At 41.0% G+C, this 144,179-nt stretch overlaps 4 protein-coding genes across 6 annotated transcripts; all 4 read right to left on the bottom strand.

The window, feature by feature from the left end:
- Positions 1–17,863: 17,863 nt before the first annotated feature.
- Positions 17,864–23,177, bottom strand: LOC308091687 (cytosolic 5'-nucleotidase 1A). Its single transcript, XM_080437368.1, has 7 exons — positions 23,159–23,177; positions 22,921–23,010; positions 22,279–22,395; positions 21,929–22,058; positions 21,628–21,750; positions 18,753–18,910; positions 17,864–18,334 (listed from the first exon to the last, which is right to left on the bottom strand). The coding sequence occupies exons 2-7, from the start codon at positions 22,954–22,956 to the stop codon at positions 18,092–18,094; spliced, it is 807 nt and encodes a 268-aa protein (XP_080293494.1). The 5' UTR covers positions 22,957–23,010; positions 23,159–23,177; the 3' UTR covers positions 17,864–18,091.
- A 7,406-nt stretch (positions 23,178–30,583) lies between these two features.
- lamb1a (laminin, beta 1a) lies at positions 30,584–69,104 on the bottom strand. Its single transcript, XM_080438352.1, has 33 exons — positions 68,966–69,104; positions 67,346–67,515; positions 65,426–65,564; positions 63,335–63,408; positions 61,518–61,706; positions 61,330–61,393; positions 60,912–61,111; positions 59,439–59,559; positions 58,816–59,004; positions 54,157–54,333; positions 53,649–53,761; positions 52,817–52,896; positions 52,454–52,589; positions 51,749–51,907; positions 51,343–51,470; positions 50,867–50,987; positions 49,768–49,963; positions 46,418–46,561; positions 45,788–46,019; positions 45,314–45,483; positions 43,893–44,117; positions 43,435–43,652; positions 43,078–43,174; positions 38,620–38,989; positions 38,009–38,193; positions 37,334–37,575; positions 36,757–36,963; positions 36,212–36,356; positions 34,626–34,833; positions 34,094–34,235; positions 33,281–33,457; positions 32,919–33,078; positions 30,584–32,458 (listed from the first exon to the last, which is right to left on the bottom strand). Exons 1-33 carry the CDS (start codon positions 68,994–68,996, stop codon positions 32,319–32,321), a joined length of 5,349 nt encoding a protein of 1,782 aa, XP_080294478.1. The 5' UTR covers positions 68,997–69,104; the 3' UTR covers positions 30,584–32,318.
- A 2,969-nt stretch (positions 69,105–72,073) lies between these two features.
- lamb4 (laminin, beta 4) lies at positions 72,074–110,139 on the bottom strand. 3 transcript variants are annotated; one of them, XM_080437982.1, is made up of 38 exons: positions 110,030–110,139; positions 108,699–108,795; positions 104,509–104,559; positions 103,183–103,343; positions 100,399–100,534; positions 97,844–97,917; positions 96,622–96,810; positions 96,327–96,390; positions 95,851–96,062; positions 94,838–94,958; positions 94,549–94,737; positions 93,705–93,866; positions 93,296–93,408; positions 92,516–92,595; positions 90,982–91,333; positions 90,425–90,477; positions 89,586–89,718; positions 88,869–89,000; positions 88,113–88,301; positions 86,624–86,736; positions 86,058–86,178; positions 85,673–85,853; positions 85,173–85,316; positions 84,235–84,466; positions 83,507–83,664; positions 82,668–82,892; positions 80,945–81,162; positions 80,541–80,637; positions 79,786–80,155; positions 79,128–79,288; positions 78,654–78,856; positions 77,706–77,912; positions 77,300–77,444; positions 76,177–76,384; positions 75,089–75,224; positions 74,074–74,247; positions 73,260–73,413; positions 72,074–72,936 (listed from the first exon to the last, which is right to left on the bottom strand). In XM_080437982.1, exons 3-38 carry the CDS (start codon positions 104,543–104,545, stop codon positions 72,800–72,802), a joined length of 5,781 nt encoding a protein of 1,926 aa, XP_080294108.1. In that variant the 5' UTR covers positions 104,546–104,559; positions 108,699–108,795; positions 110,030–110,139; the 3' UTR covers positions 72,074–72,799. The 3 variants fall into 3 exon arrangements, with proteins under 3 accessions (XP_080294108.1, XP_080294106.1, XP_080294107.1); XM_080437980.1 differs by having other exon boundaries at positions 90,425–91,333; XM_080437981.1 differs by having other exon boundaries at positions 88,113–88,298; positions 90,425–91,333.
- A 9,158-nt stretch (positions 110,140–119,297) lies between these two features.
- On the bottom strand, positions 119,298–121,765 carry irx5b (iroquois homeobox 5b; the record flags this gene model as incomplete). The annotated part of the gene is made up of 3 exons (XM_080437234.1): positions 119,298–119,980; positions 120,262–120,667; positions 121,517–121,765. The coding sequence occupies 3 exons, from the start codon at positions 121,763–121,765 to the stop codon at positions 119,298–119,300; spliced, it is 1,338 nt and encodes a 445-aa protein (XP_080293360.1).
- Between the last annotated feature and the right edge of the window lie 22,414 nt (positions 121,766–144,179).

The following is a 144,179-nucleotide window of genomic DNA, read 5'->3' as shown; positions in this document are numbered from 1 at the left end:
GGTGTGTAAGGACCTTAAGACTTTTTACAGAGGATCCATGCTTCAGCTGAAAACTGAACTGCAGGTCCGCTTTCTCACAGAAACAGGACTATTCTGACATAGACAAGACTATTGGAGCACACAATTTTGTAAGATTTTATTGGTGCATCAATAAATGTAGTTTTGTTTGCACCAATAAAATATTGCTAAATGATGTGTCCTCCAGGACGGTTCTCTTTGTCAGATACAGTCTACATTGCTCAGCACACCAACTGATAGGTGTAACTAAACCATATTAAGTACAAAGTATCTTGCAACTAATATGAGAGAAAAAATATGGATGTCTGCGATGGCAGTAGTCATAGTAACCCACCAGGATCAGGGTTCAACACCTACTGTACTTACCTACCTACTTCTGACATAGTGCAAGGAACACCCAGCAGTTAACTGGGGTGGTTCCCTTCATTCTGCACATTTAGATAATATGCAAGCCCATAGTAACATAACATCATATTTTGTTTTTTGCAATATAACATATAGCATCAGACACTGTGCTTTTTCTTAGGGTCCACACAAGGTTTTAAGGATGGTAGTCACGTGTACATTGTTATTGTCTCCGCCAGGCCGAAAGGCATGGCGAGAGAGTATGTTTTACCCCCTGTCCGTCCGTGTGTGTATCCGTGTGTCCGTGTGTCCGTCCGTCCATCTGTCTGTGAGCAGCTAATCTCAGGCACCGTTGGCCCGGTCGCTGCGAAACTGTGCACACACACTCCCTGGATGCCAATTCAGAACCTCTGACCCAATTTCTTCACATGTGCCTGTTATAGCGCCACCAGGAGGCCGATTTGTGCGAAACCCATTTACTCCTACAGATTTTATCCAAACGTCATGCAAATCGGTACACAGTATCTCTATAGTCATGCGATCAACACGGATATGTCCGATTTTCCATATTCCATCCTCATTGGCTAAGGTTGGCTTCCAAAATTTGCAGAATTGGTCAGTTTTGAACAAAATGCCTCAAATCATGAACGCAGCTTGCACTTTCCGTGCAATTTCACACGCACATTCCCACTAGGCCGAGGAAGAAATGCCACCCTTTTCACATTGGCCTGTTATAGCGCCACCAGCAGGTATAATTTAGCAAAACACATTTTTGGAACAAAATGCCTCAAATCAAGAATGCAAGGTCCGATTGTCATGAAAGGCCCAAGAAGAAATGGTCCCCTTTTCACATTGGCCTATTATAGCGCCACCAGGAGGCCACAATAACCTACTGTGACCTGGCGGAGACCTGTGCTCCGAGGAGCACTTTTTCTAGTTATCCTATGAATTTCTTGAAATGACATAGGCCTACTATGTGATGTTCAACAGAATATATCAGTGCAATAGGTCATCAGCCAATCAATATCATAATTTAGCAACCTCAGATTAATACAAATTGATACATCCACCACTTGAAATGTATTGAATGTTTACAAAAAATAGTGTATTGTGTGTTCATAGGTATAAAATGACGTGAAATATCTGCAATGAATGGGCCTCATTCATATAACGCTATTCTAATTTTACAATTTTCTAAAACCTAGTGAACCATCAGCCCATAATTTTTTCAACTAATACAATAAAAAGAGACAAACCTGCCTCAGTGGCTTAAAACATTTCAATAACACCATAAGCATGAATAAAATCATTGAGGATGTCACAGTGAAATCAGAGACCCATTCATTTCCACTGTTGTCCTCATGGTGTATAGATGGGAGGATATAAGGTTGTAGGTAAGCTGTACTTGATATAAGCAATAATAAAGAATAACCACATCAGAACTAATATTCATCATCACCAAAACACATTAAGGCAGTTAAGAATTGTGGTCACAAGGACACTTTATCAAACTGCGGTCGTCATATTGGGCAGAACTTAACACAGACATTATCGTGTGACTTCTCCGAAGCAGATGTCTGTTGTTTATGAGGGGGGGAAAGTCCACCATGGACATAACTCCTACGGCCATAAAGCAATAGATAAGCTCTGATCACAAAGGTTGGCTCTTAAATCTTCCTGTACCTCGTTAGTCAGTCTAACCACTGCTTTTTCTATGTGGATGACTGCTGGATGGTCGAAAGGCCTGCCCTTCCTCCATACTGCATTGGTCTGACACATTGGACGGAACAATGGAAAGGATATATCCAGGGTTTTATTTTGGGTATTGGCTGAGCTTTCTTCTTGTGATTTTGCTTCAAAAGTCCACTCAGGCCCAAAGTAAGTAAAGAATATGGTTTGAACCTTGGCCATGAGGTTTGTAACTGGACATTATGAGTATTGCTATGATGATTGCTGTGATACTCCTCATCGTTCACAGAATGAAACATAATCATGATATTATGAGGTGTTTGAAGTATACAGCAACCATTTCAAGAACTGACCATGAACTCCTTGAGAGTCGTGAGAACCATACGTTTGATTCTGTCTCCTGTTAATGTCTATGCCAGGGATTCCCAACCTTTGGGTCGGGACCCACTGGTGGACTGTGAGGACATTGCAAGTAGGCCCCCAAATAATTGGCAAAACACTACGATTTAATATTTACAAAATATATATATATATCGCTGTCGTCGGGCATAATCCTCTTATGTCCATATTTGAACTTGTTGTGTTTTTTTGTAAATTAATGCCCTACTTGATCATACTTCAGTGTCACACAAAAGCATCAAAAGTAGCAGATCTACAAGCTCGAAACACGGCGCAAAGCAACGCGATTTGAGCTTGTAGATCTGCTACTTTTGATATGTTTGAATGTGAATCCTGAAAAGTAACAGTTATAGAGATATACATCAGGGTGTTTTTCTTTTTTAAACCTTGACATTTTTTTGTTATTACCAATAAATAGGAATTTAAAGAATACAACTTGTTCCAAGCCGGAACACAATTGATTGCTTAATCATTAAAATAAACATACTCTGAAGCAGCCAATAGGGCATAGCATGGCAGACATTTTTGTGGTGCCACAGATAGAAAACCCATACATTTTTCCCATAGAGACTTCCGAAAATATTTATATAATAATTTTAAGCCTGGAACCAAGCCATCCAATCTCCTGGATGGCTTGGTGACCATAATACATTTGACCATAAAACATTTGATTCTGTGCCAAATAATATTTTAATATTTAATTATGTACTAATTTAAATATTTTAATAAATACATTTTTTTTGCGGTTTTCAAATATTTTTTACATTTTGACATGATCCGGAAAAGGTTGGGAACATCTGGTCTATGCTATCTCTCTTCTTCCCTAGCTTTCCTGTCGAAAAGTTGAAATCAAGTTGAAAAGCATCATTTGTGACATCACTTGTGATTTAAAAATCACAACTGTCCTACATGTGATATTCAGTATGTAGCGTTCCTGAAGGCGTGAAGATACCAGAGAACAACACCATTGGACAAGTTGTTACCATCATTACCACTATGGAAGGGGTGACTCTGGAGCTCACTAGCAACCCATGGAATCTATTTGAGATCAGGGGCACTGATCTAGTAGCAAGAGATGTGTTGGACTATGAGGTAAGGAAGGCAATCTCTCAATTAAGGCAACCCACATCCAATGATAAATGTATGTGTAGTAGAATTTCCAGTCTCTTGACTACACCGCCATTAAAGTGATTAGACTGAAAACATTATTTTCCTGATGTTAAGTTATTAATATCAGTGCCATCATCCATGACACAGGCCCTACAGCCTCTCCTTCCCAGAAATAGAGATGATCATCCATGCATTTGTCTCCTCACGCTTGGATTATTGTAATTCACTTTTCACCTGTCTCAATAAATCAGCCATGGACCGCCTCTAGCTAATTCAAAATGCTGCTGCCAGACTGTTGACCAGGTCCAGCAGAAGGTGCCACATCACCCCAGTCCTGGCCTCTTTACACTGGCTTCCTGTAAACTTTAGGGTCCATTTCAAGGTCCTGGAGCTCTGCATGGCCAGGCCCCAGAATACCAATTTGACCTGGTCCCACGTTATGTGCCAGGGAGGGCCCTAAGGTCGGCTGAACAGGGTCTAATAACAGTTCCCAACACTAATTTAAAAACTAAAGGTGACAGAGCCTTTCAGGCTGTAGCTCCCAGGCTTTAGAACGCTCTTCCACAGGTCTTGAGAACTGCAGCTTCTGTGGACATTTTTAAGAACAAACTTAAAACGCTACTATTTGAACAAGCTTTTGCAGATGTTACATGATTTTATTTCCATGTTTGTGTTATTTGTTTTACTGCTTGAGATGAATTGTACAGGCCTTTTCTGTTCTACCTGCTTTAATACCTTGTTTTGTTCCATGTATGTGAAGCACTTTGTGAGTCCTCTCTGTGAGAAGTGCTATGTACTTACTTACTATGTTGCCTACTGTGTATGCCGGGGTGGGCAACCACGTGATCAGCTCGGTGGGCAATTGAGATAATAAAAAAACCTACCATTATTATCCACTATTGTTTGATGTGCAGAAAATAGTTCTCCACAGATACAGTCAGGATGCATTAAATTATTGACTCATTCTTTGTTAGGTAGTATTCAATTATTGACATATTGTATATTCTAATTAGCAGTCTTATAATAAGACGTAAAATCAAGGCTGGTTTTCACAGTCTGGCACTATCACTGAGCCTTGAAAAACGGTTAAGTGATCATGTGCCCGAAAAGGTTGCCCACCCCTTGTGTATGCTGTGCAGAGCTCGACAAATTCTTCTCATTTGCATAAAATATTCAAACTTTACTCTATAGCTGACTTAAAGCAATGTAACGAACCAGGCAAATATGTATTTACATGCTTGTTTTGTTTTTTAGAACGAAACACAGAGTTATCTACACAGGGTTGTCATTTTATGCAACAGCACGGTAAGAAGGATTTTAATCACCATCAAGCACTGATGTGTGGATCAATTGTATAAGTAATTGGATATAATTCCACTGTGATTTGTTATGGCTGTAATAATTTTGGTAACATTGTTACCAATATCCTACTGTGCTATAAATGAGCAAAATCTCTGTCTGTCTGTGTGTACGTCTGTAGTTCACGTAGAACTGTCGGATCGGTGGTTTTCCAGAACATAGAGTTATAATATACCTAGAGTGGTAAACGGAAATCCCCGCCCATTCATTTCAATTAACTTGCTCACCCAGTGCATACACCCATTTTACTGCTTCTTCCGTGTTTGGTTTGATGACACGGAGGGGCCCCATCACATGTCCAGTAGTGTCCACAGGGCCTGTCGCATGCCTGTCTACCTCGTGAGTCGAGCCCATTGGTCGAAACAGTTTTCGCTCGGCCCGAGCTTGGTCAAGCTGCACTACCAGAGTCAGCCACCAGGACAGCAGCGCTTCAATTTTCCCTCCCGGTTCTGGGGGCTTGGTCCAGAATCGCCGATCTAAACGATATGCCCATATATGGAGATCCGGTTGTCCAGAACCAAGCCCTAAAATATCGACAAAACCACAATTCTCCATATGAGTACCCTGATGTCTTCAATATGTCATAGTGCTACTGACGTCATAGACTGGCCTGGACTCTATATTTGGATATGCCTCACATGGAACTCTATATATGGGCATAAAAGGGAACCAGACAGAGCGATACAGAAATCTCCATACGGGCATAAAAGGGACACAGACAGACGGGTACAATGGGTAACCGGGTGGGGAATGCATTTACAACTTGGATCGTTCCCGTTGGGAACCGGCCTATTTTTCTTCAGCAGTTTGAAGCCCTTCTGGGCCAATCTGAAATGAACCCTTAAGTTTGAACTTTCAACAACCTTCTTTGTTCCAGCTTTCTGTAGCCACATATATTGAGGTGACTGATGTGAATGATAACCCTCCGGTCTTTGATCAAAGCCAGTACTATCTCAATGTCCCTGAAGTGAGTTCATCAGTTTTCAAATCTTCATGTACTTTGGATCACTATCCATTCATCTCTACATCAAATTGTAACAGTATTTACTTGTCTCCACTTTTTAAAAGCTGTTACGTAAAGACACAGTTGTTGGTACCTACCCAGCCACGGATAAAGACCAGAACACTCAAATCTACTACAGTCTAATATCAGCACCTGTAAGACCTCTGTTTTTTATTTGTTATTCTACTGTATGTTCATAGTGTAACCACAGGTTGCAGCCTGCCACTGGGAAGATCTCAAAATGATTTGTACTCTGAAATTTCCACAGGAGGGGTTTGCCATGCAATCAAGCACCAGTGCCAACATTATTGTCACAAAAGCCCTTGACTATGACATGATTAAAGAAGCGAAACTGACGTTGCATGCTCAGGTGAGTACTGGTCCCCAGACCACACTTTGATAGTCTCTGTATCGCCTGCAGTTTTATTGGGTCTTGACTCAATCTCAGACCAGAGGAGTCATGGGCTACTGGAGATTTAAGATGTTTGCTACCAAGATACAGCAAATATGCTATTTTCTCAGATTTATTATTGAATTATGTAACACAATTGTAGTGTTTCAGATCAAAGCATTGCTTTCTGTTATATAGTAATATGTATCTTACTTAAATTAATGGATTTTTGCTTTTTTAATTAAAAAAACAAGTTAATTCATCATGGACTTGATTGGTATTCAAATTTAAATAAAAGATAAACCTTTATTGATCGCCGGAGTGAAATGTAGGTGTTAGCAGCAACAACGGTAAGAGAAAAAACACAGGAGGGTTAGGTACGGTTCAATAGCCAAACTAAAGATAAATTAAAATAAAGTCAAATGTGTTAGAATACAGCACTAGTTGTGGGGGCGTGCCTTTGATTTCACAGGCAACCAAGTAGCTGATTGAGTCAGATGGTGGTTACAATAAGAACAAAATAAGAACAATAATACTCAAGTTCTTTTATAGGATACAGCTTTCTCTCCACCAGTTGAACCTTCATTCACGGCCACAGCCACCATCCATGTCACCATCCTTGATGCTGACAACCGACCTCCATGGTTCCAGCCGTGTACCCCATACACTGCTGATGGGTTCAAAATGTGCTTGGGAAACGGCTACACAGGAAGTGTCAACTTAACCGAACAGGAGGTACATTCCTGTCCCAGCAAAACACCAATCTCATGACCACAACTATATCTTCACGGTCAGGTGGAAAACTTGTATGTCCAAAACCATTACTTTTCAGGAGTGGATCCAGTTATTATTTAGTCACAAGCTCTTGTTAATACTTTTCATTGGTTAAATGTTTATAAAACCCACAGAAACACTTCAAAAAGGTAGGGTAAGTGATTTACTTTGGTTAAAATAAGTGTTAAATAGCTCTATATTCTGATAGTACTCATTGCTATAGAGTGTTTGTTCAGTAAAAGGAGTCTCCCATGTCTCTCCAGCTCTTTATTAAACAGAAAACGCATTTTCAGGCTTACATTTTGTCACCTACCTGAAAATGTACTATATTCTGTTTACTAAAAAGCTGGAGAGACACATGTGACCGAACAAACGCTCTGTAGCAATGATTACTATCAGAGTATAGTACTTTAACCTTTTTAACAAAAATAAAAAATTAACCAAAAATATCACTTACTCTACCTTTAACCACTTTCACTTTCAAAGGTAGCAAAAATTGCAATATGACGCGCTGTGAACTTGTAGATTGATTATTCTTGCTACTTTTGAGCGACACATGTTGTACAATGAAGTAGTAGAGCATACATTTACAAACAAACATAAAAATGTGAAATATGGAGATTTCTATCCGACAGTGACGATCTGCTCCCTTTAGATATCTGACATCTAAAAATCTGTCAGGTATCAAATAAATACAAATTTATTATGTATTAGCCATGGCAATTACCATGCAATAGAAAGATCTATTGATTGATGTCTACTAATTTGCACTCTGAACATGGTCATGTTCCCCCCAAAGTAATAAAAGCATCTCTGAACTAACTGCTGTCTGCAAGGGCACTGCTGATGTAATATGCTAATCCGCAATTTTGGATTACATTCTAAATTAATAAATACAATTGTAAAACAAGAAGTAATCGTCTGTAGATGGCATTGACCACAGTCTCATTCTCTTTGCAGGAAGGTGCCTTACCTCTGGAACCAGGACCAATTTATGCCATTGATGGTGACTTTGGGATAAATGAAGCGATAGAGTACAAAATTCTAAGTGGTATGTTGCTGCTACTTTCGTTTTTTTCTTCACACCGCAGAGTAACATCTTGTAACAACTGCTATTCTGTGCATTCTTTTCCAGGAAATAAAGGAGACCTGTTTCAAATCGATGCCAACAGTGGAAACATAACAATGACAAAACCGGCAGATGTTGCAGGCCCAATTCAACTGACTGTGTTGGTAAAGAAACGATACCATGGCCTCCATTGTACATGCATTCACCAGCCTGTCTCATCCCCACTAAGCATTATATTAAGTCAATTTAATCCCACAAAGAATAAACATTTATTCTACATACTTTGTTATGCACCGGTGTCGCGTGAATATAGCGGATCTACAAGCTCACAACAGGTAGCGGTGTGACACATTGTGAGCTTTTAGATCGGCTATTTTCGCTGCGGGACACTGTCATACTGTGGAGTATAAAGCATTACTGTTATTGTGTGGCTTTACTCATTATAAAGGAAAAGCGCATAATTTGAGAACTAAAATCTTATACAGTATGTCTTCAAATTCCAGGCTACACAGAAGGTCAACGTCTTTCAATTTGCCACCACACTGGTCTCAATCAGAGTTCAGATTAGGACTCTCAACCCACCGCAGTTTGAGAAAGCACAATACAGCGGTGTCATCCTTGGAGTGGGTACCATGGCTCTGGATCCAGACTATGACAACATGCCTCTCACGATTCAGGCTAAGGATGCTGACTATGCCGGGGTAAAATACAACAGAATAGAAATACAATATCTTTAGTGTCCCTATTCTGGGGTGAACAGTCAGCAAAAATAGCAGACAAAAATAGCAGACAAAGCTGTACGAGCTTGCAGATCGGATATTTTTGTTTTTGGAAAATACTAGTGGACCTAGTAGAGTAGAGGGTCAACTAAGTATAATATGGTTTAAGTGTTTTTTAAAGTTTGTTTTCTTGTTTCTGGATTCTAATAATGGTAGCAGTTTGGGAGGTTAAAGTAATTACTTTGGGGTCCCAATTCCCAAAGAGTGCATATAGCGGCACAGAGGTTGCGGCATACAAAGTACGGTAATTGGGAGGAATGGGGGTGGAGGGTCAATCTACTACAGTTGAGCAGGTTTGCAACACGTTTGATGAATGAGAACTTCACTCTTGGGAGAAATCTAGTTGTGTTCATTCACACAACCACTTGATTTATGTTACACTGCTGTTTTCTTTTCTTTCAGGGTGTGAATCCTGCTATAAAGTATGTAATTGTGGGGAATGCCGATTTCTCCTTGATAGACGGCTACTTGTTCATGACAAAAGATCTCCCCTTTGGTGTTGTTAGCTTCCAAGTGAGTTCACTGTCCACTTTACATCATGCTAGTTTAACCACTTTCAACCTGGCGTCTCTATTTTGGACATGACAATATAGGCAAAAATGTTTTTTAAAAAAAAGGTTAAAACGTATCATTTAGTAATTTCTTTTAAAATAGGGCTTAAAGGACCACTTCGCCCATTTTCAACCTATCTCCATCATAATTGGTCTTCGCTAATGCTCCTTGAAAGATGGTACCATTTCTGTCTATTCGGTCTGGGTCTCAGAGGAGGGCTATGGACAGTTCAGAAACCTGCCTACCAGTGACATTATCGGTAGGCAGGTTTGGTCCTTTAAAACAAGAAGATTTTTTTTATTAATGCGAGAACAATGAGTTCTATTTCAGCATGCTAACTTTCCAGGAAGAGAAAGGTTGTAGTTTCTATTAGCTTGGAATCCCTATTGATTATGTCATTGGTAGGCAGGTTTCTGAAATGTCCATAGCAGAGTATGCCATCTTATAATGAGCATTATTATTGAGGACCAATTATATGAAGATAAGGTTGAAAAGAACAATTATACGAAGATAAGGTTGAAAATTGGTGAAGTGCTCCACTAAGTGGTCAAGTGTTTACCAGTGTTAACCCATTTGACTCCAGCACTGAACTCAATTTCACGTTAAGGTGGAGGCAGAGGACTCAACTACTGGAGAATCAACTATAGCAGGACTTACAATAGAGGTCACATCAGGTAGGATGGTAAAGCCTCATTTTATCGCTGAATAAACTGGCACTGCCTGTTTTCCATTTATTGGTAAAAAATAGTATGTTTACATTCCTATGATAAGTATGCTTCTAATAGAAACCTTTAATGACAAAACCTTGGTGACAAAGAACACGCAGCTTAAAGGATAATCTATGATCACATGCAATTTACTTCTGCTTCCTTATCCATATTTGTCTGCCCCAAAGCTTTGCTTTGCTATTGCTGAGCCTGCTGATCATGTGTGTGTGAAAAATGTTGGGCTGGCGAGGACAGCAAACAAGGAAACCAGGCAAAACATAGGCTGTGTCCAAAATCACTCATTCATTCACTACTACCTGCTGCCTATATAGGGAGTTCTATGTAGGGGACTAATATAATGAACAAAAATTTTGCATGTCAGATAAGCATAATTTTTCTTTCAGCGCAATGCATGATGATGGTATACTGTACAACATATAACGTTCACGATAGTGAACGGTATATCGGTTGTGCCCCACTTTTCACAATGCATTGTGGGATGAGTCCACTAATTAATTATCATTATGCATTGAAGGGTGTAATGATAATCACTATATAGTGCACTATAATGAGTAGGGAGTGATTTCGGACACAGCCCTAGTAGACTCAAAACCCCATGTTCTCCTGCTAGGGATTGCTACCACGAGCGTCAGTCCTGGTACCACAGAAATAACGCCTGGTACCACAGAAATAACGCCTGGTACCACAGAAATAACTCCTGGTACCACTGACCTCCCAACTCCTGGTACTACAGAAATAACTCCTGGTACCAGCCTTCCCACTGCTAATACAACACATCCTCACACAGGTAGACACACACATCCACCGAGGAGCTTCATACTGCTTAGGCTACTGCTTCAAGTGCTGAAACTGTTGATTATTTTCTTAGAGATTATTTTATCGAATAGATTCGAATATTTGAGAAATGTGTTTTTTATATTTATAAGAATGTTAATACATCAAGGAATCGACACAAAGAAATCAAATTGAAATTTATAATCGACTAAATCAATTAGTCTGATTAACCACGTACGTCCTATTTTATACGTGACAATAGCTGATCTACAAGCTCACAATGCATTGCATCAGGACACATCAATTACTTCAATTAATGTTGCACCGCTAATTTGTTGAACGTCTGTAATGAAACAACCAAATAACCCTAATGTGTGTAATTATCTCTTTAAGAACAGAGAATATTCTATTCAAATTCTTTGATTTTACAACAGGTGAACTGTCCAATTTCTTTTATTTTGTGGCCGTTAAAACCCATTAAAACCGGGAAAGCATCTGTGTCATTTTAGATTTTTGCATTGGCTATTCAAAAATAGCAGATATACAAGCTCACAGCGCGTCGCTTCGTGCCGCGCTGCGAGCTTGTACATCTGCTATTTTTTAACATTTTTGTAAAATCTCGAAAATAGTAAACTACTGATGTAGAAGGCAATTGTAGAATCAGCCTCAGGTCTTAATGGGTTAACCCTGCAGGTGATCCTGCGTTTGGACCAGAGGACATGGCTGCACTTGGCGCCAGCCTGGCGATCTTGCTGTTCGTTTGCATGGTGGTCATTGGAGTGCTGGTCTGTCAGCTCCAGAAGGGGAAGACAGCCTGGAAGAAGATCACTGAGGCCAGCCTCTTCCGAAGTTCTGTGAGTTCACATTGGGGCTGCAACTAACGATTATTTTCTTAGCGATTACTCTGTTGATGACTTTTTCAATTAATAGAATAATCGAGAAGAGTGTTTAAAAAATTCAAATAAAAAAAATATATTTATTTATTTATTTTTTATATCAACGATTCGATTAACCACTTAGCACAATTGTATACTCTGTCGCACAACAGTGACGCGCAAAAATAGTGAAAATAGCCGATCTACAAGCTCACAATGTGGGTCCGGAAGAACATAACATCCACTGATGTCAGACAGAAATGTGCACATGTGGCCCAGATCATTGTGTATTGTTTATCGTTAATTGATCATGGTGATGATCCCAGAGATTTCTCTTGTTCAGGCTCTGACAGACTGTTATGACATTTTAACCACTTGAACCCTAATGTCCTTATTCTGGGCATGTCATAATAGGCACATTTTCTGCGAGAATAGCTGATCTATACAAGCTCACAACTAATCACAACAACATTTTGGCAAAGAGATTTGGTGTCGAGGGAAAAAAGGAGTGGGCTAAGGATAGAGCCCTGGAGAACCCCGGTCAACACAGTAGGGTTTAAGTGTTACGTTGGATAAAAAAAATAAAATAATAATAATAATAATAAATAATAAATAATCAAAAACAGTCCTGCTCAGGATAACTTCACATTTAGCAAGTTGAACAACTGCATCCGTTTGACTTTACATTATTATTTTTTTTGTTTGTTTTTCTTCTCCCCACTTTACTTCCAGCTGGGCCAGGGCTCAGGTGGCATGAAGGAGGGTGTTCAGTACACCAACGAGGGCTTCCAAAATGACGAAGATGCCGACAGCGCAGGCTCCCCTGGTCAAGAAGAGATGACTGGGAAGGCGGGCGGTACGCCAGGAACCAAGGACATTCTTCTGGAGGAGATCATTATGAAGTCCACAGCTCCTCCCCTGCACTCTCTCCTGGATGACAACGCAAGCATGACAGACTCAGATAAGGCTGACAGTGAGAAGGAGGTCAAACCCATCCTGACCAAGGAGAGGCGTAACGAGGAAGGCTACAAATCTGTCTGGTTCAAGGAGGACATCGACCCTGATGCCAAGGACGAAGTGGTCATCATCCCAGATAACAGAGAGCAAGATGGAGAAGAGGATGATGATGATGATGAGGAGGAGTCCTTGAGCGGTAGGGAGGATGATGATGAGGACAGCTTGTCTACTATGTCCATTCCAAAGGCCTCTTTAACAGATATGGATAGTGGAATCGAGGTCAAGATACAGGATCAAGCAGATTGTAGCGGCTCTTTTACTTTTACACTGAATGATGACGAGATGGATGGTTTCAACCCGATTGATTTTGAGGATGACAACAGTTTCACAGCTGATCTCTGAATAAAAGCAAAGGAAGAATAAATGAATTAACCATACTTCATTGACCGGGGTGCCCGAGGGGTCTATACTTGGCCCCCTACTTTTTTCCCTCCACACCAAATCTTAGTCGAAAAAACGCGCACAACGCTTGTAGATCGTCTATTTTTACTGAATTCTGGCCTATTTTGAAATGAAGATGCATGTGTATAATTCGTTGATTAAAAACAACACATATAACATTGCAGTCATCACATGCATTTAGAATGGAGGATGACAAAAACACAGTAAAGCCCCAGGGCTTATTTCCATTGTGGTCCCTACTGTATAACATTTAATACGTGATAAACACAAAACAACAAGATAGCAAGCGAAGACAATACGATCACCACAAAATAGAAAGTAGATATGCGATAGGATAGATATGTCAACATTATCATGCTTTCTCAGAGTCGGTCATAACATAATTTTTTATTTAATATGCTTCTTTGTAACCATTTATTTAAGGCTACTTAAATTATCCCACTCTACTATTTTTTTGTACCCATTAGGCTATTGAATCAGGAAGTTATGAAGTCTGTAGACCTCTTGTAAAATAGCTGTGAGTGCTTCTCAGTAGTTAAAAATAATTAAGAATATTTATTGATACCATATTTTCTCAAATGTTTTAAGTGAACAGCAACTTCATATACAGTAGATGGTTCCTTTCTACACTGTCAACCTGCTGTTAAAGCTTTTTTAAATGAATTCTTATATTACTTATAAGTTTTGCTTTTTTTAGTTTGAAAAGTAATAAACTTGCATTTCACTGCACACACATGCAACCCATAGTTTATCTGTAACCTGCAGTAAAGAACCGCCCACTATAAAAACACAGATGATTATCAGCATAGTAAAGTTAAGTCATCCCTCCATATAAACTGATTAATCACTAACTCCATCCTAACTTGCAATAAGAGTGATAAAAAAATTATTAATTTCTTAATTTCTTTACATTAAAAGCCCAACATAGGATTGTTTTGAACCTATACTGTAGATTAGGGTTATATATTCTCACATATTCTTAAAGAGTCTAATTTGTAGATGGAATATATGCCATTTAGAACTTTATTACTCTTAAAAAATGTAAGCGATGAAAACTTTTATCAAAAGATATTTTGTTTTAGGTTTGGTAGTGAGGCTATCTATTCACTTACTTTCGTCAAATTGGGGCTTTTAGTGCAATATTACGTTTATTATTCTCCCACAGTATGTTTATATGGAAAGTGGGACACACTACTTAAAATTATATGTTTTATTGGTTATTAGTTATGTTTTCTTTGTTAATGATTTGTAAAATATTTTAACTACTATAAAATATGTACTGTAAATATATTATGAGTGCAAGGTCTTGTTTGAATAAAGAGTGTGATATGATTTGACTGAACAATCCTGATGCTTCACTGTGTCTCTAATGAGTTCAAAGTCTGTTGGATCATGCAGTATCCTGCTGTATAGAAATATTTAGCCAATAGTAAACAGAGCCTGGCTAAGACAAGAGTAGTATTGTTCTAAAACTAGACACATCCATGGTGGAACTTATCTGGGAATTTACCAGTTGATACAGCAAAAATAATGTAGAGCAGCGGTTCCCAAACATTTTGGCTCGAGACCCAAAAGAGAGATAAGACGTTTGCTTTTTATACTTTTTTCTTTATGTAGGAAAAGAAAAAAAAGGGATATTTACTTGCAACCCATAAAAATTGGTCCGCGACCCACATATGGGTCCTGACACACTATTTGGGAAACAGTGATGTAGAGGACTTTAAAATATAAATTTTGTACAATATTTTATACAAAATTGACAATGTTAAAACCCCATGGCACCTATTGTTATTTGTTGTTTGTGATAAGAACTACCTTGTTACCAGAAGCAAGCTCTAAAAGATAGAATTAGATGTCCTAATGAATAAATCCATAGTCAGCAATGAGATGAAAATGTGATGGGTAGTCCTGTACTTAATATGTGGAAACTGTGGGCAATAGAGTGGGCAATTCAATATAAATGATGGTCATATCATAATCAGTAATTTCCTATTATAGGAAATTACTGATTATACTAATTAAACAGTTCAAAAACGGTTCATGACGTATGTCATACAGTAAGTCATGTCACTCTACCTAGTCCTTTCTGGCTCTCTAAACTATTTCATAAAGTACAAATGCTGTACAAAACCCCAACTATTTTCACTTGTCTAATCCATATTTTGTCTGACTGCATTGATTGCAGCATGGCATTTTACCTTGCAGTTTAGTACTTCAAGGGTATATACTTCATTGACCAGTTACCGAAAGTAGCCGACCTGAAGGTTCACAACAGCCACCTAGAAGTATCCAGAAGTTGTTTGAATGGAGGGATAGTAAATATGAATTAAGAGGAAGTATATATTTAAAATAAAAAAGTTTAGAACAATTTCAAAGCTTCACTGTATCACAGTTAGAGGAGTTGAATTATGGAACACCAGTGGTGAAGAACTGAAAAATTGCAGTACAATACTCAAGTTTAAAAAAATTGATGAAAACAACATATTGAAAGGATATTGCATTAAGCTCTGAAGATGAACACCAGGAGCTGTATTTTTTTGTTGTTGTTTGTTCTGTTTTTGTTTCCATTTGTTTCTTGTTTTCATAGTATTTTCTTGACATAGATTTTAGAAATTGTATTTCTAAATATTTGAATAAGCAATAAGCCATAGATAGGACTAGATACGTTTTTTACTTCATCCTATGCCCTTTTCGAAACACCCCAGAGTACAACATGTTTTTGTTTTCATATTTTAATATTTCTTATTTTAAGTGTATTATGTTTATTTTATGTATTTATTTTTGTCTTTTAACAGTGTTCGAAATAAACAATCAATCAAAAACCTTGCAATGCATTGTGCACTTGTAGATTAACTATTTGTGCCGATTGTTCTCGTATTAAGACATGCCCAGGGTAGAGGGTTCATGTGATTAATAAAACTTTCTTTTCACTGTATTACAATCATATTACACATTTAAAGCATGTGCAGTTCACAGGTCAATTACCAATGTGACACAATTGTTGCTGGAATGAGCCACCCACGCTGGGAAAAGATATATAGACATGTTTTGTCATGGCAACAGTAGAGAGGCATAACAAATACTGATAATCCAGGTTGTTTCACATACACTATATATCAGTGCTGATCCTCCCATCATACACAGTAAATGCCTTCTGAAAGAACAAATAGATTGGTTTTAGAGCCCAGTATCGCTTTATATAAACCTGATAAAACAAGTATTTCTTTATGTATTGTTTCAAAACATAGGCTATAACGGACAAAACGTAGACCCAGATGAAAAGAAACAATCCTTTTTTACATAAATCCCTCAAAAATAAAAAGGACGAGAGGATTATCAGTATCACCATTAACCACTTATGCCATATTTTGTACTTTGTTGTACGACGGTTTCGGAAAGCGAATATAGCTGATCTACAGTACAAGCTCACAACACATTGAATCTGCCATTAGATTGAAACATAAAAAAGGTTTATGAAAATGTTGCATGTGTTCCACATGCCCTGGTTTAAAGTGGTTAAATATATCAGGGACAGGAATATGCATAGTGTTAACGGAGTCCAAAAAACAGGACAAAGTTGTTCTTTATAGTACAATAATATACCTTTAAAACGAAAGGAGGAAGTGCTGCATGGATCAGTGGCTCTATAGACAGGTGCTCTTTGGTGGCACAGGTAAGAACATTTGACAAAAAAATCCAATTAGTTCTGCTTGACTCCCAAGTGGTGTGTGGACTGCAGATTTGCAAGAAAAGAAAATGCACTCAGTCTTTAATGAAAAATTCAATATTTTATTTTGAGCAAGGCAACAGCATGACCAACACGTGTCGGACCTAATAGGTCTTCATCAGACCCTGATTATGTGACATTGTCCCATTAACAATTAATTAAAAAAAATAAAGATTCCAAAACCGCCACATGTACTGTACTGTATGATCATTATTTTCAAAAGATCAGATTGCCGGCACACTACTTTATGACCAATCAGGTAAATGCATTTAATTATTTCCAGTGTAATTTGAAACTTGGCTATTAAACCATAAACATACAATAACCTCATTTGGAAGAACCACTTAAGTCAACACAAAAATATTTTTCAAGATACAGTACAAACATTAACACTGTCTAAAATCTAGATTACCTGAGAACTATCAAGCCTTATTGGTATAGTTTAATTTTAAATAATCCAGTTATAAATGAAGGGAAGGATTCAACTTAATGGATTTTTAAACTGTGCAAAACAAACACACTAGGAAGGTGTTTGTGAAGGTTGATACTACCAAGTTTAGTTGTTTTGATATGGAATGGCCTGATAGTGACTACATGCTGCTCCCTGCTGGACAGAGTGCAAACTACTCTTGCTGTTTCATAAACAGGTTTCACTTGACAGTATTTCAGCATTATATGGTGTATTGTGCAGCCTTACACAACAATGTCTCAAAGTAAAATACACAAACCAACTTAGAAAACTAGATCATGGTATCTGAACTCCACTTTTTAAACGTTAAGCTGTTTCAGCAGGTGTTATGCACACTGCATTGTCAATAACTGCAAATAAGCGTAACAGTGAACATTCTTTACCCCCATTATAATAAACAACCTAATTTGTTCTGTGAAAAATAAAGCATACTAGTTGAATTCACACAATTAATTTGCTTTGTTTTGGCATTCGTTGTATGTTCGCATAAAAGGAATTTGACAGTTCCATGGATCTTTCCTCTTCAAAGAATCAATACAGTCATGTAAGCCCTAATAACCGGTGATAGAGACATCTTATCTTACACAAATAAAGGACAACTGGCTACTGTTTTACAGGCCGTCGGTGAAGACTATGTGTGGTTTGATCAAGGAGAGGATGGGGTCCCTGGGGGCTCCAGCAAGACAGTAAGCTTCATCCACCATAAGACCCCCGGCTCGCAAGGTCCTCAGTGCCCTTGCACACGTGTCTCTGGAGCCCCACACTGTTACCAAACTGGTGCTGACAGGGCTGCCTTCCAAACCAAACTTCTTCCTAATCTCGCCAATTAGACTGGCAAACCTCATAATGGAGTCCTGGTGAGGAAGAGACGGTAATGGATTTGTTAACTGGAGGTAGAGATATGAGGAATTTCAGGAAAGTCATGACAGATTGATATGAAACTACATTTTCATTTATCAAGTCATTAATTATCTTATGACATGCATAATGATCACATTCAACCAGCCAAATCTTGGTCAATCTGAACTCTGCCTGTTAAGTGTGTCAATGCAAAAAGCCAATAGGTAATATAAGCCATGAATTTTGATCCATAAGTCACTTTGTCCTGAGAGCAAAGATTTAATAGTAAATAATTCTGATAGAATACACAGGATAAAGTGTGTAACCCCTGAGCAACAAATACCTAGAATATCAATATTCAAAGATGTTTCCTTCAACATTACTGAGAACCATAAGGTTGGTAAGAAAGAACAACAGTAAACTATACCGTACCCTGGCAGCATTGAAGTCATGGAGCTTTGCCTCACTAAAGCCTTGTTGAGGGGGTAAGTCTTCATCTGAGAAACCAACGGCATCTCCCGAGAGCAGCACTCTCAGTTGGTCTGAGGAATGGTCCGCTGTGTGTTGGTACAGCAACGCAGAAACGATGCCTATCCAATGACAAACTGGAGCCGTAAGTTTAATATATACACACTCCACCGCACAACGGCTTAACTTGCCGAAAAGCAGTGATCTTCAAGCTAACAATGCGTTGTTAGCTTGAAGATCAGTTCATTTCGGTAATCAACACCATCCTACTAGGGAGCGTAAATTAGTCTTTAAAGGGATACTTCACCCCCAAATTATCACTTTGTTAAAATAATTAATCATCCTGTGTTGCCTTGAATACATCACAATGAATAAGCCAAAGGCAGGTCTTCAATTCCAGGTGTGCGACACAGTAGTGCATGAGGATTTTTACAGCAATGTATTATTTAGCATTATTTTAGAAACAAGTGTGTGTTTAGGACATGCTGATTATGTGGCAGGAGTCGCAGGACACTTGAATTCTATAGCAGGAGTAATTCTTTGTAGGATTTAATTACATATTGCTGTTGTTAAAAATAATCTCCAAGCATTTCACTGTGTCAGAATTGCCACCGATTGTTTTAATCTCCTTTCTCTGTAAGGATATGTTAAATAAATAAAGATATTAATCAAGTATTCAAGGCAGCACAGTGTGAATAGCCGAATTTAAATGCTAATTATACTTTTTGGGTGACGCATCTCTTTATAGGCAATTTTATTAAACATTTGTCGAACAGAAAAAACGATTATATAACAAAATGAGAGGGAGAGATAAAGTCACTGCTACAATCTAGAAACAAACAGTGTTGCAAGTTGAAATCATGTGATCACATTCCACTGTGAACACGACTGCAACTAATAGAGCTTTTACCCAGCACCATAGAATGGTTCTGAGACCGGCTAATAACCAGTCCATTTGATTTTCCATTTGCAGTTTGGCACTAAATGATTTCAACCGTGTCCAGTCGTAATTACGAGGGTAATGGCGCAGGTATTCAATGATTGGTTTTAGGCCCCGTGGTGGGACAGCACTAATGATCTGAGAATCAACACATAAAAGTATGTCTCCAAATGTCTGAATATTTACAACTGGTAGAGTGGGTAGACAGTGGAGGAGAGACAATAACACATTTCCAAATCCACAACTATTCGAAGAAGATTACAGCTGTTGTCACCTACAGACACTCAATAGCATGTTATCACATGGATGGTTGATTAGTCTATTCAGGTAAATAGCGGTTTTGTGTGAAATACATAATATGTGGATCGTTACTCAGCAAAGCACCTCCATTCCTTGGCATATTAAATTTTGTATCAGTAATGGCTATATCAAGCCCGATCAATTTCCAATCATTAGTATATTTTACTGCCATATGGACATTATCCAGAACTCTAATCAGATATTGCAGTTTAGACGTGTTACCGAACGACCAAGTTAGATTTGATAATAACATGTTTTGGGTGATCTGATCAGGACTACTTAGTTTAACGTATATGCCCGTGTCACTGTTTCGCTTGACAAAAATAACAAATTCTCAACCAAAAGAGGCATGGACACTTTTCAGTTTATTGCTGAGGTATGTGGGTTGAGTCTAATCTCTCTCTCCATCTCTGGTGGACACACACACACACACACACACACACACACACACACACACACACACACACACACACACACACACACACACACACACACACACACACACACACACACACACACACACACACACACACACACACACACACACACACACACACACACACACACACACACACACACACACACACACACACACACACTCCTATTTTTGTCATTAAGAAAAAAAAGTCTAGACTGACTTTATTCATGGTTTTGTGGATCTAGAAGGTCCAGATATACAGGTATGTAAATCTCATCCTACATGACATTACTTTTTTAGCTTTATGTACAATTGCCTGTTAACTTCTGTAGAGAGGTAGCCCTAACATCGTTAGTATGCTCTGACTACTTTGATGTTTTCAAAGGGACGTCTTATTCCTGACTCCCGAATTCCCCTTGGGATCAATAAAGTTCCTATACATCTATCTAGGACTAGGTCCACTGTAGTGGAAACACAAATGATAACCTTTCACACAACTCTGTCACAGAATGGAGCGGAATGGACTCAAATTATAGAAAAGAGCTATAAAAGCTTAAAGTTTGTACTAAATGTAAGGAGGAAAACTGAGGTTAAACCCCAAAGGTCAGAGATCAATCACAACGAACAACAGTGGTGTACAAAGTACTAAGTCAACACCTGTACTCCAGTACAAAGTATAGATACTCCTGGTCAAATATTACTCAACTACAAGTGAAAGTTTCCCTGTCAAATTTGTACTTGAGTTAAAGTACTTTTCAAAAGTAAATGCTTTAAAAATTACTCAAGCATTCAGAAGTACAAATTACATTTTGTTTTTAATCAATACATTGCTGTATTAAAAGTTTGAGATTTTCTCCCCAAAAATGCAAAGTAAAGTAAAATATCAATAATAGGAAGAACAGCAGATCTACAAGCTCATCACACGTTGCGATGTGACGCACAGTGAGCTTGTAGTTCTGCTATTTTCACTATAATTGAAATTGGGCTTATGTGGTTCATTCATAATGTACTTCACTTCCTAGAATTGTAGTGGAGTCAAAACTCAAAAGTACAATATTTGTCTTCGAAATGTAGTATCACATTCACAAAAGTAACGTTTAGTACTCAAGTAAACATACTACTTTGTTACTGTCCGCCACTGATGAATTACATTTCAGTATGGATAAACAACACCTACACACCTCTTTGTAATGCCGTCGACACATCTGCTGTGTCTGTGGACAGGAACAGGTCGACTCTATTTGATAGCAGAGTCTCTATGGTGTCCTCTTTGCTGCAGAAACAAAATCTGCCAATCTCCAGACCTGTGTGAGACGTGTTGGACATGCAAGTGATCAGCCAAAATGGTTTAATGCTTTATAATCCAGTAGTAGAGTAGTAGAGAGTAGAGTAAATGTACAGTACACACCAATGAGAAATTAAATATGGGTGCCAATAATTCTTTATACAACTGACTGGTCTGAGGATATACTCATCAAATACCATAATGCTTGGTGCTGGCAATGATCCGTGATTGATTCTCCTCACTGTCACTGGAAAGCATGATGACATCAAACAGCTGTGTTTCCCGGGGATTCTTGTCCAACAGTTTCTTATTTACATTTTGTAGAGCCTTAGGAATAGTTGGAAAGAAATATTGCTCTGAATGTAGTCATATAATTATAATAAATACATCCTTATCAAATGCAAACGCTCAGATGAAACTGACAATATACCATGCATAAGCTATCGTGTACGTTCATCATGACAGTCACACAACAATGCATAGATTATTTTGTCTTAAGATCATGTAAGGTGGGAAAACAGGTTCTGAAACAGAGAAACAGGCTCACTTGAATGAGAGGGAAGGCAGCACCCTTTCCAAAAGGTTCAGTGCTGCTTTGAATGTTTTGGTTTGACCAGATTGCATGTGAAGTAACTGCAACAACCACAGCATTATCCACATCTCTCTGTAGAAGGGAAAGGTTGAGAAAGGTGATCGTGTGTGTAGAAGACCAAGCATGTTTTCCCAGTCAGTGGTGGAAATATGTATGTATAAAAATATGTTACTTAAGTAAAAGTATCAATACTGCAATGTAGAAATACATTGCAAGTAAAAGTCTGGAATAAAATATTTACTTCAGTAAAAGTACAAAAGTATTGGCATAAAAATATACTTTATGTACCAAAAGTAAAAGTACTCATTATGCAAATGTTTAAAATGTATAAATAGCATAAAACTGGGGCCTAAGTGGGTAATGTATGTTTTGTAAAAATAATCAAAATCTACTAATAACTAAAGTTTTTAAAAAATTGTAGTGGAGTAAAAGTAGCACAACATTTGCCTCTGAGATGTGGTGGAGTATAAGTAAAAGTACTGAAACATAGAAACACTCGAGTAAAGTAAAGATCGCTCAAAACTGTACTTGAGTACAGTACTTGAGTAAATGTACTTAGTTACTTTACACCACTGGTCCCAGTCAGGACAGTCGTACCTGGTCTACATCGGTATTTCGCACCATTGAAACCATATTGACTGTTTCTCTCTGGTTAGTTGTAGTCTGTCAGGAAGCCGCTGGAAAGAACTGGTCAAAACAATGACATAATACGATTAGAGGCAGACCAGGACTTTATCTAAACACACGATCTGAGCTTGACTTAAAGGCATCGCTATTGTTAGAAGAACTGTCTGACTTCCAAACGATTTATTTCTAGCCTCTCTGTCAAACTTACTTGTAAACGGATGTTTCTGAATTGAAGTTCCGGGTGTTACGCCGAAATTGGTGACCTATAGAATACTGAGTCACAGACCACTGCGGTAAGTATGGTGAGAGGTTTGGTGCAGTGATGGAAGAGGGTTTTAAAAGTATCAGTACTGCAATGTAGAAACACTCTTACAAGTAAAAGTCTGGTAATCAAAATTTACTTTAGTAAAAGTACAAAAGTATTGGCATCAAAATGTATAAAGATCTTTTGAAAATAGCAGATCTATGAGCTCACAGTGAGCCTACTTCAAGGTTACAAAAAGCTGAAAAGGCTTTTTTATTGCCCTTTTGCATTAAATAAATGAATGAATAAATAAATCTTTACTGTTAATCACGAATCTCATTCACATAAGCATGAGATTCACATAAAATAACAATTATGCCAGATGATCTCATATTTTCTTGTCCTAATTAATTCCTCATAAAATCAAACAAACGAACATGTCCTGTGCACATAGAACCTAAAATAGCACATCTAGCTTGTAGATCGCCTATTTTCAAATGGCCAAAATGTATATAGGGCTGAAGTGGTTCATGCATGTTTTGTAATAATAATCTACATCTACAAAGTAACTAGTACCTTGTAAGTTGTCCAATAATTGTAATGGAGTAAAAGTACAATATTTGCCTTTGAGATGTAGTGGAGTAGAAATAAAAGTAATGAAAATTGGAAGTTTAAGTACAGTATTTGAGTAAATGTACTTAGTTACTTTACACCACTGCATGACACTGGACTCACCTCACTTTGACTGAGACAAGGAGACACATCCACAGCCCCTGTGAAAACCAGCAGCCGCCTCCAGCATCACCTGCACCAGGCTGAGAGATGATGGGTGCAGCGATGCCTCCACGTAGCAGACAGACCACACCTACACTGTAGCAGCCATGACAGTGGAGACCCACCTGGCCTCAGGCTGTGGGGATTGCGTTTTCGCTGGTCTGACCTGCAGACACAGAAGGATGTGGTGACAGAGAGAAACACTATGACGATGTTCAAGAACAGGGGAAATGACAAATATACTGTAGCTTTATTATAATATGATATAATATAATATATATATATATATAAAGTGAGTAAGCCTTGCCGGGCCATGTGGCCCAAAGCAGGGCAGGAGCCTATCTCGTGTTTCTGTAGCGTGAGGCAGCTTGATGCACATGTAAACCCCCTGGACATGATGCTAGTATGTCACAGGTACCCCAAATCTAACCCTTGATGCTGGGGGTGAATCGAACCTTGACCTCTGAGGCCACTGAGCTGGTAGTTTATGAATTATGACTAGTAGATAATATAGCAGCCTAGAGTTGTTAACAGCAGGTCCTTGACATGAAAATGTTTGAGAACCACTTATCTAGCCTGACAGCTGAGCCTGCCCTGTTATGTATGACATGTGCAGAAACACCTTAGACAGACAGACAGACAGACAGACAGTCACAGACAGACAGACAGACACAACATGCAGAATGAAACCATCCACGTTAACACATCAATGCACGTTTCCTCTCAACGACAGTAACACTTCTATTAGACCTAACTACTAACTAGTAGTCTATTCTATAAATATAGACTATATAGAATATTAGACCTATAGCTTTAGATAAAGACTCTCGTAGATCTACGACAGTCTTAGCGACCACCTTTCACCTGCTCTGTAATAATCTCTCAAGAACAGATTCTGCTCTGTACAAACAGCAGAGGGCGCTGTTTTTCCTTCTCATTTGGCTTTGGGTTCCCAGATTGGCTCTGTAATAACACACACCCAGCAGTAGCGCCTACGGAACCTCTCCCTCCGCTGTATAGCTCCGAGATGAGGTTCCTCGTTTGTTTCTGCCGTTTGCGGTAGACATTGTCGCACATGTTTCTTACCCCTTTCTGCACATAGTATCCAAAAAGTAAAGCATTTCCGCCACTCTCTCAGATGTTTTAAGTTCTAGCGGACCATAAAAGCTATCCAACGAGTTGAAGAAAGTATTTAATTTGCCTCGGTCTTCATCCGGTTCCATAATATTTTGCATTAGAAGATGCAATTCAACATTTGACCAGTAGGGGAATCAGTGATGTTATCTCTACGGGCGCAACTCTTGCGCAATGTCTTAAAAACATGGTGTGTGTGTGTGTGTGTGTGTGTGTGTGTGTGTGTGTGTGTGTGTGTGTGTGTGTGTGTGTGTGTGCGTGCGCGTGTGTGTGCAACTCTTCACGGTAAGTTGTTTTAACATCATGTTGTGTTGTGTAGCTGTGTGTGTGTTACTGTTAGTGTGTAGCTGCTGCTGCGTTAGCTCCGACGGAACCTCTCCCTCCGCTGTATAGCTCCGAGATGAGGTTCCTCGTTTGTTTCTGCCGTTTGCGGTAGACATTGTCGCACATTTTCTACTTTACATGTTTCTTACCCCTTTCTGCACATCGTATCCAAAAAGTAAAGCATTTCCGCCACTCTCTCAGATGTTTTAAGTTCTAGCGGACCATAAAAGCTATCCAACGAGTTGAAGAAAGTATTTAATTTGCAACGGCTACTTTTGAGGATGGTTCAAAGTTAAACCGAATCAATGTAATATAATATTGTTTATAATAAAGAAACCATATGTATGTCCGTATCAATATAATATCATATTGTTTATAATAAAGAAGCCATATGTATGTCCGTATCAATATAATATCATATTTTGTATAATAAAGCAACCATATCAATATAATATTGTTTGAAACAAACAAAACAACAAATAAAACATCATTTAATTGTGACGTATTTGGAACAAAGTCACTTGTCACAACTCATACACACTGCATTTTGAGGCATTTTTACTTTACTTGAGTATTTCCAATATCCAATACTTTTACTTCTACTCCACTACATCTCAGAGGCAAATATTGTACTTTTACTCAACTACAATTATTTGCAAAAACAATTGTTAGTTACTGTAGATTTTGATTATTACAAAACACAGCATGCATTACCCACTTCAGCCCTATTTAAACTTTGGCTAATTTCAAAAGATTTTAATACATTTTACATACACCTTGTGAAACGGGACATTCTGCATAATGAGTACTTTTACTTTTGGTACTTAAAGTAGATGCCAATACTTTTGTACTTTTACTAAGTCAATTTTGATTACCGGACTTTTACTTGTAACAGAGAGTGTTTCTACATTGCAGTATTGATACTTTTACTTGAGTAAAAAAAATGAGTACTTTTTGCACCACTGTTGATATTGAAGATCTGCTATTTTCGGCAAGGGACAACGTCTCTCTCTCTCGAGTCACACACATGTACGCACACACGCACGCGGGCACTCACACACACTGCACACACACACACACACACACACACACACACACACACACACACACACACACACACACACACAGTTTACGTTCAACAATGTGCAGGCAGCGTGAATTTAAGCCGCTGGCACAGTTGTACACTGACGTAGACGTCGGCGGGTAACCATGGTAACCAACACAGGTGTCAGGTCACATGTCAGGTGCAAGGCTCGTTCGCGCCCTTTTCAACAAGACTTGAGGCGAGGGGGCGTGTCTAGACTGACTGGCCTCTTAGATTGGCTGCTCTGGGTTCTGCAGATCTCAAACAGAGCAAGCAGCTTCTGGAGGACCACAACACTGCAGCGGAGAAAGGACACTCCACTGTCCTGCAAGGACACTCAGCTGTCCTGCACGGAGACAACACTGTCCTGCAAGGACACTCCACTGTCCTGCAAGGACACTCAGCTGTCCTGCAAGGAGACAACACTTTCCTACAAGGACGCTCCACTGTCCTGCAAGGACGCTCAGCTGTCCTGCAAGGAGACAACACTGTCCTGCAAGGACACTCCACTGACCTGCAAGGACACTCCACTGTCCTGCAAGGAGACAACACTGTCCTGCAAGGACACTCCACTGTCCTGGAAGGAGACAACACTGTCCTGCAAGGACACTCCACTGTCCTGGAAGGAGACAACACTGTCCTGCAAGGACGCTCCACTGTCCTGCAAGGACTCTCCACTCTACTGCAAGGACGCTCCACTGTCCTGCAAGGACTCTCCACTCTCCTGCAAAGACAGAGTACCAGGACCAGCAGCAGAAAACGCAAACACCTCGCCACCATAAGTGACGGTGGTGACAACAGCTGCAACAAGGTGGCACGTATGGAGCCCCAACCCCCCCTGCTGGTGATGGAGGAGGTTCACGACCACACAGACGTCTTGCAGGAGGATGACTTTGACGTGGCGTCCGTCGTTTTTGACGACGACCTCGGGGAGAACTGCAGCACCTTGGAGGAGCTGGTCCTCCTTTACTGCGAGAAGGAGGCGTCCACCTTCACCTCAACCTCCACCCAGGTGGAGCTGGAGCTGCAGGGGAACCAGCCAGAACCAGAACTAGAGCTAGAAACAAGCAGCCAGAACCAGGCCTGTCATCCCGACCACCAGTCCTACAGTGAGCTGTCTGGTTTGACTGTGGGGTGCAGCAGCATCAGTACAGGACACCTCCACGTGTCTCAGCACCAGGACCAGCAGGCCTCCACCCTGTTCCCACAACAGCCAGAGGAGCTGGGGGTGGAGGTGTTGCACCCTTGGGGGGGAATCAAGGAGATGGAGGAGCAGGCAGGCTTCTTCATGAAGATGCTGCTGTCAGGTGATCCCTACGACCCCTTTGATGGCTGTTGGAATCTTTTCTGAGGGAGTCATTGCAAACAATGAAGACTGACCTCCCCTTTTTGACATATGATGCTCTATTATTAGAGCTCAAGTTCTGTAATGGTGGGACTGAAAACACATTCAGACAACTTGAGTGACCTAGAACCTAGATGTATTTGAGGTCTTTTCAATCTTGTACCTTTTAACTTTTATTCACTATTGTAACTTTTCTTCCTAGTCATATACTGTATCATAGTTATAGGAAGCTAAGTTAGACTACAAAATGATATGATTTTAACAATAGGTTAGTTCATAATGTTTGTACAGTATATATATTTTTTACAATTATTGTGTACTTTATATAATAGAGGTTAGAGGTGTATACAGTATATATCTTTACAATCATTGTGCACTGATATTATATATTTTTGCAATGAGTGTGTACATAATAGAGGTGGGTGGGATGGGAGGGTATTTGGCTCATGTTCTGTTTGAATTGTTTGTATTTTAAAAATAATATGTATTTTTACAATGTAATTTTTGAACTCAGATTGTCTTACTTTGTACATGGCAAATAAAACTTTTAAAATGTCATTCTTTGTTTGTTCTTCACTGCATGCCTGATAAAGATCTTTGACCAAAGCATCACATTACAGTGTTGCGTATATTCACTAAATATTGATTTCAAATTCACTGGTATGAGTCAAGTTGTTCACTCTACTCTGGAAGGGCACCTTCTTTGAACCTATAGTTGTGGGATCGCTAAAGCGATCACACTACTGTTATCTTCACCATTTTTGGGACCGTTTTTTGGCCCCTAACTAGTCCTTCATACTTTTTGCTACAAACTCCGTAACAACTCTTCAACGTTCGGCCTACTCAGGACATGTCGGCTACCATTTGAATTTTTTGAAATAATTTGTACTTTTAGAGATATTTCACTTTTTACTGCTAATAAATCCCATTCATTTCAATGGGGAAATATATACTTTTAGCTAGAAACTTCGTTCCAACTCTACAACGTTCGGCCTACTTAGGACATATCGGCTACCATTCGAATTTTTTTTAACAATTTGTACTTTTAGAGATATTTCACTTTTTACTGCTAAAAAAAATTCATTCATTTCAATGGGAAAATCCTATTTAGCTACAGTGGAGCCTAGCAACTGCTTATTAGACCCTAGCAACACCATATTAGACCATAGCAACCACCTATCATACCCTAGCAACCACCGATTAGACCCTAGCAACCACCGTTCTACCCTAGCAACCACCTGTTTTACCATAGTAACCGCATATTAGACCATATAGACTGCATATTAGACCTTAGCAACCCCATATTGGACCCTAGCAACCGCTTATTAGACCCTAGCAACCACCTGTTTTACCCTAGCAACGACCTGTTTTACCCTAGCAACCACCAATTAGACCCTAGCAACCACCTATTAGAACCTAGCAACCGGCTATCAGACCCTAGCAACCACAGTTTTACCCTAGAAAACTACATTTTATACTATTCAACACCGACAAACCTTTAGAACCGTAGACCTTTAAAACCTTTAGAAACTTTCAAACCTTTCAAACCTTTTGAACCTTTAGAACCTTTAGAACCTTTAGAACCTTTAGAACCTTTCAGACCTTTCAAACCTTTCAAACCTTTCAAACCTTTCAAACCTTTCAAACCTTTCAAACCTTTCGAACCTTTCGAACCTTTCAAACCTTTGGAACCTTTCAAACCTTTGGAACCTCTTAAACCTTTAGAACCTTTCAAACCTTTAGAACCTTTCAAACCTTTAGAACCTTTAGAACCTTTAGAACCCTTAGAACCTTTCAAACCTTTCAAACCTTTCAAACTTTTAGAACTTTAAACCTTTCAAACCTTTAACACTACTAACAATATCAATACTCAATACCATCAACATTCTTAGCGATCCCACACTGTTTCTTCAGGAACAGTACTTTCTAGTTATGTGTAATAATAATAATAATAATAATAATAATAATAATAATAATTAGAACCAAGCAGCCAGAACCAGGCCTGTCATCCCGACCACCAGTCCTACAGTGAGCTGTCTGCTTTGACTGTGGGGTGCATCAGCATCAGTACAGGACACCTCCACGTGTCTCAGCACCAGGACCAGCAGGCCTCCACCCTGTTCCCACAACAGCCAGAGGAGCTGGGGGTGGAGGTGTTGCACCCTTGGGGGGGAATCAAGGAGATGGAGGAGCAGGCAGGCTTCTTCATGAAGATGCTGCTGTCAGGTGATTACAATTACGATGTATTATATTATTAATGTGCTGCCATGCCATGGTGGTGCAGGAGCCTCGACCAGCTCCCCTGTCTGTACATTACATTCACAACATAAAGTCATCCATAACCTCTAGGTCACTGGTTCAGTGGTTCCCAAACGGTTTAGCTAGAGTCCCAAATATATATATATATATATATATATATATATATATATATATATTTATTTATGAATTTATTTGGAAAATAATCATTGAATTTGTTTTTAATTCACGAAAACATTTTGCAATTTTGGATTTTCTTTTAAAATGACAAAATTTAGAAAACAAAAAACTAATGGATATTCACTCACGACCCACAAATAGCCTTGGTGATGAAGTGCACAGTGATTTCGGTTATATCAAACATACTTAAGAGACTCTCAAATCCTTCTTTGGGCCCTCACACTCCACAGATAATGGGGAATGTAGATACAAATGTAGAAAAATTTACTAAATAACAGATGCTGAGTCATAAAACTTTCCATGGGCAAACTTTATTAAATATCAATTGAGTTTTCAAGTTTGATTGTGTTTAGTCTATTTTAATTCACAAGTGGCTCACAAGATGGCGTAGAAAAAATACAAAAAGTAAAAAAAAGAATTGAGGTAAACAGCTTTGCAGTCTCATGGTTAAAACATAGGTTAAACCTTTACATTCACGCTTTCAGCCCTTTTAAAACTTTGGTTTAGAAGCTTGGAAAACAAAAACAAATGACATCGAAGGACATTCTTAGTTGAAGGTGATGGGGTGGGTTTGGCTGTTATACAAAATTGAAATACATTTGTAACAACTTTTCTTTTAGAGATTAAATGGAATGGAGGGTGTGTTTTGTCACCTGGTACGCCTATTACGTAGACAGAGGCGATTGGTTGAGACTTCTCAAGTTCTCTGTAGCTTGTTTTCATAATAGATTTGTGGCAGCATTTTAAAGTTGGCTGTCTGACACCTCTAACTTTTTTCCACACTACAGTGATTGATTTTATTGATGTGCTTTCTTGACGTAACAGCATCTCTTCCTTTGACAAGTACTCAATGGAATGAATAAATGTGTGGCATTAAGACTTAATGTATATTTAAGTCTCACAACCCTTTTAACAACTGTCATTGGACATAAATGACATATTCTTAACTCACGGCAACACCCTTTTCACAGGGAAATCTGTCATTTTAGTTGATTAATAGTTTCACAACTCTTTCAACAAGTGTTGTTCACCAAAAATGACATTCTTTACCAGCGTTTTTACACGAGGCAGATGTTTTCAGGGGCAAAGAAACACCATAGGACTTTTTACACTGTACCGTCCTAGGCCTGGGCTAAATCCAAAGTAGGTTTCTACTCATTTTCCAGGGCTTTCTGCTGAATGTTGTGCAAAAACATAGGGCTGTTGCTAGCCTTGTGTTCATGTTTGGCACATTTAACAGGGTTAAGGTGACCCAAGGCCAAACTACTTTGAATGTAGAATGTGTAATGCTGTCATGCCAAAGTCCCCAGAGAAATGTGGCATTTTAACATTGCATATTTCACCAAACTTGACTTTGAGGCTTTTTCAAATCGTTTGAGTCTGTTGGTAAATCTAGCCTATCTACATTCCACCAAGCAGCTCTAATTTCAATGAAATATCAGTGATCCCTTGCTGCCTGTCACGAAATCCACTGTGTAATTTTTCTAGTATAGCACCATCATTTCCATATTTATGAAAACATGTACTATATTCAATGTTCAGGGTTCCCACTCCTTTTCACCAATGAAACTCCACTTTTCCATGACATGTTGCCACATTTCTGTGACTGTATTTTGTATTTATGAGACACAGCTGCTATAATAATGGAAACATATTGGCTAAAACTTAAAGAATAACAAATTATATCTGATGGTGTAAGATAACTCTCATAAGCAATGATAAGCTAGAAAAGTTGGTAACAGTAACAACAACAACAGCACCATCCATACATCCTCTGACTGGCTGGTTGGTTCAGATAAGTAGGCTATATGTAATGAATGATCATTAATAATTAATATAATTAATAATTAGCCATGATCCAGGATTTTATTGACTGTGGGAACCCTTAACACTTATATAAACAATAATAACAATAATTATATGAGAGTGCCACATTTCTCTTGCCATTTTATGCAACCGATGCAACTCTCTCTCTCTCTCTCTCTCTCTCTCTCTCCCATAGAGAGAATATCTCGTACGACAGTGTTCTAGAAGAGACAGGTGCTGTATATGGTGACTTTCTGGCTGATCTCCTCCAGCAGCTCCTTTACGGCCTTCTCCATCTCCACAAGCTGGTTAGCCTTCTCCTCCATGGTCCTCTGGTTGTCCTCATAGGACTTCTCCAGATCTGAACCAAACAGAACACAGAGTGATTAGAAGGACAATGTACGCAGTAACATCTTGAGTGTTTGTGCAAGTCTTTATAGGGTGCCTTATAGGGTCCAGTTTGACACTACTTAAGGAAGTGACTCCTGAACCAGCAGTATCATAGCAACAATGCATTGTGTGGATGGCCGTAACCTAAATTAACCATACTTTCACGTAATTTTCAAGTATATTGAAATTGTATGAATTTATTATTATTGATTTTATTTTTCTGTGTGTCACTGCTACACCCCCTTACCCACCCAAAAGTGTGTGGTTAAGCACATGTCAAAAGATCTTGGGGGTTAGCCCGCAGTCAGCCAATGACACTGTGTGACCTCAAACTCCCAGACTCCATGCTTGTAGACATTGAGGTAACAGGGCAGGATAATAACATGACCTCAGTGAGAGAGAGAGGGTGAGATGTGAGTAATGTATGTTACCTTTAAGCAGCTTTAGCTTGTCACTGGCCTGTAGCAGCAGATCCTTGGCTTCTTGCTGCAGAGCCTCAGCTCTCTTCTTGGCATCAGCCAGGCCCCCTGCCTTCTGGGAGATCAAGTCTTCTGCAGTTGTGTATTTATCTTTGAGGTCTGTGTCCAGGTCCTTTATATGAATACATGAAAAAGAATGAAGAACTGATCACAAAACAAATTTGTTCGATGGCACTTTAGCCTATTATTATTATTCTCATACAATGCAAATTTAGAATGACAAAGCCTGACAATGACAAAGCAGGTGGAACCTTTCTGTCCGCCTGACAACACCACTGCAGTCTCAACAATATACAACAAATACTCCCACAGACCTTTTTGATTTTCGCAGCCACCTTGGTGATGTTTTTTGCGTCTCGTTGGGTTTGCTCCACACTCAGCGAGGTGTTCTGGGCGTTCTCTCTCAGCAGTGACACATCTTGCTCCAGCCTCAGTAGCCTCTGGGTGGCGTTGTTCAACTTGAATTCAGAATCCGCTGTCTCAGACTCCACCTATACACAACAGAGAGGTACAGGATAGTTCAAAGATCATACTGCCGGTCTGGCACGTCTATCCCATTTTGGGGCGGCCGTAGCTGAATGGTTAGAGAGGCCATCTGGGTAACAGAAGGTCCCCGGGTCGGGTGCCGGCTACGTGTCCCTGAGCAAGACATTTAACCCCTATGTGCTGCCCCTGAGCACTCATCATAATCATCTGAGCAGCCATCAGCTGGGTGAAGCTTAAAGTGAATTTCCCCCTCAGGACTAACAAAGGTCTCCCTCCCTTTCCCTCGACTCTAGGGTTTAAGTGCTTAATGTTCAATGATTCCACAGTCTGCTGACGCTTTTAAGAGAGGACTAAAGACTTCCCTTTTTAACAAAGCATTCCTTTAGCTATAGTGTTTGACCTCCTAGTTCTTATGCTTACGTGATTTAAATGTTTTTCTTTTCTCTCCATAGACCTTTTTCTTAGATGTAATATTTGTTGCAAATATTTTTACCCTGTATTGTAGCACTTTGAGTTTTGTTTTAAATGTTAAGTGCAATATAAAATGTTTTATCATTATCGTTGTAGTAGTAGTAGTAGTATGGGGAGGTTGACAATGAAGACAGTGAAATAGTGAAATAAAAAGTATAGTATCCACTCACAGAGGAAAGAAGATTGTTGGTGTCCTTGATGTCTGCGGTGGCCTGTTGGATCGCCTCGCTGGCGGTCGCCTGGGCCTTCTGAGCCTCATCCAACGCTTGCTTCACCAGCTCTGCCATGTCCCTGACATCAGTTGCCTCTTTACTGTGGGAGAGACACAGACATAGATGGTTGTAGCCTGATTATGTCGTCTGATGGATCAATAAAAATAATAAAGGGCAACTTTGCAGATTTTGTACCTGATTGCTATTGTTCTGCTCTGAAGGTGCTGTCAAAATTCTACCAGCCTATGCAAAACAGCCCATGTGAAATGTGCTGGCAGCTTTGTCAATGAACTGTCAATGATTCAACATAGTTTGTGTGTATTATGTGTCTGTGAGTGCATCTTTGGGTATTTACAAGCATGGCTGTGAGTGTGTATCCATTATTTAGTGTGTATCACAGTGTTGATCATTCACCCTAACCCCATTCTGAGTATAGCATCTGCTACAAAATATAACCTAGCCAACAAAATATACATAATTCCAAAATTACCTGGCTTTGCGTGCCTGCACCAGCAGGCTCTCAGCCCTCTGTATGTCATCAGCACTCTGGTTGAGTATTTTCTCCACGTGGCCCAGGTCTCCTACCCTCTCCCTAATCTCGTCTGTCAGGTTCTGCAGCTGGGCTGGTGTGGTGGGCATCTGCATGGCCAGAACTTCATTGGCCACGGTCTCAATACTCTCCAAGTCAGCTGCGTCCTCTAGAGGGCGCCACAGGACAAAGTCACAATTCATTAGACTACTAGCTCTTCTGAACCACAGAGGGTCATTGAGGTGATTTGAAGGGAGTCTCAGTTCAAATGGGGAGACGATTACTGATTTTGACTAAAGTCTCATGTTCAGTAGATGATAAAACACAATGAGAAAAGAGTTAACAGCGACATAAAGTCATCAAATGTGGATAGACTAAGACATAGCTGATGTCTAAGAACTATTACAATACAACAATCACAGTAGACAGTAGAATAGTCTGGGGGGGAAGCCAAACTTCTATTAATAAATGGAGATTAAGGAGACTACAGTTATTCAAATGAACAAGTTATTATTTACCAATGTAAGCCAATCTACAGCAGCAACATAGTAAGTAATTACCACATTTAAACAGATGCAATATTTTAATTTCCCAGGTAAATCATTAGCAATGATTTTCAAGATTTCAAGTGATCTGGAACATGTTAAACTATATGAACCCTAGCACAGTGTATATCAACCCTGGCAAACGTCCCAATTTTGGGCCGGGGCTACTGCTGAGGTGTGCCGCGCCGTTTGAAGAAGGTTTGAAAAAATATCATTTTGAAAAAAAATAAAAATAAAAAAAAACTTTATTTTTTTATTTTTTAACAATAATAATAATCAGGCATGCAAACAGCCCCGAGGTGAAAAGGGTGACAACATGCTGTTTTTTTTCGGGTCAGGTGTCACACTATTGCCCTATTTGGATTCAAAACGGCTTGTGGAAGCTGAAAAGCTACAAGTTTTTTTTGCTTTTTTTCTCCCCCATATATTTTCATGATAAAAAAGTGCGTATCGCATCGTATCGAAATCGTATCGAAGTTGTGTGCCCAATATCGTATCGTATCGTTTCGTGAAATTAGTGTGTGTATATAGATATACCGTATATATATATATAATTATATATATATATATATATACCGTATATCTAGGTGTGCCCTGGGATTTTTTGTCTATGCCAGGTGTGCCTTGGCACAAAAAAGGTTGATATACACTGCCCTAGCACACCTATTCTGGGCATGTCATAATAGGGAAACATTCAGCAAAAATAACCCATCTACAAGCTCACAACGCGTTGCGTTGTGAGCTTTAGATTGGCTATTTTTGGCAAAGAGATTTTGTGCAGATGGAAAAAGGAGCAGATCACGCATGGACCCCTGAGGAACCCCAGTCAACTAAGTATATAGGGTTTTAGTGGTAAAGAAGAACAGTAGATAAAGCCAAGAATCAACCTCTTGATTATCAGCAACACAGAGAAGTAACCAACGGTAAGGAGAGCACTAATTGTGGGTGGAGAATAAAGTTTCTATTCTCTGTTTAAAATGTGTGAGTCTATTACAAACTTACGTGTGAGGAAGTCTCGGATCTGTTTGATGAGGTTGCGGAGTTCCTCGTTGCTCTGATCTACCCGCTGCTTGGTCTGGTTGGTCTTCAGCAGCACCTCCTGGGCACTCAGCTTAGCCTCGTCAGCCTTCACCTTGGCCTCCGACACCTGCACACATAAAGCATGGCGGTTAGCATCCACTGTAATTAGTGATGCATTTTCATAGAGAACGTGAAAGACTTCATGAACCTTAATGTTATTTATTCAAATCAATTTATTCATGCTATATTTTTGCTTCTTGGATTGTGGAGTTGATATTTCTTCATATGGGCCAGTCTATTCAAAAACACACAAAGCCTCCATTGTTTCTATGAGCAAAGAAATTAACTAGCTTGAACAGCAAAAATGAACAATATAAAATGTAGAAATTGATGTTGATGCACAGGTTCTTTTCTTCATATATATGAATGAAACTAAAAACTTTAAATTAAAATAACTTTCAGATTAAACAAGAAAGCAAAGGGTAAACACTGTGAAGCACAGTCTCAGGTTGTGTTCAATTTCTCACCATCTTTGAGAGCTTCTCCACTTCCTCCATGGCAGAGACGATCTCCTGGTCAAAGTCTGTGGCCTTCTGCCATGCGTTGTGGGCCAGGGTGACGAGACCATCGCATCCCTCACCACCACACTTCCTCTTTCCTTCAGAATCCACGCAGCTCAGGCCTCCACACGGAGAATCAGAACAGGCCTCCAGGCCCGCTGGACTGCCACAAGTCTGGAAAACAGAGAACAGACTAAGCGTTACACTACATTACTTCAAGAGGTCACAAATATAATTACACATGCACTCAGTGGTGCGTATTGTAATAACTGTCATGAGTCTTTTTGTTTTAATCAGATGCGGCTCAAACTTGACAGAAAGATTGTTTTATATGGCATAATTATTTATTATGTAAGCATTTCAGAAGTCATATTAAAAAGATAAGATAACAGAACATCATTTATTTGCCTCACACTTTTTTATACATATATTATCGCTTTCCATTTCAATCGATTTAATACATAGAGGAATCCCCCTGAATTTCTCATGAATACCTTTCTGTCTCAGAAATATGTATTATGCTGTGTGACATCTTATTCCTCACCTTTTCACTGAGTTCTGACAGGTCCAGGGTCTCCAGCTCTCCAGCTAGATCATCCAGTCTTTTAGCATGCTCCTTGTGTCTCCTGAGAAACTCTTCTTTGGTGTTGTTCATCTTGTCCTCTGTGGCTTGCCGTAGGGTGGCGGAGAGCTCCACAGGGCTTCCAGAATCAGTGGTGGAGGCGTTGGCACGGGCCTCTGCAGCCTCAGATTGACGGTAGTATTTGGTCACGCTGTGTGTTGCTCCTGAGAACAGACCAAAGCAGACATGCATACATGATTTCTAAAGCCTGATTTATACGTTTTCGAATGATGGTGTCACGTGCTGACAAATAGCAGATCTACAATCTCACAAGGTGTTGCATTGCAAGGCATAGTTTGTAGATCTGCTATTTTTTGAGAAAGTCAGTCACAGGTGATTCTAGACACTGTTGTGAGTGACCCTATGCAGAAAATCCCAAGGGGGCGTTCTTCCACACAGTATGTGATGTGAAGGAGCCTTCTGGTGTCAGTTATTGTAACAAAATTACCAATTGTATATCTACAGATGGTAAACTTTATATTCTGATATACTGTCATTTACAAGCACATTTAAATTAATGACACCCGCCATATGACAAAACAAAATTAAAACAAAACTCATCATTTGTATTGAACTATCTCTACATGTCTTCCTTACCCCTGATATCAGAGTTCTTGATAAACTCGACTTGGTCCAGCAACTCTTTGACAGTACGCTCCAGTTTCTGTGCATCTTCTCTCAGAGCGTCCAGTTTGGTGTCAGTGCTGTTTTCCTCTTTGGTGATCTGGGACAACGTCTCCTCTGTCTGGTTCAACTTGTTACTCATCTCAGACATCAGATCACTGTGAAACAATTAGATATAATTGAAATAAACAATTAAAAAAAACACAAAATAACTTGAATGGTTCAATCTTGATTGATTTAAATGTGCTCTATAAATAAAGCTTGATTTGATTTGATCACTGATCCTCTCCTTTAGCCACTTTACCACTTAAACCCTATATAATCTCTTCTCTGAAAATTGCAAAGAATGTTCAAGATGACAAAAACCAGAGCAGCCAAAACAGCCACATGACAAATACTGTGTTGTATGATGGTGTTGTGCGACGAAAATAGCTGATCTATAAGTACTCATCATGACATGACATTTTTTAAGTTTTTAAAACATTTGCCTATAATGAGATGCTCAAAAAAGGAATGGCAGGTATTCAACCTGCCATCCCTTGTTAACTTTGACAACATTATTTCCCGCCAGGAGGTTGACTTACGTTGCCTGTTGCAGCAGCTCCTGGATCTCAGACAGTGGCTGAGTGGCTGGGTTCTGAGCTAGGATGGTTCTGACTTCCCCGGCACTCCGCTCCATGTTCTCGATGGTCTGCTTGTAGGGGCCAGTGATGCCGCTGGCCTTGATAGTGTTCACCTTACTGACCAGCCGGTGGGTTTGGTTGGTCAGCTGACTCACAATCACGTCCCAATCGGCAAAGCACTGGTGGCAGCGTTGGCAATTCGGGAATGTACCAGAGTAGCCGCGGGCGCAGACGTCACACCGGGGCCCTGAAACGCCCTCCGCGCACACACAGTGGCCATTGGCTTTGTCACACTGCTGCTCGGCGATGCCCCGATAGTCACAGTCGCACGCTGGAAGGCAAACATTGTAAAAAGAAGGGTTTTATAATTCAAAGTGAGGCGGTGGTTAGATGTAGGAAATGACATTGTAAACACACTTAGACTTTGTGAACGGGTCACAGCGGAATGTGACCACAGACAATACTTTTTATAGAGACAGAAATGGCTTAATAGATGGCATTCCGGGAAGAAACCTCTTTTTATGATTTTATTACACTGCACTCTTGCAGACTACACAATTTGCATAGACTCAAACAATGAGTAAATCAGCTTGAAGCTCTGAAAATTACTTTGTCATCTGGAGAGTGGATACAAAATGTATTTTGGACATTAGCATAAGACTGCATTTTCTCTGCTATCCAATGACACACGTTGTGAGCTTGTAGATCAGCAATTTTCGGCACAAAGACAATGCAAGTATAAATCTGGCTCAAGAAAATTACACCAGCGCATATTACTGGTTTACATGATTTAGTCAAAAATCTGTCAAAAATCACCACTAAAAAAATAACAAAACTAAAAATACAATAATTTGTTTCCAGAAAAGTTGGTTTTGTAATCAACCATTTCTAGGTGAAAATTAAAAGTTACAGCTTGCCGTACACACACACACACACGTCACCTCCATGACCCTGCTGGGGGTCTGCTTCAGTGAATGGGTGGGATGGAGAGAGGAGGAGGAATGGGATGAAAGAGGATGTTTGCTCAGTTCAAAGGCAGTGTGTGGAGTGTGTGTCAAACAAAAGACTCTACCATGGGCCCCTGTGGTCTTAACAAACAAAACTCTGAGGAGCATCAGTGACAAGTGTCCATGACATGTGGTCATGTTTGCACATACAAGAGGTGCAGACCTTCTCACAGACGGACAAAGGACACAATTATATCTTAATCCATTCGAACATTTGAACAGGACACTACTACAGCTGTCTTAAATTGTAGTATTTATCTTAATATCGCTGTATGTAACTTAAGTACTCGGTTAACTAATCTGGCAAAAGGGACATGTCCCTCCTTTTCTTTAACACACACCCACACACGTGCACACACACACACACACACACACACACACACACACACACACACACACACACACACACACACACACACGCACACGCACACGCACACGCACACGCACACAACCAGAAACGGCTCAACTCCTTAGAGCAGTCATCAAGTGGAAATATGCAATGAATTTGACCTCCAGGAACCGGAGCTAAGGTCCTGTTGTCTCCCTCGGGGTGTTCGCTTTGCTCATCATCGCTATCAGTCAGGCCCCTTCCTCAGCACACAAGGGCCCCCACAAACTCCACCACTTCACCTGAATGTCCCCTTTCACAGTAACCCCCGCCCCCACAACCCCCCACCCCCCCTCCTCCAATTTGACAGATTAAAGCACAGGCTGTGTTTGCACTGTGAAAGAGCTTTTGACACACAGAATGACCACAGAGGCCAGGTGCAAATAGGGGAATCTATGTTTATCCCTCCCTCTGTGCTTGACAACCCAGCTAATGCCCTGAGAGCAGACTAAACACTGTGGCGAGGCAAACGTTACTGAGGTCGCGCAGTATAATGAAGACAGGTTACAGGTTTGATGGAAGTGTAACATTATCATCTATAGACTGTATGACTGTATGAATGAATGACCTTTATTTCCATGTCCTATCTTACGACGATATTACAAGACACCAAAAACCCTATTATACAGCATTACATTCATTCATAAAAAAATTACTGTATGTTATATAACTGTGCCTATAAATGTCTAGTGAAAAGGAAAGTCTCATTTGCCATGCCATACTGAAATTACTTACTGACTTTGCTTTTACATGTTTATTATTATTTCATGCTTACAAACATAGCATAGGAAGGAACTTTGAACTAGGATTGAAGTTTGCTGCTATGCTGTTTGGACATCTTGGGAGTGAAAATCAAATAAAAATGACACAGAGACTTTTCTCTGTTTCCGCTCGGCGAACCATCTGGTCTGCATTACAGCAGATAAGTAAGGGAAGGGAGAATTTCAGTCTCTCCGCAACATCTATCTCCCATCTGGCTTCTATTGGACTGTCTGTGAGGTGGGAGGAGAGGGGGAGTGCTACATCCTTGCTGGTGTGCAGCTGAAGCAGCCTTTTACAAAGCTCCAAAGACACGCAACACTGCTAATGGGGTGGAACTGAGCAATGACAGTCCACACGCTACAGCCATGTTGACCACAAGACACAGTTTTGAGGTCAGTGCAGCTTTGAAGTTAAAAGATGCTTTGACTTTAAAGACTGTCCTCAAGTGGGGAGTTCTGAACAGCCAGCATGCCTTGCCTGCCTTGCCTTGCCATGCCATGCCATGTCATGTCAGGGAAATTCAATTGCACAAAGACACTTTTGTGGCTGGTTGAGCAGAGAAACATTATAATGTGGTGTCTTATAATGTCTTGTAGAGTAATGTAAAAGCCTTGACCACACATTCCACAATGCATTTTTGTGGTTTTAAAATGTGGATGATTTAATTGTGGTATATCATCAATTGTAGGAGAAAACTATCCACAAAGTGTCCACCAGTTTCCCAGCATTGGAAGCACTGGAAACAGCAAATGAAATGAAACCAACATCATAAAGGTTTAGTGCCATGCTTGGCTGTTCCACAGCCACATTTTCAGAGTGGGTCACCACAGGTTGAGAGGAGGGAGGAAACTCGATATTGGGGGAGCAGTCGGGAGACTTCCTGCCTCATCCTGCCATTCCAAACAAACAGTCACGACTTCTGTCAACACAGGCCCCTCTCCGTCCTCCCCCACAAAACACAAACCATGTCGTCTTACAACACTCCCTGCTACGAACCGGCAAACAAACCAAAAGTCTGGGAAACGTTCACCATGGAATTTAAGGTAGTTACCGAACGGTTGGATAGATGCAACACAGAACACCGGAGGCTTGAACATATGGGTGATGAGATGAAATTGTGAAGTCTCATGCTCTTTGGAATGGGGCATAGAAACATGTGTTATTCTAATTCAAGTACCTGTCAAAATTCCAGTTGCTATATCACAAGACACTAATGTGCACAATAAAATGATCACTCTTTTTTAGAATATTTATAATCACAATATATATAAATGTATGGAGCTGACTGACTGTTTATGAACTGATATGGAATCCATGCTAAAACTATTATTTCATTTCACACAAACAAATCCACTGAGGAGCGGAGGCAACAACTGCAGGCCTCTTTGAGGTAACAAACCCATTCAATCAATCTATAGCCACTTGTACTCATGTGGTTATTTCAGTAGCTGAATGTGGCCTTTGAGATAAATCAGCGAACCGCTCCACTCAGCTATCCTTCAGATAGCCTTGAGAAAAGAACAGAGGGTCCTTTTTTTACAGCAGGCACTATGCTGGACACCCGTCTCTCATATACAGGAAACCCGCTATCAGAACAAAGGTGCATTGTGGGGGACAGCGTGAGATTGGAAGGCTCAGACAGATCCCCTGCCTGGTCACCGTGGCAACGCAGCCAGCGGGTGAAGGAGCACATCTGGCCTCAATATCGCGACGAGCTGCAGATGACTGTTAGATGCTGGGAGTTTCGTCCCTCCACAGCTGAAGCTGCCAGGCATTTTCCCACGATAGAGACGGACCGGAGAGGAGGGGAACTACTGCTGATAGGAAAGGTATCTAGCGTAGGCTGAAATGTTATCTGTTAACCCTATATTCTGGGGCAAACATTTGGTGAAAATAGTGGCAGGTCTACAAGCTCACATGTCAACAAGTTGTGAGCTTGTAGACTGGCTATTTTCAGCGACGAGATGAAAAAAGAGAAAAAAGGAGCAAACCAAGTATAGAGCCCTGGGAGACCCCAGTCAACTAAGTACAGTATAATATGCTGTACTTAGTTGACTGGGGTCTCCCAGGGCTATATTTTATTACATATAGCTATATCATAGGGTTTAAGCAATTAACTTTGAGATCCCACATGTCTGCACAGGCACACACAGAAAGAGAAATGGACAAACACACACACACACACACACACACTCACTCACGCACTCACTCACTCACACACTCACTCACTCACTCACTCACTCACGCACGCACTCAACTCACCGTTGCATTTGACCTCGGGGTCTCCCCAGAACAGCTCTCTGCACTCCCTGCAAGTCCGACCTCCAAATCCTGGCATACAGGAACATTGACCACTTATCTGGAAAGCAGAAAATAAAAACAATACTTTAAAATTCACACAAAGGGAGGAATGTTAAGGAAAACACAAAACGAGAAAAGTGGGAAAAGTTATTTAACATACCAGGAAGACGCTAAAGCCAGGCAAGCACTAAATGATATGTGGGTTAAACTTGTGGCAATTTTCTTACCGGATGATGTGTTCTAAACTTCTAAACCTTTGATGTTAAATCATATGACCACACCCCCCAGTGTCCCTTTTACTTTTCCAACAAGCCATACCTCATTACAGGAAGTTCCAAAGGAGTGGGTGGGGTCACAGTCACAGGTGTCGCAGCCCCTCTGGCTGGGTAAGTTCCAGTGGTCAGGGGCACACAGGTCACAGTACTGGCCAACCACGTTGGGAAGACACTGGCACTGCCCACTGCTGCGCTCACAGTGGCACTCGCCCACTGATGGGCAGGTGGCTGGGTTGGTGCCAAGGTGGTTGCATACACATCCTAAGTGGGCAGAATATATACATTACAATGCAGGCAGGAATGATAACTTTCTATGTTATTTTTGTTTTATTTGTGAATACTTGCGTGTTTCATTACAATGTGATGTGTGTGCATTGTGAGAAATATTTAAATTTCTCATACAGTATTACTATTTATCATAACACGTTGTGGAAGTGGAGGTGGCTTTGTCCCCAAAAATATGCCATGGCATCATCTGCGTACAACAACCAAATAACTTACTTCTGCAGTTCTGCACAAGAGCATCTCCATAGTATCCCAACTTGCAGCTCTGACAGCCATGTCCCTCCGTGTGGTACAGGCAGTTGAGACATTCCCCTGTGTTGGCATTGCAGGAGCCTGGGTCCAACGTGTCGATGTTATTGTTACACTGACAAGGCTGGCACTGCCCGCCAATCTCATTGGGATTGCCATAGTAACCCGGGGAGCATTCGTCACACCTTGCGCCTGCAGAAAGCAAGGAAAAAGAATCAAGAAACAAAGAAAGAGAGAGTGAAGAGGATTGATAAGTTTCATTTAACATATTGTATGACACACAGGTTTTAATTTTCATATATAATGCATTTGCCAGACATGTTTTACGGTAAGGTAATTAACATTTTGCCCAGCTACTGCCTTAAAGGGTCCCTGTATTCTAAAACACACTGACATGTGACCACAGTTTTCTGTGGAATCCAGTGATTCAATCAGTTTATAGTGACAACTCATGAATCGATGATCCAAAGTGTGTGTGTTGTTTGATTGGCCTTGTTGAAACCGGCAATGCTATCAAGCACTCCCTGCAGGGTCCCAGTCACAGGCCCCAAAACACATGCTGAATAGGCATACACTCACATGCACTAACATGCACTCCAACTCATAAACAGACTCTGGGAGGAGCTCTAAATGTTTAGGGTGATATGTGGAATAAAAGTCTCCGATTCACAAGCAGCTTTGAATTTCCTGATAGTCATTCCCTGGTACCAGTCTGTGTTAGTATTTAATCATTCAGCAAATACTTTTAAGAGAATCCATCTTGTATTTTGCCTGACTACTGACAACACATAACCACTGACTACACAATACACATTACTCTCAACCCATTGGTAAGACAAAATTCCTCCTCAAGAGATAATCAGGAATCAGGGATACACAAGACAATGAACCAGAAGAGTTGACGTGAGAAACACCAATAAGAGAGAAAGTGCATTAATTATTCCTTCCACACATCAAACATGTCACTCTCCACACACAATATTACACCTACTCTTTCAGTGGAAATAAAGAACAAAGGAGAAAGTACATTAATTATGCAGTTCAAACACAACAAAGACACTCTCATCCAGAGCAGGATCAAGTCTCACCTCCTACCCATGCAGTAAAATTAACTACTACCTCTACATTTCCTGGCATAATAACACATCTCATCAAATGTAGCCCTATATCACATTCCACACTCAACCTCTATATGTTTACATCACAGAGGAAAACCACAAAGCCTCCATCAGGACCAACCTCACACGGCATATCCGTTTTCCAGGGGAAACAAGTTCCAGCGTGTCAAAGTGCTGCCAGATATGTAATCATACCCATCATGTGGATATTTAGAGGGGTGTTGGGTGAATGTGGTTAGCAGCTGTTTGATGCCGCGCTTTCAGCTTTACCTCTGTAACCGGCGTTGCAGATGCAGAACACCTGGTAGTCCTGGTAGTCCAAGCCGCGGTAGCAGCCTCCGGAAAACTGTCGCCCACTTCCAGGGCCATCAGGACACATGCACGGGCGGCAGTGGTCACCAGAGCCCAGCACGGGGTCACCGTAATAACCGTCCAGGCACCTGTGTGAAGAGGATTGCATGAGTCATGATGCATAGAAGTAAAATGGCATTAGATTTAATGGGATGTTGAACTTTAATGGAACCTTACATTGTACAGCTACCTGGCCATAACATAAGTCTGAAATATTGTCAATCATCGCATTTGAAGTTGTATACTTATTAGCGTATAAGATAAGATTGTCCTATTGTCAGTAGTCGAACGTCAAAAGTCAGTAACACACTACATGTTACAGTGCAGATCGTTAGTTCTCAAGCAAATGACAAAACCCCTCAACCCATCGTTCGAGTGCATATGTTGACCAACCTTTCACAGTTGTGTCCTGTGGTGTACTCTCTGCAGGCCAGGCACAGTCCGCTGCGCGTGTCACACTCCTCTGTGTGACCGTTACAGGTGCAGGGCCTACAATTGGGGAATCCCCAGTATCCCGGGAGGCAGCGATCACATTGGGGGCCGTACGCCCCCGGAACACACTCACACTGACCGGTGAACTCGTGGCAGAAGGGGCTGTGTGAGCCCTGAGGATCACACTCGCAGGCTGTATGGGGAGAGGACAGAAGAACGGAGGGAGCGAGGAAGAAGAGGGTTAGTTTAATGGGGAAATAATAGAATGCAATATACAGTAGAGTGCTAGAGTTTGTAGATCTAAAACCAGAAAATAAGTTCACAATGGGTTCCCATGTCAGGTTCATTGGTTTTTACCATAGGGTTTTTGAGTTGTATGTTTTCTATGACAACGGTGAGATGAAAAAGCCATTATGTGCGTTTCAAACTTAGTAAAAAACGCACATAATTGCCTATGTGGTTAAAAAATCGTAAAAAGTGTGTTAATTCATTAAACGTATCTTGCTGAACAAAACGTGTCAATATCATAAGCCTCTGTTTGCTACAGAGCTGTCCACACTGTAGACAAAGCTTCATTCCAATTGTAGTCACCTCTGCAGCCGCTGGGTCCAAACTGGTATGTAGAAGGAACACACGTGTCACAGTTCCTGCCCACCACGTTGGGACGACACTGGCACTGTCCACCGTTAGGGTCACACACTGTGCTGAGGGATCCTTGAGGGTCACACTGGCATGCTGGGAAATTGATTCAAAATGATACACAAGTTAGAGAAAGAAATGATGCAATAACATTACAGGTTAAACTATATCACAGACTTCATGCAGATTAACCTCTGTCAATCTCTAATCTAATAACAATAAAAGCCATGTCTCATTACAGAGCAACACGGTTACATCAGTAGCAGCTTTATAATTCGTCCCACACTGACAACAGCACAATAGACTCCTATACCTGTCAAAAGAGGTGTGGAAAGCAAGATGGACAGAGCAAGAAGAGAGAGTGGGGGATAACTGTGGAGGAATGACAGAGTGGGGGATAACTGTGGAGGAGTGACAGAGTGCCTGCAAGGTCATTGCAGAGGAAGGTGGTTTGAGGCAAGTGTGAGCAAGTGTGTGTGTGTGTGTGTGTGTGTGTGTGTGTGTGTGTGTGTGTGTGTGTGTGTGTGTGTGTGTGTGTGTGTGTGTGTGTGTGTGTGTGTGTGTGTGTGTGTGTGTGTGTGTGTGTGTACAAGCTGTGAGCTTGTAGATAAGTTATTTTGGCTATTTTTCCAAATTATTATTATTATTATTATTTTTTTACGTTTTATCATTTTCTCCCAAACAATGGTCACCTGGTTGATGTGGTTAACTGTGCTTCGGCATGTGTCTACAAGCACGACTATCTTGTGTGTTTTCCTGCACACTACACTAGTGTGTGTGATTTCTGACGTTTTATCACCATAAACAGCCCCTAAGCAACTTCCTATCCAACAGGTATTCACATGTACCTTCTCTATTGTGTGTTTGTGTCCTCAATCCTCATGGATATCACGGCTCTTGTCTTACTCCAGTGTAGTAAACAATGCTATAGGTGAATTGTGTATTGTCAGTGCATGTTAATGCAACACTATGATAACTGCTTATATACTTTGCTGCATGATAATAGTGAAAATATCCAATATATAAGCTCACAACATGGCTCATGGAGATGGGTAACTCCAACACACTAGACATCATTGCATTTTTATGACAGTTATGTTACCGTGGCTTTATGCGGATTCATTGATTTGAAAAGTAAAGAAAAAGAAAAGAAAAGTAAGGACTATGAATAGTCCTTGGGAAAAATATGGATTAATTAATTAATGAATTAAATTCAAACATTCATGTCATGTAACACATCCTCATAATAACATGATATAATTCAGGTTAAAAACAGGTGAAGATAGAATAGTTTTAATTGCCAGATATTTTTGCTTTGCACATATGACAAATTTGGCTTGGTGAAGTTGAGTATTCGTAAATAGTATATACTGGATAACATAATGGTACAAGGCCACTGTGAAGTAAAGTGTACAACAAAATACTACTGAAGCTGAAAACTTATCCAAACCACCATTCTGTAGGTTAAATGAGGACACACAGGATATGAGACGCATGATGCAATCAAGGGTCTGTATTATGTGGTTTTAATTATCATTTAAACACAGTTTAAAGTTGGTCTAGAAAGGAGACCAAAGGACTCCCTAACCAGAAGAGTCTTTGTGAGGGCTTACTGTGATGCCAGATGAATGTGACTGATAAGGTTATTCTCAGGAGAACCTAAAAACAAGCCCAAAGCTAATTGAGATAACATGATCTGTGCGGCTGACAGTTTGAACCTCTGAGCATTCCTAGACAGTGAATACATCTAATTGGGATTCCAATAACACAGAGATTGCAGACATAGCTATTTGTTTACTTTACCTGCAGAGACATGACAACATTTGCTTTAATTTCCTTTTAACGGTCATCTGTGCCCTTGGCTTAAGAACATTTTAAACGGTTCTATTTAATTTAGTTCAATTCCATTCTTCTCTACTCTACTCTGTTCTGTTCTATTTAGTACCATCTCCAGTTCACAGATCTCTATAAGTCCAGTTAAATTACAAGAGGAATATCTTCCCCTAATAAAACAAACTGCCTAAGGGAAACATATTTTTCCTCAATGTGACAAAGCAACGTGAGAGATTTATGAGCCAGGCAGATCAAGAAGAAAGTTCCTTGCTGCATCTCAGGAAGAAGAACACACAGCAGTATGTAATCACGCCGCAGGCCCTATGCATGCCCATACATGAAGCACACATACAGACAGAGACATGGCGTAAGTGACCGAGAGACCGAGAGTGATGAGTGAAATCGGTCGGAAGCCGGTTTACAAAGAGCACATGCCTAAAAGACACAGGAAGGGGGCCTGGATGGTATGTAATGACATAAGAGTGACTGGAGGGGATGATAACACAGATGGAGGAAACAATAGGATGGAAACAGCTGATGAGAAGACAAGACTGGAGATGGAAATGGAAAAATATAGGAGGAAGATTGACGTGTCAGGTGACAGGTCAGCGTTGGAATGACATTTCGTCTGACTTTTGCAAAACATGTCAACAGCAGTTCAGTTATTTTCTTAATTGACATTTTCTGATTTATTAGGAAGTAGCCTTTACAGCAGAGTGAGACAGGGGGACTTAAATGAGTTTTGCAAACTTTGACAAGATGATAAATAACTTATATATGGTAAATGTCTCCAGTGATCCAATTGTGTCTAGACAGTTTATTCTCCTTCTGCCTTACATGGCCAATGTCTAACCATGTCTTAAAACAACCAGGGGTGTGCCGATATATCGTCCCGCGATATATCGCGATACGTTTTCATGACGATATGTATCGTTTTTTTTTTTTTTTAAATCGTTAAAAAAATATATATATTTTTTTTTTTTTTTTTTACAAAATAATAATCAGGCATGCAAACAGCCCCGAGGTGCAAAGGGTGACAACATGTTGTTTTTTGTTCGGGTCAGGTGTCACACTATTGCCCTATTTGGATTCAAAACGGCTATTGTAGCTGAAAAGCTACAAGTTCGCATATCTGAATAATGCAAAAACAGAATTATTTGTTTGCATTTGCTTTTTTTCTCCCCCATATATTTTTTATAATAAAAAAAGTGCGTATCGTATCGTATCGAAGTTGTGAGCCAAATATCGTATCGTATCGTTTGGTGAAATTCGGCACACCCCTAAGTCAGCGCCTCCACAAGACCACAAATTTTGAATATACCATGCTTTGTCATTCTGCCACCTGAAACGTATCTAGTGTGGCATTTCTAGGAGTGACGTTACGTACACCTAGAGGGTTCTATCATGCGATGTCAACCAAATCACGCTTGCATGCTCCCACGTACAGTATAACAACATAGCACATGTACCTTTGGCCCCCTGGTGCAGCAGTGCAGAGATGCTGAAGATGAAGTTGCGGCAGATGTCAGTCATGGGGGTTTTGACCACGCTCTGGCTGTTCTCCAGACAGCGGTACCGCTGGAAGGTTTCCCATGCATTGCTGGAGTCTCCTCCCTCTGAGCCTGTGAATATATCCAGATTCCTACAGTGGGGCATCAGGACGATCTGCATGGCAGGGGACATAACGGTGCAGAAGATATTAGCTCACACTTTGGTGATAATTAATCAGCTCTAGAGGAATAAGCAGCACTCAAGATCAGTAGGCTATATTTTGCTAACTTAACCATTAGTATTTTCCCTCCTGAGAATATGGAAGGCTGAGAGAAACAGAGAACTATGGTACTACATATGGTTAGCTAGGCTAACACAGGAAGTCTGTGCGTTACTTCCCTAAAACACCCTAGCCAAGTTTCCTAGACTCTTCTCCCTCCTGGCTTCCAAGCTGTGGAACGACCCCACTACCGCCCAGGACAACACACTCACTCCCCATTTTATGCCACAGTCTGAAAACTCACCTCTTCAGACTCTACCTCAACCCCTAGCACTCCTCATCCCTTCTTGTCACCTTTTTAGATATATTCTACAGTATATATACTATGCAGATGTATGTTGGCTACTTGTTCACATGTTATGTTACTTTGATAGATATACACTGTTTGCTTGACCACAAATGCTTAGAATAATATAAATATAGCATGTTGTTTAGACAGATGCTAGGTTTAACACTTACTTGGAATCTTAGTTACTCTGAAGCACAACTTTATTTTTCTCATGTGACAATTTAACATGTAATTTATTGACACGGGTTCTTGCACTTGTAAGTTGCTCTGGATAAGAGCATCTGCTAAATATGTTATAAAAATGTAACTGTAATGTAAATGTAAACTGTAGCCTACATAATGGTTGTGAAGGGTGAGCGACACACCCATTACACCATCTCAATTAGAAGTATTTGATCTTGAAAACACTGGGGGAAAATCATGTTGAGCGACACTAGTCGACAGGCTTGCGTGACTAAATATAAATAAGCCTCAACAGTTATGTCATTATAACGGTGTGAGTACTCACAGAGTCAATCAGTGTGTACGGGGACTGCACGTCACTGGCAGCAGAGTACAGAGGAAGGCTGAGACGAAGGGTGTAGTTGAGACCCGTCTCAAAACACACCGGTCTGGGAAGAGCCACATAGCTGTGGAGACACAGACAACCATGCACTTTAATACAGACACAAGTTTTGACACTGTTTATACACAGTTGCGTTTAGGTAATCTAAACACAGGTGGACGCAAAGAGCCACTGTGTAGACTCATCATTACACAGGCAAACATGGACTAATATCTACTTGACAAGGCATTAGCTGGAGAGAGAGAGACAAATGAAGACAGAGAGCATGGGAAAGAAGGTTGGAAACCCTGACAGTGTAGCTCACAGTAAAATCTGGTTCATTTGATGCTTGTGCAATGGTGACATTTGTACACTCTCAGCGTTAAATTAATACTCGAGAGTGAGAATGAACCCATGCCCTCCACTGTGTGTTCTCGTACCGTGAGCCGGGATGGAGGGAGGTCATCTGGTTGTCGTCATCGGGCATGGTGTTGACACAGCGGCTGTCTGCCGTGATGGACCCTGGACGCATCAATGTCATCAGCACCTCCTCCCACTGCTCTGGCAGCTGCAGACATGACACAAACAACAGGTTACGTGTTAATTTAACTCTAGTGTACAGATATAACCAAACCCTTACATTTGTAAATTAAATTAAAGCAATAAACCACAAGAGTCTGTGGATTTTACAACAGCTATGAGGCGTAGTGAGGCACGATGCGGAAAATGTTTTCAATAACAATTTCACAAGAATAATTTCCCCGCGACTAATTTCCCTAAACACTAAGAGCCTGCAACCTTAAGCATATGTGCTGGGGTGTAAATATTATAGAAGAGGCTTCATACCTGTGGCTCGTAACGTATGATGATGTCATACTCCATGGAGTAGGGAAGGTTGTCAATGGAGAACTCGAGGTAGGCTCCCTCGGGGACGTTGACCAATCCAGTACCAGTCCAGGTGGGATTACGGTCCTGTGGGTGTGGCCTTGGTACCAGCGTCACTCCCTGAAGGAGAGGAAGATGAATCAATTAGATTATAATTACAGACGGATAATACATGGAAAATGGGAGCATTATAATAATAATCTTCAGGTGTATGGCACTTTTGTGTGCTTTACAGCAGAATAATGAAAGTGGAATGACAAAATAAAACAACAATTACATTAAGTAAAAAAACACATCGCAGTGACCCTGACAACAAAAGCCAACTCTGGACTTTAGGAACAGCCGGAGGAACTCTGCCTGATGATCTGAAGCTGCACTCTGACTCGCATGTAATTAAAAAACTCTATAGCTGGGGGCCAAAACCATGCACTGCTTTCAAACTTATCAGTACAACCCTAAAATGAATCCTAAAACAGTCAGTGCAAGGAGGCTATAACCAACCGCCCCATAAGAATAATGCCTGAATACTGATTGACACCGACAGGATGAAGGGTGAGGCTTTGGTCATGAGAAGAAAAAAAAGGTTGAAAATGTATTCGGGGAAGAGCACTGCATGAAAAACTTTGAACCCATTTTCAGTTCAAAAATGGTTGAAAGGAAACTCACAGGTCCAAACTGGGCGAACTCTCCCTCGTAGGTGTAATGATCCAGAGCAATAAAGTAGAAGCCTGATTGGACCTGGTCGCAGCGCCGGCCAAACATGTGTTCCCTGCACACACACTGACCCGTCTCCTGGGAACAACTGAAGAGAGAGAGAGAGAGAGAGAGATAAGATTTCTTCCAAAACAAATCAATGGGTGACATTGTTTTAACCAAGGGCCTTCCTTGGGCAGTCATTCTTTTTAAATGTTAAACATTTCCTGACAAAATGAAACTATACTATGCAAGTGACCCCCCCCTATTTTACCGGGATGAGATAAGGCAATTGCCTCAGAAGATGCCATTGAAACAGTTGAAGTATGAACTCACTCATTGTTAACTGCTCCTCCCGCATCACAGTCACATGGTCTACAGCCATCCATGTCGTTACTCAGACCCCAGTGCTGAGGCTGTAGAACACACACACACACACACACACACACACACACACACACACACACACACACACACACACACACACACACACACACACACACACACACAAACATGTATCGTTAAAAAAAACTAAACAAGGCCTTCAACAATGTCATTATTGCCGGCCTCCCACCACTTAAAAACCTGTGGAAGGATGTTCTTTGAGGTTGGGATGGTTGGTGGGGTGGGGTGGAGGGGTTTCATGACCAGAGATTTACAGCTGCAGGGGCGGGACGCTAGCAAGGACAGCCAGTAAACCACTTATGTGGTAACACCAAGCCGAGGTAAAGCCACAAGCCAGGAAAGATGTACTATAATGAGTGTGTGTGTGTGTGTGTACACGAGACCCACTACAAATCGTATTAGGAAATTAAGGGGAGAACACATGTCGATACAACACCGGCCATCATGCCGCGGGAAGTAGGGGTGCTGAGGGGGCTGCAGCACCCCCTGAAAATAATGTATAAAAAATTATAATTAAAAATGTTATTAAAAACATTTTTGCATAATGTGCCTGTTGCACCGGGAGCGCACTCACCTATTAGTTTGTATTGGCCAGTGTGCTTAGTGCTATATTTCCGAACACACCCATAGAGCACGGAGAGCCTCTCTAACCATGGCAAATGAACCAGCTTTACTGTGTTACAATACTCCTCCATACATAGTTATCTAATAATAAAAAATAAAATAAATCCTATTTTCAACTTTTAAAAAATCCAACACTCACCAGACATTGGTCACAGTTCCTGCCGGTCACCAGACCTTTGCAGTAACAGTCTCCTGTGTCTGAGTCACAGGGACTTCCACCCCCTATGGTTCCCAAAGGATTGCAGGTGCAGGCTAGATGAAACAATGGCACCATTAGTTTCCATTCAATTGCAATACATTTCAGGCATTTAGCTGACACAGTTATACATACAAAATTACAATGAGAAAATCTGTGACTTCAATTATATCAATCAATTTTACATGAAGATTCCAAGGACATAGAAATATTTGTTATATCTTATCTGTTTTGTTTTAGGCATCTGCAGTCTTGTTCCTAGACAGTTTTACTAACTCTTAGAATTCAATTAACCTTTGGATTCTGTTATGATTTGGTTGTTTATGATTCAGGAATTTGGATTACCTGACACACTTGTTCAACAACAATAAACTACACACGTTTATTCATGCACATTTACAACAACATGTGGTTAGTTAGTCAATAGTCATATATGTATATTTCCCCTTACCCTGACAGCCCAGCGGGTGGTCACTTAGGCCGTAGAAGGCTGGTTTACATTGGTCACAGCGCTCGCCCTCCACGTTGGGCTTACAGCGACACTGGCCAGCGATCAGGCCTGTGTGCACGTCAGTCATCCTGTCACAGACGCCGCCATTCTGAGAGCCCACCGGGTCACAATTACACGCTGCAGACGCACAGATTGACAAAGGTTAGAGCTTTTAACACGGATAGGTGTGAAATATTGTAGTATGCTATGCTGTACTCACTGGGATTAATAAAACCTACTTATCTACAGTATGAACCTGTCTGTCTGCCTGTCTGTGTAGTGTGTACTGTATACAGTATGTTTATGTATTCTATGGGATAGGACTTCAATCAATCAATCAGTTAGCGTACAAGAGCATGGCAAGATTCAATGTTCATGGAGTGACAGATATAGAATGATGAGACAAGAAAAACATACCCACAATAAACAATAACTAACAAAGAGACCACTCTTGCTGTAGTTGAAAACAAAGGAAAGGAAATATCCAAGGCCCCTACAGAACACAACGTTGCATCTGAACTCAGAAGCAGGAAGCACTGTGCTCTCCTTTTTAAAAGACCTAAATATATATTTTCAAGGCAATCCTTAACGTCACAGGAAAATGTCAAGCGTTCATGTTCGTTCACACGCAATAGACGGGGTAACGAATGGAAGTGACAGCTAGCGAATCACAGAGCAAATGCTGTAGGAGGCCAGAATGACCTGATAAGGATGGCAGAGAGGTGAATGACAATGATGCAGAGGTATGATGGAATATTTAGACATGACAAGTGTAAATGCATGGGAGTATTGGAGAGGGCATTAACACAACTCATTCAAATATCAAAGCCCCTCCCCTTCGACATATCGTCACTGTTGGGCAGAAACCTTGTATCTCCATATTTTATCTTCTATCTTATCTTTTTTTTTCTTTATGAATCCCCTATTTTATCCTTCGCCATATGACTGTGTCACTCAAAGCTATAAGCTTGTAGATCTGCTATTTTCTAAAACCTTTTAGAAAATGTTCATCTACATTATAATGATATGCCCAAAATAGGAATGGCAGGTCGAAAGTGGTTAAGTCTGCTTCTGGCCTTTATAAATATTTAACCAATCAAAAGTATTAACAAGAGCTTGTGACTAAATAATAACTACATTGGATCCATTGAAACACAGGCTTTTCCCCCCATTTCCAATGTTTTGGTTTCCTCCCGACAGCGGCCATAGGAGCCTCGGCGCAACCCCTAACCGCCTCTCAAAACCCAAAACACGTGTGTGTCGGCGAGCGCCGCCGACACACACGATCCCCTCACCACACATTTGACTGGGGCGCCCCTCAAGGCCTCATTAAGCCCCTTGTGTTTCAACCGATGAAACGCCAGGGGGACATGAGGGGCCCCATTCTCAGGCCAAAAATTCCCCGGTAATCGGGATAATGGACCTGCGCCGCCCCAATAGGTTATTCTAGCACCTGCTCTACCCGTCACCATTATGCCGACGCCGTTATTTGCGCGTGGAGGTGTGCCTGTGGGCGTGTTGTTGCTATATCCCCCACATTGCAATTCTACAGACACACATGGGTACGGCTTGGGGACGGGGGATAGTGGATTCTAGAAGCACCCGCTGGTTTATAAAATCACCCGTCAAGTGCACACAGACACTACAATGGCTTTGTGCGTTGGACCATGAGCCGTGTTGCCAGCCTTGGAGAGAAATAAGCAACGCAGTCCGCAGGTCTATGAAAACAAAAAGAAGCAACTCTAAGGCCACATGAGCACTTCAAACTACTAACTAGAGCTTTCATATCCCCTAAATATTTCAGCCCGGCTCGACTAATAATTGACAAATTAGACCCAGCCCAGCCCGTCAGTCATTTTTCTAAAGAAGCCTTATTTCTCATTAAATCTTGGTAATATATGAATGATCTGTGTGTGAAATGCGCTCTTTCTTTATACAAACCCATGCTCGCTCACTCTACCGCAAATGCCTCTCTCTCTTTGTACAACCCCATGCTCACTCTACCGCAAATGTGCTCTCTCTCTTCATATAAACCGATGCTCACTCTACCGCATATGCGCTATCTCTCTCTATACAACCCCATGCTCACTCTACCGCAAATGTGCTCTCTCTCTTCATATAAACCGATGCTCACTCTACCGCATATGCGCTATCTCTCTCTATACAACCCCATGCTCACTCTACCGCAAATGCGCTATCTCTCGTCATACAAACCCATGGTCACTCTACCACAAACGCCACCACCACTCCCAGCGGGGTCATTTTGATTCTATGACGGCTGCCGTCTAGTTATCATCAGTGCCAGTGTTGTGAGGAAAAACAACTAACAAGCAACCAGGTCTAGGAAAACCAGCCCAAAAGAAGCGAGTCAAGCGACTATGGGCCACATGAGCACTCTAACATATACATCAGCTATTTGAAAATAGCAGATCTACAAGCTCACAACGCCTCCCATGCAAACGCTACGTTCATGACCCCCCAAAATAACCATATTTGAACTGGGGACCCCCCCCATTTTGTTTGACTCGGTTCCACAGATAAATATTGTGAAAATAGCAGATCTACAAGCTCGCCAGGCGTTGGGTGCTCCATTGTGGTCTCGACCCACAGGTTGAGAACCACTGCATTAAAAGCTCCAAGCAAGTTACATGTCTAGTATGTTGTTGACCACGTAATGTAATATTTTTGGTTTAGTGTCGGGTTCTCCGTGGCGCGCGCGCGCCTCATTGTATGCTGTCCAAAATAACAGATCTGTAACTGTCGACACGACATGACGCAGCGCCGTTGATAGCTTGGATGTCTGTTATTTTGGGTAGGCGACGCACATACGCATCGCAGCAATGTGTCTGGGTTTGAGAGGCTTTGATTGATGTAAACTTAAAGTTTAGCTCTGTTCGGGATTACTGAACAAAGGTGGATGATGAAAGATAACGGGGACAATATGGATGTAAGTTAACTTTAAATGCGTCACTTCAGAGGAAACTATGGAGCTACTACAGAGATGTTTACACACCCCTGGAATCCATTAGAATGATGGAAATAGAACAATACAGCCAACGTGAGTATATAGGCTATAGACCTTTCCTAAAACTGTCCAATTTATTATACCCATGTGCTACTGTTTGTCTGTGTACCACGTAGGAGCGTTGTCGCAACATGATGTAATTAATTATTTGGGAGCAGCCGGTGTGTACCAATAGTATACATATTTTAAATGGCTTTCATATACTATTCCGGATCTGACTAATATGACAAGCTTATTGTGAACACAATAGGCTACAAATTAATATAAAAATGTATTTGGATAAAATAAAAAAAGAAGGAAAACAAGCCCAATGTGGCTTATAATAATCAGACCAGGCAACAGTGCAGACAGGTAGATAGGCTAGAGCATATATTGGATCGGGATGACGGCTAGCGCAGTCTTCTCTTAAAGGCAATGGCTTCTGGCACGGTGATTGGTTTTATCATTGTAACGCCCAAACCACACCTATGCATAATGTAACGGGTAGCTCAGGTGTTTGGCGGGTGAGGGGGGTGCCATAGAATACCGAATTTTGCGGGGAAACGCCTCTTGCCTAGTCCGAAATCCCTAATTAGTGGTTTGTTCAAATCTGGCTCTGAATAGAGCCCGAGATGATATATGAGCACAGCTCAGAGGCGCTGAGGTTAGGGTCGGGATTCACAGGAGAAAAAGCTGATAACGCTTCAAAGCCCAGGTGTTCTCTCTCAACTCCTGACCACAGAGGTCTCATCAAAGACTCAGACAGGAGAGGAAAAGAAAATATATGAGAGAAGTGCTGAAAACAAAAGGGTGTTAGTGTTGGAAAGATGAGAGGGTGTGGTTTGAACAGTGTATGAAAGAGGGAACACGTACTGTATGTGGTGGGTGTCTGGATTTATGGATAATTCTGCTACTTTTCTCGTGGGTCGACTCTCGACTGCTCAGGTAACTTTATTTCACTTCTGCCTGGTTAGTATCTCATAATTCTTTTTACTACATTTTCCTATGCATAGTACATTGTTGTCTGTTGTTTGTCTGCAGGGTTTGTCAATGACCCCGTTTCCTTGATTGAATCAGGAAGACATTTTTCTTTTATCTCAGCGGATCTTACAGTAAAATCCTCAATGTTAATTTATCCAAGTGTAACTCTGAGAGTGTACAAATTACACGTCAATTTGGTTACATTTGTACACTCTCAGAGTGAAGTTAATGGCTGCTGCAACTAAACAGAACTTAGTTTAAGAAATTAGTATGTTACAATATGACTAGTACATCTGCAGTGGTTGGAGGTGGTCACCCTACTCGTCCATTGAGAACATGTAGACCCTGGTGTTGGGTAGGACACCTAAAGGTTGACAAGTAGTACTGCCTGCAGATCATGCGCAATATCCCCCCCAGCCAAGCAGGGACTGCCTCTTGGCCTAGCAGTAGAATTCGGTCTCTCGTATGAGAGACCTAGGTTCAAATCCTGGACATTAAAGTTACGGACTGCAGCTTTAACACTGAAGATTTGACTGTGTAGGTTTTCCCTGGCATCATCAAAAGGTTTGAGAAACATTCTAAAAAACGAAATCACATCAGGCTGTGATGAGAGCTGTGCACTCGGGGCCACTTACGTTCACAGACGTTGGGGTCCCTGATGTCCCTCTCAGGGTGCTGGTAGAAGAAAGGCTTGCACTGTTCACACTTGTGGCCCATCGTGTTGTGCTGGCAGTCGTCACAGACTCCACCACTAACGTTGGCCGAAGTCATGTACACCGCCATGTCAAAGTGGCAGTCGTTGGAGTGATGGTTACAGTTGCACTCTATAGGGCGACAAGAGTGAAAGAAAGTGTGAGAGAGGGTACGGGTGTGGGGTGGGCAGGACAACAATAAACACTCATTCATTGTTTACAGCAGCCAGATGTTGTGTTGTAAACACGGCTAACAGGCAATGCAATTACTCTTGTTTGCTGAACAAATACAAATACCCTGGTGAGCTGAAAGGATTATCTGAGACAATGACACAAGAATCTCTCCTCAGTGACTGTCAAATAATTCACTTGGATTTATGGAAGACAATTAACTGTAATGTCCTGATTCTGGGCATGTCATATGCGAACATTCAACCAAAATAGCTGATCTACAAGATTACAACGCATTACGTTGTGACATGCTGTGAACATGTAGATCAGTTATTTTCTGTATTTGACCTACATGGGTTATGGGAAGGTTTTTCTTATAAATAATGGGTACTGACTTTTGCAGGCGTTCGTGTTGCGTCCCTCTGCAGGTCCCCATGGCAGGTCATGGTAGAAGTCCTGGCACTTCTCACAGTTCAGCCCCATGGTGTTGTGGTTGCACATACAGTGACCGTGGACCTGAGAAAACACCACACAAAGGTCAAAAAAACGTTTGAGTTATGATCTTGACCAACTCATTTTGATCATGACTGAACATTATCAATAAACCCCAAAAGCAGAAAGAGAACAGCTGATGGGAGCTGCATGCCAAAAACACTTCCTGAAATAAAGACATCCATATCCCTGATTTAAAAAAAGCATGGCTGGAAAGCCCAGAGGAACAATATCAGAGATATTTTCATTCCAGCCTCATCTGTGTACAACCCCTTTGAGAGGGAGCAGGAAATGTTTACATTGTCACCCTCATCACATCTGGTCTGTGTTAGTCTGTGAGGACAATGGAGACATACTGGCCCAATGACTCAGATATGCTACTAATGACCACATGACAGACAACTTATGTTGTAGGCTAGCTTGGACAATGAATGGGTAATAAAAGAGCAGCCTGTTTTTCAAATATATTTGGAAAACACAAAAATCATGGAAACAAAGCAACGCCTAATAGCCTGGGTTTATCTTTCTCTGTGCTTTGGGAACATTTGGCATGCTGATTCAGGGGGCTGCGGTCAGTGCGTGCGTGCGCGCGCGTGCGTGCGTGTGCGTGTGTGTGCGTGTAATTATAAATTAGATAGAAATTTAGTTATATGCTGATGTACTAATGTCTTTGTTCAGTAAATTTCAGAGTTCACTTAAAGTTGTGACTAAAATAAGGGTTTAGGTTGAAGTCTGTACGGCATGATGAAAATGCGAGCCTGCCTGTACATCAGTACATTTAAACAATTCTGAAACATATTTACTGTAGGCTTTGTACAGATTTGGCATGCTCATTAATTTCATACTGAGCTTTACGGTCTGGGGGAGAAGGAGACTGTATAAAACCAAACAGGGGATAACACAGACTAAACAGGAACCGCATTGTTTGCTTTTCTTCCTTTGTCAATACTCTCTCACACATAAGTATGAATAAACAGAAACATACTTCCAGCTGTCTACAACCCAGGCTCACAAATAAACACAATCTTGGATGATGACTAAGAGTAACACCAATCATATTTCCTGACACAAGCCAAATAAAACAGGATACACACGCACGCACGCTCACACGCACACACGCACGCACGCACGCACGCGCACACGCACACGCACACACACACACACACACACACACACACACACACACACACACACACACACACACACACACACACACACAGGCCCTGACACACCAAGCTCAAAAGGGTCGAGTGAGGAGGTATATATTAAACGTTAATCTCTATGCCACCAATGGACATACTGTGTAGCTATTGCCCTGTGCTTTGGTAACTGTACCATGACCATGAAACAGTAGAAACAAGCTTCCACAGACTCACCATGCCCTCCACTGCTAGTGCCCCGTCGACGGGGGCACACTTGGAGGCGTGCCCGTAGCAAAAGCAGTTCCCTCGGACCACCATATCATAGATGGCATAGTAGTACTTCTCCTTGATCTCCACCCGAGAGTCCAGCAGGTTGTCCCCCAGTGTGTGGAGCCTGGTGAACTTCACCCTGAGGTTGGTGATTTTCAGCATGTCTGGAGAGAAAATATGGTATTTGTTAGCAGTTGCAATCAGTGAGCTTTCAACCATTATAGTTGATCTATTCGATTTTATTTGGTTTACAGAATTTGTCAAATGCAGATTACTGGGAGCCAGATTCAGTTAAGTTGTATTTCTTTTCCTTTTTCAAAATCATTTGATGAAGCTTATTTATGAAGAGACAACACAGCAACCTGAAGTCACCAGTACATACTTTGGATTCTTGGGCTGTACGGGTCGTCAATGTGGAATGCAGGGTCCAAAACACGGAAAATGACCTGAAACAAGAATACCATGTCAGTATACTGACACCTGCACACTCATCCATATAGCCTAAAAGTTACATAAAACTACAAATCAGTAATGACTCCTGGTAACTTTTAACAGTGAAAACAAACATACCTCTCCTTCGGTGGACGGCTCGATGTCAGAGTAATGTGAATCGCAAATGACATCGTCCACTTTCTGCATGGGACCCTGGGATATGGTACGGAAGGATGAATCGCAGTCGTAGGCTAAGTAACGGTATACTTGCCAGTTCTTCCCAAAATCAGATGACCGCTCAATCGCCATGGCAGCAGGTCGGAAGGTCTGTGGAGAAGGGAGATAAAACATACTTGTCAGCAACTTACTGACTCTTAAGGTCAATTTTTAAATGAACACACATTTTGCACTGTATATATTGCACTGTATATATGTTTTTTCCTACTCATTCTTTGCTTCATTGAGGAAGGCAGTGAGAACGCTAAGAGATAAGTGGCAAGCATTTGAAATACTACACTATCTGCTGGCAATAACAGCAATGGAAAACATATTATCCTATGTTGTGCTGTGATGTTGTCATTGTATATCATTCCCCAACCAGACACATCTGTGGAGCACATTCAATGCCAAATAAAGCAGTGAATACACATGAGAAGAATTGAGTTCCACCAGCATACAAAATCTTGAGCACTACAGAGGCTTGTTTTACCTCTCCACGGACAGAACAACAGACACGTTTCTGTTAGGTTGAAACGCGTCAGAACAACGCGTCGTTGTTCTGTCAGTGGAGAGGTAAATAAACTAAATAAATATAAAATATTATATTTATTTATAAATATAAATAAAATAATGTGAAAAGGACATTTATTGGGTGCTGGCTATTTTCTCTCTTTAATGTAAATTACAAACAATAGGAAATGAATGGCTTGACACAGTGCTGATCTTTTTGATCATGTGTGCAAACACAGCAGCAATCTGATGTAATCCAATATAAATGTGTTTGTTTGAGTAAACACAGGTGTTCGTTGACTTCAGTGCCAACTGAAATGTGTGGCACTGCCCCTTCATTGCTTATATAATCTACTATAATCCAACACAAAATTAGGAGTTTGAGTCAATACAGGTGTTGACATCGACACTCCCATTGGCATTTGTCCAGGTACAGCGCAGATGTGGTCTTGCGTGTTCAAATATCGCTGATCATCTCGTGAAGACATAAAACATCCATTTGGCCAATACTGTAATTAAATGTCCCAGTCCCAGTGTACCTGTGCACACAGTAAAATCCTCACTGTTAATTTATCAATTTGTAACTCAGCGAGTGTACAAATGTAGACGTGTTGAGTTTAATTAACATTGAGGCTTTCACAGTGTATCGCATCATCTCCCTTCCATAACTAAAAGCTGTGCTCACACAGGCAAAAATCAGGTCTGCGGGTATTTCTGACTGAATTACAGTCTTGTCTTTGCAGTTCAGTCTTCCCTGCACACGCTGTATAATGTGAACGAAGTTGCACAGCTGTTAAACTTCCACATGAACTTGATGACTTCACTTGAGCCTGGCAGGATTCTGTATGTGACTTTGTACAGTAAATAAATCCTCAGGCAGCTCTGCTCTTGCTGAGAAAAGCGATACGACCCAGACGCACAGAGATCATAACCTAAGACTGGTTTGAGTTTTTTCCCCCACATTCCACAAACTCACCCACAGCTGTATGTGTGTGTGTGAGAGAGAGAAACACATAGTCAGAGAGAGAGAAAGAGAGGCACAAAGTGCGAAGCAGAGAAAGAGAAAGAAAGAGAGTGAGAAAGAATAGACCTCCCAGGGAGAACTAGCTAATCTGAAGTTGGACCCAGCATCCTCTTACGCCCTCCGGGCCCCCCTGCTGTGGGCCATCCGGCCCCTCACACCCCCCTACTGAGGCTGTCCAGACTGCTTCTCATTCGTTGCCTACCTTAAAGGTCATGATAAGGTGGGTGAAATGAAACTCGGCCTCCAGGTCCAACTGCATGGTCACATTCTCCTTGCCTGGGAATGAAAGGGAGCAGGAAATAGAGGATTTAGTGTGGGCTTTATAACGACATGTAATTTTTTTTATATCCTCATTTTGCTTTGTGCATTTAACTTTCTATTGTTGCAACTTGTTGCACACCTTTTAAGTTTTAAGTAACTCTTTTAAAGTTACTCTAAATCATATAAGTTGCCAACATGCTGCTAACTTTAACAACATTCCAATATTCTCTGAGTTAAATGAACATTTAACTGTGTAGGACAAAATGAGGACAGGGGGCAAACAGAAAGAAAGATAGACTAGAGTAGAACATATGGGGCAAGCGGAGAGAGAGAGAGAGAGAGAGAGAGAGAGAGAGAGAGAGAGAGAGAGAGAGAGAGAGAGAGAGAGAGAGAGAGAAGCAGAGATTGAATTTCAAGAGATAAAGTACTCTTAAAAAGTGGGACATCGTCAAACTTTACAGGGAGAGGAAGAGGAGAGAGAGAAATGAAAACATCAACAGCGAGCTGGATTTTCACCAGGCCAAGAAAAACAAGTGAGATACATCAGTTATCCTCACTGTCCCTGCCTCACCGCAGTACAATGTAAACTGAAATCATTAAGTTCTAAGTAATTATTTTAAAGGAAAAATAGATAGATTTCACAGCTTGACTCTTAGTGCTCCTCTGCTTTCTGGGTTTTAATGCATGTCGGCAGGGCTTTTACGCAGCTATTAACAAATGAGCCATCAAATCTCTTCGTTCCAGTGTAATGCTCATTTGAAACATATTTACACGTTGAATGAAAAGCAAATTACAGCAAAAGAGCTTGCTGTGTGCATGACTAATGTTCCATGGTGGGATGATATTGGTCTACAGTATATCCGTCCTTGGATGAACTTTTAAGACATTTTTTCAGTTAGTCGAGTTGCAATTTTGCGTTCCACATGAAAACCTCAGTTTCCAATTGCCAAAGACAGTACAGAACTGGTGCCTACTAGGTCAGAGATGATAATGGTTCTACTACAGGGCAATAGTAAGTTCTGCATGAATGAATGAAACATTCCTCATGTCTGTCTGGCAGCTAGTCCACTGAGAATTAACATCCCTCCTGTTCTTCCGGAGAAATCTTCCCACTGCTCTTTCCCACCCCCACCCTCCCCCTAAAGCACCGCAAAGACCTCTCAAATGAATTACTGGAAGACAAGTCATCCTGGATTAATGTTTTTTGGGTTAGAAAAACAAAACAACTTCAAATTCATGTCTCTCTCAGTATGGCTCCTATATTTGATTTAGATGTCTTTATTGCATCCAGTGGATCCGGTTTGATCCAGAAACATCCCTGTAATTGTGCATGTATAAAAAACATTCAAGTCTTTTAAGTAAGTGAAATGTATTTCCAAACCAGCATGATACACTACGAAATCCTGAGCATTCATTTAACTCTGAGAGTGTAAACAAATTCCCATATGAGTCAGTTTACACTCTGGGTTAAATTCTGGAGTTTGCAGTGTAGATTACTGTTTCCCAAACTTGTTGAAACTTTTTTTTATGTCTCCCCGGGACCCAAAAATAGCCGATCTACAAGGTCAGTCGCTATGCGACCTGTTGTAATAAATCTTTTGAAAAAATAATAATTAAAAACAACATGTAGGGAACAAAAAAAGTGATATGTACTCGCGGCCCATAAAAATGGGACCCATTTTGTGGTGTAAATAAAATGCCCTGTTCCCGCCCGCCTCTCTGAGCATTAATAACGCTAATAATAGTGTTTTCCAGAGATTTACAAGCCAAGCTACATCCTGACCTCATAAAGGTAATCATTCCCAAGGGTCAGCCCTGTAATTCCCAGCGTTCACAGCCAGGTCATGGTGTCTAGCTGGTCAACCATTGCTGGGCTTTCCCTTTGATGTTATCTGTCCTCCTATAGGCTGATTAGGACCTTTGGTTACGGGCCAAGCAATAGGAGGAGAGAGAGGGAACACAAAAAGGAGTGACATTTGATTGACCTCGTGAAATCTAGATGGCGTTTTCTTGTGTTCCCACCACAACTCACCGTTCTCTGACTGCCACCAGGTCTTAAGGCGGTTGGGACCAAACGTGGTGACGACGTTCCTAATCCGGTGGCCACTGCTCTCGTTCATGCGTTCGTCTATGATGTCCCGGGAGTCGCACATGAAGCATTTCTTCTCCTCCTGAAGAACGAGGGTGGGGGGGGGGGGCGACAGGGAGAGGACGAGAAAAGAGAAGAAGTATTGTCAAGAGAAATTCCTCTGATGCCGTGCTGATTTCTTCCAATGAATGGAAGGAGAGGAGATAAGGATTGGGCTTTGAAGAGCTCATTCATGGACATGTTGAGGAGGCACTTCTGACAGTACCAGTAACTTTTAAATGAAACACATTGTATTCTCCCTAGTCTACACAGAACATATATTTAACTCAAATAGGGTCCATTTTTACACACCCTTGTGTTAAATTAACCCTCAGGATTAGTTGGTTAGTTCTACCAGGGTAGTCTAATCTGGAGCAGACAATGGATGATTCATTTGGCCACCATGTGTGTGTGTGTGTGTGTGTGTGTGTGTGTGTGTGTGTGTGTGTGTGTGTGTGTGTGTGTGTGTGTGTGTGTGTGTGTGTGTGTGTGTGTGTGTGTGTGTGTGGGGGGGGGGGGGGGGGTCAAACATTATTTATTTAAGGCTTCTTTAAAAAATACTTACATTCCTGTCAGGATAAGCAATTTAAAATGGGTTAGGGGGAAAATCCTCCATCAACGTGTTCTTCATTTCAGTGATAACGTTAGGTCAAATTACATTTTAAAATTAGAATACTCAAGCCATGCTTCAATTCATACTGATTTAATTTGAGGCTCTGTCTACACAGATCAGACACAGAAAGGTCAGGACCAAAGCCTCCCTGCATTCCAGATCTTTACAGTGCATTATTGTGTTTTTGTATGAACGTATCTGATATATCTATAATAAGCAGATTAGGAACTGAATGTACTAAGAAAAACAACTAAGAAAATAATTTAGGGGGAACATTTTTACATCTGGGTGCAATTTGTTTGAACTGTAAAAAGGGAATTAATCAGAAGAGCCAACATACTGTACGATAAAAGTCTTTTGAAGTTCAGCCCTTAAACCTCTTGGGACGTTTGGCTCTGTAAGGACTAGTTAAACATTTCAGCAACCACTTCCATGTCTGTCTGGGCGAGAACAATAAACCCTGATGTGTGGAAGATGTTGACAGACACAAATTCACTTCAAGAAAAGACTTCCAAAAAATCTTTTGTTGGTCACCATCAACCTCAACCGTTCTTAATAGGGGTGCATTTTGCAGCAGAGGAAACAGTCTAGACAAGTCACAGAGGGTCCTCAAACTCAAGAACCATCCCTTCCTCCACTCTTGCTGCACACTCCTACACTGACAAAGCAGGGGTTCAAGAAAAGTTGGAATTATGTTTATTCATAAATTCCACCCCCAGTAAACATGAGCTGGACTATAAACCTTTCATTGAATGTAATAAAGTGAATGCCAAAATTCCCACAACAACATTACAACAAGAGGCAATTTAAGTAGGGAACTGTGATGATTTTTAAGTATTAGACGTGGTTATCCTGGAACTTTTCTATTGAATTTTGACCGCACATGAGCTGCTAGGAAATAGGTTAATATGGAGTAGGCCTAATTTCTCTATTCTGGACTGATTTGAGCCACTATGTTAAGATCTGATCTGAGGACACTTGTGAAATAAAAACCTTAGCGAGTACATTTAATTACATTCCATGTAATGAAATGTACTCTCTAAGGTTTTTATTGTTTTAATTACACGGTTATTATTAAATTGATAAGATTACGACCAGTCAAGTCAGACAAGGGCCACCTTTGTTGGAAAAACATAGCCTACGAAACAGTTCTTCTGCTAGAAATAGAGAAGAAAGCAATGATTTGCTTGGAGACTGCAGCAGCACATTACCTGTAAGTGGCTGACAATACAGAAGGGCTCTGGCTGGTGGACTCCACATGTTGAGGTGCTGTGGAGCTGGTGGGCTCTGCCGATCAGGAGGTCTCCGGTGGCCGGGTAGCAGCTGCCCTTTGTGCACTGACCCGGGTCTTCCTGTGCCAAGACCAAAGACCACCCCACCGCTGCAAGAGAGGAGGCATTTCATTCATACAACGTTTCATACTTTTCCTCAAGTTATAACATAAGTAGCAGTGGTGGAATAAGTACTGACATTTTTTGCTTAAGTAAAAGTATCAATACTACAATATAGAAATACTCTGTTGCAAGTAAAAGTCCGGATTTAAACATTTACTTGAGTAAAAGTACAAAAGTATTGGCATTAAAATGTACTTAAAGTACCAAAAGTAAAAGTACTCATTATGAAGAATGTCCTATTTCTCAAGTGTTCTAAAAATGTATACAAATCTTTTGAAAATAGTAGATCTACAAGCTCACAACTCGTCGCAAAGTGAGCTTGTAGATCTGCCATTTTCAAATAGCCAAAGTATATGGGGATAAAGTGGTTAATGCATTATGCATATTTTGTAGGCCTAATAATAATACAAATCTACAAGGTAACTAGTAACTAAAGTTTCTAAATAATTGTAGTGGAGTAAAAAAAAGTACAATATTTGCCTCTGAGATGTATGGAGTAGAAGTAAAAGTACTGAAAACTGGAAATACTCCAAAGTAAAAAAAAACACCTCAAAATTGTACTTCAGTAGGCAACAGTAGCCTACTTGAGTAAATGTACTTAGTTGAAAAGTGTTTCCCCCTCCAAGTTATAAGTAGCTTAGTTAAGCATTCTACATGAATTCAACTTTAGCTTTAGAAGTTTTTCATTGAGCATTTGGTCAAACGTTTTTGTTCTGTCCCCCAACTTAAGGTTCAATCAAAGTAAAGACAATGCCAGAACATCTGTCCTCTCATGTGGGCCAAACACCATTCATTCACACAACCATGTTGTTTGATTTAAATCAATGTCACATGAATGCATTCTCCAAGACTGTTAACAAGAACAATATGTTGTATTGCAACATATTATAATGTAGGCTACTATCAGATCCAAGAAAGACCCAGCTATTTTTTTTTCTAATTAAGTAAAATAGAAAAAACACAATTCAGTGATAGCCTATATCACTGTTTCCCAACCAGTGGGTCGGGACCCATCTTTGGGTCGCGGACCAATTCCTACATATCAAAAGAAAAAAAATGTAAACCCAAAAAATCACAACTTTTCATCAACTAAAAACAATTCCAACATTTCAAGTATTCCAAATGTTATGAAATGAAAAAATCTAGTAATTTCCGTAAATACATTTTAGCAGATCTACATGCTCACAACAGCGTGAAGTGATGCATTGTGAGCATGTAGATCTGCTATTTTCACTAGTTTGGGTCCCGGGCAAACATCTAATTTCTATTTTGGGTCTTGACTCTTGAGCAAAAAAAGTTTGGGAACCATGTAGGCTACAGTTAAAATGCAAACAATACAAATACAATTAAACAATTTCAATATCCATATTAATCTATCTAACAGTCACATGGGAATGTAAAACTCTGTTAAAAAAGTATAACCAAACAGAAACTTACAGAGCAGGGCGGCTATTAGAAGTGTTGACATGTTTGTTGTAATGTGAGTATCCTCCTTCTCCTCCGTGCGTTACCGTTACCGTTAGGTCTACTGGGCACTGCTGTCTGTCTGTCTGTCTGTCTGTCCCACGACACTCACTCAGTCACCACACAGACACACTGATGCCGATGAGCGCAGCCCTCTTCTGTCTTCTCCAGTTGTTAAGCATGCACACCAGTGTTGCCATGTCCGCTTGTTATAAGCGACTTTGGGCTTCCTTTTCTGTAAAAGTTATACTTGTAAAAATTGGTAGCCTACTTTGTGTTTTTTTGGGCTTGTTTCTTAAAGTGTACTTGCTTATTTTAGGCTTGCTTCCCAAAAGAAGCAAGCAAGCCTGTGGGAGCATGTGTGTTGTTAGAATGTGAAAAAAAAAAATCCGAATATGCCACATTTTTTATGCCAAGGCTTTTTGAAAATAGCAGATCTACAAGCTCACAACGCATCGCATCGTGTTGTGAGCTTGTAGATCTAGTCGCTTTTTTGGGGCTTGTTTTCATATACCTGGTTGCTTGTTTCTCTCCCAAAACCTGGCAACGCTGATGTGCACATTCTTGCGCGCCCCCCTCCCCCCAACGCAAGATCAACTTAAATTTCTCTTGGGAAAGTTTCCCCCCCAACATCAGTCAAGAGTCAATGAAATCAATCTAATCTACTACACCAAAATGATTGCAATTGATTCATTTAGCCACTCACTCACACTATTTGCGGATGATAAAGATGTATCTACACACACAGAGCTGTAGTTCAATCACAATGAGATTTAAAAAGAATAGAGGTCAGTGTGTGACTGACTGTGGTTGTACCAACCCCCCACACCTCTCCCTACATGAAACAAAAGACATTCCACCCTGAACCACGGGGGGAGACCCCCCCCCCTCCTTGTCCCAAGGCTCAGGTAAACTCAGAAAATACAGGGGAGGGAATGCCTGCAAAGCCCTACTAATTTGCAATACTCTGGTCAAATTTGGTAAAGGCAGGCTGCATGTTCCACAGTGAAGTTTCCCTTCACCTTAAAGAGGTGGCATGGCATGCCCTGTTATTGAAGTCAATCAATTCCAAATTGCAGTGCTGTTTTCCTGTGCATGTGTTTGTAATGACAGATCAGCTTCAAAGACTGAACTTACACCTACATCATAGAACTGTGATGTGTGTGGGTGTGTGTGTGTGTGTGTGTGTGTGTGTGTGTGTGTGTGTGTGTGTGTGTGTGTGTGTGTGTGTGTGTGTGTGTGTGTGTGTGTGTGTGTGTGTGTGTGTGTGTGTGTGTGTGTGTGTGTGTGTGTTTGCAATAAGGGCGGAGGTCCTAACTTAATTATCTCAGTAAAGCCACAGAGGGGGACTCTGACTTGAACTAAAAAGATCTAAAATGATTCAGATCTGTGCACAGCCATGTGTGTACAGTTTAAACTACATCGCATACAGCTGACAACTGTATAACCGTTGTAATTTATACTAATACATTTACTACTCTAACTTTAAAACAACAATGCTGAATTGTTGTTTACACACAACAAACCCCACAAGCATTTACATGCAAGCTCTGACATGATCCCTTTCAAATGTTACTATGCATGCATAAAGCTGGAGTACGTAATCTGACTCCTCCTAATCCAATGACCCACAATCAAGCCTAATCAGTGACATGCAGATTACTTTTCCCCCCACGTAGGTGAGGCTTAAGTCACGTCTGGAGGGCAGGGTGGGAATTTCACCCCCTCCCTATGAAGAAGTCACATTCATGGGTATTCAGTTGACAAAATGTTGTGAGGTTATAGAGATGGAAATCACCATGCTGGTCAACCGTTGTCCACCATAATTTGACCTTTACCGGTGGTTGTCTAGTCTCATGCAGCCAGATGCTAATGCAAGGTTTTCAAACTTTTTTGAAAACCAATGGGCAAGTTAAAATCTCAAGGCACACCTTTATTCATTCATTCAGACTGATGACGTGGACGTGGATCTACAAGTTCACCACGTGTCGTGATGCGCTGTGAGCTTGTTTAGCTTCTATTTTAGCAATTTTTTTTAGAATGATGTGAAAATAAATATATATATCCCAAAATAGAGATGTCAGGTTCAAAGTTGCTGAAGGTATTTTTAGGGTACAGAATTTGCCTCTGTATTGGGAAATGAGTCCACATAAAGTACTGATGTAGTAAATGAATAGTAACTTTTTGTAGAGTTGTATATTGCAATAATAATGTGGTTGTCACAAAATGCCCAAGGCACACCTGGACTTGTCTAACCACTGCACTAGAACCATCTAACATCTGATGTTCTTGTGAGTCCAATGGATGCATCTTCACATATATGTTTAGCATGGAGATCCACATTGAGTATTTGAATGGATGTGTGAATGTTGGCTCAGTGGGCCATTAAGGCACTGACACATACAAGGATAATTTACATTCAGACTATGAATTAATGAGTCTCCACTCTCTGTGGCCAATACATGGTCAGCTAAAATGGTTCAACTTGACCAGCAAAAGGACATCCCTGGATGTCATTAAGAGCTCATCTTCATTTGAGGGCCGGATGTACACTCATACTGAAATTGTTCCATATCAAACAAAAGAGGCTCAGCTTGTAGCTGTGTATGTTTTGTTCCCAGTGGAGCAACCATGCATCTCACCATTAGCAGCTAAATGGAAAGTCCATTAAGCGGTGTGTTTCCACAACTATTGAGGCAGTGAACTGGAAAACAATAGCACATGCAGTGGAATTAGACAGGGTACTTTCCTCAGGCTAAAGGGTTTTGCAAAGGTGGGATTTATGATGTAAGACACAGTATGAGGGGAAATGTTTAAATTTTCAAAAGTTATTTGTAAAAACACACATTTGACAGAATTTATGATGATAGATGGAAGCCTTTAGGTAATTTCTGAGTTACATCAAAGTACAATGAGAGTACAATGTTATTTACAGTACACTTCACTCCCAGGAGTGATATGAACGGCCAGGAGAACATTCCAAGCCCATCAGGGGACCCATTCCAAGCTCTTATTACATCCACTTCTATGATTACTTTAACCTTTTGCTTAAAGGGGCAAAAAAAAGTTCATCACACAGCCTAATGTCAAAATAATACAATTTAATATTAAATATTGCATACTTTAGAACATTTGAAGTATGATGGCTGAAGCCTGAAAGAAAGCCACTTATGAATGAATGTTATAAAGTAACAATCTGTAGCCTGTTAAAACATTTATAACGTTTGGCATGAAAGTAGTAGTAGCAACACTGAGGAAAGAGTATGGTTAACACATGCCCCCTTGTGGTAACACTGAAAGATTACAGTCTGGATTATAGGACAATCAAAGGGACATTGGTTTAGAACAAAGAGCTAGGAAAGATAAATACATATCATTAATTATAACCCTGTCCAATATCAAATAAGAATAGAACGTGCCCCTGGGAGCAAAAACTATCCAGCATGCCAGACGGGGGGAAATAAATTCAAAAAACTTCTCTATGTTATATTCCTCTTTTACATAAAAGAAATCTTCTCTGGGATGGTTTTGCAATATTGACTATCTCAAAAGCTTATCTTTGGTATAGTATGGAATAATTTAGCATGACTGGGAATTATTTCATTAATTACAAATTTTCCTGAATTCCCTACATTTGTTCCAGACACATTATCGGAAAATGCTGACTGGAATATCACAATCAATATTGTGAATATAAAACATATTTTCTCATATTTGTCAGCCATGTCATGATTTCCTCTGACAAACATACCATTAGAAACTGCAGCAAGTTCAAGAGCTCAATGTGTGTAGAGTGAGTTTCTAACTCTACACACATTGAGCGTAGCCTTCTGCACGCTTGGCAATCTCCTTCCGCAGGGATTCCACCTCCAGCAACATCATCTCAATTTGTTTTACAAAGTCTTCTTTCTTCTTGAGTAAGTCTTGGATCGCTTTTTCCAAATCTGATAAACAAGACAAAGGGGGAAAGTGCTCCATAAAATTGCCATTCTACTTTTGAAAGATTTACATTGACATGCTCAAATAGGGACACCAGGTTGTCTGTGGTTAAGTCTGTCTGTGGGCTTTATAAATATTGAAGACACAAAAAGTATTAATAAGAGCTTGTGACTAATTATAACTACATCGGATCCATTGGAGCAGACGCTCTCCATTTCCTGAAAAGTAACCGTTTTAGACATACAAGGTTTCCCACCTGACAGCTACAATATTACTACCACTAAAAGTAATAATAATAACAATAGCTCAAAGCTTTTGAGATGTCTACCTTCAATCTTTTTAAGTTTATCCTCCACTTGTTTCTTTAATTTCTCTGCCTCCATCGTTATATTCTTCAAGCGTTCAGTGGCCTCATCCTGAAGGGTCTGATTGCCATTTTTCTCCTTCAAAATATCGAGCAGGCTCGTCACATTTTCAAGTTCCTGTTGGAAAGAGATATCAAACATAAGCTGAATACTCAACGGTATCGACAAGAAATGATTTTCAAGCTTAGCTTGTCATTGTCATTCAGTAAGCGCCACCACCATACTATAGAGCAGTGGTTCTAAACCAGTGGTCCGGGGACCACCAGTGGTCCTTGAGGGGGTTCCAGGTGGTCCCCAGCTAGATGATGGAGTTGGTAACCAAATGGACCCTTATAGATCTTTAACTCTTGAGAGCGTAAAATGAAACCAAATGGACCCGTTACATTTTACGCACTCAAGAGTTAAATTATTGTTAAACATCTGCATTACTTAATTAAACAACTGTGATTCTGATCAACGTTTGCCTGTTATCTCTCCTATGGTAATACCAGCATGGAATTGTGGACAAAATCCCATCCAACGATAACAACATATTCTAAGTTTTGGGTCTGAGAGTCGAAATCTCAAATGGTGGTCCGTGGCTCAAATGCCGAATAAGTGATGGACCTTGATATGAAAATGGTTGAAAACCACTGCTATATAGTATACATTTGGCTATACTTGTCGGTCGTGAGTTGTGAGCTGAAAATAATCATTAATTATCATGATTGCTTATCATTATACGGAGACAAAAACGGTGTATTTGAAAGGGAGAATGAGAGTGTGTGCGTTGCTTACGGTCTGGGCGTCTGTAGCGTTAGCTAACGCTGCATCTGCAACCTCTTTGGCCTCCTTGGCCTGCTCTCGATTCATCTCCGTCTTGTTCTTCAGAGCTTCAATCTCATCCAGCAAAGTCTTAGGTCGGCTGCCGTTGTTCAGCTTGTTGTCAATGTCATCAAGCTTCTCCTTAATCTATGGGACAGAATGGATGGAATTAACCCAAAACATAAAAATACAACAAAAACATCTTTAAGATATTAAAAACCAGGGGAGCTATCACAAAGCAGTCAAAAGTAATAATGATTCATGGGGCCCTCAGTCTACATGTAGGCTCACAGTACTAATATAATACTGTATGTATTCATGGGGCCCAGGATTCCTGGTAATGGCCCTGGGTGGATGGATGTCTGGATGGATGGATGCATGGATGCAGGGTTTGATTTGTAAAAAGAAAAACACTTACTAAGCCCTGCTTTGTCGAATGACAAATAACATAGGCCTAATAAATAGCATTGTTGACAAATTTGCCCAAAATAGGGACACTAGGGTTGACGTGGTTACATTTTCCAAAAGGAAATGCATGTATTCAGTCTGACCAAAAGCAGGGGTAAAACATATCCCCACCGGCCATAAAAATGAATGACAAGAGGGGGGAATATCAAAAACAGAGGCATAGACTTCCCCCTCAGGAAATTGAACCGTGGCTAGATGGATGGATGAATGGACGGACAGACAGACAGACAGACAGACAGACAGACAGACAGACAGACAGACAGACAGACAGACAGACAGACAGACAGACAGACAGACAGACAGACAGACAGACGGATGGAAGTAAGGAAGGATGGATCGATATGTCATATGAGTGTAAAGACATCAGTGTCAAAATACAAAATAATTAGAATGATGTGAATGGGTTATATATATACTGTATATATATATACTGTAGGTGGGATGACACTGAAAGAATTAAGTTAGAAAAATTAGACAACCAGATGAAAATAGAGACAAAGTGCTGAAATGATGCAATTACTTCGTTGATTTGATCCTTCGCCATGTCAATGTTGTTACTGGCATCCTCCAGATCGTTGTTGGCTTCGTCCTGGATTCGCTCCGCATCGTAGATAGTGTTCCTGATCTCGGTCACATCAATGTCTTTGGTCCTGTTCCTAAAAAGCAAGTCAGCAACACATTTGTTTCATGGACACAAGCTCAACCACGCCATATCATTCCAACACCTCCTAAATTCCTACTCAAAGACACATAGCAATTGAGGTTAAAGGACAAGACCACTTTGGTAGAGGTTTGAGTTGTGTATTTACCTTGCCATGATGTAACTCCAAAGGTGGACAAGAAATCAAAAATATTTGCGCCATTGATCAGAAATTGATAATTCAAAATATGCTCCTCATTGACTTACATTGTATGGAAAAACAGCTCTCAAAGTCACTCTTTTAGCACATAAACAAACGCAAACAAAGCTGATTCAGACAATGTAGAACATCACCAAACCCAATACTGTTTATTATTTTTATAAAAATGTCAACTTCTTGCTGATTTTACTATTTGAAGATCTGGATCCGGTTCGGGTTTTCTTCTTAATAAAAATAGCTAAATCAACAGGAAGATGACATTTTTATAATGAAAAAAAAAACAGTACTGGGTTTTGTGATCTTCTATATTGTCTGAATCAACTTTGTTTGCGTTCGTTTTATGTGCTAAAAGAGCGACTTAGAGAGCTGTTTTACCATGCAATGTAAGTCAATGAGGAGCATATTTTGAATTATCAATTTACAATCAATGGAACAATTATTTTTTATTTCTTGTACACCTTTGGAGTTACATCATGGCAAGGTAACTAACTACACAACCCAAACCTCTACCAAAGTGGCCCTTTAAGAACACATAACACAAGATTCATCACAGAAATTCATAATCTCATTCATATTCTCATATTCATATTATTTGCATTCTGTGTGGATGTGCTCATGACACAAACAGCAGTTTAAATTAATGCAAAATGAATCACACAAAAATAACACTTCCAATGTAAGGACCTTAAACATAAATGTTTTTGCGGGGAGACACCTTAGGAAACATGGTCAACAGAATCATTATTACTTGAGATCCAGAGCTTTCTTCTTCAGGTCTTTGGCAACCTCGGCCTGTTCTTCCAGGCTCTTCAGGTCCACTTTGAAGTCGGTGGCGTTAGCCATCAGGTCTCTGATGGTGTTGATCATTGAACGGATCTCGTCTGGGGAGCTCGGCAGCTGGATGGCCAGCACGGCTTTGGCCATCATCTCAATGTCCTCCGGTGGCACCATCTCATCTGGTTTTTAAATAAGACGCTAGTAATAAGTGACTGGGTCAATTGACTGTGAAACTGTTTTGTGTGTGTTCTAACAATAGCATGCTATTACTCATTAAGGGAAATAATTGTGAGTTGAAAAATGTTAAATAATGGATAAACAGTGCAGCAAAATGGTCAATTTCTTCAAAACAATTTCCTATTTCTTCAAGACACTGATTATGTCAGCAATGCATACGAGATTACGAGTGCGATGCAATGATGAGATGAGACACATTAGTCAATTAAACCCTATATACAGGGGTCTATACTCGGTTCTCTCCTTTTCCCCCTACACAATATCTCTCACAATGCAATGCGGCACGTTGTGAGCTTGTAGATCTGCTATTTTCGTAGAATGTTAGCCTATGACATGCCCAGTAAAGGGGCGCTAGGGTTCATGTGGTTACGGAAAGAGATTGCTCAGTTATGTCTGAGGCATTACTTTCACTAAAGTACAGGGTAAACTTTTGCGCCCTTCTTTGACCTTTGTACAGGGTTGACTGTAGGTGCGGTGGTCTCAAAAACATAAAGGAAAATTGGCAGAAAAAGACTTGCTCGCTGCATAAACTATTAAGGAAGACTCCTTAGACAGAGACTAAGAAAATAGTATTTATTTTATTTTAACATGCTCATTAAGTGCTCTGTGCTCAAAGTGAGGGGTGCTAAAAAGGAAGGCAAACGTTTCGGTCCTAGGACCTTCATCAGTGCTATATGACATATTTTTCTGCCAGTATTACTTTCACTAGACATCTTCCAAATAATCAGAATCGAGTTTTCTTCCAGGCCAAAATACTGCTTAAGTGTTCATTAAGTGTCCCATAAACTGTTAAATAATGAGTACACAAGTGCATGACCTAATACCAACATCATGATTGAAATGCGTATGATACAAACCCATCAGGTAGTCCTTGACACGTTTGATTAGCTCCTTGGTTTCGTTCTTCTCTCTCTCAAACTTGTCCTTCTTGTCATTAATCCTGTCTTGAAGTTTGTCTGCAAGGTCCTTTGTGTCCAGAGCCATTTGTTTGGCATCGCTAATCTGAAAGACAAGCAAGTGGAGAGCTGGTAAGAAAAATAAACTTGCATTGGCTCACTAGATGTGTGGGTGTCTGTGTGTGTGTGTGTGTGTGTGTGTGTGTGTGTGTGTGTGTGTGTGTGTGTGTGTGTGTGTGTGTGTGTGTGTGTGTGTGTGTGTGTGTGTGTGTGTGTGTGTGTGTGTGTGTGGGTGTGTGTGGATGCGCGTGCGTGCGTGCGTGCGTGTGTGGATTCTACTTCTGGAATCGATTTACCAAACACCTGCCTTATTCTTGGAGTCCTTAAGTTTGTTTAGGAGATCATTAATGCCAGCCTCCACTTTCTTTGCAGTCTCTGTAGCATTGAGGCTTGTAGGGAGGATTCCTTCACAGGTGGGACCGCCGCATATTCTATTTCCCCAGAAGGAGGTCCGACACAGGGCACCGCCACATGTTGACTTGGAACATTCCTCATGGCTTGGTGCTCCGCAGATCTAGATGTGAAGAATTGAAAAGTGTTCTCAACAGTGCAGTAAAATAAATCCATGTCTCTCCTCCTCATCAAAGGACCATGGTTGTACGATGCATAAGATACGAATGTGAGTGCTTGTGTTGCAGGATGCTGCGATAATAGTGTAAACGTGCACAGTGAGTCTTCCCTAGAGCAGTATTTTTCAAAGTGGGTGCCGCCAACGGGAATGAATGAATAAATAAATGTTAGCTTGAAGATCATTTATTCTAACTATTTACCTTTTTTAGTAAATAGCAAATAGCTTGGCATGGAAAGTCTCAAAAAGACTCAAATAAAACCCTCACAAAGAGACACATAGTACTAGACATGTAGTAGACATGTAATTCCATTACAGTCAATCAAGTAATCCTACTATAAATGTCTGTCTGTCTGCAAATCCCCATATATGGAGTACCATGATGTCATCAATACCGGCGTCATAGATTCCATATTTGGGCATGTCTGACACAGAACTCCATATATGGGCATAAAAGGGACACAGATAGACAGATACAGAAATCTTCATATATGGCATAAAAGGCAGACAGACAGACAGATGGGTACAACGGGTACAACGGGCACACAACAGGTTTGCATTAACCGGGTGGGGCATGCATTTTCCAACTTGTATCGTTCCTGACTTGCGTCGTTCCCGAGTAGGCCCAGTGCCCAACAGGCAAAAACAATCACTGTTCAGAGCAGGATGGTTCTACAACACACTCACCTTTTCATTGAGATGTTTCACACTCAGGCCTTGGAGCTTCTCTTCCAGTTGACTGGAGTTCCCTCTTTTCCCGCAGGTGGCAAGCTTCTTCTTCACCTCCTGACGTATGTCCATGGAATCCTCCAGGGCCTTGTTAGCATTCTTCACTTTCTTCTCATCTGCCATGAACTCTTTATGGAGCTTCTTTATCTCATCCATTAGCTCTAAAGGAAGCATTGACCATATGTGCTGTTTTAGATCAAAGTATGGGATAAGAACAACAGCAGTAATTCTGATTCGAGGCAGTGGTGGTACTTGTGGGATAATTTCAGTTCTAGTGCATGTTGCTGTCTCCAAAAATATTTCCCTAAAAAAAGGCAATTTAAGTGGTGGTATTCCACAGTTCAGGAAATCTAAGAGTTACTACACATACAATAAGTAATGTTAGATTTCAAATGGCCAGACAGCAAGGCACTTCCAGCAAGTTTGATATACCTTCAATTTCGCCTTCATCAATGTCTGGTTCATCAATGGGCATGTCCCTCAATTTATCCAACAGCTTCTTGAACTCATTGCGAATGTTGTCGATGTCGTTGTCCAGGAGAGGCGAGGGGTCAATCATGATTAGATTGGGGTCAATGCTGTCTTTGAGCCTCCTGTGTGGGTAGAACAATTCAACAAGAGACATGCATTGAAGTGATTTGTTGAATGCTTTGAAAAGAGCATTCTCACCACTGAATGAAAATGACCTCTACTGTCATGTGTACATCACATCTCACCATTTGATTTGGTTTATGATAACAATAATAATAATAATCCTATTATAAATGCGCAAATTCTCTGTCGTGCGACCGTGTGTCTGTAGTTCGCGTATCTCTAGAACCGTCCGGCCAGCCAACTTCAAACTCGGTGCGTGTGTCAACGACGACCCGAGGGAGTGCTGTGCCCAGTGTCGAGTCGGACGGATGGGTGGTTGTCTAGAACTGCCAATCTGACTGTTATGCCCATATATGGTCATGCTATATGGGACCAACTGACTAAATGTATTTGTATGGTCTCTACCATAAAGCTGGTGAAAAGTATTTTACATACCACACAAATCTCAGCTAAGATTAAGAAATAATGAAGACACCGGCAGTTGCATGAAACATACCCAATCTTCAGACACAACTTCTCCACATTGTCCATCTTTGGAAGGGACTTCCCAGTCAGGTTAACCATCCAATCCAGCTTATTGTGCGCCTCCTCCATCCGTCGCCACCGGTTCCTGTAGGCAGGTTCCACGTCGTCACCGTACCGAGGGATCAAAGTTTGCATCTTTTGAGCGGCACGCTGGACGTCAGTGACATTTCCCGCCCAGAGGGTGGAGCAGGGGTGGCAGGGGGCGCAGGCTGGAAATTCTGAGTCGTACCCTGGGGCACACTCATCACAGAAGATGCCCATCACACCAATGCGACAAAGACACTCGCCAGTTTCGGAATCGCAAGAAGGACGCTCGGTTCCTTCCAAGTTGCAGTCACAAGCTGGGAGTATGATGGAGAAATAATAATTACTAGGATGGCACTCAGAGAGATACACGCGCATGTCAGTGGACGAAGTCTGGCATATTGCAAAACTGCTCTGTGTGTGTGTGCATGCGTCCACATGTGTGTGTGAGAAAGATGATTTATTTGTCTAAGAATGTCTCTTCACTGATTTCATTAGACATTGGTGGACATTAATACAAATTAAATAATTGCTGACTAATTTGAAAAATATAAAAAAATTCAGGTCCTTTGCCGATGCCCAACCTGTGTGTGTTCAAACTATGGCTGTTACACGCACACACACAGACAGCGCTACGTGCTCTGGTGTGCATGCTAGAGCACACCAGTGTGGCTTATGTAAGAATTAACAGTCATAACTTACATATACACTGCAGGTCAGGATTCCCAAAGTGATTTTCACCACATTCGTGACACTGTTTTCCTCCAAACTCAGGACGGCACTGACATTGTCCACTCACCTAAAGACATCAGTTTGACAATTTCTACTTGACAATTTCCAGTAAGACAATTATCCTTCAGTTCAATACAGGCTACAGTTTGGCTGGACTTGGTTTCTTTATACGTATGTTTTTTTAGCCTTAGCTGAAGCCCTTCGACAAATAGTAAAATAACCGATCTACAAGCCCAGAACATGTCGTATTGTGATTCGTTGTGAGCTTGTAGATCTGCTTTGTTTTTGCAGAAATGGTTTGAAAATGTTCGCTATTATGTATTTTGTACATATGACATCCCCAAAATAGGGATGTCAGGATTAATGTGGTAAACCTTGTCACATATGTTGTTGAGAGAGTTGGTAGGATCACAGTTGCAGGGCTGACACCCAGACGCCCCTGCGATGTTCCAGTATCCATCATCACACTCATCACAGAGCACACCCACGGCACCTGTCCTGCAGGGGCACTGTCCAGTCTGTTGGTCACAGAAACATGGGCTCCTCAAGGGGCACTGAGTGACCTCCGTACCGCGACGGTCACAGGAACACTCTGGTAAACACACACACACACACACACACACACACACACACACACACACACACACACACACACACACACACACACACACACACACACACACACACACACACACACACACACACACACACACACACACACACACACACACACACCTACTTTTACCTGTTGTACTATTTTCCCAATGGATACTTTTCATCCCCAGCAAGCACTACAAAGTACCATGAAAGCATATGTTTTACTATTGGGTGCACCCTCTAGGTTAGAACTGAGGACTTAAAGGGCCATACTTGTGTCAGTACTGTTCAGACCCCTCATTTTTCACGTTTTATTAAGTTTCAGACTCATTTTAGAATGGATTAAATTCATGATAAGATTAATCTGAAACACAAAATGTGAAAAATTTGCATGTGCACTGTATATGCCATTTTATTCACCGATTCCACCATATCATACAAAAACATAGACCATTTTCTCCTTCATGGCATTATTCTTAAACATTGTGTTTGCTATTAAAATGATTCAAATTCTACTGAACTTACCAGAATAACTGAGTCAATTGGCCAAACATAACTGTGTGGTAGTGATGTGCAGGTTCAGATGCATTTATCACAGATGTGTGCGGGTGGGTCAACACACATGGTTGCTTACTCTCTCTCTATCTATCTCTCTCTCTCGCTCCCACCTATTCACCTGTCTCTCTCCTCCTCTCCTGTCTGTCTCTCTCTATCTACACTTGGAATCGATTTGAGCTTGTGTACAATGTGTTGCTTATTTTATGTATATGTCTTTCGCTATCCCCTCGCTGAAAAACGGTGTCAACTTTATCTTTGAATATGATTTGTAATACTTTAGCTTAGGATCCCTCTCCTCTGGACTGAATAGCCCGCAACATATGAGTGTTAAAATATAATCTGTAATGTACTCATTTAATGTAATGTGATGCCCAACATGACCTACCTGTTCTAAAAAAGAAAAAAGAATAAAAACAAAGTTTAAAAAAAAAGAATATGATTTGTAATGTTGTAATGTAAGCTGCCGTATCTACTTTATTTTCGAATGTTTAGCTTCTAAAGAGTCATTTGTATCTGGCGAGATTTCCACGGTGACCCAGATATGCTTGGTCACGCGCGTTGGACTGTGGCTGTCCATGATGCTGAGCCAATCGTTATAGAATCAGATCAATGTGGATATTGCACTATGTCCAGTCCAGGGGGGTTACAACAGTGAAAGTGTGTGTGATTTAAAAGCTGCGCATTAAAATGCTTTTTTGTTATATTAATATGTTGGGCTTACCTACTGTATCTCAGGCAAGTTTCAAGTAACTGCCAGTAGAATTTCCTACCGTAGAGTTAAAGCCATGCACTACCCATTGAGCTATAACAGCTGTCAGCTCCATGGTTAATTTGCTTTTCCACGGTAAAACAGAAACAAATTACCAGTTACTCTAATAAACTCTCTGAAAGCCTCAATGGTTCATCGGTTAATATTGCCATTCTTGTCATCATCATCCATACCTTTGCAGTCTTGAGCCAGAGCGTCACCATAATAGCCAGGCATGCAGTCCTGGCAGCGATGTCCAGTGGTGTTGTGGAGGCAGCGCAGACACTCGCCGGTCTCGCCGTCACATGCACCTTGCTCGCCGGGATCTATGTTGTTGTTGCAGGGACACTCCTCACAGCGGGCTCCCGGTACCGTCAGGTCGCCATAGAAACCAGTCACGCATTTGTCACAGCGGCTGTCTGAGAGGTGTACCAGAGGCGGAGAGAAGAAATCAGTGATTCTGAAACATTATCATGTCAAGGAAAAGATAAGAGAGAGAGGTAAGAGATTTGTCAACATTCTTCGAAAACAGCTGATCTACAAGCTCACAACATGTTGCACCGTGACACGTTGTGAGCTTATAGATCGGATGTTTTCAAATAGACGAATAATAAAATAGGGCTTAAGTGTTTAAACAGTTTTGAGAACTGTTTTGAGAACCCCACTTTTAGAACCACTGGTTTAAATGATGGTTCACAGGCCATCCTGCTAACAAGTGGTTCTCAAACATTTTCATGTCAAGGATCCCCAAATTGATATGTATTTGGCCGCGGAACCCCTTTTGAAAAGACTTTGTGCCAGGGACCCCCATAAGATTCGCGTTGTTCTTTCAATCAGATCCTGTCTACAAGCCCAGTTGTGAGCTCACTCGTGAGCTTTTAGATTTGCTACTTTCAAATAGCTGAAGTATAAAATAGTGCTAGGGACCTTCTGGAACCCCCTCAAGGACCCCTGGGAGTCCCCGGACACCACTTTGAGAACCATTGCTGTACACTAAAAGGCCACAGGTTCAGTAGAGAGGATAGATGATTACCAGTGTGTCCGGGTAGGCAGTTGCAGGTCAGACTGGGTGATTCTAGGTTCTTGGTGCAAGAGCTGGCAAAGAACAGCCCACTGTTTTTTGTGTCTGGACACAGGCAAGGCTCACAAGGCTCCCTGGACTCTGGGTCACCATAGTAATTCTCCTCACACCTGGAAGCAAGGGTTTTGTAATAGGCTTCATACTGACACATAATGATACAAGGACAACAGTACTTGACATGTACAGTGTGACATTGTGCATCATTACCCACACTGTTATGTTTCACACTTTTCATAATAGTGCAGTGGTTTCCAAGCTTTTCTGGATCAGGGCCCACTTGAAAATCTCTATGCGGTCCACCCATCTCTGACCACTTACCATGGCAGCCAAATTAGTGCATTCTCAGAGCATGTTTATTTTAACAATCAGTGAAATTGAATCAGATTTTGATAAACATATTTTTCGGTATCACACAGATGAGACATCTTTCAAGGTTTTAAAAAAAATATATCATGACATTTCTTTCATTGAAATCTTAGTGTTTTGCCAACGATTTGGGGCAATTGTCATTACACCCCCGGCCGACAGGTTGGGTCTGAAAAGAGTCAAAGACAGATGTATACTCTAATGCAGTGTCTTTTAGGTGTTATAAAGCATAATGTCATACTCTTTCTTAGCACATGACCGTGTTTATGTAACCAAATGTTAACAAAAACACAGGCAGTATCCTTAAATTGTACCTCTGACAGTTGGCCCCAGTGGAGTGCCCCCTACAGTTCAGACAGGCTCCGGTCTCCTGGTCGCACAGTTCGGACAGGCCGTTGCATTCACAGGGCCGACACAGAGGGAAGCCCCAGTACCCCGGCTGGCAGCTCTGACAGCGGCGGCCAGCAACCTCCCTCCGACATGGACACTGACCTCTGACCTGGTCACACAGCTCCGACACAGAACCACGCGGGTCACAATCACATGCTGGACGGAGGAGAGCAAAAGAGCACACATAAATAGATGTAACATTGACTTCAATGGAAGTTTTCTCGAACCCCTGTCTTACACTAATCCACAGCATACCCACAATATTGAACATGTACAACGCTTTGAGTGCTAACAGCGGGGCGCAAACTATGGGTCGGGAGTCGGGACCAAAACTAGGTCACGGGACATATCTATTGGATCGCAGAATTGTGTAGAGCCACATTAAAATGGCTTTGTAATTACATGAGCCAAGTAATGAATAACGTAAAAGAAAAAAAGGTAAATATTCACTTTTAAACATAAGCATGCCACGTATGCTTTTAAACAGAATGTGTTAATAATCCTATGCTGTTTACTGGTATATGATACCTGCATTTATGTATGCACTTTTAAGAGCAGGTTCGTTTGTGCCTTGAAAAACGTAACGAAAGTATGAGCTTGTCTGAAGAAGACCTCACATTATCCCTTTCTTTAGCTTATAATTATTAAAAACATGCTGTCGTCAGCAGTCAAACAACAATAATAGCCCTTTCATTATCATTAATGAATACTACAGATTTGGTTGGGTCACAACAAGCACGGATCAATATTTCCACCCCTGCTCTGAGACCATTTGATATCTTAGCTTTCATATACGTAAGGGTAAATAGCAGATATAACTGTACTATAGGCATGGAGCATATTAGAGGTCATGGTAACATACGTTTGCAGCCATCGGGTCCAAAGCCATAGGTCAGTGGGGCACAGGTGTCGCAGCATCTGCCAATCACATTGGGCTTACACTCACACAAACCCCCAAATTTACTACAGGACAGCCCAACGGAGCCCTGGACGTTACACCTGCAAGCTGAGAATACAGAAACTCACTTAAGCACAATACTAAAACAACGACAAAACACATAGTCACTGATGCATGGATCCACACGAGCACATATAAGAGCATGCGGTAACAGTAACAGGGAATAGTACAATTAGTGACTAAAGGATGATTGGTTACTTCTTGTTTGTTAAAAAAAAGAAAACAATTATCCCACTGTTTTTGCAACCCATTTTGCCTAAGCTGTAATCCTGGGTGCTACTCTCCCTCTACCAGCATGGGGAGAGCCCCGAACTGAGCTCATGCTTCCTTCAAAGCATGAGGAGTGAGCAGGCCGCTTCTTATCACCTGACAGGGGGAAGTTTTTCCAAAGAAACGCTACTCACGCACGGCTCCGTTGTAGATACGGGCTGACATGCTGCCAACGAGGCTCTCACACACTTCAGGCAGAGTCTCCTGCTCAGTCAGGTCAGCTGACAGTCCCAGACAACGGAACCGCCGGAATGAGTCCAGGTCATTCTGAGAACAGAAGTCCTCCACTGCCTCTAGACTGGGGATTAGGCCCATCTGGAAAGCAAGGATAGGAGTAAGGATGAGAGGATGGCTTGAGAACTTTGGGAGTGAAACTGCCCTCGATTGGGTTTCCTCAACATTTCATTTAATATTCTGTAATTTTGTTACTTTGTATTATAATGTTAAGTTCAGAGGAGGATTAACGTCTGGCTACATTCCATCTAAATTAAAAGTAAAAATGTCTAAATAATTACTTACAGAGTCAATCAGGATGTGAGAGCTGAACTTGGGATCAGGGTTTGGCTCTTTGTTGAAGGTGATGTCCATAAAGTACCGTCCTCCTGCATTCAGACAGATCGCTGTATCCAGTACTGCACCCCTAGGAGTACATTTATTCAATTTGTAGATTGAGAGAGCAAATCAATTGTAATTACGGAACAACAACAACATATAAATTCCACGTACTTGGCAGCTTGAAAATGTGTTAATCAGTATCAGTTCATGGATTAAAAAATCCGCCTCGTAAACATAATTCATCACCATTCAAGCAAGTTTATAACAGTGATATATATTGTCATCGATTACAAACAATAATGTTCAGTGTCAGATAAAGAATAAAGCCAGTAATATCATTATCAAATCATACATTATCAGTGACAACAATACAACACAACACAACAATAAATGAACACCAAGACACCATGTCTTCGTTCTGAGATTACATTATACAAAGCTACTGTAGGTGAGAAACCATGTCAAGTGACACACGATTAGACTGTCAACAGGAAGTTTACATTAAAGCAGGACAGAGTCGGGTTTCTAACCTGGCATTCCCTGGTAGGGAGAGAGTTACAGTTCCTGTTGGGTCAACGGTACAGCGGTTGTCGCCCGGCGACAAAGGGAAGATGGTGATGGTGGCTATCCAGTCATCTGGGGACTGAGAAGGAACACTGTGAGCTACTGCAGTCAGGTGATATGACCAGTGGTGGAAAAAGTACTAATCTTTTTTCATTTAAGTAAAAGTATTAATACTGCAATGTAGAAATACTCTGTTACAAGTAAAAGTCCAGAATTCAAGTTGAGTAAAAGTACAAAAGTATTGGTAGAAGTAGAAAGTACTCATTATCCAGAATGTCCCATTTCACAAGTTTAAAATGTATAAAAACATATTTTGAAAATAGCAGATCTACAAGCTCACAATGCGTTGCGATGCGACGCATTGTGAGCTTGTAGATCGGCTATTTTCAAATGGCCGAAATGTATATAGTCCTGTAATAATAAAAATCTACAAAGTAACTAGTAACTAAAGTTTTGAAATAATTGTAGTGGAGTAAAAGTTAAATATTTGCCTCTGAGATGTAGTGGAGTAGAAGTAAAAGTACAGAAATTTGGAAATACTCCAGTAAAGTAAAAAATACCTCAAAACTGTACTTAAGTACAGTACTTGAAAAATGTACTTAGTTACTTTACACCACTGGATATGACTTTGCTGTTGTGTTGTAACCGACTGCAGCATGTCATTTCATGATGAGTCCTGCTTAGTTTAGTTTCGTTTAGTTTTCTAATATTTTTACCCAGTTTTTCTGTGAAAAGTGAGGAGACCCCACCAGGAGGACATACTTATGATACGTATGATACTTTCATAATTTACTCACCTGAAATGTTGTAGTTTTTGTCTAGTTTTAGTCGACTAAACCTACAGTTGATTTAGTCGACTAAAATGTATTTTGGCGGCCTTTGATGGTGTCGTAATGGCTGATTTTACACTTGGTTGCATGCTGAAAACAGCCGATCTACAAGAGCTTGTAGATCTGCTATTTTCAGAGTGCAACCAAACATAAAACAACTTGTCTTTTAATTCTACTGGATCTCTTCTCCACCAGTCTCACTAACATTAGTCCAGTTTTTATTTGTTGACGAAATTGTCAATATATTTAGTCTTAGTTTTAGTCATCGTACATCGTAGCTTAATTTTTATTTAGTTTTGTCAGTCCAAAAAGGTAGTCGACGAACATTTTTCATCATAATTTTAGTCAACAAAATCAACACTGTGTTCAACACCCCCCGCTGACAGGTGCCGTCCCAGCCTGTGGCAGTCACAGCGACGAAGGTCGCACCCCCCCCCTGCCCTGGCTTCCATCCCCCAAACATGGCCAACTGTGTTCATATAGAGTACGCTCGGCACCCCCAACCCTAACCGGATGCACCACTGTTGATTCGAACCCCTAGACTTTTGTTATCTACTTGTGAAATAACAGTCCAAAATGTGTCAAGTAAGTGAGGTTGTTTATCCTCGTGGTTGGTGGTCCTTACCTCAGGCTCATAGCGAATAACTAGCTGATAATCAATGGATTTGGGTATGTTGTCAACAGTGAACCGTAGTCCCGCCCTATCCAGCGCCCTGACGAATCCCGGTCCCGTCCAGGTAGTTGGCCTGTCTGCTGTCCTCTGCCGGGGGACAATCTGCAGTGCTGATCCAGGGTCCAGAGGAATGGTCATCTGCTACATGTAGTAAGAAAGGACTTAATAAAGCACGGCATCATCGATCTGAAAACTAAGTTAGGCGAAGCTGTGTCTTTGAACTGTGCAACTTAAAGGGACACTTCACCCAAAAAAAACTTTGTTTCAATGGATTAGTCACCCCATGGAGACTTGAATTCATGGATATTTTTTTAGTTTTTTGTCTCATTCCTAAGACAATAATTTGCTGACCGGCAGCGGTTCCGGTAGGAGACACATCAAATTATTGTCTTAGGAATGAGACAAAAACTAAAAAATATCCATGAATTCAAGTCTCCATGGGGTGACTAATCCATTGAAACAAAGTTTCTTTTGGGTGAAGTGTCCCTTTAACCACATGAACCCTAGCAACCCTATTCCGGGGAGAACATTCGGCAAAATTAGCAGATCTCCAGGCCTGCGGATGTAATATTTTTTTGGCAAAGACATTTGGTGTAGAGGGGAAATAGCAGGGGGCCAAGTATAGACCCCTGGGGGACTCCAGTCAACAAAGTATACAGGTATTAAGTGGTTAATCAGAAGATTATTGATTCACTCATCACATTCTACCTGTTCCTGTCTCCTCCTCCTTGCATGTCTTCTGGTCCTCCGCAACAACACCATACGGCCATTGCTGTACTTGACGTCATAGCCCTGCTCCCTGAAGTGCTGCTCACAGTCAGGCAGAAGTGTAGGCTTTATCTAGGAGAGATTCACATTCAAACAAACATTCATTCAGTTACTGCAGCAGAGTTTAGCAAGAGCTGAATAGATACAAACGTAGCCTATGTGTGAAAGAACACAGACAGAACATAGCAAAAATTCCTCATCCAGGACGTTATCATTTCAGTTTGCTTTTATCTTTGTCAAACCATGAGGTGTCACTGTCAAATTCTGAACAAGTCTAAAAATGTATAGACTACCGGTATATGCAATTTTGTGAATGCTTGTATACAACTTATACTGTGCAATGAGTACAAAATGTAGCTTTACAGTATGACTAGCCCCAGCAACAATTTAACTACTACTGTAAGTACAATGCTCAGCTACCATGCACACTACCACTACCATTCTCTATTACCATGTACCAGTACCATGATCTAGTACCATGCAACGGTACCATGCTCTAGTCTAGTACCATGTATCAGAACCATGTTATAGTACGTGAACAAGGATAATATAGTAGTGGCTCCTCAAACTGTGTATCCTTAATCACTAACAAACTGACTCCTCAGGCCACTGGCTTCCAAGGTATAGTAGGGGTCAAAGGTCATGCATGACACATACATGGGATTCAGCGCTTCCCCTCTTGTCCAGCTCTTGGATGTAATATGGGTCCACTAATTCTTGATTCCCTTGATTCCATGGATGCTCTGGATGCCCTGGATTCTCTCGGTGCCCTGGATCGGGAGCCGGCAACCTTTTGGACATGAAGTGCCATGCTTTTATTTTCTTGATAGTCAGTGTGCCATATCAACATTAAGTTGAATTATGACACCACATCAAAATTAAATTATTCCAACTAATTTTGATTGTCCATATACAGTACATAACATCCATTTTCTTTCACATCAAGAAGACATTGTAATGATCATTGGACTCAATAACCCCACCTATCTCCCAGGCTCCTACCCCATTTTATTCATCAGTCAGAGTTCAGAGTTTTGCATACCTGGACACATCATTGACAGCGCCTTGTCTACTTCCCTCATGTTTAGTCTCAAAGTGACGCTTAACACTGGACGTTCGGCAAACAACATTTTCGAGACATGATAATAAACAAAGCCAAATTTATCCATGAGGGCTGGAATGCCCGAACATCTATTTTAGCTTTCTTTGCCTTTTTAGCCATTGTTCTCTGAGCCAGAACCGTGTGATTGCGCAATCATTGCAAGCTGGTGTGTGACGTAGGCTACATGCTCCACGGTGCACACAAAACTGAATTGTATAGGCTGCTTGAATAGGATGAAGGATTATGTGCAGGAGGTCATTTGCATACAGATGCGTGGGGACTTAAATTAATTCAACATTTTTAAATAAAAATCTTCTCACTCACACTTATGCTAGTGTGCCAGTGATTACCCTCCCCCGTGCCAATGGTGGCACCCGTGCCCAAGGTTGCCTACCACTGCTCTGGATGCTCTCGATGATTTTCTGGACGGTCTGGATTCTCTGGGTACTCTGGGCGCTCTGGATCCTCTGGATCCTCTGGACGCTCTGGATCCTCTGGACGCTGTGGATTCTCTGGACGCTGTGGATTCTCTGGATACTCTGGACGCTCTGGATCCTCTGGACGCTGTGGATTCTCTGGACGCTGTGGATTCTCTGGATACTCTGGACGCTCTGGATCCTCTGGACGCTGTGGATTCTCTGGATACTCTGGACGCTGTGGATCCTCTGGATCCTCTGGACGCTGTGGATCCTCTGGATCCTCTGGACGCTCTGGATCCTCTGGACGCTGTGGATTCTCTGGATACTCTGGACGCTGTGGATCCTCTGGATACTCTGGACGCTCTGGATCCTCTGGACGCTGTGGATTCTCTGGATACTCTGGACGCTCTGGATCCTCTGGACGCCGTGGATTCTCTGGATACTCTGGATCCTCTGGACGATCTGGATCCTCTGGACGCTGTGGATTCTCTGGATCCTCTGGACGCCGTGGATTCTCTGGATCCTCTGGAACCTCTGGGCGCTCTGGATCCTCTGGACGCTCTGGATCCTCTGGACGCTGTGGATTCTCTGGATCCTCTGGACGCTCTGGATCCTCTGGAACCTCTGGGCGCGCTGGATCCTCTGGACGCTGTGGATTCTCTGGATCCTCTGGACGCTCTGGATACTCTGGATACTCTGGGCGCTCTGGATGGTCTGGATTCACTGGATTCTCGATTCTTGGTTGTTGATTTTGTGGAGAAGCAAACTCTGCCTCATACAGGAAGTAGTCCAGGGCAGGCAGGAAATGACCTTGCACTGGTTCAGAACACCTCCTTCCCGTCATGTTGGGCAAGCACTGACATTGTCCGTTATCTGGAGAACACCTGCGGAAATATATCAAAGAGTAGTGGCCACGTCAATTAACAGTGTTTTTATACAGTATATGTTGACACAAAAGTAGACCAATCACAGTCTGGGTGGCCCTAATGGGAATCAAACTGCCATCCCTAATAGTGTTAGCCTTACCTACTGTTAGGACCAACAGGATGCAGACACACATTACAAACTGTTTCTTTCATGCCCTGTACCGATATAAATGATACCATTAGGTATGCATTACTAGTATATAGAGAGAAAAAAGAGGTGCCACCTTGTGCATAAGTAGTATGTTCAAATACTCACAATAGCACACATAGACAAACAAAATGTTTGAAGTTCAACTTGCACGCATTTCTGTACAATAACTAATGTGGATAAGCGAAGAGTGAATTTCAAGGAGAGAGGAAAAAGAGCAGTTTTATCGACCATTTCAGGGTGCTATTAAATAATTGTATCTCTATAGTATTCAGATGATGTAGGACAAGGCAGGGGGCGCTTTATTTTTGATTTTTGTAACAGAATTTCTTATTAGGTAGATATTTATATTTGTATAGAAAGGTCTAACCAGGGACTGGGGTCGCAAATTAGCCTCGGCTATAAACCCCTACAATTGCAACGGTTTCATGTTTTTATAACTGATTCATTGTTTTTTGTATTGTCCCTGTCAAATAAACATATAAATAAATAAATAAAAATAAGTTCTCCACAAGGCAGGTGCTTAGGTGAAGTGAAGTTTCCATACCACCACCTCCAGTTTCACAACTCTACAACGTGTCGTGCGGTAACAAACAATTATCATCTGTGTACAACGGATAGTGAAAATAGCTGATCTACAAGCTCATGCAAGGACCGAAGGGGACGCATGCACGAGTGCGCAGCGCGTTTTTTTTTTACCAGGTTTGTTACTTTTTGGGGTTTTTTGTTACATTAATTCTGTACAAAAAAAGTACTCCATGAAGTGTAGATGTAGGTTTCTTCTTTTTCTTTTTTTTTCATCCCAAAAGTGGGAGGGATATCCCTTCCCCCAATGAAACTGAGTATGTCCAAACACCCCCTTCCCCCCTCTCTCTGCATCCCTGAGCTCATGTGTCGCCATGTTACTCATCGAGTATCATTGTGAACTTGTGGCATTGAGAATTTGTATTTCAGCTATTTTCACTTGAATGGCATTAAGATAATGTACATACATGGTGCCATGTGCGCCTCCCACATCACAGTCACAAGGGGTGCATCTGTGCTCGGTGTTCCCCAAACCCCAGAACCCAGGCTAGAGGAGAACAAAGTGACAAACAGAAAACCAGTCATGAAAATGGTTCAAGGAAAGCCACAATAGTCTTATATTTGTTACTACTATTAATACAATTCTTTCTTATCTTAAAGGTAGGGTAAATAATATCTTTTGGATAAAACAAAAGTTTTTTGTTAAAAGGTTAAAGCACTATATTCTGATAGTAATCATTGCTATAGAGTGTTTGTTCAGTAACAGAAGTCTCCCCGTCTCTCTAGCTCTTTAATAAACAGAAAATCCATTTTCAGGTGGGTGGCAAAATGTCAGCCAATCAGGAGAGTGCACCCATTTATCAACTTCCAGTTCAAAATATTTCTGCTAATTTCTTTGTGTCATCACTTCCAATTTCACTTGTTACTCAAGTAGAAACAAGGTTACTTGTGTTGGAACTAAGCTACTCAAGTAAAAGTACAAAAGTAGCTCTTGAATACTACTGCTGAGTAAAGCATGATTTATACTTCGTCATGATGGAGCATAAATTAGGCATGAATGTTTCAGTATGAATGCACCCTACCAACCAATTTTTTTTTTCTTTTTTTTTTTACACATTTTCAAAACATTTCTTTTTTTTTTTATTGCGAAAATGGCAGATCTACAGCACAAGCGCACAACATGTCGGTATAGATCAGCTATTTTCGCATGTAGGGCTTAAGTACATTCCATCTCTGGAGAGACCTACCAAACATCTGTCACAGAAGTCTCCAGTCGCCAGACGGTCACACACACACTCCCCTGTGTCTTGATCACATGCATGAGAACTCTGGACGCTCCCCAGGAGGTTACATCTGCACTCTAAAACCAGAACACAAGCACATGTGATAGAATACAAGACACAAATTGAACACAATTTAAGTAAAGATACAGATTGGCTAAAGCAATATTTTATTTGTTACAATAAGTACCGGATTGTAGCTTTAATCACACATATAGCCAGGACAGGATGAATTGGCAAACACCGAACTATTTCAAAGAGCATTAACAAATATTGCTTTTGGTACACACTGGTGGAGTTTGTCACAAAACCATAGAACTGCCAGAAAACTTGAGACTTCAATTACATGGAAAAGTGTCTTAATTCTCATCCTTACTTTGGCAGCCAGCAGGGTCCTCTTGCCGGAGGCCAAAAAATCCATATTTACAGCGGTCACAGCGCTCTCCGTCTCCCTCCACGTTCTCCTTGCAGACACAGTGACCCGTCTCAGGGTCACACAAACCGCTGTCTTTAGAACCCATAGGATCGCAGTCACAGGCTGGTGTAGAGGGAAAATTCATGTCAAATTGTACACCTTGGGCAGTTAAGGGGCATGAAACCCTAGGCTGATTTTCTTTTCCTGTTCAGGTTCAAACCCACAGCAGATTAAAAACATGAGACTAGTACTAAGCAATGCAGTTGTGGCAAATAAAATGAATAATGGGTGGGTGTGTTACATTTAGATGTGCCCAGATCCATGGGTGTGCCAATGTTCAAGCATAGACAACTCTCTCTCGGCTCCTCGTAAATCATTGTAATGTTGGACGGAGGAGGCGGAAAAAATAGGATCGGAAATTTGGCTAATAGTCAACAAGGATGTCATTGCACATTGACACACCTAAATCTAACATACTAATTTGACAAATCATGCAAAAGTGTTGCATACCCTACAGTCATGTTTAACCTGAACAGGAAAACAAACTTCAAAGTCAGCCTAGGGTTTCCCTCTTTAAATGAGGTTTATGAGACAGTATGCATTTTTAACACCAAACTTTCACTTCAATCCTAACTTCATTGATATACATGTGTAATCATTCAATGCAAGATCTCTACCTGAAGCAAAAATCTGATTAATCAATTAATTAAAAAATGATAGAAAGATAGAAAGATAGAAAGATAGAAAGATAGAAAGATAGACAGATAGAGATAGATAGAAAGAAATCAAGGTCTTGGAAACTTACGGATGCACCCACTGGGGTCCTCCACAGAGCTCTGTGGGTCCTGGTAGAGATAAGGGCGGCACTGCTCGCACTGTGGCCCCATGCGGTCATGCTGACAGTTGTCACACACTCCACCACTCACCTTGCCAGTGGCCTCATAGCGGGCTATGTCGAAGTGACATGTTTCGGAATGGCCGTGACAGTTACATCCTTGAAAGAGTAACAAAGACAAACAATGTTATGTTGTGCAACAGAATAATTTCACAGGGTAGAGAGATGATAGGGCAGGGAGGGAGGGTTATAGTCTTACTCCTGCAGATGTTGGGACCATGTTCGCCGCCTGGCCTCCAGGGGGCATCGTTGTGAAAGTCCTGACATGCCTCACAGTTGTCTCCCATTGTGTTGTGGTGGCACAAACAGCGACCATGGACCTATAGAAAAACAATATATATATATATAGTCTATCCAGATTCACAGATGGCCTAAAACATTATCACAATTCCCCCAAGAGAGACATAAACATTTCTGCAGCTTTTACTTTAGTATCTCACCTCTAAATTCAAATCAAAATGTTATCAGAAACAACAGTATTTTTGTCATACTATAAAGGGGAAATTGATATTTCTGTCTGTGTTGTGACACTAAGATCAGCCAATGAAACTAACAAAATGTCTGTCACCACTTGGCATAGTCCTGGAGGGATGGTTATATGCAGAAGTTTGTTGGGGGAAAAAACAGGTCACAAACAAGAGCATGGTCACACATGTGGCAATGCAGCATCTCCTGCAAAGGCAAAATTCACACCTGCTTGAATGTGGGCAATGCACAATGTGAAGCAAATCAATTTGCTGGTTTATAGTACAGCCTATGACAGCCAAGTGGGGATAACCACATATACTTTGCTATTGGTTGACGCTCGGTCAAAGTTCATCAAAGTTGAGCTCCACTCGATGGAGAAGAAGCCATGCTCTTAAGCTTGATATATCGTTCCATATTTCAACTTTTCATGTGTTTTTCCCCCTTACATTTATGCCCTACTTCGTCGTACAGTACAAGAGTGTTACGCAAAAATAAAACTAAAAAGTAATAAGAGATTGTGACTAAATAATAACTACACTAGATCCATTGGAACACAGATTCATTTTCTATTTCCTGAAAAGTAACGGTTTTGGACATACTGTAAAAGGTTCCTGGCTGACAGCGACGAAATACTCCATCGCGCAAGGATGACACTTGCCAAAAATAACACATCTACAAGCTAACAATGACATATTCACTTGTAGAGCTGTTCTTTTTGGCAATCACTAGTAGAAGGGGTCTCACCATCCCAGGCTCATTAAAGACATCCCCCCTGCTACCGCCCACGGGCATGCACTGACTGGCATGTCCGTTGCAGAAGCAGCTGCCGCGGACCACCATCTCATAGAGGGCATAGTAGTACTTCTCCTCTGGGTTCCTGCGCTTGCGGCCCAGGATGTCACCCAGGGTGAACAGTCGAGTGAAGTTGATCCGTATGTTGGTCATGGTGATCAGTTCTGTTGATGACAGGAAAGGCAATCACGTTTCATGACACTCATGACTGGAAAAGAAAAAAGGAGGGCCCAAATAGATTGCTATAGATCTAATATAGCAATGATTACTATGTGAATATAGGACAGTTTAACACTCAATTGAACAAAAACAAATCACTTACACCACCTTTAATGGATAGCTCAATAAAACTCTTAGTAGTAACAAAAAGAGAAGAGATTATTCATGGTAATGCAGCCTATTGAAAATGTAAAAATACTGAATCAAACCTTGAATATGGGGTGCATATGGGTTGTCTATGTCAAAGGTAGGATCCAAGGCCTTTAGCACAACCTGTTATGGAAATAAAATAAAATAATCAACGATGCTTGTTGTCATATTAAGGTCAGAGAGTGTGTGTGTGTGTGTGTGTGTGTGTGTGTGTGTGTGTGTGTGTGTGTGTGTGTGTGTGTGTGTGTGTGTGTGTGTGTGTGTGTGTGTGTGTGTGTGTGTGTGTGTATGTGTGTGTGTGTGTGTGTGTGTGTGTGTGTGTGCGCACACGCGCGTGCATGTGTGATTAATCACCTCTCCATCAGTTGACGGATCAGACCCGGAGTATCTGCCGTCACAGACAACGTCGTCCACGCTGTCAGCAGGCTTGTCAGACACCCAGGGGTAATGAAGAGGACAGTCCTCTGCAAAATAACGAAATACTTTCCATGTCCGCCCATGGTCTTTGGACCTCTCCACTAGCATAGCAGCCGGACGAAAACTCTACAGGGAGAAGGATGGGGAAATTACGTCACATGTACAAAGCAATCAAAATCGATCAGCTTTTCAGCACAAGTTTCATTTGCTTTATAATTATAAATATAATTATTGAAACTGTGGAATCATCGCAATACATTTGAGGTTGTACTATACCGTGATATATGTGCTAATCTAATAGCCATGGGCCTCTGGCCTACGACCACAGCACACCAGTGTCAATATCTCAGAGACAGGGTAGGGTACAGCACTCTCTAGTGTATTATTTGTTAAACATCACACCGCATTAGACATACAGTACTTCTGTATTGTCAGCATAAGCAGGGCTTCAATGGCTGCTGTGGGTGCCAGGCAGGCACCCATGACCAAAACTCTATACAATCCCTTCGAATACAGTTACTAATATTTTAAATAATTATGTTATGAACAATTATGACTATTTCCTATCCCTTTCCCAGATCTTTAAACTGTTTTAAGATGGACTATAACACGCAGGCTGTCCAGAGTGCAGACTAAAACCTATTCAAACGCGGGCCTACCTGCACTCGACTATGAGCAAGAAGCATCTCTCACAGCTTGATCTCCTCTTTACGGAAGTATTTGTCCGGACAAAGTTATTCTTACTGAGAAATTTGCTAAGATGACATGTGGATACTTGGTGCAGTATGGATTTGTAAAAGATTTCGACCTTGCCGATTTGATTTTGTTATACATAATGTACAGTACACCAAATTCCGTTTTCTTCCTTTATTTACACTGTAAAATCCCTATGCTTATGTGTTCAATTTCACCTAAACCATGGTTGGGTATATGATTTCAGTAGTTTGCCCATAGGCTGAAAGGGCAAGCTCTGATTGTCAGACTACTGTCTATAGATCCACACATTTGCTATTGTCCCCATACAACTTCATCTGATGGCAAGTTTCACAATTGTGAATACAACGAGTGATGGCAGGTAAGGTTTCGCACTGAACGGATGGACAGAGGATGTTGCAGGAATAAACCTTTGACAATAGCAGGGTGGTTTCAGCATCTTTACCTTAAAAGTGAGCACAAGGTGACTGAACTGGAACAGGGTCTCCAGGTCCAATTGTATGCTGACTCTGTGAACTCCTGTAAAGGATAAGGACATTACTTTTCAAGATGAAACTCAGATACTGTAGTTGTGATACAGTGATGTCGTCTGTGTAAGAATATACAATCTACAGTTTTTAATGAGTGTAAATATACTTCAATATCTATATTTCTTGACCTTTAGACATAGCTATTAGGTTTAGATATATCAAACCCATCATGACCTGTGAGTGACCAGTAATCTACTGCTGTTTGCCTTTGCAAAGAGACACCTACAGTTCACATAGTGGCAATGCTGCAGCTGTTCTATGCATAAAGCCCCACACGTACATACTATACGGTCAGTTGGCTATATGCATGAAGCCATACACCTACTGTATAAAGCAGTAGGCTATATGGTTCTACAGTTTTATGCATGAAGCCATATATAGACTGCATAATACATAGGCCAACATCTCTAGGGTTATACAGTAGGCCCTGTAATAGCCAACATCTATGGTTATACAGTCGGCTCTGCAAATTATAGTCAACATCTATGGTTATACAGTATGTACTCTGTATATCATAATAGCCTACATTACATCTATGGTAGGCTACAGATACAAATAGATCTACGTATGATAGGCTACAGCAGTGGTTCTCAACCTTTTCAGGCTGTGACCCTCCCAAAATAGTCATATTTGAACTGGGGACCCCCACCCTGACAAACACTTGGAATTGTATGAGTTGAGGCATTACATTAGTAGTTTAGTCGGTTCCACAGATAAATATTGTGGAAATAGCCGATCTACAAGCTCACAACGCCTCGCAACACGAGGCGTTGTGAACTTGTAGATCGGCTATTTTCAAAATGTTTGCCTCTTTCTTATATTATTTAACAATTTAGTCAATGTTTTACCAGTTTTTAAAGTATAGTTTGTTGATTATTTTGATGCCGCAATGGTCTTTTTTCTTTTCTTTTTTTGAGGTATTAAAAAGGTCTTCACTGTCACCTGGGGACCCCCCAAAATCATGGGGGGACCCACAGGTTGAGGACCACTGGGCTACAGTATTAGGCCTGTCAAAAAAAATCGATTCGTGAATAAATCGCGATTCTTAATGCCGCGATTTTTTTAATCGTTTCAAAAGTTCAGAATCGATTTTTTTGATTTTTGGGGGAAAAAATAATATTTTTTTTTATTTTGTTCCAAAAATCGAAAAAAGAAATTTGACCCAAAGACCAAGGAGATATGATTTTTTGAAGATTTAGACTCCCATCCACTTCCTTGTTAACTTAAAACTTAAAAATTCTGTATCTCGGCTCCTGAGTACTTTTTTTTTCTCAATGAAAAATCTCTGGCATAAAACAGCTAAAAAATCTGAAATAACTCTGGCATTCAATGTGTTAAGTTGCAGACCTGTAGTGTAGGTCTAGGTCCATTTGTTAAAGGCTAAAATAGCTCATCTGCAGCACATCTTTTTTCATCACTGAACTGTGAAGTCACAGTGTGAATGTGTACTGTTTGTGTTTTTTTTCCCAGCAGCTGATGAGATGACTGACTGGCAGCTTTAAGACCAGGATGTAATAAATAACATGTTTTGTTTTTATAAGGTTGTACCTTGTACACTCTTAAGATGTAGACCTGTAGTGTAGGTCCATTTGTTCTCAAGTTGAAGACCTGTAGGTCCATTTGTTCTCATTTGAACAAGACCTGTGGGTCCATTTTGATGCCTGGTGGTCCCCAGAACTGCATATATTCTGTGTTCAGTAAAGGTCTAGAAGGTTTAGTTAAATGTCATGATGATGATGTTGTTAAAGGCTAAAATAGCTCATCTGCAGCACATCTTTTTTCATGACTGTGAACTAAGTGTGAATGTGTACTGTTTGTGTTTTTTTCCCAGCAGCTGATGAGATGACTGACTGGCAGCTTTAAGACCAGGATGTAATGTAATAACATGTTGTTTTTATAAGGTTGTACCTTTTTCACTGGCACTTTGTCTGAAATAAATGTCAGAAAGACTGACTGACATGATCTGGCTGCATTGAAGTGTATGATTCAACTTTTCATGGTTTATATTGTTCAGAATTGTTTTAAAATGTTCTAGTATAATTAAAGCAAAACGATTTGGGGAAGAAAATCGCAATAAATCGCAGAATCGAATCGAATCGCAATTAATTGCAGAATCGCAATTTAAATCGAATTGGCACCCTAGGATTTAATCGTGATAAATCGCAGAATCGAATCGAATCGCCATTAATTGCAGAATCGCAATTTAAATCGAATCGGCACCCTAGGATTTAATCGTGATAAATCGCAGAATCGAATCGAATCGCCATTAATTGCAGAATCGCAATTTAAATCGAATCGGCACCCTAGGATTTAATCGCGATAAATCGCAGAATCGAATCGAATCGCCATTAATTGCAGAATCGCAGAATCGCAATTTAAATCGAATCGGCACCCTAGGAATCGATTTTGAATCGAATCGTGAGGTAAGTGAATCGTGACACCCCTATACAGTATGTAAGCTGAGCAGCACCATTCTCTGACTGAAACCATTTCGTCCTGCGCTCTGGGTCAAAGGTCGTGATGACGTTCTCGATGCGGTGGCTGTCGGGGTTGGTGTCGCTGTTGTACGGCAGCCTGGAGTCACACGTGAAGCACTTCTGTTCATCCTGAGGAGCATAAAACAAACACACACTTGTTGACACTTCGCACAATGGTTTACCATACAAATTAGCCTCACAATCACCAGGATTGCAGATCTGCTTTGGCCTAATTGGCTTACAATTAGAAGCAACCACACACTTTCTGTATGAAAGAACAATGATTGCGTATAATAACAAACCCAGACTTGTTGAGTAGTCACTAGTCAAATAGAATAAATCATGGTTCAGTGCATGTGAAAGCTCCTCCATGTGCTGCTGCTATCCACGCATGTGAAGACATGCTTTAGCAGAGTAGTAGGCTACAGTGCAGCAAATCCCTCATGCAATATGAACTGTACACCCCCCCCCCTTTTCTTTATTTTTCTTTGGTTTTGTTGATAGGCCCACTTGCCAAGCAAACCCCCAAAACATATTGGGCTAGTGTAGAATGTGCAGTGGTGGAAAGTAAGTAAGTAACTAAGTACATTTAGTCAAGTTTAGGTTTGAGGTACTTTTACTTTACTGGAGTATTTACAATTTTCAATACTTTCACTTCTAGCCTACTCCACTACATCTCAGAGGCAAATATTGTAGTTTTACTCCACTACAATTATTTGAAAACTTCAGTTACAAGTTACTTTGTAGATTTGAATTATACATTAACCACTTGTCTTGTCCACTTCAGCCCTATTTAAACTTTGGCTATTTGAAAATAGCAGATCTTCAAGCTCACAATGTGTCACCATGCAAAACGTTGTGAGCTTGTAGATCTGCTATTTTCAAAAGATTTTAATACATTTTATAGACCTACATATGATACCTTGTGAAACGGAAGATTCTGCATAATGAGTACTTTTACTTTTGGTACTTTAATTATGTATATTTTTATGCCAATACTTGGCATAAATTTTGATTAACAGGGAAACACTTTTACTTGTTGTCACATAGTGTTACATTGCAGTGTTGATACTTTTACTTAGTTAAAGACTTTTGTAAGTACTTTTTCTACCACTGAGAATGTGACAGTGTAGGCCTATGCCTGTGGCAAACTAAACAAAAACCCAAACACGTGGCTGGCTAAATCTGGATGAAGGGGAGGAAATTGGTGTGTCTCGTCATGCGTGCCAACTTCTGCCAAGTGCCAAATCCCAACAATAGCCGAAAATGTGATACTCAACTTAATTAATTTCATGTACAACCTCGTAGATCCACAATTTTCGGTGCGCAACAACGTCGCATGATCACGGGAGACAAACTGACTGACTGACTGACTGACAGAAAGAGAGTAAGAGACAGGGTTGGGGAGAGATATAGGGTGAGTGCATACTCTGTGGGTGAGTGGGGCGGAAAGGGGTAAGTAACTATAAAGTACATTTACTCAAGTACTGTACTTAAGTACAATTTTGAGGTATTTTTTACTTTACTAAAGTAATTCCTGTTTTCAGTACTTTTACTTCTACTCCACTACATCTCAGAGGCAAATATTGTACTTTTACTCCAATAAATAAATGATATGACAACTTTGGTTTGTTACTTTGTAGATTTGAATTATAAATACAAAACATTTTTATATAGATTTTAAAACTTTTATATAGATTTTAAAACTTGAACTTTTACTCAAGTAAATTTTGCAATAACAGAGTATTTCTACTTTGCAGTGCCAGTATTGATACTTTTACTAATTTGAGTACTTTTTCCACCACTGGAAGAAGACGGGAATGCAGAAAGAATCGCCTAAACGAGAGCTGCAGAGCATTAATGAGTCGCCCTGAGCGCTGAGAGAGGAAAGCCAACGTAATGATCTATAAATGAGGCGGATCAAGACTTGTCTTAGCATCTACAGGGCGAGACAGGCAACACGTCAATCAAAGCCTCGAGGACCTGTTGTAAGAAAGGCTTTATTTAATCACCTTCCTCCCAGCTTAGAGCAATCTATGGCACTTTGTTGTATATTTACTATTTATTTATACAAGGAATCCCTGTGAAAATGACTGTACAGTGTACACCTCTGCTAGCATGTTATCTTTACACCGGAGGCACCTGTCTCTTCTTTTTCAAAACTTACTCGGCAGATTAGCATAGTTTTGAAGTACAGTAATTCAAAAAGGAACCCTTTGAAATATTACACAACTACCAAACAATAACATTTGTTCAGTGGTGTAAAGTAATCAAGTACATCTACTCAAGTACTACTACTGTCCTCAAGTACAATTTTGAGGTATTTTTACTCTCTTCAGTCATTACAAATTTCAATACTTTTATTTCTACCCCACTACATCTCAGAGGAAAATATTGTACTTTTACTCCACTACAATTATATGAAAACTTTAGTATACTAGTGACTGTGTGATTGTATTATTATTACAAGTACTGTATCTGCATCAAAATATATTTTGATTTAGATACTTTTGTACTTCTACTCAAATACATTTTGATTACGGGAGTTCTACTTTTAACAGAGTATATTATCTACATTGCAGTATTGATATTTTTACTTAACTAAAACATGTGAGTACTTCTTCCATTACTGCATTTGTACAAATCATTACAAATAAGTGTGGGCCAGAACTTCACAGCCCATTTCGTCTCCATGTGTCTATAATCAGATTCCGGACCCAAAGCAATTATGCTCTGGTCCTCCAGAATCCTCTGTTTATAAATACGTAACCCCTGACCTCCAGGTATCCAATGATGCAGTAGGACTGGGATCCATCCAGGCCACAGGTGGACGTGGCCGAGAGCTGAGCAGCGCGGCCCACCATCAAGTCACCCAGCTGGGGGTTGCAGGAACTCCCCTCACACTCGTCCTGCGTTAGGGCCCCAGGCGCCATCATAACTACACACAGGATGAAGAGGGGAAAAGGTTGTGTAATGACAGTATGTCATCACTGCATGGATGAGAAGCAATTAATAATGTAGCAACGTGAAGCAGGTATGTACGCTGTGTGTGCGCACCGCACACCATGTCTGTCAGTACTGGACTGTTATGTGTAGAAAGATTGTAGGAGATTCTTTGCTTCCATATCGTCAAGAGAATCTCCTGTATACTTTCTGTACTTGGTGAATACAGGAAGCACATACAGTACAGTATATGATGTGTCAGGATAGAAGTCACAGTCAAGTGTACTAATTTTCCTTGTTTTCAAAGCACTGTAGCTAAGTATAAATGATGAGCTTTTGGGTAAAATACTGTTCTTCATAAACTGACAAAATGCTATACTTGTCAGTCCTGCAAATGCACCCGCCATAATAAAATGTACATGAAAGACTACAGCATATACTCCATGAGCTTTGAATCCCTCTGATTACATTCAGACACTGTAATCATAACATGGCCAGGTTCTTAAAAAAAGAGAACAAAATCTAGCATTTCAAGCTTAATTGCACATCTTATGATTTTAAGTTGTGCTGCATCCTTTGAGTTTTGAATACTTATTAAGCCTAAAGTGAAAAGTGAACAGTTAAATAACTGCTGTTGTGAAACTGAACCACTTTGAGATCTTGTGACGATAATCAGTTGCCTACAGAGTTGCTGTGTAGAGTTCATGCTTACACTGTATACAGATATATTTAGATAGATATACAGTAGGTACTGTGTATGTCTTTAAATGTACTAGCTATTCATTCTGAGCTGCATTTTATCTTGTAGTACAGCTTCTGTCAAACTTGACACATGAAAACAGAACAAATGGCTACTGTAAAAGGTCCAGGATATTGTTGAAAAAGCAAACAGAACAGGACTCTGGAAACTAAAGCAGCAAGTGCCAGCAAGTGGAAATATTCTCCCGCGATGCTCAGCAAGTGTTCACACGTCTAAAAAGGAGAGGATTCGTCAGCTAGGATGGCAAAGAGTCAGCCTCCTGCCAAAAGAAACTCGACAATTTAATCCTTCCCGTGTCAGAACAAATAGTATGTGAAGATATCTGCTTTGCGGACTCCGAGGTATTTGCCTGTCACCAAACCATGCTATGCCAAGCAGGAGATGAATGACTTGAACTCACTCAAAAGTAGGAGGAGAGAGACCATCTTTAGGGTCATCTGCTGGCAAAACTCTGGGGGGGGGGGAGTAGACAGAGAGAGAGAGAGAGAGAGAGAGAGAGAGATTAAATACTGCACAGCTCATTGAACTGCTGTTTGTCACACTTTTTTACGCACACACACGCGTGCGCACACATACACTCACACAGATATATAACTTTATTTCTATCACTTTTCAAAGGCAGAGTTACAAAAAAAACGTACACAAGAAATACTCAGATAACAGCATAGGAGACAACATGGTAAATACATTTAAATTAGGAGGATTACGCTTTACAATAAACTTTGTAAAAATGGGTTTTAACAGAGAATTTAAAACAAGGCACTGACTCAATAAGGCTGGGCATTTCAACATGTAGGAGCTTTAACTGCAAAAGACTGCTTTCTTTTAGTTTTTAAGCTGTATTTTGGAATGCCCAGCAGTGCTTTGCCCAAGGATCCCAGGCGATGCATTTGGTCATAGGGGGAGAGTACTGTGGGTTGAAGCTAGACCTGGCCTTGAATGTGATGAATCAAAATTTAAAATCTATTCTAAAAGACATTGACAGCCAGTGTAGGGATACTAGGACAGGGAAAATGTTGTCAAATGTTTTGGAGCCAGTTAGAAGCCAAGGTAGACTTTTGGGTAAGACTAAGGTGTACAGAGAATCAAGAATCAAAAAGCTTTATTTGTCACTACTCATACAAGTATAAGAAGAGAAGAAATAAAAGCATGACCTTTCTTCAGATCAGAGATGGATATAAAACATTAGATTTTGGCAATGTCTCTCAGATAATAAAAATATGATAGGGTTAGGGATAGGGTTAAAATATTACATCTCTGTATTATGTCACCTGAAGGTAGCATATAGGGAGGATAGGACCCAAAATCGAGCCTTTGGGGACACTACAGTGTAATGGGCCTGGGGATGATATTGACTCACCTATGCTATAGAATACACACACACACACACACACACACACACACACACACACACACACACACACACACACACACACACACACACACACACACACACACACACACACACACACATACACATACACATACACATACACATACACACACACACACACACTTGTAATGTTCTTTGACTTGACCTTGAACCCCAGCATGCCTACTCTGGGGGGAACATTTGGACACGTTTTGAGCTTGTAGATCAGCTGTTTCTGAGAAGAGATTTGGTGTAGATGGAAAAAATGAAATGTCTGTGTCTCTAAGAATAGAGGGTTTAAGTGGTTAATATTTTATTTTATCCATCTCTTTTCTACAATGTCGGAGTACAAGGATTCCGCTGCCTGCAATGTAGCACCCTGCTGTGACAATAAATCACCTTGAACCCTGAAGGACGTAGCCGAGGATAACCAGTTCCAAGGTAAAGCAGTGATTCTAACTGATTGTTATCAGTGACAGCAAAGATGTTCCCTCGATAACCCTTGATGACATATTTTTATTACCGGCCAGTTATGCATCCTGATGGTAAGGGTGCATTTTTGTAATAAGTTATGGTGGTGCAGTTGTTGAGACACCTAGCTCTGTGAGTGTGACTGCAAATATTTGTGTTCTCGGACACTGTAAAATGTGATAATTTGAGCGTAAAAATTGACACGTAAGGATCCCAGGATTTTGCAATGTAAGAGCATATTGTGTCTGAACCTTCTCTATGTGTATTACTCACTGAGCCCACCTTTGTTCCCTCATGAGTCCATCTCCTCTACTATCTCAATAAACAAAGAAGCATTGCTCTGTCTACTACACAGTAAAATCCTCAGTGTCAATTTAAGTCTGGGAGCGCGTAAGGGTCTATAAGGGTTCCATTGGAGTTACCAATCTGTAAGGGTCCATTTGGTTTCTAACTATCCATCATTTAGCTTTGACCTTCATTGGTCCATTTGGTTCCATGTGTACACTCAGAGTTACGCATGTATGATTACATTTACATTGAGGATTTGACTGCATAGACAAAATAATGTAATCTAAGTTACTCAGTTTAATTCAAATTCATGGTTTACATGCATGCTCGTGCTGGATGCTAAAGTTACAAAAACAATAGGTGAAGGGGGCGTGAGGCAGCCATTTACAGCACATACCAAGAATTTTAAATGGATTCTTTACTGGCAGCTATTCAAAACCGCAGATCTGCAGACACGCTTTGTGGTGGCCATATTTCTCTGACAGCACACCCTACAAAGTGCCTAACAAAACTAATGTGTTAGTTGACTCAATGCTACTGCTCCTTGAGAATGGACTGGATGTTTAGATGCTGTTAAGCTCGAAACGTCACAGCTTCCTTTGGTGCAATAAAGCATCTGTCGCATTGGAGCCCTCAGTGTGCGCCAATTATTTATTTTCTCTTTATACTGTTCGTCGCTCAGCACCTGCCCAAGTTCGGGTTGGGGATGTGCATGTTGTTCCCCTTTTTTTTACAATGTAACTAGAGCATGCCCCTACAGTAAAATCTGTGCATCCCACAAACGTAGTCCTACTTGTGCTTTTAAATGTAAAAAAATAAAGCTTTCAACCTGGCACCCCTATTTTGGACATGTTGCAAATTTTCAGATTACAGGAAAAAAATCATAATCGTTAAAAAAGTGAAAATAGCATTTCTACATCCTCAACACCTGTCACAATGCGACAATTACGAGCTTAGATTTGCTTTTCGCTTAATTTGAAATAGGGCAGTAATAGAGATGTTAAGGTGTTGCCTGTTAAGATCCAATAGGCATATAAACTACTAGAGTGTGTGTGTGTGTGTGTGTGTGTGTGTGTGTGTGTGTGTGTGTGTGTGTGTGTGTGTGTGTGTGTGTGTGTGTGTGTGTGTGTGTGTGTGTGTGTGTGTGTGTGTGTGTGTGTGTGTGTGTGTGTGTGTGTGTGTGTGTGTGTCTGTGTGTGTGTGTGTGTGTGTGTGTGTGTGTGTGTGTGTGTGCCATGAGTCATATGCACTGTAATTTGATGATGGGCCACCATTCATGTATTGTGTGTTCCATACTCTGCTCTATTGTGTGATATGCATGGTGCTTTTGGTGAGCATAGTATGCCCCAGGCAGTGCGCAGGAATGTACTATTATGAGCTGTACAACTCTGCATGCAAGTGGTATCCCTGGAGGGATTGATGAACTTCAGTGGGAATGCTTGGGCCCCACCAGTAATTGTATGGGGATTTACAGTGTGAAGACTCAACTCGAAAGCTATGGCCTTTGAAAACTTGGCGGAAACCTGAAAAATGGACTGTTGCGACGTTGCATTCACAACTCATTTCTGTACAAATTATTCGCAATTTATAATTGATCAGAACGAATTACAAGTGCAAGATCAGAATAATTGGCATGAACACTAATCAACAAACTACAGGGTAAATGGTCATGTAAGTAGAGTGCAATGAAAAACAACTAGGACACTAGGTGAACATCAAACCTACAGTATCTCTCTAAACAACATGCTATCCAAATAACATTAATCTAACATATAAATAATGCTTGGTGTGTAGTGTGTGTAGTATTAACATGTATAATATATATATGTTATGGTTGGTTATATATTGATTTTGGTGCCACTGCAATAATGCACTCCAATTTGCCTTTAAATTAATGCAACATGTTTAGATAAGAAAAAAGGAAGATTTTGTGTCGCGTTTCATCCTAGCTTACCCACTATAATCCAACTAAACAAAGTCTTGACTAGATGAGACTTGACTGGGTGCCTCAAGTGAGGACACAGTACCATTTAGAATGAAGCCAACGTACAAACAACATTATACACACTGTAAATTTACAGTGAAATATGAACCGTATTAGTGTCATACTGTAAACTGCAATGAAGAGAGAATGCCATTATTTACAGGAATTTACAGTAAAATGTACTGTAAACAGCTGAGTATCTTAGGAAGGTGAAGTGTGGGAAAAGATTGTGGGGAAACTGTGTGTGTATAGGGGGCGGGATACTAGTAATTCAATTTGATTCAATGTATCCTGTATGTAATCTGTGTGGTGCTTATTTTACACTACATAATATAGAATCTATAAGCATCAGTTTGTATTTCAAAATGTACAGTATCTTATTGTGGTGGTTTTATTACAAATTGCCTCATTGAGGACATAAATTATGTTTCTGTCACTGCAGGGTGTATGGGAGCTGCATCTGGGTTTCACATACCTCTTTGGTGTGAAAGCGTTCCAGCAGTAGTTATTTTCTTCTGGTTCCAGCAACTGACGTTTAATTGATGATCCCACAACAGCCGTGGTGAGTTACACTACAGAGGCAGAAGTACAAGACCGCTTATCTCGCTTTGCTTCTTGCTGATAAACCTTTCAGCATCTTCATATGACAGAACATAACTGTAAGATGTCCCTGGCTTTAAATGGATGTGTATAGCTAACACTTTACCATTCCGAGCCATTTACCTACTGTACTGTATAACGTATAGCCAGGGGTGCAGGTACTTACTGTAACTCAAACACAGTGTATAGCTTGCAGGTACTTGCACTCTGAGGGTTCAATTTTAGAGAACATAGTACTTTTAACCCCACTAGATTTCAAATTTTACTTTCCAGTACACCATTAGTGCCAGTTGTATTGATTTGAAAGGGGGCGCATAAACCATTATGCCGTAAAATGCTAGAGCCAGACAGTTTTCAGATGAAGCAGAATCGATATAAGTCCAACAATAACTATTTTAACATACATAATATTTGGATGTAGAAGAATGATCTGATACTAAAATACCAAAACTAATATAGTACTTCATTCATAGTGAATGAAAATGTTACTTCTTCTTTTACTAAATTGCAAAACTGAAATTCTACCAGGCTGTTTAAACTTAAATTGAAGGATGTACAGTAATAATTATTCAGCCAGAGCAAACAGATAGCCCACATCATTACAGTTACTGGCAGCTTCATGAAATAAGTCTAAAAAAAAATCTCATTCAGGATTGAGTTAACCTATTACCACCACCAGATGATCAGTTGTACCAGACTCACAAACATAGTTGAGCACAGTTCTCAATCTGCTAAAAACAAATAAGTCTTTCTTGGGTGCACAGTAAAATCAGCAGTGTTATTTAACAAAAATGTACCAAATGTGTACAAATGGTACAAAATTGACCCATGGGTTTGTTTGGTTTCAATTGTACACTCCCTGAGTTAAATGTACACTGGTTGATTACTTTAACAATTTGTTTTTTTTACACATTTTTATATATTTTTTAAAATCAGCAAATAAATGCAAAAAATATGAATATTTTTTATAGAATCAACTAAACGGATTAGTCTGATTAACTACTTAAGCCTTATTTTCTATTTTGTCGTACAACGGTGAAAATAGCGATCTACAAGCTCACAATGCATCACATCGCTTGTGAGCTTGTAGATCTGCTATTTTTACTATTTTTTAAATGCTATTTCATTCAAATTGATTCTTTTTCAATTTCGATTAAATTAATTAGTTGAAGAATGAGTGCACACCCAACAGAAGCCATTGCCTACCTGTCTCTGCTGCAGCCTCACTGCACGCCCAACTACATAATGACTGGAAAAGCCACAGCATGTTGGAGAGCACACCTGAGCTGCAAACGTAGCCTCCAGCTGTGTGTGTGTGTGTGTGTGTGTGTGTGTGTGTGTGTGTGTGTGTGTGTGTGTGTGTGTGTGTGTGTGTGTGTGTGTGTGTGTGTGTGTGTGTGTGTGTGTGTGTGTGTGAATGAATTCATACTATACAAGAGCAAGAACAAAAAAAGAGAGTGAGAAAGAGAGGGAAGGAGGGATTATGTTTCTTTCTATAGTGTGATGGCGTAAAGGGGTGTTTTATCTTCACAAAGACATGGACTAGGCCTACATAGAAGTGTAACTGAGTTGTGTGCTCTTAGAGTCTTCACTGACAATCATATAACAATAATAATGAAACAAATACCAACAACAATACAAGTAGTTTTTAATAGTACTTTTAATAGTGCTTTCTTTGGAACTGCATTCTTATCTTACTGGAACATATAGGCTGCTACTACTATACACCAATGTGACTGGATTTCTTTTTAACCAAATAGCAAGTGTAAATAAATACTATATACACCACTCAGTTGGTCACCATCCAATTTAGAACAAGACCTATGAATTGGTGTGATTAACAGAGACGATTAGTAAGTACAGAATGGAAGAGCCAGACATGAGCACGCCAGTGAATTCCAAGAAAGCACCTTAACCTGATGCGTAGGACTCCATCTAGTGTTGGATCAGTTCACCATTGATTGAAAAGGAAACCAAAGACTGAATTCGACGTGCCTGACCCTGTGACTGCAACACACCTTTAAAAGAAAAAACACACAGACGCAAACACACGCTAAAAATATTAGGCTACATATTATTCCTTGTATTTATCGCACTATTCTGCAAAAGAGAATAATTATTATTTATTATAACACCTAGGATATAGGCTACTGTATTATGTGACTTTAGATTTGATAACTGATACTCTGCAATTATACTTAAGAATGTTGTTACTGAGAATATCAGGAATTAATCAAAGTCATGTTATTGATCCTGGACTGAAATGAAAAAGGTTAGTCTGTCAGTAAATTATGTCAGTAAAATCAATGATGATTCAACCCTTTAATAAATCTTAATATTTCCATGTTATAATATGCTGGTATATATTTGTATTAGTGGTCTATGCGATGCGACTGGCTGAGCCAACAAGCACCCGAGTTGTAAGCTTCTTTAATAGTAGCCTAGGGCTATGTGTATTTTACACCTAAATTAAGACGTGGCTGGCTACACAAACCCTAAAATTATAGATTATTATTACTATCATAATTACAACTATCATAATTATGTGATCAGTTTAGAATTGTTGGAAGGCCTTACAGTTATCATCCAGCAGTATAATATTCTCCATAGCATATTTTATTGCAAAGCTTTTGTCCACAAACCCCAGAAACCACTTCAAGCTAAAGGCCATGGTCCAAGCCATCCCCTATTGCTCTCGCTTCCATGTGGCAACCCATCACTCCACCTGGCCTCAACAGTCTTCCCTCATGGCTTTCCAATGGTGGTGTGATCTTCTCTGCCATATTTCTTGCTCCATTGACCTCCCCAACATGTGCCCCTATTACACACCTTCCATGTTACTAAAACAAAAATCCTGTTCAACAAATCCTCTATCTTACACTGGAAACAAATTATGACACAATATCTTCTCACACAACCCCCTGTATTTTGAGAGCTGCTGGGCAGTTATCTCCATTGGAAGTAAAGCTTAATTTATAGCCTACTCCATCGCAAATTAGACTTTATTGATGATAATAGAGAGACAGACAGTCAAGGTGGTGCTCAGCACTAAGGGATGGAGACCAAAAAAGGCCTGTCGGGAGCAACGTCTCCAACAGTGATAACAGCTGAAGCTAGGCTGGAGGAATTTCACTGATTGAGCTGGCACAGGGGAGGAGAGGCTGCCCTGGCAGTTCATGTGTGACACTGTCAACATGCTATCGGTGCCTCAGTACTCAGGGCAACCGGGGAGACCTGGTGGTGTTCCCAGCATGGCATTGACTGAAGCAGGTGAAGCGTGAGGCTGGGCCGTCTGCTCAGGGGAGGCCTAGCACTGCATGGGGCCCCTCTTCCTCGGGACAGATGCAACAAGGGGCACCTGGGAACACAATTATAAAAAGGTTCTTTTTTAATGCATTTTCTTCTATCTTTGTAGCCTACCTTCATGTCAAAGGTGTTGCCTTTAATTTCCTGGCTTCCTGGTCTGTACGGCCTTGTCCAAATTAGGAAAGAAGAAATACGTAAAAAATAGTCACAATGTTTGATAAATAATACCCAATTTGACCACTAGGTGGAAGCAGAGACCACCGTGCTCTGCAGCAGAGCATATTAACTGAGTAATCTAATTGTCTCTCAGACAATGTTATCTTCCATTTATTTACACTATCCCGTGACAGAAATGGCCTGAGTGTTCAACTAAGAGATAGCCAGTCAATTTATTCAAGGGTTTACATTTGTCCAAAAACATTAAAAAGGAGAAAAAATTGCGAAATATTGAATGTGAAACTTCAGCAATTTCTGAAGAAAAAAAAAACATTATCCTACTATAAATGTGTGAAATCACTGTCTGTCCGTCCGTCTGTGTATGCATGTCTATAGTTCACATATCTCGAGAACGATCCAACCAACTTTCAAACCGGGCGTGCGTGTTGCTGACGACCCAAGGGAGTGTGGTGCCTGGCGTCGAGTCGGTCAGTTGGCGGTTTTCCAGAACCACCGATCCTACAGACACGCCCATATCTAATATGGAGATCCGGATGTCCAGAATCGTCGATCTGACCGATATACCCATATACAGTATGGGTAATTGGTCATGCCTATATAAATTCGAGACCGAAAGACTTTAAATATGGCATGCGCCACTTGGGAAGTTGTCGCATTAGCGGATCTTCAAAATATATTGATAAAACCGCAAATCCCCATATATGGAGTACCCTGATGTCTTCAATATGATGTCAGAGTACTGACGGCATAGACTGGCCTGGACTCCATATTTAGGCATGTCTGACACAGAACTCCATATGTGGGCAGCATTACAGGGACACAGAGAGCTGGATACGGAAATCTCCATATATGGGCATAAAGGAACACAGACAGACAGATGGGTACTCTGGCAATGTGTAAGGGGTATTGCAACGGGTGGGGCATGCATTTTCAACTTGCATCGTTCCCTACTTGTATCGTTCAAGAGTACCAGGTTTAGTGCTTAAGTCACCTTACAGCTCCACATACCTATCCAATGCGTGAGAGGTATCAACCGTGCTTTTGTAGAGATTAAGTTATATTATAGGTTTGGCACTGTCCACTATGCATGAATGATTAGGCCTACTGCCACAAAATTCGAATTAATTATATATATTTTTTTTTAAATGATTCCAAGTAATTTAAAGCTGTATGGCTTTTAGTGTTATTGATGCATTTAAGGCAAATGTATATATATATTTTAACTCCGAATTGGATTCAAATAGCTTTTAAGGGGGGGGAAAAATAATTAATTTGAAGATTGGTTGAGTAGGTTGGCATCAGTGGCCAACAGCGCTGCAGTGAGAAACTGAAGATGACAGAATGCATCAGAGCAAAACACATGGAAGGCTGTATCCCACTGTGTGATATTCAACAGCAAGGGTCACTGGAGGTATGACTGCAAGCAAACGGCACCATCTGCCACACACCTAGCTAAATCTCCTAGGCCTAGCAGGGTGAAACAGGGAAGTGAGTTTGTTTAATCCTCCTTTCTAATAGTCTGTGTATCTCCATTCCAAAATATTATTCCAGAATTTTCACCTGATCTGAAAAAGACAGGGAATATTAGAATTGTGATTGTGTAGGATGGTTGGTTATAATAATATATTTAATTTATAACGCACTTTACATTCTTGCAAATCTGAAAGTGCTGGTTACTGAAGTGACAGTAATGATGTGTCAGCATACAAGGTACTTTACACTAGCAATCCTTTGGTACTATTACTGCCAGTAAGATCAACATCATTTGTTTTTGATTATATTTTCTTTACTGTCTTGCATTTTGTTAAAATGCATGCAGATGATAACACATGCAATCATAAAAAACAACTATTTCCCAAGTGGTTGTCGGTAGAGAAGAAAGAATCCCTCAACTCATGACTGAGGTCAATATTGTGTACTTGTATAAACTTTGGACTTGAATTGATAAGCCAATTAAAGATAACTAAGGCAATACCCGTGTATTGATTGCACTAGAGCGTGTGCCGGTTCAGAATGGGCCGGTTCTGGAGAACCGCTCCTCCGTTTGACTTCACACTCGACACTGCACTTCCTTGGGTCCTTAACACTACACCCACCAAGTGTGAAGTCGATTGGATGAATGGTTCTCGATACAGGAAGGACAGACATACAACCTTATTTTTTAACTCTATGCATACAACATACAGAGATCCCTGGAATGTATGGATACTTAATGCTTGTGACACTAGGTGGTGCTCAAAGCAAAGTGAAGGCATACAAAGATCTCTCAAAGATTTCTCAAGCAGTCCGTAGGTAGCTTCATTCTCTTTAGCTCATATTACCAATTATTTGACAGTTCAGAGTAATAATAATATTAATGATAATAATAATAATAATAATAATAATAATATAATGATGATGAAAATAATAATAATATTGTGCACACAGGCTTATAATCTTTTCTATTACATTGCACCTAAATTCCATGCACGTTCATCCATCCTCTATTACCATGTGTATAACATTACAAGGACGCGTCACCCATTTTCAAGCATAGCTCGACGTATTTGTCTTAGGGACTTGTCATTATTAATGTCCACTATAGTACTTGCTTGTCTTCTCTGTATTGCGGTAAAGTAAATGAAACAGAACAGTGGTTGTGGTTTGAATGGATTACTTTGGCCTACCCTATTACTCCACCAGCACTATCTGGGTGCCACTTCATCAGCGGCATTTGTGGGAGGACGGCAATACAGGCAATGTAACAGTGTGCGTAAGAGTCTTTTATAACCTTAAAGCACATCCGAGGCTTAGCAAATTTCTAAACTTCATTCAGTTGGACCTTTGATGTAAGCAGCTGAGTACACAGTGCTTCAGGTTTTTAAGCAGAACAGAAGGTCATAATGGTCACAAGAAAAAAAATATTAAAAAAAATGAAAGGTTTTCTCAGCCCCAGTGGCTACAATACATGTCACCAGGGAAGTGGTTTATTTTGGGGGACAGTGTATTACCTTCTTCCACTGAGAGCATCCTGGTGGTCCGGCTGTGAGAAGCCAGCACTGTGAGCCCAGCTGTTGTATGGGTGGTCCTGGAGTGAGACAAGCAAAAGAGGGCAAAGGAACTGCCTGGCAGGAGGCTTGAGTGGCATCAGCAGCAGACATCTGCCAGTCCTATGGGTTGGCCGGTGGCTGGGCTCCGTGCTGGTTGAGTCACATGCTCGACATTGTCTGACAGTGTTTAGCTTGGTGTAAACACACAGCTGGAAGCAAAAGGCTTAGGGACCGAGCTCTACAGAGGTGTGGTTTGTGCAGATTTGAGCAATGTAGCGCAAGTGTGAAGAAGCTTTCTACACAGTAAAATCCTCATTGTTAATTTTAAACTCTTAAAATGTACAATTTGTATAGTCTCAATAGAGTTACAAATTCATAATTTAATACTGATGATTTTACTGTGTAAGAGAAGTAATGTTCATGAGAGATCCTAGAGTGTACAATGAGGCTAACGTGTAGGCTATTGTGGAAATAATTTGAATTGTGTTTATTGTATATTTTGGATTCATTTCTTTATCCACTTATTCTATCTTAAGATGTTCCTCAGTTTTATGGGAAAGACATAAGGCGAATAATCAACTCAAATTTCCAAAGATGCAATTATGGTTGTTTGTATCTATGAATGATAGAACCAACGTTTATCCAAATATTCAGATGGTAGCAATGACCATGCCTGCTGGCTGGAACTATATTTTCAAACATAAAGCCTCAAATAGTAGTACTTTTGACTCAACATAGCCTGAGTGTGTGTCTTTGCCCTACCACTTACAAAGTATACTCCTAGAATATGATCATTCATATACATGTATACAGTATATTTATGATAATAACTAATAATCAATAATTCACTATAGATACGGTTGAAAATAACTAATATATCACTACAATATTCTCTGTTGCAAATGAGGTTATGAATCTGCTTTGGCAACTGCCTCCCACATTGTTTGCAGTGCACGCTACACTGCAAAATCCTGAATGTTAATGTAACTCACTCAAATCTCACAGAGTTACAGAGTTACATGAACGTCTTTTCACTGTTTCACTGTGCGTCCAGGAAGGTTATCTATGATTAACAGTAATGGGGCTGTGCTCCTCCGTTAGGGTCAATTTCTACACTTTCTAACCACCCTCTTCTGGCCTTGTCATAACAGGAAAACGTGACAAAATATTTGGTGAAAATAGCAGATCTACAAGCTCACAAATGCATCACAACACAACGTGAAGAGATTTGGTGTAGAGGGAAATAATTAGGAGGGCCAAGTATAGATCCCTGGGTGACACCGGTCAACAAAGTCTATATAAGTGGTTAAATTAACACTGAAGATTCTACAGTGTATCCTCATTCAAGCTGATGACACACAACCCAGACCATGCTCTATGTCGTATTGATTGTGGTCACTGCTTTTATTACAGAAACAGGATACAGTTCTCTTATATAATACTTTTGGGGACTGCCTGTATTCTTTCTTACTGACTGCTGGGATCGGCCTTCGGAGTGGTTAGTGATTTATTTAAGCTGATCAATAAGCTGTTTCATTATTTCCTCATTATTGTCAGTGGCACTCTGTTGTTTCAGATCATGAATTATTGACGGCTGTTTGCCAGACACAGGCACACGTTTACTTTTGCGCGCACCGTGGTGCACACACGTAAACACATTCACACTTTCTTTTTCTCGTTGTCGATCAATATTTCCCTCTGAATACATGGTGGCAGGCTATAATGTCAGACTATGTTTGGCTGCCTAACAGTAGAAAAGGCTGCAGGTGCAGGACGTACCGGTGGATGACCGGATAGTGCATCAACTACATAAAGTAATAGCAACATCCCTGGTTTGATTCCGGTTAGAGACTGACTTTGCATGTCCTTCCTACAGTGTCTGCCCTCAGTTTCCTATTTCTGTACTATCCTGTCTAAATAAAGCAAAAACTTCCTAAATATATCTTTGTACCTAGAATGGTCACACTACAGCAATACGCCCATGAGCAAGGCACTTAAATGTCATATACCTGTATGTGCCTTTGGTAAGGAAGGGTATTCTGAATTAGCAAAAATACACTGTCTGTGATGCTAAGTAATGGCAGCTGTTTTATTACATGCTTCATCTGTCCTTAATAAATAAGCTATAAATACTGTAGATTAGCCACGACACGGTTGATGTCCTTCCACAGTAATGGGAATGAAGTGCGCTTCATGGGAGTATGGCACATAGAGTTGCGTGCAAGTGTTCATTCAACTCAGTGAAAATGAGCCCTTCTAGTCTTAACACAACATGATACTCAGAACAAATAATCCGAAGTTTTGGAAATGTGTTGAATATCATCGGGTGGAAACCTCTTATGTCCAAAACTTTAACTTTTTTAGAAAATGGATAAAAGAACCTGTGTTCCAATGGATCCAATGTAGTTATTGATTGGTCACAAGCTCTTACTAATACTTTGCATTGGTTCAATATTTATAAAACTCCTTTCGCTGTCACTCTCAAAATTGTTCAAAAATAGAAGATCTACAAGCTCACAACGCGTCGCAATGGGACGCGTTGTGAGCTTGTTGATTGGCTATTTTTCTTACTTTTGTGTGACACTGTAGTATGACGAAGTAGGGCACTAATGTATGAGAAAGAAAACAACATAAAGAGTAGTAATTTGGAGATAGGAGGTTTCGGCCCGACAGCGACGATATGAAACATTTTAAAAGCATGACACCTCACACAGTAGGGGACATGACCTCTTTTGTATTCTCTCCCAGACTGAAAGGCGTGGTTACAGGGCAGAAGTACATGGACGCGTGCACAAAACGGCACACAGTAAAATCCTCTGAGTTGATTTAACTCTGAGAATGTACACAATTGTAACCAAACGGGTCCATTTGGTTACATTCGTGCAGTACATCCTCTGAGTTACAAATGGATAAATGAACACAGAGGAGTTTACTGTGTGTCATCGCATAAGGCATTCTCGGGGGCATTACAATCCCATAGCACATGAAACATGTTCTCGTTTCACTATGGCACAGTGCAGATTACACTTTCATTCCAAGTTATTGTGGAGTGTGCACACAGCTTAGAGACTGATATGATTTTCCTTCCCATGTTTGTTGCTCTTGGGACCCGCAAAATACAGGATCAGAGCAAATCCCCCGGCTTCAAAAGAAAACCAACTAGATCTGAAATTTACACAATTAATTCCTAAAAGATGCCCCAAGAAAATGTAAGCCTCTTAGCTGTTGATATTTGTCCAGGAAGGTTATCTGTGATTAAATATAGGGGCTGTGCTGTAAAGGAACTGAAAGTCTTCCTGTTTGTCAGAACAGGGACATTTTAAGCTGTGAACTTAAGTCCCTTATATTACAGAAGGCTATAATCATTTCTTTGACAACACAGACAGTGAGTGACTCGAGTGAAGATAAAAGGCAACATTTTGTATTATTTGTATGCTTGATTAAATGGTCATGGTTTAGGATGACTCTGTAGACCTACAAGGCTTACTGCACTCTTTGGTTTGTGCTTCTGCAAGGCCTGTGGAAATTATACATTTAGCTTAGGCCTAAATCTTAGGCCACCTGTGGGAATTATATTTGTATTGTAAGTTATTCTGATGAGGGGGGCGGGGGGGGGATGTCATGAGTCAGGCCAGCCCATTCACTTCATATAATAGACATCATTCACTGAAAAATAATTACTAAAGTAAAAACTGAGAGTGGTTACTTACATATTCATAAAACTAGCCTTTAATGAGTAATTTGCGTTTTGTGCAGAAATGCACTACAAAGATTACATCTTTATGAACATAGAAAAAATGCAGTCTAAAATTGTATATTCATGTTACTAAATAATAGTCTGTGGCCTATGTGGGCTTTTCCTTTCTTTAATAGTCTAATTTGTTAGAATTCCAGGCCATGGCAGAAAGGCATCCCACAAATAGGCTACTGCACGGTCCAAATAAATAAAAGTCTGCTACCCTTCAAATGTCCCTCAAATCTTTCACGTTCATCATACCTTTCTTGAGTTCGTGGTGAGTTAAATCTTTACAAATATCTAAATGTGTCTGGCTTCTTAGTTTACTGTCCCTGGTCATTGCCTCTGCTCTCTGCAACATAGTTTGATGTAATCCATTTAAATGTGCTGCAGAGCCCATGTTTGATCCGGGGCCATTATGCAAGTGTCCGAAAGTGCCATAGTTTGAATAGCCGGGAATAAATGGAGAAGTATAATAGAGGTGTCTTGATAGAGCCGCGCTGTGAGGGAATTGGTTCCGTGATGAAGACGTTATGTGCGCTGGGCCTGTTCCCATGGTATGTGAAGTTTCACTAGATCCTTTGCATTTGTCCGAAGAAGTTGCAATCTCAGCGAGTGACCACAATTTTGGTTTTGGAGCTGGGTTCTGTGGTTGTATGACGGAGGTGGTGTTGGAAACATCATTGGTGCGCTTCGATGCTGGACTTGGTGCACGGTCTGACTCTTGAACTCTGTGAATCCCAAGATGTGCGTTTTGGGGAGACGCACCAGTGACGGGCCCTGACGTTTGGGACATTCTCTTGTCCCCCCGGTCCTTAAAATCCGGATCAGTTAAGCCCCGTTCCATGTCACTGCTGCTGCAGTTGTCCTCATTGTATTTCTCGCAGTGGTTTGTTGGATGTTGTCCAGCTACAGAATAGAGTAGGCCAAGAAGATTAGCATATTTTAAGGTCAAAAGATGCACAGAAACAAATAAGCACAGTCAAGCACGCACACAGCCTATGCTCGGACATGCTCATAAGATGCTGCTAATAAGCCTATAGGCTATGTGACGACTAAAACTAAATAAAATAAGCTCCTATAAAATAGTATGACAAACACTAGTAATAACAATGTATGCTTACTCAAATTTAAAAAGCAAAGCAGATTAGCAAAAATAAAATATATCAATAAATAAATAATTTACGCACCAGACTCATTCTTAGATGCCAGCTCGTTGGATGACTTGATCGGCTCATCTTCCTCATCGTTCCTCTCAAGGTCAATATTGTCATCTTCCTCCTCATCCTCACTTCTGTTCCTGGGTGTCCACGTCATTTTATTCTCCTTCTTTAGGCGCCTGCGGGCGTTGGCGAACCATGTCGACACCTGGGTCAGAGTCATTTTGGTGATGATGGCCAGCATGATCTTCTCTCCTTTGGTGGGATAGGGGTTTTTACGGTGCTCATTGAGCCAGGCTTTGAGGGTGGCCGTGGCGTCCCTGGTTGCATTTTTACGATATGCAGGGTCTCCATACGCATAAGGTCCCAGGGCCCCTCCGAATGGATGATAGTCTATGGCCCCGGTTATCCCCGTGGAGGGGTCATATGCAGAGCCCTGGAAAAGTGAACAAGTGGATTTTATATATTTTGGTATCATGTGTCCGTCTTCAGAGTCCACTAGGCTACATGTGGAGTGTGAAATCATGAATTACATCATTTTGTAAAAGCAATGCAACTTCATTTTTATTTGATATATCTTAGCAAAATAGCTACAAACATAAGGCCTAGTTCAGTGCCAAATTGTGTCCTCACTTGATATGTTTTATACACTTTTAATAAATGAATGCATACAGTAGACGTTAATTAACTTAAGTCAGATTTAAGGACTATTGGAATAGTTTTACATATATACCAGTTAAGGTCTTTAGTTGCTGAAAGACAAATTATTGAATATGCCTATTTTCTGTCTAGATCTCTCAAAATGTGTTGCAATGTGTCTTCCTTGGATAACATTACACTTTGATTGATTGATTGATTGATTGATTGAATACTTTATTTAGCGGTTTGCAAAAAAAACACAGAAAAGTATACAAAGGGACGCTAAATAGGATTAAACCCAAGAAAGCACTATATGGCTTGTTTCCATTGGGGTCCTGTGTATTCATCAATTCATGAAACATTTAGTGACAGACAAATAATTTACTTTATACAAACATTTATAAGAAAGGAAGTATAAAATGAATTGAAAGTTGGTTACCAAATTTTTGTAAAACCGCCTGGGTAAAGTTAGAAATGGTTTATCGTGTCACCAAATTAAATTCTATTTGCACAGCGCAACAATAACAGAGGGCACCTGTCTTCCTATGCGCTTCATCTGACTGCACGCACTTGGATAGAAAACATAACACAACTCTCCTCAGCCACCTTTTTTTCCCCTAACTTTGCTACTTCGCTACTTACTTACCACGAACGCGCTCAGAGTGGCCGCCGCGCGGGGCTCTCCGCCGTACGGGAGGTGAGAGTTGAAGCCGGGGGAAGAAGACGTGCCGAACGGCGCCGGTCCCGCGTAGGGAGCGAAGGCTGACCTGGAGCCGGACGAGCGACCCAGTTCCTCTGTCCTCGGTCCTAGAATCACACCGGAGCCGAACGACGGACAGGAGTGAAGAGCCAGCGAGACGGACGGCTGGAACAGAAAGCCCTGAGGATACGACATGGCTGACGACTTTAAATTTAAAAAAAAAAAAAAGTGGGGTAAAAAGTGAGCCACTGGACTGTGCGCTTTGAGACGCGCACAGACAAATGAGGAAAGGATATCAAAATTCACATCACATCTGGAAATGCAATTTTCGCGTTTTTAGGAGATACGTTTCGTCCAGTGACATTGCAAGTCGTTCAGTGTGTTGTGTGTCTTTACTGCACTGAGTTGTAAGATAGTTGTGTGGTGCTGAACAAGAGTGCCTGTCAGCTGTGCCGCGCCGCGCCGGATCCTGCACGTTGAGAAGTGTGCGCCCAACGCGCCCCTTGCTGAAAGGGGGAGGAAATCTGTGGGAATGGCAACTCATTGTATGATTGTCAGCTCCACCCCATAAACACAAGTGCATTCCAGATATGTGTGTGTGTGTGTGTGTGTGTGTGTGTGTGTGTGTGTGTGTGTGTGTGTGTGTGTGTGTGTGTGTGTGTGTGTGTGTGTGTGCGCGTGCGTGCGTGCGTGCGAGTGTCTGTGTGTGAGAGAGAGACGCACACACGCGCGCGCACACGCGCACACACACACACACACACACACTTCTGACGCAGGTGTTTATAGTGTTAAAATAGTTAGGCACAATAGGCAGTGAGAGGTAGTGGAGTGATTTCAGAAAGTTTTTTTATATATAGGGACAGTGGTGTAAAGTAACTAAGTACATTTAACCAAGTACTGTACTTAAGTTTGAGTAGGCCTACTGGAGTATTTGGAGTATTTCCAATTTCAGTACTTTTACTTCTACTTCACTACATCTCAGAGGCAAATATTGTACTTTTACTCCACTACAATTATTTGAAAACTTAAGTTACTAGTTACTTTGTAGATTTAGATTATTACAAAACATACATTAACCACTTCAGCCCTATATACATTTCGAAAATAGTAGATCTACAAGCTCACAATGCGTTGCATCATGACGCATTGTGAGCTTGTAGATCGGCTATTTTCAAAAGATTTGTATGATACATTGTGAAACAGGACATTCTGCATAATGAGTACTTTCTACTTTTGGTGCATTAAGTACATTTTTATACCAATACCTTTGTACATTTACTCAAGTAAATTTTGAATTCCGGACTTTTACTTGCAACAGAGTATTTCTACATTGCAGTATTGATACTTTTACTTAAGTAAAAAATGTGAGTACTTTTTCCACCACTGTAAATGGTAATAACTGTTTGCTTGGATGCTAGAGGATTCTATATTTTCCATGTAAGGACACGTCCCATATTGGCAATACGTGGCCTATACTGTACCTAGGCCTACTGTATCTGAACTGTCTGCATTTTGCAGTCAGTGTCACTTATATGTTCATGATGTCACACTACCTCCCTGTGAATGCCCTAATATTATTGTGTTATTCTCTAATCCTTTCACGGTGAAAACCTTTGCTCTGTGTCAGATTGCACGTGATTGCTAGTCTATAGCTTTTTTAATGAATTGTGTGATTGTGCAAAAGGGCCTGCACCAATTAGCCTGCTTTATACCAGGCATGCTAGTTTACTACTTCATAGGAGTGTCCATGTCTCTAATCTCAGTGAATACCCACAGCTAATCTTGTTTGCAGTTGCTATACTTAGGCCAGTGGGTTACCTTTCAGCGTGAGCCTTGTTCACAACAAGGCGTTGCAGACTGTTGCCGTCGGTGACAATAAATGAAATAGATACCCCTAGGTTTCTTTCGTTTGTTTTTGTTTAGTTTTTTGGTTCCTCTTCATGGTGATGGCATGATCCTGCAAAGCACTGCAAGTCTTTGGATAATAACAATCTCGATTTATATATTCCAGGAGGAGAACAGTATAGGCTACATGGCAGACATTTCCAGGTAAGAATGGAACATTGCACTCTCGGCCACAAGCTGGCTTGTGTTGAGAGCTTAATGTTTCATCCATTTTTGTCCTAATTATTATTTCAATATCAATTATGAATATGTTTAACAGGGCCTGTCTACCTAAATGTCCATGGTCAGTTGAAAAAGATTTAAAGATACAAAAATAAACACTACAAGAAAAATGTACAGGTCCATTCGAAACATCACAGAATATTGTGTTTTTTCCGAGGATTATATTGTCTTCTTCTAAGCAATATAAAACCCACACAGCAGACATTTTCTGCATGAAAAGAGCTTGGAATAATATTCTTTTTTGTAACGACAGCACTTATCCGAGCTGTGTGCAGGAGGGAGCTGTAGAGACTACCTTGAAGTGTAGGCTATAGCCTGGGCTATAACCTCAGTTGCTAAACGAATATTGATTTGGCATAATGAAGCCTGAGTAATAGGAAAACGTTCTCCTTAAGGAGTCTCACTAAGCACATCACGAGCATGAATGCATTTATGGCAGCAGGGTGAAATGATGCAGGAGATGAGCAGACTGTTTCTGAATCACTAGCTGTTTTTAAGCTGCATTTTCACGCTTTTTTAAGCATCATTCATTAAAGCTCTCCACTGTTGGCAGGGGCGATTTCACCTCTTATTCTACTTCACCGTTGACTGTTATGTAGACTCAAGAAGGGCTTTCTCTCAGAGCTGGATGCAAAGTATTGCATGGATTATCTATAATCTGAAGCAATGGTGGGCTTCTGAAATGATTTCACCATCTCAGACACCCCAACAAGCACGCCCACAGTCTCACACTGTGGTGCGTTTTATGATATCAAAAAGTTATGTTAACGATTTGCATGTACAAAGTTGAATATTCAGGGAAATGCACAGTTCAGCTCCCTCATATTCTCAGTGGTACTCGCTCTTTTGTTAAGATTTTCACATAAAAGGATCGCTCGTTTGTTTTCCCCTCCAATATTCCATAAATTAGCTTAGCCTGCAGGGCAAATGTCCAGAGGTTACTTAAAGACAGTGTTTAATTAATTGGAAAATACTCATTTTAATAGTTATCATCCAAGTATGAAATGTCTGCTTCCCGTGCTCAAACATAATTGCCACCCATGGGATTTCCATATTATGTGTTAGAAATGCTGGGACATTTCCTACTGTATGTGAGTGAAAAGGCTTGGCCAACAGATTCAGATGACAGGAGTAAGAGAATAGCAAATGAGATAGCCTACTGCTTATATTTACTATTTTAACTGGTGATCCACTGCAATTTGGGAAGCTTTTCGTTTATTTGTAGACTATTTGTAGACACTTGGAAACGTTATTCCTGGTTGTATCCGTGTCACCAGCAACCTACGCCACTGATTGAAAAGGAATTTCCTGTCTGTTTTCCTTAATCAAATATATTTACTCTCATGCACAGATAACATAAACCATGATGTCCCCTGAGCCTACAGCCGTGAGCCCACAGCCACAACAGACAGAGGATGGAATCTCTGCTTCTCTGAGTCATACCGCTGAACCCTGTCTCTCCCACAGTGAGGTGACAAAAGATGCTGATGCGAACGGTGTGGATCCAATTCAAGATGAGGAAGTGCTTAGCGTTGTACAACACGTGACACAACACCAGCAAGTACTGAGTATAGTCCAGAAGCCACCACCAGGCAGGGAACTGATGTGTGCAATACATGACTCCACTCAAGTCCAGAAAGTGCTTTGTCGTCTTGCGTGGTATCAAGAACACGGCCAAGACTGTCAACAATCTTCACACCAACAGTATCAGAATTTGCTACCTCCCATGGATCAAGGTTGTACTCGGGATCGAGACCTAGCCGTTCCGCAGGAAGAGGGCTGTGAGACCTTCTTAGCTCCACGCATGGCCTTCCCCACAATCCAGGGTCTAACGTCTGGTGCAGCTTGTTGTGAGGATGAAGCATGGGAGGCAGGTGGCAGAGCCCCAGCCCACATGATCACTCAGGCAGATGAGGTGAGTAAAGAGACAATGCCTGATGGGAAATAATATGCACACCACCTTCTCTAATCTATATTCATGGTTTTCAACTGTTCCACTCCACTCCAATGTTGGCGATGCCAAATGTCTTCTCTTCCTCAACCTCTTTGTTTTCACGACTCACAGGTAGCCCTTAGTTTCTTCTTCATCTTTGCCGCCTTTGTTCTTTGTTTAAGCGATATCTCTGATCAAGTTCAAAGCCCAGCTATCCTGTCAGCCCCCCCCTATCTGCTCTATTTTTTCTGCTTCATCAAAACCATTTTCAAACTCAACTGTACTGTATTTTTCTCTATTTTCATATTTTACAGGGGTATGTAGGTTTAGAGTCAGAATTATGCATTCATGTCTTCCTTCCACATGTCACATCTCTGGTTTGCGATTAACTGAACATTTTCAATAGGGTATTTTTGTTCATCTCGAACTGAGAAAAACTATGTAATCATTCGACAATAATCATGGGACATCTGCACACCAGCATAAATAACTATAGGTTTATTATCACATCTGTGAGAAAATGTATCTGAATATTTTCATTTGTATTATAGGAACAGACCATGCCCATATATATTTCCAATAGAATATGAAAGAACTAAATTACTTAATATAAATATCCGTGTTATATTTAAATCCTTTTTTCCTTTCTTTTTCTTTTACCAAAGAGAATGCAGAATAGAGAAAAAGCATTACTATTGAATAAAATGAATGAAATGAATTTATGTGCAAATGATTGAAAGAACTCTTGAGCACAAAGCACTTCAGCACGTAAAAACTGTATTTATTTATTTACAAACCTGCAAGGCTTAAAGCCATACTGGAAGATTTGGAGGGGGTAAACATGCGAGAATTTAACTCTCTTCCAGCGCTCCTGTGATAGATTCCATTACCCGCCCTTGTGTGTACATGTTCAGTGATCCGAGCCGCCTCCAAATAAGTTTCCTCAGAACCCTCTCCTGACACGCAGCGGAGGAGCACTTAAACCAAATTGACTTCACCGATCTGAATTATGAAGATACTGATATCATGCATAAAGTTATTTACCCCTCAGAAGGATTCGAATAAGTAATTCCCTCAGATCGCGATACGGGGGGAACTAATATGAATGCAAATAGGATTAGGCTACTGCATTAGTGTCTGATAAACAATTTACAGGCCTGAGTGTTCACTGGGGGATACGCGCTCTCCCCTGCATGGGAAATGGGGGAAGATGCCAATCCAGGCAATAGAGAGAGGGACTTTATTCCTCTGCTCCTCCCAGCAAAAAAACATCTTATCATGATTAACCACTTAAGCCCTAGCCGATCTACAAGCTCACAACACATCGCATCACTATGCGTTGTGAGCTTGTAGATCTGTTATTAAACCTTTTTAACTTACATATTTATGAAAATTCTAATTTTTGGACATTTTGGATTTTCTATTTTTTCAAAATGGTCATATATGACATGCACATATGGATGCCAGGTTGAAAGTGGTTAACCCCCAAGCTACGACCACCATTAGCGTACCCCAAAGCTATATATCATAGAGCTACATCGTCATTACCCGACATGTAACCAAGCAATTGTCACCCTGTAAAAGAACCAAACATGACCTTTAGAGTACAGGGTTCACTGTTAATTTTTCAGATCTGATTTGTATGTGTGTGGGAGACTTTACAAGTAAGTTAATACCACAACCAACAGGAACATGTCGAAAAGTTGTGCAGTATGTCATAGTCTCTGAAATGTGTTGTCTCAAACCTGCCGTTTCACAGATATTGTAAAGCTGCACTCCATCAATTTTTTGGTGAATAAAACGTTGGTTCAACCAATCTGTATGGCAGAGTATGTAAATACAATATAACTAACACAACTGCGGTGGCTGGATGTGGTCTCCCTGCACTTTTTAGATCTTCTGGTCGGGTAGGACCACTGCTGGTTGACAAGAGGTATTGCATGAAATTCATAAGGAAATATCTCACATTCCTAAACAGGCTCTCCGTTATATCTCAACACTAGACTATAAAAGTTACGGATTGCAGCTTTAAGTACAAGCCAGGTAAAGTTTTTTCACTCATACTTTGAGTGTATTCTCTTTATATTGTGAATGTACAGTAGGGTGCACCACCAAGTTGCTTTAATTGATTCATCCCTTTTCTTTGGATATATGATACATCTCACACCTGTCTCTATACCACATGGTAATTCACTTGTGTGAATGTGCTTGTTAATGGCACGTACGTATATGGTACTAACATAGCAGGGTGCTTCTTTGATGATACCTATGTGATAGTCACCAGCACCAATTAAAGTCCCCTCCATGTCATGTAAAGACCCCTCCACACACACACACACACACACACACACACACACGCACGCACGCACGCACGCACGCACGCACGCACGCACACACACACACACACACACACACACACACACACACACACACACACACACACACACACACACACACACACAGGCAAATACTCGCATTAAATGGACTGGACATGCCTGACGTCCAATTGCCGTTGTTTGGCAATGGTTGTGTCCATATATGGACATGCCTGATGACACAGTACGCAAATCGCTGTTGTTCAGCACCGGTTGTCATCAGCACAAATCGCTGTTGTTAGGCACCAGTTTCTGTTGTGTGTGATGTCAGACCAGAGCCTGATCAGTGAAAGAGAGAGAGGAAGGGAGAGAGGGAGTTTTCTGCTTGTATATAGGCGGCGCGAGCTATGTTAGTGCATTCTGGTTGTGTACCGGAAGTTGAGAGCTGGGTAAGTCCCGGGAAAGACGCACTGTGATTGGCCAGTAGTCACTTTGAGTGGCAGTTGGGGCAAACGCAGTCCCCACCAACATCATTTACGATTCTGTGCCTATCGGTACATAACTCGGACGGTGCTTAGTCGACTAGTCATGGTCCAAAACTATACTTTATCGGTGAAAAAAAGTCTGCGGATGTTTGAAAAAGTATTGTCCCAAGCGGGAGTCGAACCCAAAATCCCAGTGGTAATGGATTGTCTAATGTTTAGCGAGGTGCGCCACTCTGGCCAGTGTTGAGATTGGGTATTTGGGCTGTATTAGAATGTGACGTCCTAACTCTTCTAATGTAGAAGAAAGAAGTCCCCGCCCGCGCGCCCGCCCAATAGGGGAAGCCTTCCCAAACACTGTGCACTTACAAATATCGCATAGGCGGCAGGGAAGCTCCGCTGGATTTGAGGCCAAATAGGAAGTCATCATCAGCATGCAGTGTTTATTAATAGCCCAGCAGATGTCGCTATTTCCCCTCCTGCTGGCTGCAGAAGCATTTACTCCATTCAAGTGAATGTGGTTTATAATAGATTTTATTACCTTCGTAAACATTTTAATGAGTTTATGTTTTCAATCACTAGTTTAAAGTCTTTTTTCAATTAACATGATATGCGTTGAGTAAATTATGGTCCTATTCATTTTTAAATTAATCTAGGGCTTCTACTGGTTCTACCGAGTGAAGACCCGCCCTCGCTGAGGTTCCAGCCAATAGCAGTCGTTGCTTTTCGGGACCGAAAAAGTGGCTTCAAAGCGGGTCTGTAGAAACCAATGGGTCACGTGACTGTTCCCTTCGTCCATATTTATCTATGGTATATGCAGTATATCATAATCATTCTATAAGCCACCAAATCTGGGGGAGCGATAGACCAAATTAGTGATGGGTCGTTCATGATCGATTCGTTCAAAAGAACTAGTTCATTGCCGTGAACGTGAACGAGCTCGTTCATTTCCTGAAACTGTTACGTTTACGCTATCGTTCATGCCTCCCATCCCCTCCTCCCGTACTCAGGACGAGAGGGCGTGCTGTACACGTGACGTAATAATAACGCTCCCGCGATAGTGTTTTTCACTAGAAATTAGCGGTACTGAACGAGAACGTGAACGAATCATTTGAACGAATCATTGCCGTGAACGTGAACGAAATCGTTTGTTCATTGAAATGAACGTTTTTTCCCACGACTAGACCAACTGGTCCCAGATTTGGGGTGTGAGCTATTAAGGCAATTAGGAGGGGCTTATGCATCCCGAGAAATCAAAAAACATGTCTGAGGAGGAGGCACAGGATTTCCTGCGTCTCTGGTAGGTCTATCAAACACCTTGAATGGTAGGCTGGGCTTCGTGTCACGTTTGTGCCGGAATTCGTTCGTGCCCAAACTTGACACTTTGGGCAACGCCTTCTCGAGGACCACGCAAGTTGAGAGCGATGTAGACACAGAGGTCCTCTGCAGACCAGCGGACAGGTTCTGGACAACCGAATACCCACTCAGCAATGCACAATCCCGGGTCATCGGCGACACACACCCGCTCTGAAGCTAATCGGTCGGACAGTGCCAGAGTTTTTTCCGGGACAGACACACAGACACACACACAGACACACACAGGTTTTGTGAATTTGTCAGTACAATGGCAAGCTGATAATCTGTTTGCATATTTCTGATTACATAAATTATGTTAAAAAATGTTCACACTTGTTTTGGCAATGTAAACGTATGTTTAACATGCCAATAAAGCTCCTTTGAATTGAAATTGATTTGAGAGAGAAAGCCATCGGTGTGTGTGTGCGCATACGCGTGCGTGCATGGCTGCGTGCGTGCGTGCATGCGTGCGTGCGTGTGTTTCGCGACAATAATGGCTGGAGAGCTATAATTAGCTCTCTGGGGACGTCAGTCCTCAACAGTTAAAGGACAATCAGAGCTCTAGATGTTAAACTGCCTCTGCTGTCTGTTGCCAACTGGGGCCTAATTGTCCTCAACAGGCCCAGGCAGCCAATTCATTTTGTTTCCCACAAGATAAAGATGAACGCTACTTTCAGGGGAGGCAGACGGACATTTTGTTGAGTTGTAAACACTCTCTCATATGCTAATTTGGTGGCACCCTAAAGCCATTTGAGAGACACGAGCCCAGATTGAAACTGATAAGTCGTAGTTTGTATCACAAACAGAGCTTACTGGGAGGGTTGTGTGTGTGTTTTGTGACTATTCCTGGGATATCACCTTCATTCAAGTCGTAACAATAAATCAGGTATGGAGGTTTTGCTCGTTCCTGTATTGCGTCATACCTTATTTATATCACCATGTGTGAAAGAAGCATAATGATACAATGGTGTTCTAACTGAAGGAATTTTTAGATTGTATGCCCTGAAAATATGCACATTCTGTATACTGTATATGTGTACACATGCCATTAAAATTTATGGGAAGCATAATGATACGATGGTGTTTTGACTAAAAGGAATCACAAACAGAACATCCTTATTCCTTCCTCAGCTCATGAGTGCAATGTACTGTATATCTGCGTGCCAATCGGTCTGTGTGTGTGTGTGTGTGTGTGTGTGTGTGTGTGTGTGTGTGTGTGTGTGTGTGTGTGTGTGTGTGTGCGTGCGTGCGTGCGTGCGTGCGTGCGTGCGTGCGTGCGTGTGTTTGCGCGCGCTCGCGTGTGTCAATGAAAGGTTACAAAAAATATGTATTTTGGCTTTGAAATGAAAAGCAAAAATATACAACCTTGAGAACCTTACTGTACACTGTATGTATATTAATGTAAATAATGACAATTGAGTGTGTTTTGATTCAGAAAAATAAATGTCAACATGCACATGGGAGGGTACACCACTGGTAGATGATTGTTAGTAGTTAGATTGTTAGTGCGCAGACCACATGATGTGAGGCCCAACGTCATAACCACTCCCCAACCACACACACACACACACACACACACACACACACACACACACACACACACACACACACACACACACACACACACACACACACACACACACACACACACTCTAACTAAAGCAAACATGCCTAAGAAACAAGTGCATGGGGGTAAATACATCAAGTGTGATATGATTTGACATGATATTATATATTATTATTATGTTATACTCTAAATATGGGTTCATTTATATATAAATTTGTTTTGCTCTATGTCAGCTCCGACGACCACCACTGGCCCAACAGGAACAAATATCGTTACCACCAGCGCCAAAACAGAGGCATGCAGACCTGGCAACCCCTGTGCCCACATTGCTGTACACAGACCCAAGTCCCAGCTCCAATGACGGAGGGGACATGACCTGCTCTGACCTCATGTCTCTGAAGAGTGACACAGTATCCCTGGCCAGCGATCCAGCCTTCTCCAGGAAAGTGAGTGAACCATGTCTCTCACTGACATTAGCAATTAGCTTAAAGTGATATTTTACTTAACTGCAGAACATTTTCATCTATTAGTGGACGTAGGGGAGTCCTAGAACTTTATTAAGGGTCAACTGCCAAGATTGGCCGCTCTGGAGAACTGTACTCACTTTCATTTTGACAAGTATGAAAAAATCTAAAAGATTGATACCAATTTAACCAGATTAGGTTAAGATTAGCAACCAACTTAACCAATCACTTGCCAGACTCTGGTGGTCAAAACTGTAAAACAAATGTAGGGAAATTGTGGGCATGTTAGTGTTAATAACAACAACATACAAAGTGATACCAACTTTACCACACCGTATGCCTTAATCATAGAGACCTACTTTTTTCAAATATGCTTGACAGTACTATGAGAATATTATATTATGGTTTGCTCCATATTAAAAGTGATGGCAGGCACACCAAATTCTGTCTCTCTTTAAACAGAACATACTGTACGTACAAAAGGCGAAGTCAGGCTTTTTGGAGGCATTGATCCACTTTGATAAGGCTGGTTTGACCTTTCAATGTCGCTCAAGGTCAATGGTCATGTTGTCTAATAAAAGACTGTATGTGACTTCCTAATTGTTGAAAATAGTAAATGTGTCTCTATCCCATGTTAGAGGAGAAGATACTGTAGCCCATGTGGTTTTCACAGCAACACTTTGAACCCTTACAGTTCATGTACACAGATAGATTATAGCTCAGAAACACAGTGCAATTTGTAGTATAATTTTATATTTTTGACAAAGTTATGGTCAAAAACTATTTTGACATTTTTCATGACCTTTGACCTTGGCACCCAAAATGTAATCATGTAATCTAATGACCTTTGGTAATAATTAATGGAAGACTCATATTCATGCAACTGTTTTCTCATAAAGTTGCTAACAAACAGATAAACCACACAAAAACAATACCCTTCTACAGATAACAAGAAGAACAATGTTCTTAAGGTAGCTCTGCACCGCACTGATTTCGGCCGTGGTAAGCGTTGGAAAGTGCCTGTGGCCGAAAATCTGTTGTCGAATGGGCGGTGTGCATGCTGTCGTGTCTGGTCTGGAGAGGGTTTGTATTCCCTCCTGATTGGCTAAGATTGGCATGTAAAGTTTACCGGAGTGGCTCGTTTTGAACAAAATGCCTCAAATCATGAACAGTGTCCGATTGCCCTGAAGACCAAGACCTATGCTACTCCAAAACATTGACATTGACGTCTATTGCTGAGCACCAATCTTGCATCTTCCAATCTTGCATCACAAAATACACCCTGCCAATTTTATTATTTTACTGTCCAAATAGAATTTTTGGATGGAAAAATACCATTTTGGCTACCTTCCAACGTGGCTGGTAGTGAAATGGAACTAATGCTATTATATTGCAGCTGGTGGCTAGTGTTGTTTAATAATCTTTGTGTACCTGTAGCCTATCCAGCATTGTAGATCACAACAAAATGATGATGAATGAAAATGTTATGATATTTATCGTTGACTTGCCACCTCAAAAACCAACCTTGTCCTTGATCAAATCTTTTGCTCCTCAGTCAATCATGATAGGTCTTACAGAATACATTTTTGTGGTAAGTCCATTGGTCTAACTGAAGCCAAGGCAAAGCCATGAGGAATAAGTGAAGCTCTCAGACAAAAAAGACCCCCATCTTGTCAAGATGAACCCCCTGAACTGAACAACACAGATACTCCCCTCTTAACAAAACATTCATGTTCCTCTGCAGGGCTATCGAGTTTCATTATCACAGAGAAAGGACCGCGTTCTCAAGGGGGTCATGCAGGGAATATGGAACCCCAGTGAATGAGCGTCAAGGCTGTAAGCGTAATCATAATTTCCTTGACCTCTTGCGATCCACAAAGGCTTTGACAACGTGGGGCACGGTACAGAACAGGCGGCTTCTTTCACACTGGCTGCCCGCTCCAAAATGGCTTTTTCATTTCTCAAACAATCATATGGCAGAGACTCTGAATGGAAGGGCAGATTACATAAGCCAGGGGTTCTTGGGGTGGGATAAGTGCTTTTGCTGCCGAAACACGGCATCATAGTGAACATTTTGACAAAGCCTGCCAGTCTTTCCACCCTCATTAACTGTACTGTATCTCTCAGACTAAAAGTCTTATTGTAATAAATCAATTTACCTGAAGAAGGTCTATTGATCGAAACGTTGCTTGAATAAAGTTGTCCCTATTGTGCAAGTGTAGACGGTGTGCGGGTCATTTTATATACTGTATATATACGTCTGATCCCTGCCTACGCACCCGTCTCTGAGCTTATCAGGTGTGATAAGACTTTGTTGTTTCCAATAAGTCAATTTACAAAATGCCTTTTTAGGTGAATGTTTTTTCATTAGTTACCACAAGAGCCATTAGCTGCATCACTTCTATATTACTATTATTATTATTTTATGTTATTTTTTGATACACCTAGGCTGTTACATTCTATTCACAAAAGGCCTACACAAGTTTCTTTATAAACAGAACTAACCCTTAATCATCATCAGTCATGACATATTCACTTCGGCATCATAAAAATCAACTGGAATTAAGAAAGTACAGCAAAATGGGTCAGTAACAAAATATTGAAACAAATAAATCTGTTGGAATGGGATTAAGAAGTCGAGTCTGCTCTTAAGTGGTATAGCTTAGTCCCGCCTCAGTGAAGGAGACTCCATCAACCGTCATTAGAGAGTATGAAGAAACTTCTCACTTGCATCTCTTAATACATTTTCTCTTCGTCTCACTAGACTGTTTAGGAACATTTAATTTTCAGACGGAATTACTGAGTCTTGACTGCAGGGCTGCCGTTTGATTGGAGAAGAGTAATTAAAGAGGAAGTCCTGTCCTCATGGGTTTCTGGCTCGTTACAATAACTCATTTATCGCTGGAGGTGTTCCCTCTGTAAATGCCTTAGACATGGAAATTGACTACAAAGACTCAGAGATTATAGAACAGACACTAACTGGTACAACATCCTTTAGTTTAATCTTTGAGAATTGCCCTTTTCTCATTAATGTCGCTAATAACCTTAATCAAAAGAGCTGAAAGCACAGTGATAGATTAGACGGCTTATCAAATTGATTGGCCGATCAAGGGATTGTCTTTTGAGGCGCTTGATGAAACATAAACTTTAGGGAACAAAGATTAGGCCTATGTTGTCTAGTAAAGTACCCGTATACGTTTTTGTCTTTCTTTTTGTTTCTAATTGAAAGTGGTGGCTACAGATGAATAATTAAGGAGATAGGTGATTGATGTTATCTCTGCTTGACGTGATTATGAGTGAGACTTAAAATAATTATTTTGATTGAAGGGGTAAAGGGCTTCATTAAACGACTAACGATGCGAAAAATTACGTCATTGGATAGCCTATCATCACTGTTATTCAACACAGGCTATTGTCTCTGTCTTTAATTGTGCACCTCTTTCTTCTTCAAGCCACTCTTCAGTTCCCGCTATTCTACAAACTCTGTCCTTTTAAGTTGCATCTCTTATACTGGCTCAATGCACCATGTAACATTTCACTGCTGCCAGTTTGACGGAGTGGCCCGTAAACGCCACCAATTAGGATGGGAGATTGTTCTACAAAAGGGACACCCCTGAATGGCCATAAGAGGTTGGATACCCCCAAACACCAACGCCCTCCCCTCAGCTCCCCTCCTCGGTAGCTGTCAGTCGGCTCTGAAGAGGGGGGTTCATTGTGTAGGAGGCGATGGAGAAGAGGGAGAGATGAGAAAGGGAAGGGAAAGCGAACCGTCCGTGTTTTGACAGGATGAATAGACGGAGGAGTTGAAGTGTCGAGGCAGGCTGGGAGAGGGCTTTGTTATGCTAAGAGATGGTCACTTTGTTCCAGAGGGCAGAAGAGCCCATTCATGTCCCCTCAACACGGAATAAGTTGATTTTATTATCTTGTTGCCTTCCTTCTATAGCCAAGGTTGTGAAAGGGGTATTGGATGGCGCGGGGTGGTGGTTAGGGGGTAAGAGGGCAGAGGTCACCATGAGTGGGTTAGCTCTGCATTCCACTGTATTGTGAATATCGCCCTGTCTGCTGAGAATGGCCTAATGATGCCATTATCACCCTGAAAACTCACTTAACATAGTTGTGCATTTTGTGTTGTGATGTTTTACAAACGTTTAGACAAGACAAATGCTTTGGGTTTATCTTTTACTACCACAGTGCTCATCCCACGTGCTGTTTGTTTAGATTTTAGTCATTTGACAAAGAGAGAACTAGCCTAGTGCAGGTGTTTTCAAACTTTGTCACAAACCCCAAATTGACTTTCATAATGCTATGGACCCCCATTTCAAATTACTCTGTCCTAAAGTCCCTGATATAAGGCATTTTGGTTTAAATACAACTTGAGACAAGTCTCACTTCACCCTCCTCCTCTCTCGCTCTCCAGGGAATACTTTCCCCTCTTCTCGGCAAAGCATTGCTATTGTGCCCATTTCACACAGTGAGTAGGTGTCCATCATAACACTGGGGGTCTCTCTGCGTCTCACTGTGCGGGGAGAGGAAGAGCAAAGGAGTAGGTAGTGGCAAAGCTGGGTGAAGCAGTTGTCTTTTCAAATCATTCTCAGGGTTTGTTTTAACCAGCATAGTACTACTTTTGTCCGGTGGGATTTCAGCATGCACACCGCCCACCGTACACAACAAGGAGTACTAGAAAGTTTAGAGACCATCACAGAAAAGTTCAATTCATTATATTTTCCCCCATGACGGACAGCTTTCCTGACACCATATAAACTGCTCTTGTAAACCCAGCACATATAGTATTCCATGTTGTGTAAAAACAAATGCCAAGAATTACTAAATTCTGTTTGACCCATGTCTGCGCAGAGTGCCTTCCAGAGAAAGCCAAGGACTAAACCCACATCACTTACTCTCCTAGAGCTTTTCAGTCTTTCCCTGCAGTAAATCACAAACTTTCCCAAGAAAGGTCCAGGGGTCCAAAATACAGAGGCACAAAACTAGTCGGTTGTGTCCAAATCCTCCATATGTCTCACTGTGAGCCCTCCCCAACAGAAGCTGTGTGGACTATCTGTTTCCTGTTTTTCATCGCTGAGAGAAATCACACAAAAATGCTAATTGTGAAACAGGGAAGTGCTTGAAACGAAGGAACCGGGAGACAATGACTGTGAGGAGGATACATGAAAAGGATTTATTCATGTATCCAGTGGAGAAAATGAAAGCATAAATCAGACAATCGAGCACTCCTCATTAACAAGTTTAGAGAAGACCTTTGCAATCTGCTAAGACTGACAATAGATGGTAAATAAAGATGTCAGGTTGGGAGATGAAAGGAGCTGCATCTTCTGAAGTGTGTTTTAGAGAGCCTTTTGAGAATTCCCACAGTCTTTTTAGGATTTTAATTGATTCATTATGTATTACCCCTTACCTCTCCTTTGGGGAGGTTCATGCTCAAGTCTTCGGAAATCTTATATAATGACTCACGGTAAAGAACAATTACATGACAAGAGGTTCTGTGCTAGCAATTTCATTAAGATGATTAGACTGTTGTTTGGTGCCCAAAACATACAGCGCCATCGTGTGATATCCAATGTAAGAATTCTAGAATGGCTGATTGAGAAAAGAGAGCATCACCCTAATCCAGTGGTTCTCAAACACGTGACGCACTGTGACACAAAATTATTATCGACCATGAGACAATTACAATACAGTCCTCTATATTGAAGTTGTTTTTTGAGCTTGTCAGAACCGACCGCGACCCGGTTTTGTGTGCTGAGTCATTGAGAGTCAACTGCCCGATGTTCCCTTGATCACCAAAGCTATGACTCTCCCTCTTTGAGGTAGTCCATTGATAACTTTAACTCTTGTTGTGTTGATGCAGAGTGGAGAGGGCCAAGATGACGACACCACAAGTGTTGCCGCGTCTTCTGTCACGGTAAGATATAACACAGTGGGAATGCTATAGTTTTCTGTCACTGTGGTACAGTAGAAATGTATTCTGTACTAGATAGAATGGGGGGGGGGGCGGAGTATGTAGACAGGAATGTACGTTTTTCTGTTCAATGTGTGTGTGCATCTGTAGGTGTGTGAGAGTTTGCGTGTGGTCTGGTGGGTTTATGGGTGTGTGTGCATATTTGTGTTCTCTGTCAGTGTGTGTGTTTATTAATGGATACAGCATGTGTGTTTCCGTGTGTGAGAATTCGTGTTTGTGTGTGCCGCCCAATGTGCCTGACGCACACACACATACGTGCATGCATTAACGCGTGATTCCAACTCCCAGCAGTCACAATGTGTTAGCACCAGGAGCGCAGGAGGGCCATCAGTAAACACACAAACCAGGATGAAATGGAGCCTCTCCCCCACCCCCCCCACACACGCTGTTCCCATGGCGATATCCCATAATCACTGCCGTCCTCCCGCATGGCAGGACACAGAGCCGTTTGCTTATTGGCTGTGACAGCCTCCTACGACTGGCTGACTGGAGGCAGCAGGGGTCCGAGAGGAGGCTCTCGCAGCCGGTGGGGGACCTGCGATATTTTAACAACGAGAAGAAAGATGAGGAGGAAGAAAGAGATAGAGAGAGAAAGTGTGTGTGTGACAAATGACAAATGTCCCCACAACAAGTATAATAGAATTTGACAAATAGACATTGTGATGAGGACCATTTTCCTGGTCCTCACAAGGGAAATGGATGTTTCATGGTAAAAAAATAAAATAAAGAAGCATTTTAGAGTTAGGCTTCGAATAGGGGTGTGCCTACGTTTTCGTGACGATATGTATCGTTTTGGGGGGAAAAAAGCGTTTTTTACAATAATAATAATCAGGCATGCAAACAGCCCGAGGTGAAAAGGGTGACAACATGTTGTTTTTTTTCGGGTCAGGTGTCACACTATTGCCCTATTTGGATTCAAAACGGCTAGTGGAAGCTGAAAAGCTACAAGTTTGCATGTCTGAATAATCCAAAAACTGAAATATTTGTTTGCATTTGCTTTTTTTCTCCTCCATATATTTTCATAATAAAAAAGTGCGTATCGTATCGAAATCGTATCGAAGTTGTGTGCCCAATATCGTATCGTATCGTTTCGTGAAATTAGTGTATCGGCACACCCCTAGTTTCGAATAATGAAAAGATTCAGGTTGGGGTTATGGTTAGTTTTAGGCATTTTAGAGGTCAGGTTTAGGGGTTAGGGTTGGACTTATACTGTTATAAGTATACTGTTGCCTGATTTATGCTTAGATGCGTGCCGGTGTTACACACTGAAAATAGCCGATCTACAAGCTCACAACGTGCCGTGCTGCGACCAGGTTTGTGTTTGGAGCTTGGAAACATGAAGTTATTGAGTGGTACCCATGATGGAACACTTAGATATCAGAGAAGTGGAAACATAGTTGAATAATAGAATAGGGAGTATTAGCCCCACCTCTTTGTATGTATACTGCATAGCAATAAGTCATATACTGTTAAACAAAACAATTTGTAAATATTTCTTTCCTTGACAGTTTTTTCCCTCCATATAACCAAACAAATACATTTAATATACACCCTCTTAACATTTGCAGACCTTTGCGCTGATACGACGTGGCTTACGAACGTCTAGCTGACTGAAACATCACAGAAGTTCATCACAGCGATGAAATGCACAGCCAGAGAGAATGTGACAGGCTTTTATTTACTTTTTTGAAGTTAATATGAAGGCACCCAGTGACCTCATTCATTTACACTATTTCCCTTCTTCTTTCAGCCCTTTATCATATTTCTCTTCCTCTCTCCCACTGTCTGTTTTCCACCCTGTGTGCGTGTGTGTGTGTGTGTGTGTGTGTGAGTGTGTGTGTGTGTGTGTGTGTGCGTGTGCGTGTGCGTGTGTGTGTGTGCCTGTGTGTGTGTGTACTGTATGCGTGTGAATGTGTATGTGTGTGTTGTCAGGCTGAAGGACAGCCTCCCCCTGCGAGTGGTTGAGGCTGTGTAATTAACATGGAGGTATCAGGTAAACAGCCAGGGATGGCCTGGCAGGCCTCTGATTAAAGGCATTGGGTGGCGCTTCACAGCATCCTGCTGGCCAATAAACACCACTAATGGCATCAGGAACCCCGCGCCGGGGCCCGGGGCCCCGGGCGCCACACCTAGAGGACATCCAGGACGAAAGTTGATTTGTGAATAATGCTAGCTCATGTTGCAATGCTTGCGGGGATATTAGTGTAATCTGTACAGCGCGAGCGCGAGGTGTTGGGGAAGGTTACTCACTGTTTTCAGTGGCTGAAACTATAGCTCAGGGCCATGTGGTGAGATATTTATTCAAGGGTATTTCCTCAGAATGCTGTAATGTACAGTAGCCTACAATGGCAGTTCAGGTGATATACTGTCTTTCCTTCTCACAATGTCTCCTGCCCTGGAGAATAAGACATCGACAATATTGGGGAAATAAAAACCTGATTTATACTTCACGGTACGACTGTGTCGCACGAGAAAGGCAAGGTAGAGATGGTTTGGACATGTGTGGAGGAGGGATTCTAGGGTGCATTGGGAGAAGGATGCTGATGATGGAGGCAAGGCAAGAGGAGAAGAGGGAGGCCAAAGAGGAGGTTTATGGATGCCGTGAGAGAGGACATGCATGGGTGGCTGGAGTGACCGAGGTAGATCTAGAAAACAGAAAATAGCCAGTCGAGCAGCTCACGATGCGAGGCGTTGTGAACTTGTAGATCGGCTATTTTTGGAACACAACACCATCGTACGATGGTGTATAAATTAAGCGAAAAAAGATGGACTGTCTGGACAGCATACAGAGGCTTTACTAAGTCCAAACATCATCTTAATTTATTGACTTGAAAGTCAGGGTTAAAAACAAAACAAAAACAGCAATCACCTGTCCTGTTCTGTTTCCTATGGTATTCACCCTTGCTTATCTTCTCTCCTCCAAACTCTTCTCTCCTGCATCTTAAGTCCTCCTTCCACAGGGTGCAGATGGACCCCATGGAGAAGGCCTGGCTCCGGAGCTCCGTCCTGGGAAACAGCTCTGCACAGCGCCAGCTCCTCACCCAGGACCCAAGTCTGGCCTTAAAGAAGGTACAGGCTGAAACTACTGCATGAACATACTGTAGATCCCTTCACTAAAGAAAGATACAAACTACTGCGTTAACCCTATACTACACACTAAACTCTATATACGGTATACACATTAATCTATCAGTAATAACAGGGGAGGGAAGGCTGGTTCCTGGTTATGACCAGGTGGTTGTAGTCATCTAATGGTGTATTTACTATGAAGCTGCACACCGAAAACAGCAGATCGTGCTCCCAACTGTAGATCTGCAATTCTTTGTGTGTAACACCAGTGTACAATAATTTATAATCCTGTCTTTTGGATAATGCACACGCTGCAAGCATACATATGCACATGCGCAACAAATGCATAAACTCACACACGCATGCACGCACGCATGCATGCGCACACACGCACACGCACACGCACACGCACACGCCCTCCCTCTCTTGCACATACACAGTGGCTGTACTGACACTCCGCAGAGCTTTAGAATCAGATAAGAGGCCCTGCGTTGATGAAGAGTTGATGAGGATCTAGGCAGGCCATTGAGATGGGACAAAACTGGACAGCAAAGGTTAGCTTGAGCCCTTATCGGTCAATCACATTTAGCTTTGTCACTTTGTTATGAATTGAACTGGGTGACCAGACCTCTGCAAACATGCCTAGGCCGTCATGTCATCACTTTTTCCAGACATCACTTCCTTTGTAGACCAATTCCACCTCTAGGAAAGCGGTTAGATTGAGGGGATGATATCGCTGACCTTGTTTTTGATGCTGTTCGGATTTAGGGAAGAAAAGAAAAAGGATATCTAAAAGATTAGCTTGTGGTTTATTGGTTATTGAGCTGTTGGTTGTGTTGTTAGGTTTGATTATTGTTAAGGACAAATCGTATTATTAGACACTATGCCACGATTAGATTGGATTCAAACCAAGCACAGTGAAAAAAGTGTCATTTTAAGTATAAAAATTAACCCACACGTGGGAAAATTGTCCATTTGTACACCTGAGTGAAGTCAACACTCTTTTTACTGTGAGAGTATTGTGATTATGTGGTACACATATAGTAACTGAGTCACCGGTTTTACTATTATTACTATTGATTGGTTCTATAACTCCAGGTTTTTATAGTGTTCACTGCACTACATTTACCATCCCTGGTATCATATCGTCGCTTTCGCAAGGTTTCTGCCCAAAGGCAATGATATTACTATATACAATATTGTATGGCTGGTAGTGTTAGTGTATCTGTTTGTAATTGTTGATGCTTTATGAATGTAGCTCTTCACATTTTGCTTGTAACATCCACCCTTTCTTGGTTTTTGCACTCCTAAGGATTTTGTCACTGTAAGTATGTCTTTATGTTCTTATGCACATACCGAATACTTAAGGTTCAGATTAAAAACAACGAATTTTACACAACAAAAGTCTTGAGGTCTTTGTCTCTGAAACAGCAATTCCAACATATTATACTCAAAAACGAATCAGTTAAAGCCTGGCACAAACGTCATGCGAAGCCCGGCACAAAGGTCACTCAAAGCCTTTTGGCACATTCTATCAACGTGTCATCTGAAGCTCACACCCCAAATCTGGGTCCATTTGGTCTATCGCTCCCCGAGTTATACTCCGGACAGAGATTCTGCTCACAGAGATTTGGTGGCTTATAGAATGATGATGATGATGAATATTCACCCCTTTGACAGGTTTGACTCTTGTATGCATGCATAGCATACACCACTGGTTCTCAACATGGGATCTGGGGACCCCCAGGGGTCCTTGAAGGAGTTCCAGATGGTCCCCTGCTAAATGGTTGATGGGTGGACTCTTGTTGGTTTGTAACTCACAGAGTGTACACTCTAAGGATTTTACAATGTAGATTTGGGTCCCAGAGTCAGAGGCCAACTGTTGGTTGGCTGTTGCGATTGACCCTTATGGATCGATTTGGTTACATTTGCACACGCTCATAGTTAAATTTACAGTGTAGATTTGGGTAATAAATAAAAAAAAGTATCAAATGGAGGTCCATGGCATAATGCATATAAAACTGTGAGTCCTTGAAATTAAAAAGGTGGAGAAAGAATCACTGATACACACCAAGCTCAATGATACCTCTTCATACTTCCCTAATCTGCCAACAGGTTTGTGTTAATTCCACCTCCAATGGCCTGCTGGCTGGTCAAATCAATCCCTCACCACTAAAACACAATATAGAACACACCAGAGAGTTGAGCAGTTAGGGGGACAAAAACAATGGATTTAGGAAATTAAAATGCTTAAACAGCGGTAAACGAGATGTTAGTAATCTATAGAAATAAATGAAGGGGGATGAGGAGAAGAGATGTGAAGGGGAGGTGTGTGTGTGTGTGTGTGTGTGTGTGTGTGTGTGTGTGTGTGTGTGTGTGTGTGTGTGTGTGTGTGTGTGTGTGTGTGTGTGTGTGTGTGTGTGTGTGTGTGTGTGTGTGTGTGGGGGGGGGGGGGGGGGGGGGGGGATAAGGGAAAGTAATGATCCTATTAGTTTGGGATAAGAGGATGCTGCGGCACAAGCAGCAGGTGATGAGGAGGAAGATGGATTAGATAGCCATAATACTCCATCAGGAACAAAGGAAAGAAAGGATACATGTCCAGAAGAGGTGCTAGATTATAGGCAGATCATATGCATTAGGCCCAATTGATATGATTTTGTATCTCTGGGAACCCAATCTACACTGTCAATGTAACTATGGGAGAGTACAAATGTGAACACTCTGAGTTACAGACCCATAAGTGTCTTATTTAGTTCCTAACTATCAATCATTTACCTGGGGACCTCCTGGACTGCCCTCAAGGACCCCTGGGGGTCCCTGTACCCTATGTTGAGAACCAGTGATTAAACTGGTGTCAAACTGACAACAGTAACTGACAACAGTAACAACAGCAACTATTCCAAGCTTAGATATAAAAGAATAAACTACACCTACAGTAGTTTGCTTTGTCACTATTCGGCTCCTCGGACTGGCCCGATGCAGTGAACGGAGGTGACGCAACTCTCCTTAAATGGTAAATTGTCACTGCATCATCTTGTTAACTAATTAAACCCTATATACTTTGTTGACCGGGGTCCACCAAGGGTCTATACTTGGACCCTCCTTTTTTCCCCTCTACACTAAAATAAATAAATAGACAAACTACTTATACTGTATTCATATCTCACAACACATTTCATCTGCTCTGCCAATGTTGGCTCTACACGGCTCTCATCCATACAAAAAGAAGTTGGCCAATCAAAAGAAAGTGAGCTTTTAGGGAGAGGGCCTTAAAGAGACAGGAGCTAATATAGCTTGTTTCAGACAGAGGCTGAAATGA

Source organism: Gymnoscopelus braueri, assembly GCF_963280865.1.
Source record: "Gymnoscopelus braueri genome assembly, chromosome: 9".
In the NCBI taxonomy this organism is placed as follows: domain Eukaryota; kingdom Metazoa; phylum Chordata; class Actinopteri; order Myctophiformes; family Myctophidae; genus Gymnoscopelus; species Gymnoscopelus braueri.
This window is presented reverse-complemented; position numbering and strand designations above follow the sequence as displayed.

Bases quoted from the DNA above. Each gene is read 5' to 3' on its own strand.
- lamb1a (XM_080438352.1), bottom strand. From the start codon at position 68,996: ATGTCAACACTTCTAATAGCCGCCCTGCTCT. The intron at 65,565-67,345 runs GTAATGTGCTGC...CTCGTTCTTCAG, and splicing joins GTATTGTCAGCCACTTACAG to GAGGAGAAGAAATGCTTCAT. The intron at 51,908-52,453 runs GTGAGTTTCCTT...CCTCTCCTTCAG, and splicing joins AGTTCGCCCAGTTTGGACCT to GGAGTGACGCTGGTACCAAG.
- LOC308091687 (XM_080437368.1), bottom strand. From the start codon at position 22,956: ATGGTTTCAATGGTGCGAAATACCGATGTAGACCAG. The intron at 22,396-22,920 runs GTACGACTGTCC...TCCCTTCTACAG, and splicing joins GAAATACCGATGTAGACCAG to AGAGATGTGGATAATGCTGT. The intron at 21,751-21,928 runs GTATTTGATGAG...CGTCTCACACAG, and splicing joins TGCCAGCACCAAGCATTATG to GTCTGGAGATTGGCAGATTT.
- lamb4 (XM_080437980.1), bottom strand. From the start codon at position 104,545: ATGACCCTAAAGATGGTCTCTCTCCTCCTACTTTTGA. The intron at 89,719-90,424 runs GTAGGCAACCTT...CATGTCCAAAAG, and splicing joins CGAGAGCATCCAGAGCAGTG to GTTGCCGGCTCCCGATCCAG. The intron at 85,317-85,672 runs GTGAGTAGCGTT...CTGTATTCTCAG, and splicing joins TATCTACAACGGAGCCGTGC to CTTGCAGGTGTAACGTCCAG.